Source organism: Rosa chinensis, chromosome 3 (genome assembly GCF_002994745.2).
Source record: "Rosa chinensis cultivar Old Blush chromosome 3, RchiOBHm-V2, whole genome shotgun sequence".
NCBI lineage: Eukaryota > Viridiplantae > Streptophyta > Magnoliopsida > Rosales > Rosaceae > Rosa > Rosa chinensis.
In genome coordinates this window covers 11226641-11361655 of record NC_037090.1, presented here as the reverse complement: position 1 = coordinate 11361655, position 135015 = coordinate 11226641, and the positions used below count along the sequence as shown (strand labels likewise).

The 135015-nt window shown below is 38.3% G+C and overlaps 24 protein-coding genes, 1 long non-coding RNA gene and 3 other non-coding genes across 37 annotated transcripts; 12 read left to right on the top strand and 16 right to left on the bottom strand.

Moving 5' to 3' along the window:
- Nucleotides 1-3267: 3267 nt before the first annotated feature.
- Nucleotides 3268-5563, top strand: LOC112195199 (fructose-1,6-bisphosphatase, chloroplastic). Its single transcript, XM_024335566.2, has 4 exons — nucleotides 3268-3799; nucleotides 4396-4617; nucleotides 4783-5289; nucleotides 5381-5563. The coding sequence occupies exons 1-4, from the start codon at nucleotides 3368-3370 to the stop codon at nucleotides 5450-5452; spliced, it is 1233 nt and encodes a 410-aa protein (XP_024191334.1). The 5' UTR covers nucleotides 3268-3367; the 3' UTR covers nucleotides 5453-5563.
- TRNAE-CUC lies at nucleotides 3882-3954 on the bottom strand. The gene has a single exon. It is a non-coding gene; the product is annotated as a tRNA-Glu (tRNA).
- Nucleotides 5564-5716: 153 nt separating the features above from the next.
- Nucleotides 5717-8710, bottom strand: LOC112195198. Its single transcript, XM_024335565.2, has 7 exons — nucleotides 8444-8710; nucleotides 8094-8352; nucleotides 7383-7559; nucleotides 6558-7293; nucleotides 6344-6450; nucleotides 6171-6230; nucleotides 5717-6084 (listed from the first exon to the last, which is right to left on the bottom strand). Exons 1-7 carry the CDS (start codon nucleotides 8615-8617, stop codon nucleotides 6032-6034), a joined length of 1566 nt encoding a protein of 521 aa, XP_024191333.1. The 5' UTR covers nucleotides 8618-8710; the 3' UTR covers nucleotides 5717-6031.
- A 1754-nt stretch (nucleotides 8711-10464) lies between these two features.
- LOC112193417 lies at nucleotides 10465-14073 on the bottom strand. Of its 3 annotated transcripts, none has more exons than XM_040516705.1 (8): nucleotides 13972-14073; nucleotides 13730-13882; nucleotides 13505-13605; nucleotides 11696-11854; nucleotides 11464-11577; nucleotides 11295-11348; nucleotides 11175-11222; nucleotides 10465-11065 (listed from the first exon to the last, which is right to left on the bottom strand). In XM_040516705.1, exons 2-8 carry the CDS (start codon nucleotides 13800-13802, stop codon nucleotides 10739-10741), a joined length of 876 nt encoding a protein of 291 aa, XP_040372639.1. In that variant the 5' UTR covers nucleotides 13803-13882; nucleotides 13972-14073; the 3' UTR covers nucleotides 10465-10738. The 3 variants fall into 3 exon arrangements, with proteins under 3 accessions (XP_040372639.1, XP_040372640.1, XP_024189331.2); XM_040516706.1 differs by having other exon boundaries at nucleotides 13981-14039; XM_024333563.2 differs by lacking the exon at nucleotides 13972-14073 and having other exon boundaries at nucleotides 10469-11065; nucleotides 13505-13609; nucleotides 13730-13869.
- Nucleotides 14074-20932: 6859 nt separating this feature from the next.
- On the top strand, nucleotides 20933-22857 carry LOC112191301. The gene is made up of 4 exons (XM_024330624.2): nucleotides 20933-21406; nucleotides 21503-21681; nucleotides 22157-22499; nucleotides 22707-22857. Exons 1-4 carry the CDS (start codon nucleotides 20990-20992, stop codon nucleotides 22785-22787), a joined length of 1020 nt encoding a protein of 339 aa, XP_024186392.1. The 5' UTR covers nucleotides 20933-20989; the 3' UTR covers nucleotides 22788-22857.
- A 5394-nt stretch (nucleotides 22858-28251) lies between these two features.
- LOC112194109 lies at nucleotides 28252-29145 on the bottom strand. The gene has a single exon (XM_024334366.1). The coding sequence runs from the start codon at nucleotides 29143-29145 to the stop codon at nucleotides 28252-28254; it is 894 nt and encodes a 297-aa protein (XP_024190134.1).
- Nucleotides 29146-37677: 8532 nt separating this feature from the next.
- LOC112195435 (L-type lectin-domain containing receptor kinase VIII.2) lies at nucleotides 37678-39219 on the top strand. The gene has a single exon (XM_024335874.2). It carries the CDS (start codon nucleotides 37879-37881, stop codon nucleotides 38911-38913), a length of 1035 nt encoding a protein of 344 aa, XP_024191642.1. The 5' UTR covers nucleotides 37678-37878; the 3' UTR covers nucleotides 38914-39219.
- Nucleotides 39220-39990: 771 nt separating this feature from the next.
- Nucleotides 39991-42777, bottom strand: LOC112193233 (tubulin beta-1 chain). The gene is made up of 3 exons (XM_024333304.2): nucleotides 42296-42777; nucleotides 41943-42212; nucleotides 39991-40876 (listed from the first exon to the last, which is right to left on the bottom strand). The coding sequence occupies exons 1-3, from the start codon at nucleotides 42687-42689 to the stop codon at nucleotides 40197-40199; spliced, it is 1344 nt and encodes a 447-aa protein (XP_024189072.1). The 5' UTR covers nucleotides 42690-42777; the 3' UTR covers nucleotides 39991-40196.
- A 4268-nt stretch (nucleotides 42778-47045) lies between these two features.
- On the bottom strand, nucleotides 47046-47143 carry LOC112195617. Its single transcript, XR_002934672.1, has one exon. It is a non-coding gene; the product is annotated as a small nucleolar RNA snoR27 (small nucleolar RNA).
- Nucleotides 47144-47226: 83 nt separating this feature from the next.
- On the bottom strand, nucleotides 47227-47317 carry LOC112195616. The gene has a single exon (XR_002934671.1). It is a non-coding gene; the product is annotated as a small nucleolar RNA snoR26 (small nucleolar RNA).
- A 1043-nt stretch (nucleotides 47318-48360) lies between these two features.
- LOC112194722 (heme-binding-like protein At3g10130, chloroplastic) lies at nucleotides 48361-49228 on the top strand. Its single transcript, XM_024334940.2, has one exon. The coding sequence runs from the start codon at nucleotides 48508-48510 to the stop codon at nucleotides 49108-49110; it is 603 nt and encodes a 200-aa protein (XP_024190708.2). The 5' UTR covers nucleotides 48361-48507; the 3' UTR covers nucleotides 49111-49228.
- A 238-nt stretch (nucleotides 49229-49466) lies between these two features.
- LOC112194723 lies at nucleotides 49467-50578 on the bottom strand. Of its 4 annotated transcripts, none has more exons than XM_024334943.2 (2): nucleotides 50133-50578; nucleotides 49467-49949 (listed from the first exon to the last, which is right to left on the bottom strand). In XM_024334943.2, exon 2 carries the CDS (start codon nucleotides 49947-49949, stop codon nucleotides 49716-49718), a length of 234 nt encoding a protein of 77 aa, XP_024190711.1. In that variant the 5' UTR covers nucleotides 50133-50578; the 3' UTR covers nucleotides 49467-49715. The 4 variants fall into 4 exon arrangements, with proteins under 4 accessions (XP_024190711.1, XP_024190712.1, XP_024190710.1 ...); XM_024334944.2 differs by having other exon boundaries at nucleotides 50156-50577; XM_024334942.2 differs by having other exon boundaries at nucleotides 49467-49952; nucleotides 50133-50576.
- Nucleotides 50439-52282, top strand: LOC112194721 (fructokinase-like 1, chloroplastic). The gene is made up of 2 exons (XM_024334939.2): nucleotides 50439-51256; nucleotides 51390-52282. Exons 1-2 carry the CDS (start codon nucleotides 50486-50488, stop codon nucleotides 52080-52082), a joined length of 1464 nt encoding a protein of 487 aa, XP_024190707.1. The 5' UTR covers nucleotides 50439-50485; the 3' UTR covers nucleotides 52083-52282.
- A 109-nt stretch (nucleotides 52283-52391) lies between these two features.
- Nucleotides 52392-56262, bottom strand: LOC112194720 (O-fucosyltransferase 19). Its single transcript, XM_024334938.2, has 8 exons — nucleotides 55289-56262; nucleotides 54662-54734; nucleotides 54501-54571; nucleotides 54297-54385; nucleotides 54072-54204; nucleotides 53753-53985; nucleotides 53188-53664; nucleotides 52392-53090 (listed from the first exon to the last, which is right to left on the bottom strand). Exons 1-8 carry the CDS (start codon nucleotides 55949-55951, stop codon nucleotides 52844-52846), a joined length of 1986 nt encoding a protein of 661 aa, XP_024190706.1. The 5' UTR covers nucleotides 55952-56262; the 3' UTR covers nucleotides 52392-52843.
- Nucleotides 56263-61944: 5682 nt separating this feature from the next.
- LOC112193590 (protein SSUH2 homolog) lies at nucleotides 61945-65517 on the bottom strand. Of its 2 annotated transcripts, none has more exons than XM_024333779.2 (7): nucleotides 65350-65517; nucleotides 65048-65254; nucleotides 64536-64602; nucleotides 63621-63952; nucleotides 63294-63435; nucleotides 62946-63071; nucleotides 61945-62653 (listed from the first exon to the last, which is right to left on the bottom strand). In XM_024333779.2, exons 1-7 carry the CDS (start codon nucleotides 65369-65371, stop codon nucleotides 62269-62271), a joined length of 1281 nt encoding a protein of 426 aa, XP_024189547.1. In that variant the 5' UTR covers nucleotides 65372-65517; the 3' UTR covers nucleotides 61945-62268. The 2 variants fall into 2 exon arrangements, with proteins under 2 accessions (XP_024189547.1, XP_024189546.1); XM_024333778.2 differs by having other exon boundaries at nucleotides 65048-65257; nucleotides 65350-65516.
- A 1103-nt stretch (nucleotides 65518-66620) lies between these two features.
- Nucleotides 66621-68452, top strand: LOC112192984 (60S ribosomal protein L35a-1). The gene is made up of 5 exons (XM_024332957.2): nucleotides 66621-66746; nucleotides 66840-66875; nucleotides 66968-67196; nucleotides 67294-67336; nucleotides 68231-68452. Exons 1-4 carry the CDS (start codon nucleotides 66715-66717, stop codon nucleotides 67333-67335), a joined length of 339 nt encoding a protein of 112 aa, XP_024188725.1. The 5' UTR covers nucleotides 66621-66714; the 3' UTR covers nucleotide 67336; nucleotides 68231-68452.
- Nucleotides 68453-71346: 2894 nt separating this feature from the next.
- On the top strand, nucleotides 71347-73813 carry LOC112192982 (probable sugar phosphate/phosphate translocator At3g11320). Its single transcript, XM_024332955.2, has 4 exons — nucleotides 71347-72190; nucleotides 72952-73055; nucleotides 73161-73389; nucleotides 73628-73813. Exons 1-4 carry the CDS (start codon nucleotides 71738-71740, stop codon nucleotides 73781-73783), a joined length of 942 nt encoding a protein of 313 aa, XP_024188723.1. The 5' UTR covers nucleotides 71347-71737; the 3' UTR covers nucleotides 73784-73813.
- Nucleotides 73814-77411: 3598 nt separating this feature from the next.
- On the bottom strand, nucleotides 77412-80877 carry LOC112192983 (vegetative cell wall protein gp1). Its single transcript, XM_024332956.2, has 5 exons — nucleotides 80779-80877; nucleotides 80613-80657; nucleotides 78561-78608; nucleotides 78150-78377; nucleotides 77412-77807 (listed from the first exon to the last, which is right to left on the bottom strand). The coding sequence occupies exons 1-5, from the start codon at nucleotides 80833-80835 to the stop codon at nucleotides 77595-77597; spliced, it is 591 nt and encodes a 196-aa protein (XP_024188724.2). The 5' UTR covers nucleotides 80836-80877; the 3' UTR covers nucleotides 77412-77594.
- A 5526-nt stretch (nucleotides 80878-86403) lies between these two features.
- On the top strand, nucleotides 86404-89760 carry LOC112193067 (mitochondrial uncoupling protein 1). The gene is made up of 9 exons (XM_024333092.2): nucleotides 86404-86702; nucleotides 87162-87386; nucleotides 87497-87575; nucleotides 87832-87965; nucleotides 88055-88153; nucleotides 88236-88340; nucleotides 88760-88837; nucleotides 89129-89215; nucleotides 89523-89760. The coding sequence occupies exons 1-9, from the start codon at nucleotides 86622-86624 to the stop codon at nucleotides 89556-89558; spliced, it is 924 nt and encodes a 307-aa protein (XP_024188860.1). The 5' UTR covers nucleotides 86404-86621; the 3' UTR covers nucleotides 89559-89760.
- A 190-nt stretch (nucleotides 89761-89950) lies between these two features.
- Nucleotides 89951-95738, top strand: LOC112193066 (putative disease resistance protein RGA3). 2 transcript variants are annotated; one of them, XM_024333090.2, is made up of 3 exons: nucleotides 89951-90675; nucleotides 91191-92266; nucleotides 92473-95738. In XM_024333090.2, the coding sequence occupies exons 2-3, from the start codon at nucleotides 91421-91423 to the stop codon at nucleotides 95290-95292; spliced, it is 3666 nt and encodes a 1221-aa protein (XP_024188858.1). In that variant the 5' UTR covers nucleotides 89951-90675; nucleotides 91191-91420; the 3' UTR covers nucleotides 95293-95738. The 2 variants fall into 2 exon arrangements, with proteins under 2 accessions (XP_024188858.1, XP_024188857.1); XM_024333089.2 differs by having other exon boundaries at nucleotides 89951-92266.
- Nucleotides 95739-100665: 4927 nt separating this feature from the next.
- LOC112191569 (E3 ubiquitin-protein ligase HAKAI homolog) lies at nucleotides 100666-102902 on the top strand. The gene is made up of 3 exons (XM_024330929.2): nucleotides 100666-101134; nucleotides 101238-101296; nucleotides 101681-102902. Exons 1-3 carry the CDS (start codon nucleotides 100877-100879, stop codon nucleotides 102771-102773), a joined length of 1410 nt encoding a protein of 469 aa, XP_024186697.1. The 5' UTR covers nucleotides 100666-100876; the 3' UTR covers nucleotides 102774-102902.
- Nucleotides 102903-103018: 116 nt separating this feature from the next.
- LOC112191571 (reticulon-like protein B12) lies at nucleotides 103019-104758 on the bottom strand. Of its 2 annotated transcripts, none has more exons than XM_024330932.2 (4): nucleotides 104502-104758; nucleotides 104080-104331; nucleotides 103449-103660; nucleotides 103019-103350 (listed from the first exon to the last, which is right to left on the bottom strand). In XM_024330932.2, the coding sequence occupies exons 2-4, from the start codon at nucleotides 104295-104297 to the stop codon at nucleotides 103181-103183; spliced, it is 600 nt and encodes a 199-aa protein (XP_024186700.1). In that variant the 5' UTR covers nucleotides 104298-104331; nucleotides 104502-104758; the 3' UTR covers nucleotides 103019-103180. The 2 variants fall into 2 exon arrangements, with proteins under 2 accessions (XP_024186700.1, XP_024186699.1); XM_024330931.2 differs by having other exon boundaries at nucleotides 104080-104260; nucleotides 104502-104750.
- On the top strand, nucleotides 103627-104680 carry LOC121052209. Its single transcript, XR_005808442.1, has 2 exons — nucleotides 103627-103725; nucleotides 103952-104680. It is a non-coding gene; the product is annotated as an uncharacterized LOC121052209 (long non-coding RNA).
- A 528-nt stretch (nucleotides 104759-105286) lies between the features above and the next one.
- LOC112191570 (ataxin-3 homolog) lies at nucleotides 105287-108569 on the bottom strand. The gene is made up of 2 exons (XM_024330930.2): nucleotides 108105-108569; nucleotides 105287-106369 (listed from the first exon to the last, which is right to left on the bottom strand). Exons 1-2 carry the CDS (start codon nucleotides 108363-108365, stop codon nucleotides 105545-105547), a joined length of 1086 nt encoding a protein of 361 aa, XP_024186698.1. The 5' UTR covers nucleotides 108366-108569; the 3' UTR covers nucleotides 105287-105544.
- Nucleotides 108570-109475: 906 nt separating this feature from the next.
- On the bottom strand, nucleotides 109476-112482 carry LOC112194108 (OVARIAN TUMOR DOMAIN-containing deubiquitinating enzyme 3). Of its 2 annotated transcripts, XM_040515827.1 has the most exons (6): nucleotides 111824-111910; nucleotides 111669-111741; nucleotides 111199-111365; nucleotides 111036-111090; nucleotides 110571-110624; nucleotides 109476-109624 (listed from the first exon to the last, which is right to left on the bottom strand). In XM_040515827.1, the coding sequence occupies exons 3-6, from the start codon at nucleotides 111279-111281 to the stop codon at nucleotides 109493-109495; spliced, it is 324 nt and encodes a 107-aa protein (XP_040371761.1). In that variant the 5' UTR covers nucleotides 111282-111365; nucleotides 111669-111741; nucleotides 111824-111910; the 3' UTR covers nucleotides 109476-109492. The 2 variants fall into 2 exon arrangements, with proteins under 2 accessions (XP_040371761.1, XP_040371762.1); XM_040515828.1 differs by lacking the exons at nucleotides 109476-109624; nucleotides 110571-110624 and adding exons at nucleotides 112071-112161; nucleotides 112241-112482 and having other exon boundaries at nucleotides 110766-111365; nucleotides 111824-111911.
- A 556-nt stretch (nucleotides 112483-113038) lies between these two features.
- On the bottom strand, nucleotides 113039-115826 carry LOC112193405 (OVARIAN TUMOR DOMAIN-containing deubiquitinating enzyme 3). The gene is made up of 8 exons (XM_024333550.2): nucleotides 115672-115826; nucleotides 115450-115603; nucleotides 115256-115343; nucleotides 115101-115164; nucleotides 114780-114885; nucleotides 114606-114660; nucleotides 114226-114279; nucleotides 113039-113303 (listed from the first exon to the last, which is right to left on the bottom strand). Exons 1-8 carry the CDS (start codon nucleotides 115691-115693, stop codon nucleotides 113160-113162), a joined length of 687 nt encoding a protein of 228 aa, XP_024189318.1. The 5' UTR covers nucleotides 115694-115826; the 3' UTR covers nucleotides 113039-113159.
- A 2137-nt stretch (nucleotides 115827-117963) lies between these two features.
- On the top strand, nucleotides 117964-123780 carry LOC112192353 (acetyl-coenzyme A carboxylase carboxyl transferase subunit alpha, chloroplastic). Its single transcript, XM_024332035.2, has 12 exons — nucleotides 117964-118211; nucleotides 118339-118707; nucleotides 118803-118877; nucleotides 119862-119969; nucleotides 120122-120282; nucleotides 120386-120500; nucleotides 120585-120739; nucleotides 121081-121132; nucleotides 121213-121281; nucleotides 121785-121862; nucleotides 121937-123075; nucleotides 123270-123780. The coding sequence occupies exons 2-11, from the start codon at nucleotides 118372-118374 to the stop codon at nucleotides 123038-123040; spliced, it is 2253 nt and encodes a 750-aa protein (XP_024187803.2). The 5' UTR covers nucleotides 117964-118211; nucleotides 118339-118371; the 3' UTR covers nucleotides 123041-123075; nucleotides 123270-123780.
- Nucleotides 123781-124471: 691 nt separating this feature from the next.
- LOC112192354 (steroid 5-alpha-reductase DET2) lies at nucleotides 124472-125475 on the bottom strand. Its single transcript, XM_024332036.2, has one exon. It carries the CDS (start codon nucleotides 125456-125458, stop codon nucleotides 124514-124516), a length of 945 nt encoding a protein of 314 aa, XP_024187804.2. The 5' UTR covers nucleotides 125459-125475; the 3' UTR covers nucleotides 124472-124513.
- Nucleotides 125476-135015: the final 9540 nt, after the last annotated feature.

The window sequence follows — 135015 nt, the reverse complement described above, 5'->3', positions numbered from 1 at the left end:
TTCCATAAGGAATGGGCTTTGTAAAACGAGCGAGAGACCTTTGAAGCAACCAATGAGGATTTTGGTTAGGCCTAAGCGTCTGTAGCGCTATTGTGAAGCAAGTTGGTGATTGCAGCATCACCTAGGGCGCCATCACCATGATGGACGCCATCCATGGAGTCATGGATAGGGACTACGCCAGCCCTAGGCTGGTGGTGGACGAAGGCGGTGCCCTAGGCAGCAGCGTCGGTCACAGTTAGTCTAAGAATCAACTTTTGATTCATGCTTCATTTCGCTCGAGAGAAAAGATGTCTGTGTGAAGTCTTTTGTAGACGGATCATTATATCATGACTAGGATGATCTATCATGTCGTGACAAAGCCAATATGTGTCTAAATCCAAGAGATCTTCTCTCATAAGTTTATTGGATTTAATAGCTCGAATAGTGACATAAAGTCCACTAGAGAGACACATAAACGTCTCTAAGATGCGTCTTTGTTCGCAATCATTAGAGGTAATGCAAAGGAACTCATTTATGTTCTCTACATGCATTTTCGCATGGAATTCGTTGGCTATTCATAGGGTACTATTTGCCCTAAGAGCGTAGAGAGTTTTTGTGACAACTGTAATCAAGGTGCCATTTGGCAAGTGGAACTTGGGCTATTCCATGTCCTTAAATTAATACTGATGGTCTAGCCATCGTAGTCACAAAGTCATATGCTCAGAATCAAAATTGAGTCATAATGAAAAGAACTCGAAATTGTATTCATAAGCCAACGAAATACATCATTGTTTCTATGATCAAAGAAAATCTAATCCAATAAAAAGGAATATGGCAATCGCCTACATCTCTTGGAAAATAAAAAGACTTAAACAGAATTGGCGATCTATTGATCCCAGCCAGATTTGTAGTCTTCAACCCTTCACTCTAGATCATCTTCTTGATCTTCTTGTTCCACATAGTGAGCTTCTCTTGCTTCACAATATGCTTTGTAGGCGGTGACCAGTTCTACAAATGTGTGCCCAATACTCAGACACTCCACATCGAGAACATACATCTCTTTGCTCGAACTCCATTAATTGAGGCGCTTTGAAAGCGTCATTTAGATGGCTCTTAGTGTTGGTGGCGCCACCAACATGGCCAGAGGCATTGCCTCCCTCTCTCTTTCTACGTTTACCCCTTCGGTTCCGTGTTCGCCTATTTTGACGGTTACCTTCCCAAGTAGAGCAATTATATGGATCAGAATGTCCAGAAGTATACCTAAGATTAGGGTTTTGCTCTTGGCGCCCTCTCTTAGAGGTGCGACTATAATTGGATTCCGGAATATGCTCTGTTTCCACGGATCTCGAATTATAGTTCTTCACAAGGATATTGTCATGCTTTTCAGCGACATTTATAGCTCCAATGAGCTCATGAAACCTTGTGATCCGTCTTGCATTTACATCGATTCGATAGTTCTTAGCAACCATCAATGCAGAGACGGGGAAGGTAGAGAGAGTCTTCTCAATCAACATCGCATCTGTGATTTCTTTACTACAGAATTCCATTAAGGATTTAATGCGAAGTGCTTCCGAGTTATAGTCAAGAACTCACTTGAAATCACAAAAGCGGAGGCTATGCCATCTCACTTCTAGGTCAGGAAGCAAGGAGTCACGGACGTTGCCAAATCTTTCTTCGAGTGAGACCCACAGCCTTCTGGGGTCTTCTTCATTCATATACTCGTACTGGAGCGAATCATCCATATGACGAGTCATTAGGATGATGACTTTCGCCTTATTTGCCTCTAAGGCTGCTCTATTTGCTTCCAAAGCTTGAGCTTGCTCAACAGTTAGCATGTCCTGGCTAGGCTCGAGAATCATATCCAGGATTCTATCAGCCTTGAGATGCTGACGGATATCACGAACCCACCTGTGATATCCAGAGCCAGTTGTTCCCAATGGAGCAAAGTCCAATTTGTTCAGGTTACTCATCGTGAAAGAGAACAAGAAATTAGGGTTAGTTTCAGAGCGAAATAGGCTACCACGAAAACATATGAAATTTCTGAGCGTAATCGCTTCCAAGAAATTAGATTCCAAGAGATATTGGATTAGATCGAAACAATGATGTGTTTGTGGTCGATCATAACTTCTCAACAAACTCTAAGTTTGGAGGACTCTACAAGCTCCAAGCTTGGAGTGAGCGCGAACCCCCACAGTTCGGCTTTTGGTCTCCCCTATGTAGAGAAAAGTGGGGTAGAAGAAGGGATTTTGGAAGTCCCCGAGAAAAGAAAAAGAAATTAAAGGAAAAACTTCAAAAACGGGAACTTTTAGAAAAGTTTACCTTAAAAGATGGCCGGGGAAAAATGTCACCGAAAAGTACTGTAGCAGTGGTACTGTAGGAGCCGGAAGTTACTGTAGCTGACCGAAAAGTCGCCGGAAGTCGGCCGAAAAGTTGTCCAGAAAAGTCGCCGGAAGACTGTAGCAGCCGGGGGGGGCGCTGTAGCAGCCGGAAGTACTGTAGTTGATCGAAAAGTTGTCCCGAAAAGTCAACGAAAATACTGTAGCAGCGGGCACTGTAGCAGCCGGAAGTACTGTAGCCGCCGTAAGTACTGTAGCACGTTACTGTAGCAGCGGAGGTTTCTGGGATTTGAAGGCTACGATTATAGGGTTTCAGGGTTAGGGCTCGTGCTGATAACGTGTTGTAGAGAAACTGAATTTGAGAGGAATTTGCTGTGTATTCTCATTGATAATAGGGGCCTCTTTATATAGAGGATTACAATGCATAGAATCTCAATCATACAAGGAAAGTAATTCTACATTGATTAGGATTCTAGATCCTTCTAATTACATCCTATTACCACTAGGTCAAGTAACCTAGAGTTTGGGCTAAACACAAATTAGGTTTTCCTTCAACAACATACACTTTTTTATTATTAAAAAAAAGATTGATTGTAAATATCATAATAGTTGAGATCATCTTATAAGTATTTAGTCACTTGCACCATCAGTGCACAAATGAATTTCCATTGGATTAGACATAAAACTGGTTTGGTTTGGATCACGTACACCCCTACAAGCTACTTCGCAACGTGGTCCAAGAACTCGAGGATGGGCTTGGCCCAACCCTCCAACCCATCATCCCCAATGGTACTTCCACTTGTTACTTGTAATCTCTCTCGTCCTATGGACTCTCCAAGCAAAGGAACCATGATCACACACAAAACAGAACACCAGAAGATAAGTGGGACCCTAAAAATGAAGAAAAATAACAGAAATGGCTGGCTGCCAACCTCACAATCCCACACTCGATGCAAAACACAATCCAACCAAAAAGAACACAAACTGATCAAAACCCAAAAGAACTTGAAGAAAGGAGATAGTAAGACGCAGCTAATCACAAAACCAAAGCCATGGTTGCAGCAGCAGTAACTCCATCTTCGTCCCAACTCTTATGCTCGAGCTCTCGCTCCATTTCTCAGCTCTCTCCTCTGCAACAATGCGTCTTCGGCTCGAAAGCAACCAATGCCACAACCCCAAACAGCAGCAAGAGAAATAGGGGTGCCGGCAGCGTTGGAGTTAAATGCATGGCGGTGGCAGCTGAAACTGAGCCGAAAAAGAAAAGCGGGTACCAGATTACAACCCTGACGTGCTGGTTGCTGGAGCAAGAACAGAAGGGTGTCATTGATGCAGAGATGACCATTGTGCTTTCGAGCATTTCGTTGGCCTGCAAGCAGATTGCTTCTTTGGTGCAGAGAGCTAGCATTTCTAACTTGACTGGTATTCAGGGTGCTGTGAACATTCAAGGAGAGGACCAGAAGAAACTCGACGTCGTCTCCAATGAGGTTGGTTCATGCTTTGAATTGTTAATGTTTTGATAATTAGTGATGTTAATCGAAAAAAAAATAAAAGCTAGGAGAACAAAAATTCCGTTGCCGGGACTTGAACCCGGGTCTTTCGGGTGAGAGCCGAATATCCTGACCAACTAGACTACAACGGATTGCTGTCTGATTGTTTAAGAGAAAAATATATAAATCAAAACATTACTTTGTTGCTCCAATTTGATAGGAAGATGTATTCTAAAAAAAAAAAAAAAATTTGGTAGGAAGCTGTTACCACAAATTTAAATATATAATGGTACGAGTTTGAAGAGTTGAAGACATTGCATTCTGCTCCTACGAGGTTGGCTTCAAATTTTGATTCTATGCTTGGTCTTAGATTCAATGTGACTACAAATTGCATAGAACCATGTCCTTTTATTTTTTGACGAAGAACGATGTTAGTCCTTAAACATCAAAATAATAGAAATGAAATAGACTGCAAAAGTTGTTTGTTATTGAGCAATGAGACCAATTGTTCAGTCGGACCAAAACTAGAATGTCCCATTAATCTGTACTCTAACAGCCTTCATAATGTGAGTTTGATTATTTAGTATTGACAGGTTTTCTCCAACTGCTTGAGATCGAGTGGACGAACAGGGATTATAGCCTCTGAGGAAGAGGATGTGCCAGTGGCTGTGGAAGAGAGTTATTCCGGCAACTACATTGTGGTGTTTGACCCTCTTGATGGATCATCCAACATTGACGCTGCAGTTTCCACTGGTTCAATCTTCGGAATATACAGCCCAACTGACGAGTGCCTAGCAGACATTGATGATGAAAATGTAAGTCCACTACTCCTTTCTTTCATCTAATTTCATTAATATAACCGTGAGCCTCTCTCAACATAGTATAGTTTTAACACATCATTTGATGAACAAATTTAGTGATAGCATTATTGCTGCTATTGGCGGAGCTAATAACCGAAAATTTTATATATTGCATTGCAGCTTGACAGTGCTGCACAGAAATGTATAGTGAATGTGTGTCAGCCAGGAAGCAACCTACTTGCTGCTGGCTACTGCATGTACTCAAGCTCTGTAATCTTTGTGCTTACAGTTGGGCAAGGTGTATATGCATTTAGCTTGGACCCCATGTATGGTGAATTTGTTTTGACCCAAGAAAAAGTTCAGATACCGAAAGCAGGAAAGATTTACTCGTTCAATGAAGGCAACTATCAACTGTGGGATGACAAGTTGAAGAAGTACATGGATGACCTTAAGGACCCAGGTCCGAGTGGCAAGCCCTACTCTGCAAGGTACATTGGTAGTTTGGTTGGGGACTTTCATAGAACGCTTCTGTACGGTGGCATTTATGGGTACCCAAGAGACAAGAAGAGCAAGAATGGAAAGCTGAGGCTATTGTATGAGTGCGCACCAATGAGTTTCATAGTGGAACAAGCTGGCGGGAAAGGATCTGACGGCCATGCCAGAGTACTAGACATTCAGCCAACTGAGGTCAGTACAATCACTTGAGTATCATGAGTTTCTGCTTATCAATCTCTGTCTGAATTGAATGACTAGAAATTCCTCTCTTTTGTTTTGACAGATTCATCAGCGCGTTCCACTTTACATTGGAAGTGTAGACGAGGTGGAGAAGTTGGAGAAGTATTTAGCTTGATCAGAATATGACAGCAAAAGAGATTAATTTTGTTTATGAAGATAATGTTGTGTTGGAATTTTCCTCAAGAAAAAGAACACTCAATTAAAGAAAATGTTTACTTATGTTCCATGCCCGTGTCCAATTTCTTTTGCTCCTAGGATGTAACAATCTAACCAGATCTCATACTGAGCGTGTAGTAATTCACGAGGATAGTTCTTAAATTCAAAACTCAGTACAGTGAAAAAAACAGCTCTGTGACAATATTGCTCTTGAATTGAAACTTCCATGCTTAACATTTCAATCTCATAAACGAATAAGAATTCTATCAACAGATGTTCATGCTTCAATAATACCCCTTAGTCATATATGGACAAGCCTAGGGTGAGAAACTGTATGGTGAACAAGAATAAACCATTAGCCTAGTAAGCCCAGACTACAACAACCAGGGCATATTAGAAATATTATACTACCAAGAAACTTAATCCTAAGGAATTTGTGAGATGTTTGATGCTAAACCATAGCTTCTAAACATGGTTGTGGAATATTAACATAGTCAAAAGATCCTCTGTCAGTCTATCAGTCATTCCAGCAAACCATTCAGTTTATCTCAGTACAGTTCTCCTGATCCACAGAGTTTCCTCGCTTTTTCACTGCAATTCCAAAAGCACACAAATTAGTGATTGTAGACTGCTACATCAACATGAGAGAAAGCATAACAAGAGACAGAAAAAATTACCTGGGCTTATAATTCTGATAGATTTAGTTACAGACTTCATTGTTGTCATAGAATCAGGTCCTGCAACAACCCAGAATTGCTTTAGTACAAATAATATGCATAACAGTGTGGAAACTATAGCAAATAAGATTTTTTTTTTTTGGTAGACAGCAATACTTCAAGTGGTTCACTACCTTGTGCACCGGTGCCCTTCTCTGATATTACTTCTGTCACAGTTGATGAAAATTCTGACATAACTTGATTAGCCCCCTTATTACCATCCAGATTTTCATGAGATAACCTGTATAGATTTTGTAAGGCATAACAAAACATAAGGAAAGAAAATTCAATTGATTCAACAGTAGCAAATATAAGAACAGAGAAATACTTATGGAAGGTAGAGAATACCCTGAAACATTTCCCATGAAAGCACCCGAAGATGGTTGACAAGTGAAACCAAGTTCTCCATAATCAAGATCTAGTTCACCTAACATGTCAGAGAAGTTAAAATCCACCCCTAGGGCTTCAAAATTGGGCATATCCATGTCAAAAATATCAACTTCCTTTTCAGAATCAGATGTAGAAATTTCATCTCTGATTGGTTTGTGGGTTGATATATCTTCAATGATTGGTTTGTCAGTAGAAATCTCGTCAGTAATTGGTTTGTCCAAACCCATTGGCACATCAGAGCAATCAAAGTTTAGCCTCCCTTTTACATGCTCCCTCCTACTTGAGATCCTCGAGTTTGTCTTGGCAGGTGAGGAAGAAATGCAATGGTTTGTTTCCACAGTGTAGCAAGCTTTGTTAGGGGTCAATGTCACTCTCTTGGATGAAAATATAGTGCAGCAATTAGCACTGATTTCAGGAGGAGAATTGTTATCACTGTGGGTAAAAATGCCAGAATTCTCAACAGGAGACACAGATTTATCACTTTGAGAGGAATTTGCTCGTGGAGGTGTTTGAGGAACAGAAGAATTGGTGGTATTGGAAATCGAAGGCTGGAACAAGCATTTGGCCACAGTGGATCCCTGAACCAAGGAGCTGCTGGGAGCAGAGTTCTGTAGTGATGATTGAACATCTGAAGTGGGCAGGGCACTTCCTTGGTTATTAAGTGCACTACCTGATGCTCTAAGTGTTCCTTCACCTGCTAATTCAAAGATCAATAAGAATATATACCAACTAACATAAATCAGATGCAAAGCAGCTCAACTATGAACAACATACAGTACATACCTTTGTTTGGAATCTTACTGGCAGATGCTTTGCCGCGAGATCTCTTAGCAGCATGAGGGGCATCAGCAACAGCGTTGGTACCCTTTCTCTTAGTTGCAGGTGGGTTACTTATGATTGGTGAGCAGAAATTTGCAGGCCCCATGTTGGTGTTGGTGGGTGTGACCACTGGATGAACAACTGGTGTTTGGTGCATAGGAAGTGCAATGAGAGGCCATTATAAACAGTACACATACTAAACAGTTGGCATATAGATACAATCATGACTCATATTGGATCATAGAGTGCCTTGCGAGCTTCTGTTAAGTTGCTAACTCATATGGTATAGTCCCCAATGGGTTTAACAAAATGTAATATTTCCAAGTTGAAATTGGTTCATCTAAGCTCTCACATACAACACAGCATCCACTTAAAGCCTATTCTCAAGCACCAACGCAATCAGATACAAAAACAAAATCGAGAGGCGGCAATAGAGAACATAAACACCGAGTAGCAATCACACAGTCACGTTCAATTTACAGGTTATAGTCGGGATTTGTAAGCTTCTATTAATTGATTAACAATGGGTTCAAATAGGTTGTTCAAGTAAACAAACCGAAGCATCCACAAGTTCAATGGGTGCATTTTAGCTGTCAGGTACCAGAATCAACATCCTCTACATTCCCAATTCAATTAAATTTTCTCAAATACAAGCAGATGGGGTTAGGACTATACCTGCAGAAGACCCATTAGATAGGCGAGGCTGAGGAGCCATGAGCATCTGTTTCGGCGCCGCATCGGGAGCTCTGGAGATTTGGGGGTTTCCACCAGCATTGTAAATGTTCATGGAATTCTGCAACCCATTCAAAAGCGTCTGAACCCTGGTCTTCTCCTGCTCCACCCGAACCTTCTCGTGGTCCAGCAACACCTTCTGCTCCTTCAACGCTATGTACTCGTTCAGAATCTCAGACAGACTCAGCAAGCTCTTCGGCACCTGAAAATTAAAAACCCTAAATCAGAAAAAAAAAAAAAAAAAAAAGTTGGAAGATTTCAGTCCAAATTGAAGGGGAAAAAGAAGTGGGTACCTCTCGAATGGGGGACTTGGAGAAGAGCGAGGAGGCTTCGGTTCGGAAAACGGAGCGGGCTTCGGAGTAGCTGTTATCGGAGAGGTACTGGTCGACGAGGAAGGCGATCTGGACGGGGGTGACGGTGCCCTTGCCGAGAGTCTCCGACTTCTTGGCTTTAGATTGCTTGGCCATTATTGTGAAATGGGAGAGAAGAGTAAGTAACCGCCGAGGAAAAATGAAGGGGTGGAGTTGAGATCTGACAGAAATGAAAATGAGGGGGCGGAGTCTAAAAAGGAGGGAGTTTTGGAGAGAGGGATATATGGAGGGAGATGAGGAATTGGGAGGCGCGGGAGTTTTTTGAAATTTTTGTGTTCTCCGCCAAGTGTCAAATATAATTTTATTGGGAGGCCACATGATGCATATAATTTTATTTTCTGGTACACATGGAATATTGGAATATGAAAATTTGTGTCGGAAATTAAAATTTCTTTCTAAATACACATATAGAACTTCTATATATATATTTTTCAAATTATATTTGGTATATATAGACGTTATCTTTGTGTCTTTTTTTTTTTTTTTTTGCTAACGAGTTTTTACCTTTCTAGATAGAAAGAAAAAAAGACACAGTTCTCATATGATCCATTTTGGTTTTTGATATGTGATAAACAATTTGGCTACTAAGATTGGTCTGAATTTGTCCATAGAGACGATGAAGATTGAAGAGTTATCTCAAGGAGCAATATGTTGGGTTAGATGTGGAAAGATTTGTTTTGGTGTTTGAAGTCAGCTTAATTATGACAAGGCCAAGGAATTTATGGACAGTGGAGTATAGTGCATCACATAAGTGTATAAGAAAACAAACTTATGGTGTCTGTAATTGACTAACTGTTTTAACGTTAAGTCTTACTCTCTACACTTCCTCGTATAGAAGTAATGAAGAGTGATAATTTTAGTCATTGATTAGTTGGTTGCATTCAAATTCTAATCGATTGTAAACTACTTGCAACACATTACCAATAAATAAAAAGAAATGTGTGTATCGATCATCCAAGAACTATATATTTTCTACTAGAAAACTTTTGTGGCCCATAAAGATTATCAGAGTAATGTTGTGTGATGGTTTTATCTGAGAACGTCTTCGCTGCTCGGAGCACTCCATGCTCGGAGTGTTTGGGCCCAGACACGTGATATGCACGTGTAAGTTGATTAATAGTAATTGGAGATGGAAAAGGCTTAGCCTGTTTCCGGTTGTCAACTTTGTCCTGTAGCGGTTAATTGGGTGGTGTCCTCTTTGCTAGGTTAAAACGATGAGAGTTAGGATTGATGGGTAGAAAGAACCCTCAGCCTTTGGATTCTCCCTTTGGATTCCCTCCTTCACTTTCGACGCCTTCGCCAAGTCTCTTGCCGGCATCACAATCCTCACCCCTCTCTTCGCCAATACTCTGGCAGTTTCAGCTCCAATCCCTGAAGTTGCTCCTAAACATTTTGCATATTCAACACAGAAGTTAGCTCTTTAATTAAACACCAATATGTTTGTTAATTTTTTTAATTCCTGTTCATGAAAGTAGGTACGTGATCATTATTGGTTTCCAAACAATGGTCCAGAAAGCAGTACTAGGTTTTGGAGGAGGCGGCAGAGGGAATACCCAACTATGATGATGTAATGTGATTTATTGGCGATGTTGCCCCTGCTGTTGAATTTCACCATCTAATGAGTTTTGATAATATGAAGCGTTTAGGCTCTTTGTGCTCTCTCAATCACCAAAAAGTCTTCATTATATAAGCAACACATGGTTTCAGGCTCTTTGTGCTCTCTCGATCACCAGCAAGTCTTCATTATATAAGCAACACACTAATTATCAAACAAGACCACATCCTACCAACTTAGTTGATTCAGCGTTGGTGGATTGATATGAATTTTACGTTGTGTCAACTTATCTGTCAAATATTCACGAAACATGCTTCCACAGAATCCCAGCACACCCAAATGACCAATGGGAAACAGAAATAAGTAACGTTCATAAGAGTGGCTTTCCCAGATAAATGGTGCTCACAAATAGTCCACAATATTGAATAACTTCCAGCCATATATAGCATTATACACATGTTTTTTAAGAGGGAAAAAGAGCAGGGATCAAACTTATACTACATACTAATCCAAAAATTCTATGTGAGCTGCAATCGAAATTTACGAAGACAGTATTATAATACTTCTCCACTCGATTATAATCAAAAGAAGCATAAAAGTTACACAAGTCGGTAATGAATTAACATCATTAGAAGGGCAAGTTACATAAAAGCACTGTCAATTCACATAACTAGCTTGCGATCAGTAGTATGGGGGGCTGGAATGCGATCAGTAGTAGGGGGATCAGAAGTGTCGTCCCTTTCCCTTGTGGCTACTTTCCAACCCACAACATTGGTAGGCAGCCAACCAAAAACACGCTCTCGGTTAGATACACCCCAATCATCATCACTTGAACTATCTGACATAACATCAGTAGTCTTACCCTCGCTACTTGTATCCCCCTCTGTATCAGTGAATGGAGAAAAGCCAGTTACCCTCAAATCTTGTTTGCCTACAACGTGCTTTTCCTGCACATTTTTGTTATGCCCATTGCCACAATTCATATGATTCTACAAAAATGCAAGCATCGATAATAAGATTAAGCTCCCAGATTGACTTTGCAATATATATAATGAATCAAGACAACAAATCAGAGGGATGTCGAGTATGACAACTAACCTTGCCATCTGCCAATGAATTAGCACCCGAATTCATCAAGGCAATTTCCTGTACCCCAAAATTTATAGTAAGTTGCATAGAAAAGTCTCTGCTGGCACAATTTACAATAACCTTACTCACCAATTCCTTTCTTAGCTGCAGTATTTCTTCATCCTTTCCCCTTAGTGCAACGTCCTGAAATGCAAACATCCAAATCTTCAGTAAATGTTCACCACAGCACATATTTACATACTTGATTATGGCTCCAATCATGCCCCAAAGTTCTATTCACCTTACAAACATTACTTACTTTTTCTCTCTTTAATCTCAATATCTCATCGCGAGCCTTCAGTGACTGTTCTGTAGCTATTGAGGTTAGACCAGCAATCTGGCTAAGAAGCGTGCCTGCTGTCTCTGCACTCACCTGCATGATATATAAAAATACACTTTTCATCCCCTCCTAAACCCATCATAGAAATACACCTCTCATCACTTAGAGGCTAAGCAAACAATGTCAACCAAAACTTCTTTATACCACTTACCGCTTTAACATGAGGAGAAACTGACACATAACTGTAGGTGATGCACTGAGGAATGTCAATGTGATTGAATCTGCAATCATCCCCTAACCCAACTAGGTTGATGCTCCACGGGGGAATTGTGATGTCACTAACCTCAACTCTCGGCGCCATTTCCTCACCCTTTGAAAAAGTAGTGTTAATTATTTCAAAAGCCTCTAATGGAAATAATTTGAACATTTGAACTAATAACCCCAAAATACTTTGTCTGGCAGTCCATTCTAGTTCTGGTTCTAATCTATAACTAATATTTTACAAGGGTTGTAAGCATGTAAACATAACATGTGCAACTGTCAATAATTGAAGATGTAACTAACATGTAACGGACAAGAAAAAAGAAACCACAAAATACAAACAACCAACAAAGTAAAATCATTTTACTAATCAGTAACGATCCAATGAAAATACCATGCACTTTACAGAAATTAAACAGTATAACAAGATACTTGCTTAACCTTTGTACTGTTGTTGACCTTATTATGTCCTTGTCTCTCCTTGCAAAAGGAGGAAATATGCAAGACAATATATATTCACAAATTTGTACATTTCATGCTCATAAACTTATCTATTTTAAGTTACTCCAGATTGCTTCCCTTACTCAAAAGTTCAAGACCCTCAGTTCGGCAATTCAGAATCCTGCGGAATACATCCCTAATTTGGCGTTCCAGTGGACCCAATCCATTCTAAAATCAGAGCATACAACAAGTAGCATTTCCAAAAACTCAACTATGACAACCTCATCGTGAATAATGGACCACTGTATTAACCATGAATAACAATTATATCACACTTTCCAGATTTGCATGCAATGTGGAGGTAAAGTACCCTAGACATCCTTTGCTGGGCAATATTGGCTTGTTCATAGTCACCGATTTGGCTGCTTTGTCCACCAAATTGGGTCTTCCGTTGGCAGCACTAGACAGTGATGTGGCTTTGTCCCCTCCTGGATTTACCACTGCATTTGTGAGACCCTCTACGGCAGATATGAATTAAACAGACACAACTTATAGACCAGATGCATTAATCTACATTCCAATCACAATGCCATGTTGATCATACAGAGTAGGAAGCGAACCTAATTGTAGCACAACAACCATGCTGATAAACTTTTTAGTACATGAAAAATAAGATTGTGACTATCTCGAAACTTGTAATTGATTCAAGAACTCAAGAAGTCAAAATTACTAGCACAATCAACATGCTTGTGAATTCTTTGAGGCAGTCTGCAACGTAATAGACATATATGCAGATCTGAAGCTTTTTATGGCAGTAATGACCTGACATACAATGCCTACAGAGCCAGAGACTGCAGTCAAATACAATATTTCTGAGTTTGGCCTTGAAACACAAAAACCCTCAATCAAATACACAAAATCCACAAATTTATCATTTGACAAGAAGTCATACAGTAACATTGATGCATAGAATCCAATATCACTTTCAATATTATAAAACTAAAAACAATCATATTATCACCATTTAACCAATTTACTTCTGAATTGAGATTATTGGTATTGTGAAGTGTTGAGGGCGAACCTGAATCTAGAAGCTATTGAAGTTTATTATTTAGCCCCAAATTTAAGAAAATAATGAACATATCTGAATTGACAAACGGAACACAAGCCAGAGATTAAACAACAATAATTCATCATGACTGAACCCAAATTGATATAAAAAGAAGTTTGTATCTATATACTACATATACATGATTCCATCTACGCCTGAAAGCTCTATAAACCTGTGCAGAGAGGAAACAAAAAAGAAACACCATACCAAATTCAGAATCATGGAAATAACAGAGATGCAGGACTGCTTCCGACCCAAACTTAAAGCAGCGGCTTGATGATCTAGGAGGAGTTCAACCAGAATAGTACCTGTCTGGCCAGAACAGAATGTAGACCAGGTTAGATTTTCTCTCACGATAAGCAAAAGAAAAGGGAGAACTGAAAAAACACAAATGACAAAGCGATGATGAAACTTAAAAGTGTCTGTGTATACCTGCAATTGGGTTGCCTCGCTTTTTGCCTTTGGACCTTGCTCTGCGTCTCGATGACTCTGACTCCTCCACCATTGTCGATTACGATGACTACTACTACAACTGCATGTGATGGGCTCGTCTCTTTAACACTTCGTGCGTGTTCATCCTCAGATCTAAAAGAAACCCCAAAATAAAACTCAGAAAGAAACCCTAATTTGGTTTTACCCATTACCTAGAAATTGAAATAGAGAGAAGCATTAACCAGTCGTACTGAGCGAATTTGCATTGCTCGGACCTTGGATTTGAGCTCCTTCGATAGGCCGGAAGGGAGGAACAGAGAGAAAGAGAGTAATTCAACAATAGAGGAAACTATTTTCTTTTATTATCATTGAATCGATGTGGGCGGGATTTTAAGTCGAGCTCAAAACTTTGCCGCCATGATAGGCGGGAAATTTTTTTTTGGACTATTTTTCAAAGCTAGAAATTTATGATTTCTAAAATTCTCAATTCTAAAAATCATAATAAATAACTTGGGTGTCCCGAAAATTCTCACCTACTCATCGTGACACGTATTTTATTTTCGTGTATCAAGTCTTGTATTCATCAACAGTCTTACAATTTGAAGTGCGGAGTTAATAAAAATAAGGAAAAAAAACTTAGTCGTTTTACCGAATTTTGAAGCCAAACCTTAAAATAATGTACTTGTCACAATACTTATTAATACGCTATAAATAGATGAATAATGTTAAATTTATCGATTTCTAATTTCAATTTTTTGGGTCGCACAAAATCGTTTTATGTCCACGGTAGGAAATAGACTTTATCAAAATCGACTGTAGGATGTTATCTTGATAAGAAGATGGCGGATTAGGTTAATTTTTTTACACAATACCTATTAATAATGGCCTTATGATTATAAACATGATTTGTTCTACTATATTATTTTGGTAGAACATAATTTTGTCCCCTCACAAAGATTGCAACTCATTGCATTCAATATTATGTAGAGCATCTCCAAATTTTGTGTATATCATCAGCTGCAACATGGAAGCTTGTGGCTGAACCGCTGAAGTGGATAAAACGCTAATTCTATATATTTTAATTTTTTTTATTTGAGGATGATACACCTGGATTAAGAGTCATAAACAAACAAGCATTGAGTTTCGTGCTTTGCAAAGTATGAGGACAAACTTTACAATTTGGATTCAGTTGGGTGAAGACCTTGGAAGCATATTCTTTGTCTAATAATACAAGTTATTCCACTTAATAAACGTATTATTTTTCCTTCATTTATAGGTAAAAAAAAATTTGATTTATTTTATAATGATGTTTGATTTATGATTGAATTGCCAAATAGAAAAAAGAAAAATGAAAAAGAAACATATTTACAAAGAAAGTAGTTAGGGTAATTTATAAAAATAATTGAATTAAAGTAATAAAAAATTAGAAGGGGTGTGTAAATAGAGAAAAAAAGTGTGTGAATAGCATCACCCTCCATTTTTAAGTCACTAATACATATATATATATATATATATATAATATTTTTTTTTTAGAATGTAAGTCACTAATATTGTTGGAATGAGAACAATAACAAACAAATTCAAAGTTTTAAACTAACAAATCCAGTTTATTATAAATTAGAAAAAAAATGATAAAACAAGAACCCAAAAAAAGGAAAAGAACGAACAAAAAAGGTATGAGGTGGCTTGATCTTGGGCTGCCACCCTTTTGCGCCTTCGCCAACGCACCACAACTCCAGATTTGATAATGTTTAACTTTTTATCGATTTTAGACCAAACTCCTAAGTGACTCTCCATTTTAAGGTTTAACTATCTCTCCATTTTAATGTTTAGTTATCTCCTTGCAAAATATAGGGAGGGAGATGAGACTCTATTATTTTTGTTAATTACATTCCTTTTAAATTGTTCTATGTAATTTATAAATACATTTAAACTACTTTCTCTTCATTCAATAAATAATATGAATTCTTCTTCTCGTACATTAGTAGGAGGCCTTAGAGTTTTGTGGAACTACTTCGACGGGCGAAACCTAGGTTTTGTGTAGTGACGGCGGCGCTCTTCCTTCAGGCAAGGCGATAATCGTGGGAGTGAAGAGGTGCGACGGCGGCGCGGAGCTAGTTCTCGGCGCGTGGAGTGCGGCGGGAGTTTCTAATTGAAGGCTTCTCTGATCATTTTAGTGGGTTGTTTTGCTTCGATATGTGCGGCGTCTGGGTGTTGTGGATCAGAACCTGAGGGAGGCGGCGTCTGATTGCTGCGGGCATCCGGGTGCTTTGCGGCGGTGACCTTGCAGTTGAGGGGAGCGGGCTGCGTCGGATATCTAAGGAAAGTGCCAGTTGATTGCTAAGGCAGGTCAGTCGAGGCCTCCTCCTTAGAACAGCGATGGTAGGGGAGCAAAGCCGGCCGCCAGAGTGATGGTGAGACAGCTGTTTCTCAATGGCCAGTGCTAGACCGATCTGGTGGTTTGAAGGGAGATGGTGGGTTTGGGCCTTGGGCCTCAACCTGCTTGGGTTGCTGCAGTGCAAGCTTGTCACGCCCCCAAATCCAAGGCCAATATTGTATTGAAATATGGCTCGTGAATTTGTGACGTGAGTCAAAACAAATACAATTTTTATTCTTGAATAAATCAACAAGAAGTAAAAAAAATTATATACATGTTTGAATAGTACTTTTATTAGAAAACAAATATCGGTAATATATTTACAAAACCAAAGTTAAGCAAAATTCGAATCAGTACAGGTATTTACTAGAAATAGTAGTAGAAAAATATTATTTTATCTAGTAGGTTCATCCCGTTTCCCCAAGCATCTACTCAATACCTGAAAACAAGGAGGTGTAGCATCATGAGCAACACAAGCCCAGTAAGTACACAACTTACATTCTTATATTAATGTGTCTTATAAGAAATCAAAACTGAACAACCAAGTTAAAATGTACCAAGAACCATTTAAGTTCATACGAATTTTTAAATATGTATATATATACACACAATACACACACACACACATATATACAAATATATTCATTCGTGTGAATGGTTTGGTAATAAATCACATAGTCACATCTTCTTATCAAACCAACAAATATTGTAGTATTAATATGTGAAATAACATTAAAGCAATGTATGCTTGATTTTCTTTTTACTAACAGCTTCACATATTCAAAATATATCATAGATAGATATTTGATCAAAATAACATAAGTACATTTCTCTTTTTAGTGAATTTTCAGATTAACTAGTAACAAATCACAATTCCACGTGTTAGGGTCCGACGTACTATACCCAAAACACGGGAAAACCAGGTTAACTGGTATCAAATCATAAATCCACATGCTAGAGTCCGACGTACTATACCCAAAGCATGGGACAACCAGGTTGACAGGTATCAAATCATAAATCCACGTACTATAGACCGACGTACTATTCCCAAAGTACGGGTAAGCCGCAGCATACCAAAGACACAACTAAGGCATGTATACTCAAAGTAAGCACCATTCCTAAGAGTATAATAGTGCACTATCTGAAGGGACTAGAGCCCACAGCTTAACTTCCACATAACACCAAAACACATTTACCAGTAATTCACTTAAGCACGGGGTAGTAGATAACACCTGTCATTTCGTGTCCCTTTTCTAGTGAGGCATTGGCTGTTACCACTCGGCCTTTCACAAGGCTGGCTATGGAGAGGGTTGAGTCGGGTGTTAAGAATGTGTTAGAAAGAGTATTATGTCATTAGCTCTAGGGTTTGTGGTATTAGAGTGGCTTAGATTAGGTTCCTTGGAATTCTTCCATCAGAAAAGTGGACTACGGATTCAGGTTGTACTCACATATCTAACAAGAAAAGGTTCTCTAATTTCAAGCAGGGGCCGATTTAGGGGGGTCGATCTTAGGCATTTGCCCAATCTCGATATTTGAGGCTATAGTTATATTCTTGTTCGAGAAAGTAATTGCATAAAACTTCTAAAAAAAAGGGCAAATATGAGGAAGGAGAAGTAGTTTACGCAATTTGCTGCGATTAATGTTAGTATCCTATACTAAACATTCCATTAAAAAGGTCAACATTCAATTATGACCTATGAAAAAGAAAACAGTTAATAAAAAGAAAACCGCTCACTTGTAACTTATTTTTTCGATCTGTCAGCTCTCACGCTCTTGTGGGTAGGAGCTGTATCAACTAATGTAAAAATTTTGGAAATTTTATCTCCTCAGGGGTCTGCTCCCCTTAGGGACGTAGAAGCTTTTAAAAGGTTGACCAGTTTATTTCATGTCGAAATGACGGCGGATCGGGTTAATTTTTGTACACAATACCTATTAATATGCTATAAATAGATGGGTAATGTCAAATTTATTGATTCTCAATTTTTATTTTTTGGTTCGCACAAAATTCTTATATGTCGACTAATGTGGTATAACTAGTTCATTAGTTGTAATGAGAAGTATATATACCTTCCATGAGCAACAATATGTAGGAAATAGACTTTATCAAAATCGACCGTAAGATGTTATCATGATAAGAAGAAATAGTTATGATCAAAATTTAAGCTATTTTCGTAGTCGTTTATGTCTCGATCTAGTAGGTTAACCCTAAACCTTAAATACCACATAAAATTAATATGCTCATAACCGCTTACTCGTAACTTATTTTTTTGATCAGTCATCTCTCCTGCTCTTGTGGACAGGAGCTGTATCAATTAATGTAAAAATTTTGGAAATTTCAGCTCCTCAAGGGTCGGCTCCCCTTAGGGACGTAGAAGCTTTTAAAGGGTTGATCGGTTTATTTCATGTAGAAATGACTGCGGTTCAGGTTAATTTTTTCACACATTACCTATTAATATGCTATAAATAGATGGGTGATATCTAATTTCGATTATTTTGACTGCGCAAAATTCTTATATATCTACTAATGTAGTCTAACTTCTATATTAGTTGTATAAAAAAGTATACATTCCATGAGCAACAATGTGGAGGAAATGAATTTTATCAAAATTGACCGTTGGATGTTGTCATGATTAGAATAAATGGTTATGGTCAAAATTTCAGCTATTTTCATCGTCGTTTGGTTCTCGATCCACTAGGTCAACTCTAAACCCTAAATACCACATAAAACTAATATGCTCATAACCGCTCATTTGCAACTTAGTTTTTGATCTGTTAACTCTCACACTCTCATGGGTATGAGCTATATCAACTAATGTAAAAATAAAAAAAATAAAAAATTATCTCATCCTGGTTCAGCTCCCCTTAGGGAGTATATGTGTATAAAGGGTTGATTGCATTATTTAATGTTGAAATGACGGTGGATCGGGTTAATTTTTTTACACATTACCTATTAATTCGCTATAAATAGATGGGTAATGTCAAATTTATTGATTTCCAATTTCGATTATTTGAACTGCACAAAATCCTTATATGTCTACTAATGTAGTCCAACTTTATTAATTGTATCAAAAGTATACCTTCCATGAGCAACAATGTGGAGGAAATAGAGTTTATCAAAATCAACCTTTAGATGTTGTCATGATTAGAAGAAATGGTTATGGTCAAAATTTCAGCTATTTTCGTCGTCGTTTAGGTCTCGATCTACTAGGTCAACTCTAAACCTTAAATACCACATGAAGTGATGAAACTAATATGCTCATAACCGCTCATTCACAACTTATTTTTTTTATCTGTCAGCTCTCACACTCTTACGAGTATGAGCTATATCAACTAATATAAAAATTTCAGAAAGTTTATCTCCTCATGATTTAGCTCTCCTTAGGGAAGTTTAAGTGTATAAAAGATTGACCGCTTCATTTGATGTTGAAATGACTGTGGATCGGGTTAATTTTTTTTACACAATACCTACTAATACGCTATTAATAAATGGATAATGTCAAATTTATTGATTTCTAATTTTGATTAGTTGGATTGCATAAGATCTTTATATGTTTATTAATGTGGTCTAACTTATTTATTAGTTGTCTCAAAAAAAATATAACTTCCATGAGCAACGATGTGGAGGAAATAAACTTTATCAAAATCGATCGTTGGATGTTGTTTTGATAAGAAGAAATTATTATGGTCAAAATTTCAGTTTTTTTCGTCATCGTTTGGGTCTCGACTACTAGGTGAGATGTAAAATATATATGCCAAATTTATTAGCCGCTTTTTTAATTCAACTTTGTCTAAGTAATGCAGTTGTTTTTTTAATTAAAAAAATAAAATAGTTTGTTAAAGAAAAAAACAATTATAAGAAAATATAAATTAAAAACACTGAAAATGAGGAAATCGTGCTTTCTGTAAGGAATGCAAATTTTTTTTAATAATCCATTTTTTTAAAATTTATTTTGGTGCTGTAGTGGAAAGGAAGAAAATGACTTTAGAAAGAAATAATTAAAATAAGAAAACAAAAACGAGGTTGAGCTAGATATTCATTTTTGTAATTGTATTTTAGTAATGTAGTGGAAAGGGGAAAAAAAAAGACTATAAAAAGAGATAATTAAAATATTGTTCTAAAAAACGAGGTTGAGCCAGATCGTGCCCACACAGCCAAATAGCCTAATCCACTGAGCTGACCATTGTTCATGTTGGACTGTCCTTCGACCTTGTATAAGAAATTAAGAACAGTAAGGAAAAAAAAAAAACTGTTTGTATAAATTTTTTACGCACCGTTATTCTTTTCACCCTTGCCTTTTATATAGTGGGACCCTGCATTTTTAATCAAATTAGAAAAGCTATGCAAGTCAGCCGGTTTTCCAAAGGAATGGCCAAGATTGTCCAAATGAAATCAATGGACCAAAAATATGGTGACGTGCCCGAGCATGCCATGTTTGGAGCATGGTAGAATTTTCGGTTTTATCTAGCAAATTGAAAATACTCAAATCGCGCGGCAGTTTCAAACTCTCCAATTTCACGGATTTCACGGAAATCTTGTGCGTACTATATGGATTTCAGTTGGCAAATGGCAGTTAGGACAGAGTGAAGCTAAAGAAGAGACAAAATAATTGTCACCCAAAAAGAAAGCTCATCTTTTTGTAGCTCGACACGCTCCACAATAGATTCGTCTCTACATGCAGCTTGAACTAGATCGCCGACATGCATTTTGAACATGTCATTGGGTTTTTGAAAATAAACAATTGGGCCCATTCAATTGGAGCCCAAATTGGCGGTATGGACTGACCAAACCCAACAAAACCATAACTATAAACTACCCGAACAAAAACTCCACGACCAACGACCCTTATCCCAGTAGTTGCAGAGCTGTCCGAAGCTCGAAGAAGATGACCCAAGGACTTCTCCAATGGAGTCCTTGCCACCGCTCCCTCTCCCTCCTCCCCATCTCCATCCCCACATCCAAACACACCCACCTCCCTCTCTCCATCTCCGCCACTCTAGAATCCTCCACCCAACAACAGCAGCAGCAGCAGCAGCAGCTCTCCGCCAGAGAGAGAAGGCAGCTCAGAAACGAGAGGAGAGAGAGCAAAGCCGGCACCAACTGGAAAGAAAAGGTCGAGGAGAAGCTTCTGGAGAAGCCCACCCAGAAATTCGCTCACTGGAAGGAAGAGCTCAACATCAACAACCTCGCTCGCGAGGGCCCACAGTGGTGGATCGTTCGAGTTTCTAGAGTCAAGGGCCAGGAGACCGCTCAGTTAATCGCTCGGTTGCTCGCCAGGAACTACCCACATATGGATTTCAAGGTGTTTGCTCCGTCCTACTCCAAGTAGTGCTTTTTGGGTTGCCGAATTTGTAATGTAAATGTGTTTAAGTTTTTTTGTGGTTTAATTGGTTTTCAGGTTTATGCTCCAACGATACCGGAGAGGAGGAAACTGAAGAATGGTACCTACTCGGTTAAAGCAAAGCCACTGTTTCCGGGGTGTGCTTTTTTGAGGTGTGTGTTGGACAAGGAGATACATGATTTCGTGACCGAGTTGGATGGAGTTGGAGGCTTTATTGGTGCCAAGGTTGGAAATACGTGAGTAATTTTTCTTATATGGTAGGTTTGCTGTGTGGTGTCGAGTATCATTGTCGTTATAATTATAGTATGAAGCTCTTATGTGAAATGAAGTAAAATTTCAGAACAGTATTGTGTAATGTACCCAACTAGCCTGGAATTTAAGTTGTCAAATGAAATATGAAGAACTCATAGATAGACATTATAATTTGTGAATTTATTGGAACACAAAGAATTTGAAGAGGTACAAATAAATCAAGTTTTAAAGCCATTTTATGACTGCATACTGCATAATGTGAAGAGATACGTTAGTGTGGTGATAATATGAAGCTACATTTGGAGTCAAGTTTTTTGAAGTTCTGACATTATTGGGCCGTTGTTACATCCATGTTACTTTCTGTCGATCAACATGAACTATGTATCGATGTAGAACACTATCTGCATGCATTGTGTATTTTCCGGTTAGTATTTAGAAATGTTATTTTGATCTGCACAGGAAGAGGCAGATCAACAGACCCAGGCCAGTATCTGAGTTTGACATGGAAGCTATCTTCGCAAAGGCAAAGGAAGAACAAGAAAAGGCTGAATTAGCTTTTCAACAAGAGCAGCAACTCAACTCTGGACTGAATATTGATGGTCTGAGTTCTAGTGATGCTGCAAAATCTGCTGGAGATGCTAAATCCAAGGGGAGATCCAGAAAAGCTGCTGATGCTCTGATAAGTGGTTCATCTAAGGCAAAGGATAAGAAACTTGTCCTAGGTTCTACTGTTCGAGTTGTATCTGGGACTTTTGCTGAATATGAAGGCTGCCTGAAGAAGCTGAATCGCAGAACCAAAAAGGTATACTGTTTCTGGCATGAATTATTAGACATTAAGTTGATAGCGGAAATATGCATACATGCATTTCTATTTGGGGTGAGCATGGCTGAAATTGTAGTGTCTCGGTATGCATTAATTCACTCAAGGATCTTGACTCAATGCTTGAAATATAAAATATAGATTCTGGCAACCTAACTGAGAGAGAATATATTAATTGTCATTTTGCAGGCAACCGTGGCATTTACGTTATTTGGGAAAGAAAGCTTAGTAGATTTAGATGTCAGTGAAATTGTTTCAGAGAGCTTGTAAATATCAGTAATATTAATCAATATTAAGAGGTAAGTTTTTCAATCATGTCTTCCTCTCTTTACCCTGGATTTATCTTACTTTCTTTTGTTAGACAAATCTAGTGTCTTCAACATTTACTTTACTTTCATGTTCAAGCAAAAGAAAGCATGCCTTTTCTTTTCTTTTTTGTCTTTGCTTTGTTATCAAATGAACACACAGTACTTTCTTGCTTGTTTATAAATTTTTGCGTGTGCCAATACTATACAATATGTGAATATAATCACATGCAAATAGGTAATTACCTTGGAGATTTCCACTGACCGCAGAAAGTCCTTGATCGAAATTGGCGACTTTATTTGAGGCCATAGACATCGTGCATTCAAAATGATAGTGTCTTTACTTCCTAGGTCGCACTTTGGCCTGCCTATTCATGCTCTGCCCTTTACTACTTTCTTAATTATGCTTGCATTTTGAGTAATTTGTCAGAAATGAGACAGCGTATGGTTAAACTGCCTTCCTGTTTAGGCTTCTGTTTCTTCCTGGACATTTGAAATTGGTTTTGAGTTTGTCCGGCTTCGTTGCTCGAGGTCAATGAAAAAATTACTGTAAGGATCCTTTTTAATTTTTCCTGCTTTTATGCACAGAAGATATGGCCAAGTAGATCAGAATATTGTTCATCCCATATATCTAGGAAAATTATTCTGACATCAATCAATCCTATAAAGCTCTAGCATAATGCCACAACTGGTCGCAAAGCTTCTGTGTATTTATTCTGCACAATGAACGACTGATCTCATAGATGCAGGCAACCCGTCGCTACTTCCGATCGGAAGTGAATTTCCAATTTTCCCCCTTTACGTCCATTTTTGCTTCTTTTTACTTGTCAACTCAAAATTAGAAATGGAAAAGTTTTGAATTTAACCATGTTGCTGTAGAAAGAGATAAAAGTAAAACAGTGAGGTGAGGAGGTGTACCATTCAGGATCTTTGTGGAGTTATTTGGGAACATTAATCTTTAATGTAGCATTCAAACTTTCAAAGTATTCTATTTTTTTTTTTTGGCTCAACAGGCTCATCATCACAATACCCTGAATTACAGACCCAGGAAGATGACAATATCTCTGCATTATTGGCTACTATAATGTGGGGATTCTTCTGCAATATTATCTTAATGAGCTGCTTCTTATTTAATATATATAAAACATTTCCTACCCGAAATGATAGTCCTTGCTTATCTATTTGTAAAAACCTAGAAGCACAAAGCAAAACCAATTGAATTTGCCCACACATAAAATACAGGATATGTGAATAAATTTCGCATTTTTTCTTTCTTTTTTTCCTTGAAATAGCCGACTGAATTTGGTTAGATTTTGGTGAAATGCAACAATGATTATTGAGAGTAGGGACTTTTGAATTTGTAAATGTGATGAAAATTGGTTTTCTAGTAATCTTTACGTGATATGCTGGTCCTGGCTCATAATAAACCTATCTAAACAGTTTCGTTGGCAATACCTGTTCATATCAATGGCAATTGTTGCAGAATGCTCTACAGAAGGAGGGATTCTCAATTGTCACCTCTGGGATTGCTAAACTCTGTCCGATGGCCGATAATTAATATTTCTCATATGCCGAAGCAAGAAATTGATATATAAAAACATTAAAAATTCAAAACACATTTCCAAAATAGCCTACTGAATTTGGCCTCAGACCAAAATGAACTATCCTTTTCTTCTATTTACATCATTTCGTCTCATTCTCTCAACTACTCAGTCCTTTGCATAATTTGTGGTTCTGAATACCGCTATGAATACACACTATATACCATCCACTTATCCAAAATAATAATCTGCTGTGATCATTTACCAATATCACGAATCTCAGGTACAGCACTTGGGGAGTAAATTGATAGCAGACCATTCAATTCGACTCAGAAATGTCTCAAATGCAAAACTTGAATGCTGATTTCATTTAACCAATTCCAGCACCCATATATATGAATACGAGTATACGAGTATATAACTGCAACCATATGGTAAATGCACACCCTAGCTACCACATTGCATTTACTCGATCTCCTGCCATTCTGCCATTAAGCACCCAAAAAAAAAAAAAAACCACCCTCCAAGCTGTTGGTTTTTTTATCAAAAAGACATTAAGCATATGCGCGCATTGTATAAATTTTAGCAGTACGTCATCGAACTTAGACAGTTATACCGATTTTATATTGTGCCACGTACCTTAACTAAACAAAGTTTGTCATGGTTTTCAAGTTGGCATTGATCAAATTCCACTCATTTGATCCGAATTCCTTCAATTCATTCAGGCTTATATTTAGCGTATTTAGAACACTCAATATGACCCGTTAAGAAATCAAATGAAGTTGGAAACCAGAACAGTGATTGTTCACGTGATTAGTTAACAACTCTAATGGTAAGATGGATATTCATTAATTCGATACTTCAGAGAACTTGAAATCCAAATGCTAGGTAAGATGGCCCTTTTTTTTTTTTTATGGTAATAGGTCAGCACTTTCATTATAATTCAGCAAGCAGTACAAAAACGAAACAATCCTTTGGGGTCTACAGAAAGAATCGTTCCTTAAAACCTCTTGAGACCGTATTCTAACGAAATAACATCCCAAAAAATCCCGAGTACACCCACCTTTTGATAAATTAAAGCACCTTTATTCTAACAAAAACCTAGAAACCTCAAAGCTTACATAAAATAGTCTAACTAAAGCACTGATTTTTGCAACTCAACAACAGAATTAAACTAGAATGTGAACCATCACATTCCACTGCTCCCTCAACAACAGTAGGCTCCACTTAAGGAATAGTCCCATTCACCCCCTCCAGCACTAACACTTGTTTACCAACCTTGTCAATAGCTTTAAGGTTAGAATCAAAACTCAAAGCTTTTCCCCGACGTTTATTCTTACAGATAGTTTTTCCATCCTGTTCATTTGTAGATTTCACTCTATTCTTGCTCCCTTGGGGCGCCCTGTGCCTTGACATCACTTCTTATGTGAATTAGTTTAATTACTAAAATTCCCAATGGAATCAAAATCCTTATTTCAAGATCTTGGCATCTAGCCTAACAGTATACCACCATGTTTTTGAAACATGTCCGGGGTTCTACTGTTCAAATTGTATCTAGGACTTTTGCAGAATTTCAAGGCAGCCTGAAGAAGCTACAGCAATGAACATACAATGCTTACTTGCTTGAATATGAATTTCTGCTTTGTCATCAAATTAACATGCAATGCTTTCTTGCTGGTATATGAATTTTTGCTGCACCAATAGTACTTTCCGATATATAGATACAAGTCACTTTAAATAGGAAATTACACTGGGAGATTCTACACACATAGGATGCTGACCATCTTGTTAAAGCTCGAAGAATCATTGAAATCTTTCTGAGAACCAAAGTCTTTATTGGGAACTTTAATCTACCCTTCAACGTATTCTTTGGATTTAAAGGAAGAAGCAGTTAGTGATAATATTTGAGCTGCTTTAAAGATCCCTTTTTCATAATACTTTTGTATTACAAACCGAGAAGATAAAGAACCAGGATTGTCCACTTACTACCTCACTTTTCCTTTGCATTATTGCTTACTATAATGTCAAGGTTCCTCTGCGTAACTATTTTAATGAGCAGCTGCTTAATTCATTTGTATAATTTGTAACACTGCCTACCCCAAATGGTGGTCCTTGCTTGTTCAATGTTCACTATGAAAAAAAAAGCAAGAAACCAATTGAAAGAGCCAACACATACAACACAGAATGTGGTACATCTATCTACTAGACTCTTGTTGGCTTTTTGCACTCAAGCGATTTATGATTAGTATGCTTTAGTCTTGGATTTTTCACATCTTTTATATGAAATATTCAAATTCCAATATAAAGTACTATAAATTTTAGCAAAAGTGCTTTCAACAAAATATCATCTACCCAAAAGCACTTGCATACAAGCAAATCCGAAATGTGGACACTCAGGCATCATTTCCCAAATGGCGAAAGATAACAAAAACGATCCGTAATTGACTCAATTTTTGATATCCAATTGGCCATCTCGCTACTCTGAATCCGTAAAAAAATAAAATAGGTGTATGTTAAATAAAATTATTTACTTTTGATCAAATGAGGAGGATAAGTTGAACATGATATCTGTATCAACACCTTGTTAGATAGAAATTCATGTATATTAAGATTGCCTCCAAGTTATAACTAGCTATCATCAAATAACGTCCTAATATTAAGCTAGTTCTTCATGTTATATTTTCAGTTATTGTCAATTAACCTGAGAAATCAAGTACTTGATGTCCTTTCCTTTTCCCCAAGATAATTAAATATGATATGCACACACCCATGAATGAAACTATACTTGTACAATGTACAATGCATTGATCATTAGAGACAAGTTTAAACCAAAATGGCAATATATTCCACCAATAATGTAAATAGTAGTTTCATATATTGCACCATCTCCGGACATTAAACTGATCTCTTTCTAATTTTCTACTTCCATTTCATAGTGCTGTTCATAATTTGATTAGTCTAATGTTTTAAACCGTCTTAGTTCATAATTTAAATGTGATGAATTAGTTTTCTAGTAGTCTTTACGTGATATGCTGGTCCTGATGACTCATAACAAACATACCTAGACAATTTTTTGTGATAACCCAACTCACATATTTGGGAGTGTGTTTTAGCAAGGTTAAAAGACACTATAGCAGGAGAGAAAAAATACTGATAAAAATAAACCATGCTGGTTTCAACTTCAAATCAAAAAGAGATTTTTTGCAGAGAAACATCTCTAAGATATTGGAGGAAAATAAAAGAAAAATATTTTCTATTTCGCCAATATGACACTTACTGTTTATGAAGTTCACACTCAAACACTCCCCTGCATGTTTGTGAGATGTATACGAAATACTCCGTAATTCATAAATGATAGCAAATATTGTTGTCACACTCTTAAGCATTGATGTTAGACAATGCTTCAAATCAAACCTAGAGAATCAATACCACCCGAACTAGAAAATAAATGAAACATGATGCTTCATAATTCAGTCAGAAATTGCCTCGACAACAATGTTTTCAAAGTCTATATTGCTTTTCTCAATCGAGGTTTCTTTTATGTTTATGCTGGTAACAACTGTAACATGGTTAGGTACAACAATGAAGGCTTTGTTGAAGTTTTTGGGCATAACATAGCAGAGAGAATTCCAATTGGTTATAAATATATGGTATTTTTATTGAGTTTCTCAGTAATTTATCAAACTTTGAGTCTCTTAGCAATTCAGGCATTTTATTTTGTGATTTTCATAATTAGACCCTGTCTAGTACCAGCTAGTTGAATTCCCGTCTAGCACTAGTTGAACTCCTCTGGTTTTAAGCTTGGTTAAGACGTGTCAATCTTGTGATTTCAAAAGTAAATTAACCATGTCTAGCCGTAGTTTTTTTTTTTTTGAGGAGCGAAAGAAACTACAACTTGAAACCCCTAGGACAACCAGAACTAAAGTTATCAAAATTATAAGTTGTAAGCGCCGAGAGAGGGAGCTTCCCTTTCCACGTGAAAGGGTTCTTCAGACTATGGCCATGATTCGCAATCGCATCCGTCACAAAATTGGCTTCACGGGGAGCAAAGGAGAAGTCAATGTGATCAAAGCTGCTAGCCAAGCAGGCTATGTCTCTAGCAAGGGTCCGGAGTCTCCAAGGGATGGTACACTTCTTGTTGATGACATCAATCACAAGTTTCGAGTCCCCTTCCACCAACACTTTCTTGCAGTTGTTGATTAGAGCATGATAAAGACCATCTCTAAGAGCGTTTCCTTCAGCAACAGAAACAGAGACAATGCCGATGTTCCGAGAACCCGCAACTATAGGGGTACCCTGTTCATCACGAAGGACAAATCCCGAGGCAGCATTCTTGTTTCCAATAACCGACCCATCAAAGTTGAGCTTACAGAAACCAGGAGGAGGCGGCTGCCACTTGATCATTGAGTGCTTTGCAATAGAAGGGAGAGAGTTACCCCAAGACCTTGGTTTGTTGGCCAATCTGTACTGCTCAGCCGTAATCGAAGAAGAAAAAATTACAGAAGCTGGGGGGGTTAATTGATGTCTGAAGATAAGGTTGTTTCTGGCCTCCCAAAGCTTCCAACAAATGATGATAAGATTTTCTGTTGTCTGCTTACAGAAACCAGAAACAAACCAAGAATCAAACCAGTCTTCAAAGGAAAGAAAACCTTGGGCAGAATAACCAGTCTTGCTCCAAATTTCTGCAGCGTAGGGACAAGAGAGAAAAAGATGGTTTAAGTTCTCAATCTCTACCCTGCAGAAAGGACAAGCAGCATCAAAATTGGAGTTAAATCTAGCCATTCTCGCTCGAAGACTGGTTGAACTCCTCTAGTTGCATTATACTTTTTTTTAGGGAAGCGAGATAATGGTTAGCTCATTGCCATTACTCTAATTTATTAGATGAAAAAGAGGTTACAGTAAGCAAGTCGGACATGCCCTCAACTTACAAAAAATACAAATAGTAAAGTACAGTGGATATGAGTATACAGTTAACAACCATAACCTTGAAGGAAACTAGAGAACTAAGCAAAGCGATAGGAAGTGCATGATGACAAGTCTCTACCATAAGGACCAGCAATAAAATGAGGGGGTGAAAACTACATAATAGAACCAGTATTAGTAGCTCTATAATTAGCAAGCCTATCTGCCACGGCATTGCCTTCATATATATATATATATATATATACACACACAGATCCTATCCAGAGCGGAGCTCCGCTTTGAAAATTAACCTGTGAAGTTCTAGTTTTAGGTCACTTTTCGGTCGCATATCCACATCTCGACCGTTCAGTTTTTAGGTACTAGTGTATAGATCATCTCTGCAAATTTTCAGCCAAATTGATGATCGTTAAGGCATTGATAACTTCCTTAAAGCTAGTACGGTTCAGGTTGACAGATTCAGTCCGTTCATTGGTGTAAGCGAGTTAGATACCTTAACGATCATCAATTTGGCTGAAAATTTGCAGAGATGATCTATACACTAGTACCTAAAAACTGAACGGTCTAGATGTGGATATGCGACCGAAAAGTGACCCAAAACTTGAACTTCACAAGTTAATTTCAAAGCGGAGCTCCGCTCTGGATAGGATCTGTATATATATATATATATATATATATATATATATATATATCATATCTAGAGCGAGGCCTTGATTTGAAATTAAAGTGCGAGGTTAGAGTTTATGGTCACTTTTCGGTCGCATATCCACATCTCAACCGTTCAGATTTTAGATATTAATGTATAGATTATCTCTATAAAATTTCAATCAAATTGATGATCGTTGAGACATTGATAACTGTCTTAAAGCTACTACGGTTCAGGTTGGACAAATTCAGTTTATCCATTAGCTTAAGCCAGTTAGATACCTTAACGACCATCAATTTAGTTGAAATTTTACAGAGATGATCTATACATTAATACCTAAAATCTGAAAGGTCAAGATGTAAATATGCGACCGAAAAGTGACCCTAAACTCTAACCTCGCACTTTAATTTCAGAGCGATGCCTCGCCCTAGACCATAGGTAGCCTCAAACATGCCCAAGTAGGTCTAAAACTCTTGGGCCTAGCTTGCCCAGGTCACTAAGTAACAAGTAAGGGTGGCAAGGCACCCTCCTTGATAGCCCATGAACTAGGCCTAGCTAGCCTAGCTTAGAATCAGACCCATAACCCCAAGCCCAAGAAACCGCTCTGATCAGCAACACCACCATCGCTGCAAGTTCCGGCGACCGTCTTCTCCAAAGGGCCATAGCCACCCTTCTGTATCTAAGCAAACCAGTCTACCACCGCAACACGCTCAATAGATTAGATCAACAACTACCGATCTGTCCCAATTTGCTCAACCTCGAGTCAATCAGAGCCTTCCCCACTGACACCAAATCCAACCAAGTGCCAAACACAGACAGCCCAGCCACCGACACGGCCACACTCCCACGCTAACCTCAATCTGTATTACGCCATCACGTCAAACTGGCATATCGACTCTGCTTCCCGACGCCACTGACAAACACCTCTCCGCATTCGATCAAACATTAGACTAGCCATCCAAACACACGACCACGCCCTAGGTTGCCTGGACCCACGACAAGAAAGCTTTGTCGTCGCTAGAACTGCCTGCAACCGGAAAAGCTCTAGCCGCCACACTCTGCTAAACCCTAGGGTTTCTTGTGGTGTGTTTAATTTAATTTATTTCTTATAGGTTATTATATGTAAACTATAAATATATTTAAATGATTTTTTCTTCGTTCAATAAATAATATAAAGGGGTTTTGTCCATTTACCCCATTTCTAGGGATTTTTTTCCTACTTACCCCATTAACTTTTTTTAATTCCCTCTTACCCAATACACTCTAAGGGAGTCTTCCCTAATACCCCATTAAGATTTTTTTTTTTTTTTTATTTTTTTTAATACCATTTTACCCCTCACCCTTTGTTACTTAAAAAGAGAGAGAGAAAATGGAAGAGAGAGAAACCATAGGAGACTTCGCCGGAGCCTGTCACCGGCCGCTGGAATCCGGTCACCGGCCGCCGGAATCCGGTCAACGGCCGCCAGAATCCGGTCACCGGCTGCCGCCCACCTGAATTTGTTGAAAATCTCACCGGAAAGTTTTTTTGTCCCCAATAGACGTCTATTGCCCCCTCTATTAGGGGGCAATAGATGTCTATTGCCCCCCAATAGACGACTATCAGCCATGTATTGCCCTCCAATAGGACTTTCAGTTGCCAGAATGGGAACTAATGTCCATAAATTTAGACAAATAAAATTTTGATTATAGAAAAAAAACAAGGAGATTACATCAATTATTGCCCCCCAATAGCCGTCTATTGCCCCTCAATAGAACTTTTGATAGTCATAATGGGAACTAATCTTCCTAAAATTAGATAAATAAAACTTTGATTAAGCAAAAAAATCAGTAGATTACATCAATTCAAATGTCTATTGCTCCCCAATAGACGTATATTGCCCCCCAATAGACGTCTATTGGGAAGCAATAGAATATTATTTTTCCTGTTTGGTAAAGAGGACTGTGCAAGTCATTAAGATGATAACTGTGCAAGTCAACAGGACGAAAAGCATCAATTAGAAGTTAGCTGGCTCATTATTGCACATACTTTGGTGTTTTGATTTGTTTGGCTGATTAAGCTAGGCAACCCACTACTCCGTAGTAGTCTCCGCCTCCTCACCCGGGGCCTCGTTCAAGTCGAGAACTCCATTATTGTCAGCTAGTTCAGCAACCAAGTGCACACAATGATCATCGGAAGTCGCACTCTCTACATGATCGTCAGCATCATCATCATCATCGGCGACGGGAACCACCGGCGGAGTAGACTCCAGCGCCACTCTCCACCACAATCAGTTGTGGTCCCTGAACCAGTTTCCGGCTAAATTGTGTCGGAGAAGATCCATCTCCTCCGTCAAACCTCCCGTCAACGAGCCTTCATCTTCTGAGATCAGATCGCCAGTGCTTCAGAGCTCCTTCTGATTCCTCGTCGTGCCGGACTCGAGAAAGACGACTTGAAGCGCTGTCGCTAGCTCACCGGAGCCTCCGTCATGGAGCTAGCCGGGGTCGGAGACTTCGGGTTCGGAATCCGGCCGGGGGAGAGGGGGAGAGAGAGAATAAAGCTGTACATCGTGACCGGAGAGAGAGGAGAGAGAATCGCATGGCAGTATTGTAGTTTAGTAATTAGGCTGAGGGCATATTTGTCATTTCTCTATAAATTGTGTTAGTGAGAATAAAAATCTCTTGCTAGGGTAAGTGGGATAATTTTCCTTCATTTTGGTGCTTTGGGTCAAGGACCCTAATATAAATTCAGAACAGCTAAAATAGAGATAACTGATGCAGACGTATTTTAGAAAAATGTAGCCAAAATGAATTTTTACCTACTTTAACAAAAAATAGCTAGCATTACTAAAGATACTCTTAGTAAACTAATTCATCAATTTCTTCATAAGTTGGTGATGATGTGATGCAAGTCCACTTAGAGTCAATCTTTAGCCTTGGCCATGTAATTGATGTATTTCTTGCATGATTGAAGGTCAAAAACTAGTTTGAGTGAGCAACGTTATAGAAAGAAATTGGTTGATTAGTTAAGAATTGATTATAACCGATCAAATTGAAGAGTATAGGGGCACATAAGATCAAGTTAGAAATTCAAGGGCACAAATGATTTAGATGTAAAGTTAAGGAATGTAAAATAATTTTGGCTCTTTTTTTGAAAAAAATACTACATATCTCACACTTTTCAAAAGACCACGGAAAAATGATTTACCTTATTGCTGTATAATGTCATGAAACCATATATTTAGCATCAAAATCTAGCCACAAGGGCAATATATCACAGAACCACACGTGTTTCAAATTTTCTACTTCCATCGAACTATCGAAGAATACAACATTTCATAATTGGATCAGTTTAATTTTATAAACATGATTATAACTTCCATACATAAAATGTGATGGACGGTTTTTGTTTTTCGAATTATCTTTACGTGATATTCTGGACACAAGAAAATCCTTTGGCGAATGTGTTAGCACTTTGCAAGGCTGCAAGGGTATGAATATTAGTGCAACAAAATAGCAAAAATCAGAATCAAACTCATTTGAGAATCGTTGTTGGTCCCAACTTTGAATAATATATATATATATATATATATATATATATATATAGACACACACACAGATCCTATCCAGAGCGGAGTTCCGCTTTGAAATTAAGGAGTGAACTTTGAGTTTTTGGTCACTTTTAGGTCGCATATCAACATCTCGACCGTTCAGTTTTTAGGTTCTAGTGTATAGATTATCTCTGCAAATTTTCAGCCAAATTAATGATCGTTAAGGCATTGATAACTGCCTTAAAGCTAGTACGGTTCAGGTTGACAGATTTAGTTCGTCAATTGGTTTAAACGAGTTAGATACTTTAACGATCATCAATTTTGCTGAAAATTTGCAGAGATAATCTATACACCATAACATAAAAACTGAACGGTCGAGATGTGAATATGCAACATAAAAGTGACAAAAAACTCGAAGTTCACTCCATAATTTCAAAGCGAAACTCTGCTCTAGATAGGATATGTGTGTGTGTGTATATATATATTGTTCAGATACATTTTAATTTCTTTAAGATATCAGAGAAAATTAAAATAGAGCAATACAACATGTTGCTCTACGAGCTCTTAGAGATAGGCATAAATTCTGTTATTTGTGTTTCTGGGGTTTATGCATGGTTATGTTTTCAAGGTTTGTGTTGTGAATATTGATAGCTTGCCCATAACATCTGAGAGTTTGAGCATAAAATTATTCATACTACTCTATTTCAAAATTTTATATCGTAGTCTCACTTATTAAGGTGCCTCGTGTTGGTGTATAATTAATTAATGATAGACACATGTCCAAATTTTTAATTAGTAGTACCAATGTTTAATTGTCAGATGACACGGTTGAAGATCCTAAACTAGTTTATTGAACTATATGTAAATGAATGAAGAAATTACAATGTTGATGTTATGTAGCAAATGAAATTATTTTGATAATGTTCTTTATGATAAAAATTAATTTGGTTTTTTTTTTTCTACAGTGTACTATTCAACAATACAAGTCCACAGTATTCATACAAAAACTATTATGCTACTACCCATAACAAGCACAATTGATGAATTGAATATTTGAATGTAGCAATGGTAAGGATAAAACATAGTTGGCTTTTGCATTCTGGTGCTTTGTCATTCTGCATGTTTAATTATGACATATATTGAATTTTCTTCTAAAAGTATGTTTATCGGACTCTCTATTTTAGCTTATTAAGAGTATCTTTAGCAGACTCTCTATTGCGGCTCCTTAGCTATTTTGGAGAACATGTTTAGTTTTTTATCTATTTTAACTAGTCACTTATGTCTGCATCAGTGCTCTTTATTTCAGCTAGTTTTGAATTTATATTATTTTTAAAATGAAGATTAAATAGTTTAAATGTATTTATAAACATGCTCTTATGAGTCTGGCTCTTTATTTTAATTTTTAGCTATTTCGTTCCTAAATATGGAGCATGAGATAAGACTCTCAATTATTTTTGTTAATTTAAAAAATTCTTTTAAAGTTATTCTATGTAATTTATAAACAATTTAAACTATTTTTTCTTTAGTCAATGAATAATATGAATTTAAAATTAGTTAAAATATAAAGAACTGATATTTTGAAAGTGAATAACCAAAATAATTTATTTACTAGTTACTTTGCTAAAATTTAACTAAAAAATGGATAACACTACTAAAAATGCTCCAAGTTTGCGGATTAGTCATGAGCCATATCCTTAAATAGTGATTGATCACATCTTGACATCAAACTCTATAACCATTTTCTTCTAATTATAATTTATATATATATATATAATATTAATACCGCTTCGAATCTCTTTAACATTTGTCATTAAGTTTCATCGGAAGATTCCAACATCATCTAAGACAACATTATGTTTTGTGGTCCCACGAAACAACATAAAAGAGTTCATTAAACACATAAAGTTAAAAACTCTTTTAGGGAGAGATTTAACCCTTTCGTTGGCATATTTGCGAAAATTCACCTCTAGAGCTTCCACACACCTCTTCATGTGCTTCCTAACAAAGAACTAATTAGATTCCATGAATCCCAAATTATCTACTGGATTTGGCCAAGCATCCGGATTGTGGATCGAGTGTAAATGCAACATCCTTGAGCTTTTCGGCTATCAGGCTGGCTTTTGAATTTTGTCTTGGGTAAAGATGGCACAATTCATAGGGGACCAAATAAGTTGTCTCTAACAAAAATAAAGCAAACCTTATGAACTATCATTTTCTTCTATTTACTTCATCTTCTCAAGTACCAAGATCACGAATCATGGCATTGGAGAGTAATCGAGCGCAGGGCCATCGAATTCAATTCAATAAAACAAGTACAGGTCACACAGACTCTGACTTGACCCAGAATTGTCTGAAATGCAAAACTTGAAAATGCTGATTTCATTTAACCAGTTCCATATGGTCATTATCGATATAACTGCAAGCCAGCTTCATACCCAGCACCATTACACCATATGGTAAATGCTTACCCTACCAACAACGTACATATATCAAGCTAGCCATTTTGCAATTAAGGACCAAAAACAACACAGAAGAAAACACCCTTCAAAGCATTCCTTTTATCAAAAAGACCCTCCTCCAAAGTATTGTAATAAATTTTATCAGCCCCCAATTTTATGTCGATTTCTATTGTGTCACTTTAACCAAACACATTGTTATATTACGCACATAGATTCATTCAACTTTCTATGAAATTGAGGAGTATTTCTCTCATTTTACGTTGACAACTTGACATTGACTCAATTACACTCTCTTTGATCCGAGTTCTCTCCCTAAATATTTTTTCCTGATTCATTGCGACCAAAATTTTGTCTACAAATAACCCAACATGACCGATGAGCGCCTTGCAGTAATTGGTGTGGTTGGTTAACAGATCAAAACTTAAGAGAACATCTATGTTTAGCTCAAGGTTACCAACATTTATTTTTCAAACATATTTTTCGTGAAAACAAACTTGACCACAAATGCTTTATCAAACACATTGCATAATTCTGGTCTTTCTTTTACCTGATCTATCATGCTTTTCACTTTGATGAACAGGTACAGATTGTCTGGGAGGTTTAAACTTTAGACTTTAGAGATCTCGTCGTTTCTGTTTGTCTTACTGTTATCAAAAATAAACACATAAACCCTAAAACGTAACACATGGAATGCACACTATGGACAAATGTGAAGAAGGTTCATTACCCGTTTTCTTGTTTTTCAGTGAGTTCATTAATGAATACGAAGGTTAATGTAAACCCATGCAGCAGCATCCTTTTGTTTTGTCCAAGAGGAATACATAACTCAAAAAGCACGCGCACATTAGTTTTTTACTGGAAAACTTTGCCAAAGTAGACACGATGCACAAAACCCACTCTGTTTGGTGTTTATCAACACTTGACATTGCAATGGTCCCCTTAAACAAATTTGGAAATTCCAGTCCTCTCTTCTTCATCCACAAGAGCTTTTTCATGTCCAGACAAAACCCAAAATTGAAAGAGAGGTAGTGGGATTCTCTTGCAAATATTATATACTGGTATACCCAGCTGTCCTTGGTAATAAAGGCTATTATCTTTGCTGTATTCACAACCGCGACCCTTTTAGATTTAAGAAATTGTGCAACCGGCAACCGTAACCCTTTAGGTTTCATGTGCCCCATGTATTCTCCAGTTTCATTAATAATCAAGGCTTAAGGATAGCCGTATTAGCCATTTTTCAAAAAAAAAAAATTGTGCAAACATTTCTGCTTCTTGCTTATTTACACATTTGTTCCGTTCCCCCATTTTTGTGACTTGTGAGCTACTCTCTACTTTATCCTCCTATTTATCTTGTTTTCATTAGTAGAGATAGTATTGACTAATGATACTTGATTACTGCCCTGCTTGTACACAATTGGATGGATTAAGATGAAGTGTATTGATAGATGACAAATTTTGTAAAGACAAAAGATGATAAATTCATAATTCTGATTTGTTATATAATAATAATAATAATTGAAATATGTTCAGTATTAGTTATTTTCTAAAGATTATATAATTGTAAAAGGAGAATGTATCGACGAAGTTTCGTCACCAAAAATTTGACCGACATCCCCGGCAAAAGAAAAGATAGAGTGATTGGAGGGTGGTTTGTGAATACACAAAAGACAGGGTACTCCATGAAAAAGTTTACAAAAGTATAAGTGGCCAAATGCAAAAGTCGTTTATTATATTCCCCCAGTCAGCAACCACTGAAAGAAAGTGAACAGTGTTTTTGCAGGAACAGAGTAAACCTATTTAATTTTCACAACCTCCAACCCAACCAACCTCCCCACCTTATTCTTTACTTTCCTCCCTTCAAACCCTAGTAATAACTCACCTTTAATATGCAATTGCCTCTCTTCCACTACACCTAGAAAGCAGAAACCCCCTGACCCAGATTCAGCTCAAACCCATCTCAGCCATGGTCTCATTATCCATTTCCACTCACTTAGCCGCTTTTTCCCTGCTCATTTTCACCCTCAGAGCCTCAGCTGCAGACTCAAATTCCTCATTTTCTTTCACTAAGTTTGGTAAAGATCCAAACTTTGAGTCCAATATTGCTCTGTATGGAGATGCCAAGATTGCTAATGGTGCAGTTCAGCTCACTAGTTCTGGGCGAGTCATGTACAAGAAACCCCTCAAGCTTGGTGAAGGTAAGCCTCAGAAATCAGTGTCTTTTTCCAGTCACTTCACTCTGTCTATGTCCAAAGAAAATGGGGATGGTTTGGCCTTTGTTATAGTTCCAAGTGGTTTCAATCTTAGCCTGTTTGGTAATAGCTCTTTTGGGCTTGAAATGGGGTATGGGAAAAGTAAATTGAAGGTTGTTGCAGTTAAGTTGAAGTATGATTACTTGGTTGGTAAGGTCCATGTGGGGATTGATGTGGGTAGTTCTGTATCAGCTAGAGTTAACAATGCTTCAGCTATCAAATTGAATCTAACTAGTGGTGATAGAACAAATGCTTGGATTGATTATGAAGCGGGTTCGAAAAGAGTTGAAGTGAGATTGAGTCAATTGGGTGGTTTAAGGCCAGCTGATCCTTTGCTGTGGTACCCAATTGACTTGTCGAAATTGTGGGGAGATGAGAAAGTGTTTGTAGGCTTAAGCGCGCAGAATAGGAACTCTTCTCAAACTTGTTCCATATATTCTTGGAGCTTCGAGCAAAGGCATGTTCCGGACTGGATGCATTCAGAGCCACTAGATCCTAAGACCTTATCTAAGAGCTCGAAACCGGTGACAGTTGAGAAGAGAAAGGATTGTGTATTGAGGGCTGTTGCTGCAATGGTTCTCGGAGTTGCTTGTGGAGCATTGGCATCATACATTGTGTTGTATTTGTGGAGAGTCTTTGGTAATAGGCGTCCGGTGGTGCCAGAAGAGTATGCAATGCAGCCTCAACAATTCGAGTACAAGAAAATGAAGGTAGTGGTAGATAAATCCATCGAAGATGGAAAGCAGTAGAAGGCTCATTGTGTGTTGCGTTGTAAATCAGTAATTCTTTTCCCCCTTTGTTTTGCTTTGTATTTTCAGTTTTTCTTGTGTTATTACTTGTAGTTGTAGTAACATGCCAGTAGATTGTCAAAATGTAGTAGGTTTGGTGCATAGTTTTTCTAATGTTGGAGCAGTGGGATTCCACTTTGAACTGACTGAAAAATTCATGGTTGAAACCCCACTGTTCTGTTAAATAACTCCGCATGGTGTGCTGGTAACTGCTTAAATTGTTTGCAAGCATTTGTTTGAAATCAATTTATCCATTTCTGATGACAAGCTTGCTCCGTTTGGAGCTATCATGATTCCAGCGAAGGTCCATATATTCTGTTTGCAAGTTTTTGATATTACAAAGATGCAGATGCATGTTCTAATCTGAGAGGCCAGTCTCTTACTCGTTGGTCTTACGTGCAAGAACAATAGCTCTTTCTATTTGTCCAGAAAAAAAAACTCCACTCTTTGCATTTTTATTTTTTAGGGTTCCCAAGCCTCTTTCAGCATCCTCTTTGTACTTTGTAGTTCTAATAAATATCCCAATATCTTTCTGTAAAATTTCCCAAAGGACTTCTGTAAGCAGGTAATTTTTAGATCGTCGGAACTGTAAATCACATCCATGTTCAGCTCCGTCCCGACACAGCCTTGATTAAAATGGTAGATGAGAAGCTTCAGGTCAAGTAATTGTTCAGCACTTAAAGCCTAAAGGCTGCAGGTCAAGTAACCGTTCAGCCTATATTATCTACGCGACTCAATTGAGCATAAAAAACACGAGAGGTGCGTCAACAGAACAGCTCAATTTCATTCAAGTAACATAATCGATGCAATATGCATTATCAAACAGCCAATGAATCAACATTGGAATTTCATCATTGCCAAACAAATCACTCAGAAACCCCTCCCTATATCATTTGGGCATATTCCTCCAAGATAAGTCGCTACCTTGGATTCATAGGCTCAAAATGCCAAGCACCCATTGAACCTATAGTCTCTTGAAAAGAGCAATAGAACAATTAAAAACAGTAAAATTTGATGATTTCATCCAAAAAGAGCATATTACTACTTTAAAATGATTCATATTACCATATAACAGATCTGAGTTTACCCAAGTACAGAACTAATAAGAACAAAATGCAGAAACCAACTTTAGTTTTTAACAATATTAAGAGCTACTACTGGGAACAACCCCTAGCATTGCAAAACACCAACAACAGGAAGTTGCAGCATCACTTCACACATCAGAATTCAGGATGCTCATAACCTTACATCTCCTGAGCTTCTTCTTCCTCTTCCTCTTCATAGTACTCATCCTCCTCAGCTGTTGCATCCTGGTACTGCTGATACTCTGAAACAAGATCATTCATGTTGCTTTCAGCCTCTGTGAACTCCATCTCATCCATGCCTTCACCAGTGTACCAATGCAAGAAAGCCTTCCTCCTGAACATAGCAGTGAACTGCTCACTCACACGACGGAACATCTCCTGAATTGAAGTTGAGTTTCCAATGAAGGTTGATGCCATCTTCAAGCCTGTCGGTGGGATATCACAAACAGTGGACTTGACATTGTGGGGAATCCACTCCACAAAGTATGAAGAGTTCTTGTTCTGAACATTGCTCATTTGATCATCGACTTCCTTGGTGCTCATCTTTCCCCTGAACATGGCTGAGGCAGTGAGATAGCGACCATGGCGAGGGTCAGCTGCGCACATCATGTTCTTAGAATCCCACATTTGCTGAGTGAGTTCTGGCACAGTCAAGGCTCTGTACATCTGTGAACCACGAGAGGTCAAAGGAGCAAAACCCACCATGAAAAAGTGGAGACGGGGGAATGGAATGAGATTGACAGCCAACTTTCTGAGGTCAGAGTTGAGTTGCCCAGGGAACCTCAAACAGCAAGTCACACCAGACATGGTAGCAGAAATCAAATGGTTCAAATCCCCAACTGTACAAAACATAATCAATAATCAGAACTCCAATCCGAATATCAAATGAAATCAAATTACGTATAAACATGTTTATATATCAAAATACCAATTCGACAATTAAAGTATATCAGTCTGTACCAACATGACCATATATCAAACACCAATTCAATAATAAAAGGATATCACAATTTGTACAAACATAACCATATATAAAATACCCATCCAATAATCAAATGGTATCACAGTTTGCACCAACATAAATATATACCCGAAACCTAATTCCACAATCAAAAGATAGCACAGTTGTACCGACATAAACATATACCAGAATTTCAATTCGATAATCAAAGGATATCACAGTTTATACTAGAGCTGTCACTCGATCGGTTCGAATCGGTTATAGGTATTACCAACTTCAAAACCAAAGCTTTCGGTTTCAAAACTGAGTTACCAATTACCAACCAAAATTTTCTGTTTTTAATTATATCTACCAAATTCGGTATTTCGGTGTTCGGTATTACCAACTTTAGAATAACTAATTCTTTATAATATAAATTAGAATGAACAAAACTAGGTTTTTGAATTTTATAGTCATAAACGTTGTATTCATCTACTAATTATAGCTTTCTTTTGTATATATGACATCAAGTTCTAGCAATTTTCAATAAAACTAGGTTATACTAGGTTACTTAAAATACATATACTATTAATGTAGTATATGTAGTAATGTTCATACTATTATAAAAGTTTTTATGTTTATTTCTTAATATACATGTATGTGTATTGAAAATTGTAGTATATAAATCTAATATTTAGATAATCGGTAGATTCGGTATTTATCAAAACCAAACCAACTTTTTTGGTAATTTTCAATTTCGGTTTTATCGGTCTCGGTTACCAAAAAGTCAGTTTACCAAACCTAAAATATCGGTTGGTATTCGGTCGGTTTAGTAATTACCAAACCAAGTGGTAGCCCTAGTTTATACCAAAACAAACATATTCCAAATCTTCACAGTTTGCAGCCACATAAACATACATCAGAATCCCAATCAAGATTATAATAGAATGGGAATAGGATCTTACAGCTTGGGGTACTGAGCTTGAGTGTGCGGAAGCAAATGTCATAGAGAGCTTCGTTATCAAGAACCATACACTCATCCGCATTCTCAACAAGCTGGTGCACAGACAAGGTAGCATTATAGGGCTCAACCACCGTATCGGAGACTTTCGGTGACGGAAACACAGAGAAAGTGAGCATCATCCTGTCAGGGTATTCCTCCCTGATTTTCGAAATCAACAAAGTCCCCATGCCAGATCCAGTTCCTCCTCCAAGCGAATGGCACACCTGAAACCCTACATTCCAAACAACCAAACCCTAAGCACACCAATCCAAACAAGAAGACCACAAAAAGAGAGTGAGGAATTTGATCGAATACCTTGTAGGCAATCACAGTTCTCGGCCTCCTTGCGAACCACATCAAGAACCGAGTCGATCAGCTCAGCTCCTTCGGTGTAGTGACCCTTGGCCCAGTTGTTTCCGGCGCCGGACTGGCCGAAGACGAAGTTGTCAGGGCGGAAGATCTGACCGTACGGACCAGATCTGACGCTGTCCATGGTGCCAGGCTCGAGATCCATGAGCACAGCCCTGGGGACGAACCTGCCGCAACTGGCCTCGTTGTAGTAGACATTGATCCTCTCAAGCTGAAGCGCGGAGTCGCCTTCGTACCTGCCGGTGCCGTCGATGCCGTGCTCGGCGCAGACGACCTCCCAGAACTTGGCTCCGATCTGGTTGCCGCACTGGCCTCCCTGGATGTGAAGAATCTCACGCATCTTGGCTAAGTGAGATTCGAAATTCAGAGATTGAAGAAAGGAGAGAGAATCGCAGAGAGAGAGAGAGAGAGAGAGGAGAGTGAAATGAGAGAAGAGGGTGGGGACGGGTTGGGGTTATATAAAAGGATAGGAACGGTACGATTGGAATGGAAAAGCGGGAAATGGTTTGGGGAATAGAAGATGGAGGGCTGGGATTTGGGGTTGGGGTTTGGGTTTTGAAATTTGAATTTTGAAATACCAGGCTGGATGTGGGAGATATTTTGGCTCTTTTTGGATGTGGGATTGAGACAGATAAGGGTTTTTTAATTATTCAGCTGGGATTTAATCATTTAAATGGAGCGTACCTGCGAAAAGGAAAGAAATTCAAAATAATATGGTCTGGTCAATAATTATAATTATATGGTAGTAAATTTAAGTGGAGAGGTCTAATCAAACGGACGGACCTATAGCGTTTGCTTTGGTCATTTCTAACGGTTAAAAAGAAGATAAATTCTTAGGCGGAGTTTCCCACTATGTGGATTTATGGTCATCCAATCAAAATAAAGGAAATTTTCCATCTTTTCTGAAAATGTCTCTGCTCTCTAAAGTGCAATACTCAAAATACTCCCCTGCTGGACAGTGATCGATCTTCCCCACCATGTGTCAGTGCGGGTGCCCTACGCAAGATTCTCTCTAAAAAGAAAAGAAGAGTGAGTGGGAACCTATTATTATATATTCTTTCAATATTATAGTTGATATCCAAATCATGAAATGAATAAAGCATTGAACTTGTACAAAGAAACAAAAACAACATCTTTTTTTTTTTTTATACAAAAAGAGTATATTAAAATTTAAAAGAGATGGAAGGCTCGAAGGCATCCACAGTTTATGAAGACAAATAGTAAGGCATCCTAAATTTGCAAAAATATTAGCTACGAAGTTTGTCTCTCTAAACACATGCTTGAAAGTAATATAAGAGAACATCAACGCAATGAACTTGAGGTCTTGAATGATCTTGACAAAAAAATAAAAACAGCATGTCAAGGAAAATCATAACTCTATGAATGATGAATAACAAATCTTTATAAGTTAGCTTTCATGTGAAAATGAATGAAAGAAATGCTATTGGATGATCGAATGAGCTCAAAATTTGATTTTCGAATTAAAGAATGACCTTCGATACACTCAATGAGGGTTACGTAATCACCTTCTACTTGATACTCGACATATATTGATAAATATGTAGACCGTGCCAGAGACCATCTCTAATGCCCTAAACCATCACCAACCACAATGCAAGCGGAACCAATGTCCTAGAACCAGCAAGAATCATTGAACCATATGAATCGTGGAAAATAATACCAACAGAAGCCTTGTTTTGCTACTTGCTAGAATATCAAGCCATCAAAATTTGAGCGTGACAAGTTGAATCCAATTAACGATCATGGGCAAAGAGACGGTTCTTGAAATTGAGCAACCTTTTAGTAGTTTGAACCAAAAGAATCAGCAAACTTTTAGTAGTTTGAACCAAAAGAATAAGCAAACGTGATCACCATATCCTAGTACTTACAAATGTCATTGTTATGCATATTAGAGCATCTCCAACAGTAAAATCTATTTTTTAGCTAAATCATCTCAAGTTAAATTTAGGTAGTAAATTTCTAACTTTTGCTCCAACAGTGTTATTGAACGTGAAGTGTTTAGTTTTTTGTTATTTTCTCTCTCCTCCCTAGCTAAATTTAGCTAGAGATTTTAGTAAAAGTCAAATTTGAGTGCTAAACTATATCAAATTAGGTAAACTTTTAACTTTTTGTTGAAATAGCTCGTCTGTTAGAGATGCCTTTTGAAACAAATGAGCAAAATTTTACTTTTCAATCGATATTGATATCAATATTTACAACCTTAAATACATTGTTTTAGTTAAGACTTTTGTTATTATTTTAGAAAATTCTCATGATGCTTATTGTAATCCGAAGTTTAGACAACATGTCCCCCCCCCCCCCCTCCAATGTCTTCATTAATTAAGATTTGAGAGCTATCGCATTGACTCTTATTTAAAAAAAAAAAAAAACCAACCATTTTTCTTATCCTCACTGATTTTCACCCATTTGAAATTGAAGCTAAATTTCAGTTGTTGTGGAACATCCTTCTATAACCTAACATTTCGTTACACCAAGTAGAATTTATTCGTATTGCTTATACTCTGTTAAGAGAGCTCAGATCAAAGAGTAACAAACTCGAGGGATCTTGATGTTGATGAATAACCCGTCAAAACTTCTCTAGTGAGAGAGTCTACCTTCTCTCTAAACAAACCAAACCCGCTTCCCCAGTTTTCCTCCCCCTTCTCTCTTGCTAGATCTAGATCTATATTGATCTTGATCATCGGCTTGAGAGTCGGGGGCGGCACCGATCTACAATTTTCCCAGGGATCTTCCCTCTTCTGAGGCTTTATGCCTCTTATCTCGGCTTTCCCTTTCAAGTCTGCTCCATCTAGCCTCCCATCTCCACTCCCACCATGCTTTTTCCTCTCCCTCCTTCCCCTCATTCGTTTCTTTTCCCATCTCTTCACCCTCTGTGTTGTTGTTCCTTGAACACCATCTAAAGATGTCTTATTGTTCTGTTGCCTCTGTCAATTTCCCTTTATCATTTACAACCACTATCACAGTTGCCCTTTAGTGCGTTTAGGCAGCTCTTCGGAGCGTTTACCTTCGATACACGAAGGAGTTCACCACGCAATTACTTATGGTATTTGCGGATCTCATCATCCCATCAGGGCCGGCCTTGCCCAAGGGCGGGCTTGGCGACGACCCAGGGCCCAAGTGAGAGGGGGGCACAAATTTTTTTTTTTAAATAAGGTTATATATATATATAAATTATATATAGTATATGTCGACGGTAAACAAAAAAAAAATTGCTTTGTTCCCAAACGCAGTGTCTTCTCTTCTCCTCTCCTCACTTCGAAATGGTTTTCTCTTCTCCTCACTTTGAGAATTGTACACACAATTATAGCAGACGAATTTCAAGAGTCTCTTAACTCTCTCTAAAACTTTAAAAACAAACAAATTTCTCTTGAAATATTGGGGTTTCAATGGTTATTCAATCAAGCAATTTATTTTCATCATCTGTCACCTCCTCTCAATCTTTCTCTCCTATATTTTTCTCTTCTTCTACGGTGATCAGACACAATTTTTGGCATTCCATCGATTCAGGCTGCAATAGAGATTGATCAAAATAGGTATCGTTAAATTGGGTGTTCTTTAATTTTTTTTTTTTTTATGGTGGGTGTTCTTCAATTTTTAAATTCATTTAAATTTTGGACATTATAAGTTCTATTACTGGCATTTTGTGGTATTTGTTGATTATTCTAACAACTATTATAAATTTTTGTGCCTGTAATCTCAAAATCTGGACTATACTATCACCGCTGATGTTCAATTTGCAGCTTTCAACATCCTTAATCAGGTAATTACAGGTTCAATCTATACTGAACACTAGAAGATCGACTTTTTTTTTCCCCTACAATGGATTTTTTTTTTTTTTTTTTTTTTTTTGCTCTCTTTCTCTACAAACATAGCATATTTAGATGCATTAATTGGAAGTCAGAAGTTGCAGGTTGATATGTTGATGCATACGTCTTTACAATTGCTACATCGCAATCCTTGTTTTATTGTTCTGTGCTCGAATGTTTATCGTTTAAAGTTGTACTGTTTTACATATGAATATATATGGGTAGTTAGGTACCAGATTTTTTTTTGCCCGGGGCATCAAAATCCTCAAGACCGGCCCTGCACCCCATGATTCCTTGGTACTTTCTCGGTGGTTGCTTATCTCCGACTGTTCGATGACAATCGAAGGGATGCTTTTGGTACAGCTTGTTCGATGCCTATTCCGCATCGTGGAAGTTGGATCTGGGTATGCTATTGTATTGGAGCTCGTAGTTTGTGTTCGTTTTTCTCAGTTTTATTTGGTTTAGTTTGGATGGGACCCTCTTGTTGGTTGTTTAATGAAGTTGTTTCCCTTGCCAAACAAAAAAAGTCGAGGGATCTTCAAACATAATTTTTGCAACCTTTGCATTGTTATTCAAACATTTCTAATGATTAGAGCGACCCAATTTTTCAGTTGTTTAGCACCTAGTTCAATTTTACACTAACGAAGCTTTCGTCCACAAAAGCCAGAGAAAGGCTACTAGAAATCATGTCGCAAATACTCGGAAGCAAATGCACGTATAGCTCCTACAATCAAAAGAGTTGATGCAGACTAGTAATTTAGTCTCGGAAGGTAGTCCAGGGAATTGAAGACCAAAAACAAGGAATATAAATACTACCAGCAGTAAACACTTTTAAAACCAAAATCCAAAAACAGGATATAAAAAAAGAAATGAGATCTCAGTAACTTGATAGTATCTTCAATTCCCAGAACGAATTCTGGGAAGTTGCAGATAGATAACGCAGATTTATTAACATCATCGATCCAGAAAGAACAAAAAGATGGGAGTAAAACAAACTCATATATTACTAGACTTATGAATCAAATCAAAACTAGAAAGAAAAAAACGAAACAGCATCTCAGATTCAAATTCCCCATAGTTTTCTTCACGGGCAATCATAGTGCAAGGATAACGAATTAAAGAAAATCATCACCGATGCTCGTTGAAATCTTTCTATAACTAAAAAACCAAACAATCAAAAATTCAACAAGCAAGTAGTAGAGAAGAAAAACTCGTAAACAAATCGGAGAGAATAACTGAGGTCAAAACTGAGATGAGGAGCATAGGAAATCCATGGATATGATGGAAAAAGAGGAAGAGGGTTGGCCGAGTATTGGCGGTTCTACAATCAGGGGACTGTGAATGGTATTCGCAGGCTATTTATAAGGGAGTGATTGGATCAACCCTAGTGATCACACAGTTGGGCCTGCCCTGAACCGGTTTAAGCAAATGTATAGAAGAATTGGGCCCAAATATACAAGGAGACAGGAATTTAATTAAAAAAAAACAATGGTTTACCATTATCCCGGATAGTTTAGTCCTCTTTTTATCTTGGTTTGTTCACTTCACTTGAAAGCTTTAAATACTCGGTTAAGAAGGGTATTTCCATCAAGTAAACCATAAATTTCAACGACTAAAAAAATTTATCCATTACTACTTTCTTTTGTGGTTGAACGCTACATTGATCAAATGATACATTTTTCAATTTTAAACGGCTAATTAATATATAGAGTTTCTACTATGTCCAACAATCGCCTATCATATGAGTACATCGAGCTCCATAATGTTGTCGTTGAAGAACAATAAGGACAAGAACATTGATTTGCCTAACCCAAATCACACCCGAAAAAATCACATGACCTTGATTTCAGACCTCTAAAACTAAGTCGTGAAAATAATGTAATGAGATTATTTTTTTTCAATTACGATGGAGGATGGACAAAGAAGACGGCGAATGGAGCCATTTGCAATGAAGAGGATGTAAAACTCGTTATCTCCAAATGGAGACTCAAAAGGAGAGGAGGAAGTTTGGGAGAGCAAAATCCTACTGCGGTTAGGGAAGGTCGGGTACTGTTCCATTCGGATCCAGAAGGCCCAGAAATGGGCCCATCAAAATGGTGGCCGGACAGTGTCCACGAGTACATCACCAAAATCAGCCACTCGTTCAAGAGTGGACATTTCCAACCTCTTCCACAAGCAATCCCATCAAACGAAAGCCAAAAACAAGAGAAAACCTCCTCTCCAAGCAAAGGATCAATACAAATAGGTTTCTCCCAACAATCCACAGCAAATTCCATCCTCATTCTCTCAAATTTTCACAAGCAAATCACAAACAGAACCCCAAATTCCAACATGGGAATGGTATTTGGAAAAATTGCTGTAGAAACCCCAAAATACCAAGTCCTTAAATCCACAGCCGATTACGAAATCCGGCAATATGCACCATCAGTGGCAGCTCAAGTCACCTATGATCCATCAGTGTTCAATGGCAACAGAGATGGTGGGTTTACTGTGCTGGCCAATTACATAGGCGCTCTTGGCAATCCCCAGAACACCAAGCCTGAGAAGATAGCCATGACTGCTCCAGTCATAACCCAGCAAAGCTCGGCTGAAAAGATCGCCATGACAGCTCCAGTTGTGACGAAAGAAGCTGGGGATGCGAAGACGGTGACAATGCAATTCCTGCTGCCTGCTAAGTATCAGAAGGCGGAGGAGGCGCCGAAGCCGGTGGATGAGAGAGTGGTGATTAGGGAAGTGGGGGAGAGGAAGTATGCGGTGGTGACTTTTAGCGGAGTGGCGTCAGAGCAAGTGGTGGAGGATCGGGTGGAGAAGCTTAAGAGGGCTTTGGAGAAAGATGGGTTTAAGATTATAGGGGAGTATTTGCTGGCGAGGTTTAACCCACCTTGGACCCTGCCTGCATTTAGGACAAATGAGGTTATGATCCCAGTTGAGTGAGTCCTCAGGTTTAGTCGTTTAGGTCCTGCTGTGCTGTTTTGGTTCACATCCAGTAGTATGTAATGACTAATGAGTATGTTTTCAGATAAATAAAAGCTTGTCAGATTGCAGATTAGAATTTCCCCATTTCAATAAATGGTCTTACGACTAATGCAAATAGAGCTTCGTCAATGCCATCTAACATGAAATTTGTAAGCCGATACCAGTATCTGAAAACAACCATAGCAACTACATTTCTGACAAACTAGTAGCGATAGTAGATAAGAGTATTTACACTGACCCAGGTCCGAGTTTGAACCTCCCTCTCCCTCAACATGTTTGATCAAGAAAAGAAAATAGCACACAACGAGCACATCTAACAATTCACAAACTCTCTGCAAAGGATGTACCTTTGACAGAATCAACCAGCAAATAAGAAACAAACAACTCTTGAAACTAATACTCAATTCAGACACTACATCTAGTTTACAACAACAAAGCCATGGATCAAACCACACCCATAAGATAGACTGCAAAGTTATCCCACTGATCATAACCCTTCCTGAATTCTCATTTGGGACTAAAACACAGACCCTGCAAAGATTTTACAATGACAAACACAGGCCTCAACCATATATGAGCTTGAGAATAATAGTTATGAAGTTGAAGAAAACGAGCATAATTCTGAAGTACTGGCAGGCATATATAAGTCCTATAAGCTGCCCCTTCATCGTACTTCGATTCCCTCTTTGAACCTCTAACATGGTCCAACCTCTAGGAGCAAGAAACCGATCCTCGTTCAGAATCGCCAACCCGTTTGCAAATAGCAACATGCCTTGAATCAAAGTCCATAAACCCATCTTCTGCATCAGCGTTTCAATTCAAATTAGAAAGGGTCCAAAATTCAAACCCAAATCATAAACAGGGTATATGATTTTTGAAAGCAAAGTCAGTTCTGATTTCTCAAGCAAAACCAACAAAACCGAACCATCAAACAGAAAATTCAAACTTTCAAATTAAAAGGTGATCGAAATTGAACATACCGCTTAATGAGTTCAAACCTTACCAGCGAGATTTGTTTATAGAGAAGATGAACTTGTTTTCTCCGTTTAAACTTTAAAGCTCTGGCCTTGATTTCGACGACACAGAAACTAAACCCTTTGCTTCGCCACCGGGAAAGGATTCAAGCACTAATTGAGTGACGTCACTCTTCCTGATCCTACGCTGTATGTATCTCCACGTGGAGCGTTTTGATTGATGGAGTGACTAGAGTTACACATTTTGCATTTTAACCCGACCCGACTCCGAGAGCCATTATATCACAACCCGATAAAAATTTTACAGTTGACCATAGCCGCGGCGAAGATGGATAAACCCTGAACCTCTCAGCTCAACCATGGCTTCATTTCACCTCTCTCGCCCACTGGTCTTAAACCCCAGAAGCTTAATTCCTAAGCCCTCCGAAACTCTAAACCCCCATTTCTTCAAGCTTAAACCTTTCAAACCTCACGGGCTAAACCCACTCAGAGCTTCCGGCGAAGACAATGGGAGCATTGAAGAACCCAAGAAGCCCGGTCGCCGAGGCACCAAAAAGGGCCCAACTTCCGCTTCATCTTCACCATCGAAGAAAACCCAGCGCTCCAAAAAAGCCCAGGTCGAAAATGGCCCAGTAGAACTAGAACCCGAATCCTCAGATTCGGAGCTCGAAGATTACGACGACGGCATCGATTTCCCCTACGAAGACCCTCCCTTAGTCTGCTGCTTCGGGGCGGCCCGGAAAGAGTTCGTCCCGACGGTTCGGGTCTCCGACAACCCGATGGACCCGGACATGTACAACCAGTGGAAGATGCTCCAGTGGGACCCGCCGGAGTTCTCGCGTGCCCCGGGCTCGTCGCCGTCCAACGTGGCGATCTCGCACGTGCGGCTCGGCGGTAGAGCGGCTTTCATGGGCAAAGTCGGCGGCGATGAGTTTGGGAGCGAAGTGCTGCTGATGATGAACAAGGAGAAGGTTCAGACACGTGGCGTGAAGATTGATTCGAATGCGAGGACGGCGTGTACTTACATGAAGATTAAGTTTGATGATGAGAAAATGTGGACGGAGACGGTGAAAGAGTCGGCGGAGGATTCCTTGCTCCGGTCAGAGCTCAACCTCGCCGTGCTTAAAGAGGTATGCACACCATGTGTTTGATGAAATGCCTAAACAAGCAATTGTTATTATACAAAGAAAAGCATTGCTATTATCACACTGTTGTTGGGTGTGGATTTTTGGGGTTTAAGCAGGGTTTTGATGTGTTGTGCAGGCTAGAATGTTCCACTTCAGTTCAGAAGTTTTGACATCTGCGACAATGCAACCAACCCTTTTCAGGGCTATAGCTTATGCGAAGAAGTTTGGGGGGCTTGTGTTTTTCGATCCGAATTTGCCATTGCCATTGTGGAAGTCGCGTGACGAGACTAGGGAGTTCATCAAGAGGGCGTGGAATGAGGCGGATGTAATTGAGGTTTCGAGGCAAGAGTTGGAGTTTCTTTTGGATGAAGACTATTACGTGTGGAAGAGGACTTACAGGCCGCAATATTATGCTGAGAACTTTGACCAGACCAAGAAGCGGAGAGATTATTACCATTACACTCCGGAAGAAATAGCTCCGTTGTGGCATGATAAACTTAAGTTTTTGTTCGTGACAGATGGGACGCTTAGAATCCATTACTATTCCCCTTCGTTTCATGGTGTTGTGATTGGAACAGAAGATGTGCTCATTACCCCATTCACTTGCGACAGGACTGGTTCTGGTGATGCTGTTGTAGCAGCGATTATGAGAAAGTTGACCACTTTCCCCGAGATGTATGAAAATCAAGATGTTTGTGAAAGGCAGCTTCGTTTTGCAGTTGCAGCAGGAATTATATCACAGTGGACAGTTGGTGCTGTTAGAGGTTTTCCGACTGAAAGTGCAACTCAAAATCTCAAGGAGCAGGTTTATGTACCCTCAATGTGGTAGTGCAGAGCCAAGCCCTCGAGTACTGTAATGTTGTCATTGTTGAAGATTTTGTCTATTAAGAAATGTGAGAAGATAGGTTGTACCAACTGTAAACTTAGCATTTCAATTCACATCACTATTAGGCGGGCCGTTGTTGTGTAAACTACTAGCAATAGTAACACGATTTTCGTAATATCCATTATCCCTCCAGTTATTTTTAAGTTGTTAAGGTTTCCCAGATCTTTTTACTGAAAGTATTGTCTGTCTATTGCTGATTGATTCTATACAAGTTAACAGCAAGCTAGGCTAGGTAAGGTAAAAGACTAGCAATGACTGAAAGTGGGTCTTCTATTATAACTTTGTATAAAATTACATTCAGCTTCACAAACATGCTCATTTCTCACAATTTTTAGACCCAATCAAAGAAAGAATAATGAATCAATGAATTACTGTAACTCCGTTCTGGGCAACGGCAATTCCTCTGTGCTAATGTAACTAACTGATTTTTTTCCTAACTATACGACACCCCGGCCTTATTTGCTTTCTGAATCGCTTTGCTAAATCCCTAGCCTGTAGCTTCTAGGTACAACATAACCGAAACTTGTACTGCAAATCACACGGGGAAACCTCAAAACTTCTCGACTCAGTCAGCAAGTGAAGTTTCTGTTGTAAGCAAAGAAGCACTTCATTCCAAAGCCCCATTTGAGCTTGCAGTCATTTGAGCAATGGTATGCACTTCTCACAGTATGAGACAAATATTATCACCTACCACCTTATCTTTGCTATGAAACACTTGTGCTCCGTCTCTCATCGGATTTCAGGCGAGCAATGTGCTCCTGGGAGTTGTTACAGATACAACCAGGGAAAGGATTTGCATAAAAATTCTCCTCCAACCTGGGTGACTCTCCTATCTGTCGAACATATGGTGCTCCCAGCCGATCAGAATGCAGAGTTGTAACCGCTGAAGAAAATTCTTCCCATGATAAATCACCCTTATCCAATAGGTCAACCAGTTTCACAAAATTTTGTCTGAAATGAAAATTATGTCATGTTAATAACTAGTTCAAAGCAGGAAGTAGAGTATTTAGAGGTGACACATGAAATGCCTGGTTTATAAACCACCAACCTGTCAGGGTTAATAGTCTTCCGAAATCCTTCATATCTTCTATGTCCTTGTACTGCCTTAGCCATGTTTCCATCGTATGTATATACAAAGACATCACTCTCTAATGCTACTATGTAATCCAAGGCAGCAAGGCGATTTTGATATGGCTTGAAGGGCCTCAACTCTTCTTCTGTTGCAAGAGTGTTATGGGAGAAGACATTAGGATACTCAGAGCGAAATGCAGCCATGCTATTGCTGCCATATATCTCCCCAGCAACAATGTAGATTGTTGTTGTCGACGGGTATCCCATGGCCTTGAGGAACAGGGCTGCCTCTCTGGGGGAAAATGGGCATCCACCTTGGAGTCGTCGCTCTTCACTATCTATCTCTTTCTCCTTCCAATGTTTAACACTGTATCTCATATCCCGAAGTTCCTCATCTTCCTTTGCAGTAAGGTTGTGGCTGCAGCCAGTGAAAGCAAGCATGTCTTTCTCATATCTGCAAATCAAGAATGGTTTTACTTGGTTAAACTGTTAACCTACTACAAAACTATATAATACCAAGAAAATCCATACAACAAAGGTACCTTAAATGAAGAGCAATATATGGATTGCCATTGTTCCTTAATCTATTGACCAAAACTTTCCCAAGATCCTCAATCTCCTTTGTATATCGAAGACCCTCATAATTGGCACGGCACCTCAACCTTTGGATGGAACTTGCAAGTCCATTATTAGCAAGACGCGAATCAGTGTGGGTAAACTTTACAACCTTATGCTTTTTCAACAACGGTATCATTTCTTTTCTGTAATAACTAGCCTGCATATGAAGCATCGTCTTAGACACAATTCCAAAAACTACACAACCAATCAAAAGCCCTATACATTCTCAAGTAAAATCCAAACCTTAGACCAGGAGATGGGAGCCTTCAGAAGGGGCTTTTGAGCTGCATAACGGGTTGGCAAATACTCGATTATCTCAATATCATCTGTTAACACGTCTATGAAGTGTCTCCAGTCAAATATATCTTTAAAACCACTGCACATACATTAGAGCATTTAATCAATAAAATGAAAACAGAGTAAACTAGGAATTCACATCATACAACCCATATTAGCTGACGTAGGTACCTTGGATCAGTCCAAAAAGACTCGTGATCTAGATAAGGAAGCACCAGAGTAGCATTCATTATCCTTGCAACGGCTACCATATCACATATCTGTAACATCAATTGGGTTACTATGTCAGCTCCAAAAAACTTATGACAAACTGGTAAACAAAGGTTTAGGCAAATTATATATTACTGTATGAGAGATTTCAGAAAGGACTCTTACCCCTGTTCTCATTTGATTCAATCCACCATTGGCATGAACAAGGAGATAGCCATTTGTTTTCGATCCTGTTCCTGCAGGAAAATCAATATTTGCAAAAGTCAGATAAAAGTCGATTAATGCTAACGAGCTTGACAAATTCAATAATGGAACAGTAAACTTACTTATCCGATTTCTGGGTCGAGCTATGCATTTGTTAAAATCGTCACTATTTGGTTTCATCCATATTTCTGGAATCTGTAAAAGAGAGTAGATTTCCACATCAATGCCAATAAATCACAGCATTGACTCCACAAGCGACAAACTGACCAACCCAAAAAGAAGAAGCCATCGAAAAAAAAAAAACCCAAAAGGAAGAAACATATGAATTAAAATTGCCATTGAATTTTTCAACTAAACATAGGTCCAAAGGGGTCTGCACCAAAACTGTGCTGACAAATGTAAAACCTTTATAAAAGAAACAAAGTTACATTTTCCTTTTCTCTTTGCTAATTGCAACCCAGAAAGTTTTAGAGCATTAACAGCTAAATGAGCATAATATGGTAAGTAAGTCGATCAAAATTGGAACAGATACAATCATCCTCTCAAACCCATTTGAGCAAACTTAGACATTCCATTAAGAAGAAGAAGAAGAAAAAAAGTCTGCATCAAAACTGTGCAAACAAAGGTAAAACCTATCATTCTTTTTGGGTAATAGAAACCCAGAAAACATTCTCTCATTAGTAGAAAAAGTTACCAGAAATTAAAAATGAAAACTTGAATTAAAAAATGAAAGGAAAAAAACGACTTACCGTATTCTGTTGGTCCAAAAGACGTTTGGGCATGGAGGATTCCGGTTCCGGTTCCGCTTCCGATTCCGATTCCGATTCCGATAACGACATTCTCTCAAAAACCCGTTTGGGCCTGGCCGCCTGGTTCTCAGTGACGGCGTGTTGCGCCACCGTCCCATCATCTTGTAACGTCGCCAGAATCAAAAGCCTCCCCTCCGTCCTGTTCACCCTATCACCAACCTCCACGTGGCCGCCCAGAAACGCGAAGAACACAGAAACAACCGCCATCAACATTAGCGCCCCGAAGATCTTCCTGCCGAGGTTCCTCCCCGACCGGACCGACAACAGCCACGCCTCGGGAACACAAAAGAACACTCTCCTGCGAAGCAGCAGGTACTTGATCACGGGAGAATAATGGTTGCTGTGGAGGTGGGACCCGGCGCCGGACATAGAGCCGTTGCAGCAGGTCGGGCCGCTCTCCTCGTCCTCGTCCGCCGAGGAAACAACCGCGTCCGGGTTTATCTTGCCTACGTTGATGATGTTGGTCGGTGAGGCCAAGGTGGCGGCGGAGGCGTCCATGACGCCATCGGCGACGCGTCGTCTGGTCGTAGTGGGCAGCGCGATGGCGGCCGAGGCGGTGGTCGGGGCATTACCGGCCGTGTTATTAAGGCCACCCGACGACATTGCCTGCCGGCACTGACGTTTGTGAGAAAAAAAACTCACGTTGCCGGATTCGGAGAAAGACCGAGAAAGAACAAAGAGCAAGAATTGCGACGGTTGGGGAATGTGGGTTTTCGTGTTTTTTTTTTTTTTTTTCCGGGTCCGAAATCTTAGGCCACCGGCCCCAGGAGAGAACGGAGGAGATGTTTATATATAAAAGGAAGATGGGTATTATTTTTAATATAATTCAATATTCATAATCCCACTATTTCTGAAACTCTCTCTCTCTTTTTCTCTCTAATGGTGGATCTGCACACGTCTTTAGTTTTCTTCTTTCTCAGAGAGACCAGTTTTTATCGTTCGACGAGCTTGAAGGTTACACTCGAAATGACTGTTTTAGCCCTGACGAGTTTGTTACGGACCTACGGTACGGATCGTGTTTTTTAGGTTAGTGAAAAATTAGTGTGGGCCCGCACTGATTTTCTACATCCCCCTGTAACGGTAATTTTTATCTTTTTTATGTACAGTTAAAATGACGGCGGTTAAGATGCAATTAGACTAAATTACGACCTTAAACTAGGGGGAATTATTAGGTGCTTACATTGACTCATTTTCAGCAAAAAAGAAGAAGAAGGAATTGACTCATTAGTAACTAATCAAGGTGTTTTAACCTTTTAACTTTTAAGTAGCAAATAAATTGTGAAAGAAAAAAGAGATGTACAATTTGTAACGAATTCTTAAAAAATTATTAAATTTGAGTTGGTCATTACTTGGTAGGAGCATTACGACACGACACAATACCACAAACAATTGAGAAGTCAGGTTGATGTTACAAATTAGTAGCTCAATAAAATCATGCCAATTATTTTTAGACAATCGTAACATGAATTTGACACTTGAACCAATTCAACTTGTATTGCGTGAAAGAATTAACAAATTCCTCATTTTTGTCGGTTATGTATTATGTAAATTCATGAACTAGGCTTATAATCTGACTGGCAAAAGAACCGACCTTTTCCTGTATGACAGGACGTGTGATTGATATTCATACCAACATGACTAGTTAACCTAAATCGATCAATTTACATAGAATTTTGAGGTAGCCTAAGCCTTTTTTGGCATTGTGATGGACACAAGTGAACTTAAAGCAAAGCAATGGTAATTTCCCGTTTATCATAAAGTGTAAAATTATTTAGGTTGAACTTTATATAATTTTTTTTACCATATAATTTTAAAATGTAACCATATACTTTTAGAATGTCACTGTATACTACCGAAACATTTCACTTATCCAAAGGTTTAGATTCAACAAATTCATTAGAAATGAATAGACCCATTACCTTCAAATTTGAAAAGTGGAGGCGCACCCTTGATTCCTTTGTCATATAGCGACATGATTTGGACTTGATAACCTGCCCGCTAAGATCAATCATTAAGAAGGCTCTTAATTTTAGGGCACACTCAATAATTCATCATATGGAAACATCCCCTACGTTTACGTATTTTTCCATGTGAGGTGTGACAGGTATGGTATGTTATGTGCCTTTAGGCTTAAGAAAACAACCTTTTTTTGTTCATGTTCAATTTATGTTGTCTAGAATGATACTAATAATTGTTGAGGTCTAATAACGTTGTTAGTGAAGATAGGGATCCACTAAATATGGTAATTGTCATTTCAAGTAGATAGTGGAAAGAACGACATCAAAAAAGCTAGATATGCATGCTCTGCCTTGTGCGTGTACACATTAGAAATTTATAATCTTGTTAATTGTGTTTGATTGGGAATACTATTTTCATTATGCTTTCAGTTTGTGTCCATTTCTTGTATAATATGCATATACATCAAATATCGTGATCCTTTGCAAAATTTCAAGACGTGGGGGCACAAAGTTGTTATGAAATTAATTGTCTTGAAATAATATGTGGCAAGTAACTTGTTCTGATCATGTTCATTTTGTGTACAAGTTAGATAATCTATTTACGATGCATCTTCAATGTGTTTGTTTATCGGATTAATGTTAAAAATTGAGTGTATTTCTTCTTTTAATATGTATTGGTCAGAGATAGATTAGGTCATTAGGGGAAGAGTCATAGGTTATGGTTCTATCTTTTTAAGTCATGTATTAGCGTCTCAGGCACGATTGCCACCAAATAAAAGATATCGTCTAATTTTGAATTTCAATAAAAAATATATATATTGACAAATCAAAACAAAAGAATATCTAGCTTCATCGCTAGGAAAATTCTTATATGTACTGACGATGCAAGTGAATCAGCAGATCTTAACCATTTTTTATTTCAATAATAAAAAAATTTACTTAATATCATCCGACCATTAATTCTCATTGGGACATTGAATACTCTTTCTCATACCCATTTTGCATCATTTAAGACAACAATGACTCATATCTTTCGTCACTTTTCTCATCCTTTTATGTTGTCGTAACTAATATCATGAAGAACAAAGTAGTATTAGATTTCAATAGTTGTTCTCGTTGGATTTCATAGATATTTGATTAGGTCGTTATGGTATTTCTTTTCTAATTTTGGATTCCAGTAGGACGTGTAGTTCACTGGGAACATAGGTTAACAACCATTACGAGTAATATGATAATCGATGTCTACAAAATAAGATTATTTTAATTATGATCGACACGGATGATGATCATTACCAAGAGAAGAACTGTTTCATTTTTACTTAAAAAATTTGATGTAATTTAACGGGTAAGCCACGTCGCCACATCCCAAGTAATCCCGAATGTTTATCATGAGTGAAAATAAAGGCGGGGTACCACGAAGGGTAGTTTGGGCAAAACATTACATCTTGCCGTGCAAATATTGTGTACTGCTACTGCAGCATCCAAGTTTCGGAACGTTCCTCTCATCCACGGTTTCTATTGCTTAGCTGTGTTACTCTGCTATTCATCAACCACGCACACCCCTCTGACTCCATTCTTCTTATAGAAAATTCAACCCTCCACGTGGCGCGGTCACGAGCCCTTTCCCCCCTATTCGACACGACACAGTACGTCGGCTGCCGAGTCAGTTTTTTGTCCCGACATGAGAAATCCGACCGTTAAAAGTGATTATGACGTTCTTCTGATTTTCTAGCCGTTTGATTGAGGGATTGGCGGGAGTCAATCATACGGTCTGGAGGATGGCGGGCGGTGAGGAACTGTAGGTGATCATGGCTGTCTATGTGACGGTGCCGGTTTGCCAAACGGATGAGTGTTTCAACGCGGTTCTGTCGAGCTTGCACGTTCTGTCGTTTACTGGGGTTGTAACGAAATCATCATTTTGGTCCATCATAACTTCATAAGCAATAAGAAAGTAATGGTCCACTACAAAAAAAAAAAAAATAGAATTTTGAGGATTATAAATTAATATCTGTGATTCTGTGATAAAATTAAAATCAAATATATTTAGTTTCGAATAAGCATTTACTTTTCAGTATTTCACCATCTTTATAAAGTGAATATAGTAGCCACAAGTGCACTTTTCGCTAATTGGTGTTTGGTAGAATACATATTTTTTGTAGAGACTCTCGTTATCATCTCGGGATATTCTTCTTATACTTATTGTAATTTGGGGTTCAGGTATCACATATTTGCTCATCTAAGGGACAATTTTAAGGGACTATGAGGGACAAATGCATCTCAACCACATGTGTTAAATATAAAAGCAGAAATTATAACAACTTAAAATTATGCATTTATTTTCAGCAATCAGATTCACTTGTCCCTCACAGTTCCTTTAAAATTGTCCCTTAGGTGAGTAGGCCTTTTCTATGTTCCCCATGTATTATGCAGTTTCAATAATGATCAAGGTTTAAGGGTAGCCGTACTGATCCTTTTAAAAACAAAAAAAACAAATATATTTCCTTTCACATTTTTTTTTGGCCTAGTGGAGAAATTTTAATTTGATAAAAAAATTTCTTGACAAAAAAAAGAAGAAGAAGGCAAAAGTTTAATTTGATGAAAAATAATGGCAATAATTCTAGATGAAGTGGACTGAAAGATATAGTGGGAAGCTAAAAATGCATTAAGAAGAAGACTGTAGTGTGTAGTCATGCCTAAAATTATTTCATGATCATAAAGGTTTGATCCTTGCGTTTTAGTGCGTACCCAACTAACTAGTTTTCATTCCATGGTTATAATTCACTAAATGACTTCCAACCTACCCCATTTCATGCCACAACTCAGAAATATTGTGGCAAAGAAAATGCAAGTCAATAATTATATTAAAAATTATTAGGAGACACTATTGTGCTCTTCAACTTTGTTATTGTAACGGTATATGTAACACATTATTAAGTTAACAAATCTAGATAATGGGTTCTCTATTTATCTAATGGAAACAGTAATCAAGCAAGTTAGATCCCCTACTTTGTGTACTCCATCATAAAGAACAAGAATTATGTCCTTTTGTTTTCAACTGTCCGTGTTAGAAACTCAGAATGTTTGATTGGGTGTACTTGGTATTTTATATAGTAAATTTGTCCTTTATCGGAGAGTCTTCAGTACACGGCCGTGTACATGCACGGCCCATGTGCAGCGAAGATGATTGGATGATCCATATATTGATAGCTGAGCCCATGTATCGGACGGCTGAGACAGGATGTGCATTTCCATCGTACGGCTTACATTGCTGTGCACTAGCACCCGCCGTGCACTGAAGAATTTTCGGTCCTTTATAAAGAACACAAAATGACTCTGCCAAAAAAATGAAGAGGAAAGAATAGAAAATAAATAAAAAGATGAGCTAGAAATGTTCTGTATGGAATCATAGGACAACCAAATGATTTTGTAGTGATTTGGGTCCACACGCCTGATAGAACATTGTTTGGTGAACGCAGGCCTTACCGCAACTCCACTAGTTCTCATTCTGTGTTAGCTCTATCAATACGCTAGGCCTAGCTCCGACCACATCTGTGTATCTCCCTTTCAATAATGGGACTCAGGGTCGATCTATTTTATCTATTATTATCGACCAAAAATATTATTAAACGAATAGGTAATCGGTGCTTATTTGAATCTCGAATTTTCTTTGAAAAAAAGTATTTAGATTATTCAATTCGTATGTACACTTATAAATGCTACTAACATGACCAAAACGATGATGATTCCGTACAGATCTTGAAATTTCTCACAAGAAATTGAAAGGAACTTGGAAAATGGGACTCCACTAACCAAAAGATGGTGGTTGACCACAAACTAGAAGTGAATGATCCTCTCAATGGTCCATAAACCAGATTGAAAGCTGATTATTACAGATTTTGACGTCACTGACTCACCATCATATCTATACTATTATTAAGAAAAAAGAGTTTGTCAGCAAAAAAAAAAAAATTTTTACCAAAATATATCTCAAATATTAAAAAACATTCAAACTAAAATATTTGAGAAAGACAAAATGGTTAATTCACAATTAAAAGAAAAACAAAAGAAATTTAAAATAAATAAATAAAAAATAAAAAATCAAAAACAAAATATGTGCAGCAATTTTCTTCACTTTCTGTGAAATCACTTTCTAAGTAATTATTTACACCCATAGAGTGTGTTTGGAGTCTAGTTTAAGTTAATGGTTCTCATTTGAGGTTGCCTCCTGCCCAACATTTTCAAAGCTAGTTGGTGCGTATATAAAATCTCTAATTTTCTTTGAGAAAAATGAGTTTTTTTTGACAACTTTGAGAAAAATGAGTTTGAACCCTTCAATTAGTTGAACGTTAAATTCCATTGACAGGACCAAAGCTACAATCGCTCCGTGTGAATCTCGGAAATTGGGTGGAACTTGGAAAATGAGGTCCATTAACGACAAGATGGCGGTTGACTTGTGGGCTGGGAAGTGGAAGATTTTCTCAATGGTCCATACACCAACTGAATATTATATAACCCATTAAGAATTTGCGGTCATCGTCACACCCTTCACATCATTACATTCATACCAACATTTCCAAATGTTTCATTATTTCTATTTTCTGTCACCTATTTGAAAAGGGGAAACAAGAACCAACTCGATAAATAATGTTACGTTAAAGTACATTGACTTGATCTCGGCAAACATAACTAAATTTCACACAAGGAGTTTGGCCAACTTCCATTTTCATAGTATTCAAGACCTTGACACACACGGTAACAAACGACTCTACAATAGACTTTACAGTGAAGACAAATTCATACACAAGTAGTATATTATTCCGCAGTACTTTTCAAATTTTTCCACACTCAAGTAGCAACATTGTTTTATTCTCACCAAAACGAGTAAATCACTCACAAATATGATACGATGACGTTGATATACAGTAGAGTTGTGTGACTCTTGAAGACGTATATCTGCAACGTCTACAACTTCAACCACTCCAAGCACGGGCACAAGCCCCAGCAAAACCGAGAGGGATAGTAGTCCTTTAGATACACCTCCCTGCTAAACCCAATGATGTAGAAACTGAATAATCGGTTGCGATGAGCCATTGTGACGCGTGTCACTGGAACTACGGATATGGTGTGCCTTTCGCTTATGACCCTTGCAGAGACAGGCACAGGAGCTCTGTCTGCGATGACTTCCGATGAGAACTTGTTGAGGAAATAAGAGTCGGCAAAGAAGGCTGGAGTGCATTGATGTGCCTGGGAGTTGCACAACTGGACCCCTTTGGCTCTGTGGAAAACATCATCGGGAACAGATGCTGCTCCGCTTGTTGCACTTACCTTTCTAGTTGAAAGTGTCTTCCTGTGAAAGGAGTTCAATTTGTTACTTTACAATACATTTTCATGCAGGATGGTTCTCACATATGCAGAAGAGAAAATTAAAACTTAATCTTTGCAGGGTGCACTGCATGTGGACTGTGAGATTTTATATACTTTTCATCTCCAGTTGGTAAACTCGACATAGAACAATGGATAATGGGGAACAAAATCCCCCACTTCTTTGTAATATGTATTTGTACTTGAGTTTTACCATTTCAAATGGTGTTGCAAGAAATTTCCGAGAAATATAATGAATCAAGCAGGAGAATAGATACCATCTAACAAGGGCAACATTGCGGGACCGAAGAGAACCACTTCCTTCACATGTCAAACATTTAACTAGACCACGAGATCCACATGTTGCACAAGGAATCTGTCCCTTGCCATTGCAAGTCACACATCTGCATAGACAAAACCAATGGTATATATAGTAAACTGTATCCTGCTTCAGCAATCAAAAGGCTGTTGTGATACCATTATTCTCATATGGTTAAATCAGAGAAAGTTGCATGAGAAAATTAACTCTGAAAGGGTTAGACGGGAAGATCCTCTTATTGTAGATTGAAACCATTTAGATCATGATTTTAATTATAATGAGATGAGGTAAATATTAAGCATCTCACATTGAGTCAGATCCATCTTTATGAGCAAGTAAGCCCCTTCCATGACAAGCAGAGCACTGAGTCATCTGGTTCTCTTTGTAGGATCCAGGTTCTTCATTTGCATTGCATTTAGGACAGACGGTACCCCCTCGCCCTGCACAACCTGTAAATCTTTCAAACATTTTGTTAGAACTTATAGAAAAAGCATCTCTTATTATAACTATTGGGACAACTTTGCCTAGATCATACTCAAAGAGTTTAAAAGAGTAGAAATGAAACATTTATAGTCAAAAGTTCATCTTCCCTAATTATCCAAATCCATGGTTCCATAAGGATGAGAACAGTTACCTGAGCATTTCGCAATGGACTCTGAATGAGGAATTATCTCCCGTGATTCTTTATGAGGTATAAATAAAACAGGAAATTGAGACTTCAAATCCAATTCCCAGACTCCCAGTTCGGGTCCCTTATCCCTTCCATCAAAACTGCCACCAAGGTATGGCTCTGTTTCTCTTACAGTTTCCCTTTCTTCAATGAAGGTATCTAGTGTTCCCACATAAACGTTGCAATCTTCCACTCTCTGAATTTTCCAGGTGCGAGCAGGACGACTTCCCCAACAGCATCTATGGCCAACATGATCAATGAGCAACTCCCGTATCTCTACTTCATCCAGTGTTTGCCTATACATAAATACTGAGTCTTAGAAAAGATAAACACAATGCTGTTGACAAGTTGACACTTCAAAGTTGAGCTTGAGAAAAATAGGCTCATAAGTTTTCACTTACTACAGGCAATCTGAAATAGTTGGTGTACCTTTATATATAAAAATATATATAACAAGAAGGCAAGAAGGCTTTTAGAGATTGAAGAAAAAAGGTTGTATAAAACTCTCTATGTCAGCAAGAGGTTGACACTTGGCAAATATGAAACCCTTTCGAAAAAAATGTTAAAGAACATCATGCCTCTAGAAAGAAACGAGGGAGAATTCCCTGAACATAAGGGTCTCTATTAACATTAACCATATCCAAGTTTTTGAGTTTTAAAGAACAAGACATGGCGATATGACTACGAATTCACTGGAAGTCCTTATAATGTGTAGTGCATTCCATTGGCAATTTATATACGTGATCAGTTCAAACTTTCTAATGACATGGATCCCCTTATAACGTGCAGTGCATTCCATCAGCAATTTAAATACATGATCAGTTCAAAATTTCAAATGACATTGATCCCCTAGTAGCAGGTGCATTATGTCAAACGTACCTATGAAACTCACTTGTGGTGCTGCCAGCACCTCCTCCATATCCACCTTGGTAAACAACAGATTGCTCTGCAACAAAGAACCACAATTTTGTATCCATCACATTACGTTAGAGAAAATAACAGGAGACAGTGAGACACTGCAAAGATTCTACCATCATAACCCTCTTTTTGCCCCACGAAAAGATCCAAATCAAGAACTGAATCCAACATCTTATGTCATGAAGTTCATTCAACTTAGCCATTATTATTCTGTATGAACTAATCAAGTAGAATCCTTCCTTGTCCCAATTCGAACCACCTCCAGAGGTAAAATTTTTAAATGATTCCAACTACATTTCTCTACAAACACATCTCGGAAACTAAACAGAATACAAATAGAAGAATCAAGGAACTGAGCTACTGATATCAAATCTTTGGAAACAATCTCACATAAACCTCGAAAACGATCAACACCCATCAATCAAAACTGAAAACCCATATTCGAAATAGCATAATTGGGAAAAATTATGTACCATCAAGATCAGGCTCCGGCGAACTAACCAAACCGCTATGAAGAGAAGGTGGGTAGTGCTCAGAATAAGCCGCCGCTGATCGTATCTCTTCGACGCTGACTTCAGTTCCGGCCAACGAAGCCGTCGGGATCACAGAGCCGGATCTCCCCACGTACTGGTACGAGCTCCAGTTCTCACTCGACTTCTCCTCTGATCCATTTCGTTGCTCTTCTATCAATCACCAAAATGAAAACCCATAAAGAAAATCAGATATAAACCCACAATTTAAATTCGATGGATTCAGAATGGGGATTAGAATGTACCCGAAAGCAGAGACTGCTCCATTGTTTCTGTGAGAGTGGAGAGAGCTGGAGAAAGACTCTACTTAATAATGTGAGATTTGCTTCGCGAGTAAGGAAATTAAATCGAGAGTCAAACGAGATTATCACAGGGGAGTTTTGTCGTAGGCGAGTCGTGTCGACTGCCTATCATAACGAGCGGGAAACGACCAACCGCTGATCAACCAGAGGTCCACGGACCATTCTGCAAATTTGCACATTTGCAAAGGGGTCCCCGAGTCGGAGATACCAAAATTTTGGGTCCTAAACCGGCCGACCTGATTTGGGATTGTAAATTTTACATTAACCACTGGTGATCGGGTTGGTAAGAGTGTTTAAATATGAAATCAAGACCGGTCTTAATTTTTGGGCTCTGCCCCGTGGGCGATTTTGAAGTTAAATTTCAATATATTTTTAGTGCTCGGGGTGAAAGAAGCATTCTAACATATCTCTAAAAACTCATAAAGTCTTTTAGAAGAATCGTGTAATCTTGATTTAAAAAAAAATAAAATTTGATGTTTGATTGACTAGTTTCTATTCTAAGCTCGAATTCGAGCTTTTTACCATTAAATGACAAATAAACCAATAAATAAGAATGTGTAAGTTTGTAAAACGGCACTTGACATTATGATGGTGGTTGATCCATATGGTGTTCTATAATGATCCTAAAAATATAGTTTCAATTGTCCTGAGTTCCTGACTTTAGTTTCTTGGCAAGCTTTGTTAGCCATTGCACTAGGGCTAGAGATTTGTGAAACAATCCCGGACATTAAGATGGCGTTTTATGATGATCTTACATATATAGTTTCAATTCCCCTAACTTTAGTTAGTGTATGGGTGTAACTATACAAGTTTCATCTTCTTTACACATAGGTACTAGGCACAATATTTGTAGTACGCTTGAGTGTGTTTTTTTTTTTCATTTTTACCTTATCTCATTACTCAAGATTAAAAAGTAAAAATGTATAGAAATAAGAATCATTTCATTCAACAACCATGATTAGACATGAGCTAGTCACAAAATTTCATATTGAGCTTCATACGTACTTGTAATGTTTAGGACTAGTCCGAACGAACCGGGTCGAACACGAACTCGAGATTTATATCCAATCAATTTACAAGCCCAAAGAAAAACTCTTGAGGCTTCATATTTTACCAGTGGGCCTAATTCATTCCATCAAGCATTCGAGCATGGGCTTTCGGGCTCCATTAAAGTGTGCCAACTCACACCCTATATTTCCTCTTGCCATATATAATCTTCTTAACCCCTCAACTTTACTAGTCTTCGTTTAGGGTTTCCGTCTCACACCCAGTAGCCTCCAGAGCCGCCGCTGCTTCATTCGTTCGAAAATGGTGAAGGGTCGTCAAGGAGAGCGCGTCAGGTACTCAATCTCCCCCTCTCTCTAATCTCCCATTTCACTAATTTCTTCAAACATCAAAATCTAATTCACTTTTACTTCTCTATTTCTCTGCAGACTCTACGTCCGTGGAACCGTCCTCGGATACAAGAGGTATTAAAACCAAGCTCTAGCTACTTATACATCTTTGATTTGTGAGCTGAGGGATTGTTTAGGGATTTAACTCAGGGTTTGGTTTTTTCCAGGTCGAAGTCGAACCAGTACCCAAACACTTCCTTGATTCAGATCGAGAACGTGAACACCAAGGAGGAGGTGGCATGGTACGCCGGGAAGCGTTTGGCTTACATTTACAAGGCCAAGGTAAAGAAGAACGGCAGCCACTACCGTTGCATTTGGGGAAAGGTCTCTAGGCCTCATGGAAACACTGGTGTCGTTCGCGCCAAGTTCACCTCCAATCTTCCACCCAAATCCATGGTATAGTCTTTAGCTTTGTGGTATTATAGTTGTGCTGTTTCGATTAACTTGGTGCGATTGGTTTGTTGATTGCGGGTTTTGCTTTGATTTTGCACAGGGATCCAGAGTCAGGGTTTTCATGTATCCCAGCAACATTTGAGGTACTATTTTGTTTCCAACGTAGTTGTGTACTTTGTTTGAGTGTTGATGATTTGAGCTGATGCTATTTGAATTTTTCGTAGAATGTGATTTCAGCTGTTTTGGTTCATGTCTCTTGAAAGCAAATCATTCAAATTGATATTAGTCGACTTCCAGTGAATAATGTTCATGCTTAGCGTTTGAATCAGCAGGATGGAATCCATATTTTATGGCGTAACTGTTTAAAACAAACAGTACACTAGCACTTTCTTATAGGAGCAATCACTATTAGATGTGTAGAAGGGATATTGTCCTGCGTTGTTTATGATTTAAAAGCGTTGGCGTCTTTTCCTGATTGACCATTTTCAATCATTTAGTTGTTCTGCTTTTAATATATACTGAAAGCTGTTTGTATGATGTACTCATTGGTTTTGGTTGAGAGGTTTGGTGTTGGAACTGGAGTCCTGAAAAAACGTTGAACATTGTGATTTCATCAATATGGTCAATATTCTGTTGTTTAATTCTTAAAAGCAAGTTGCTCCAGTAGATAGGCTTGTAGCAGTGCTTTTGATTGGATTGTCAGCCATTGTAAGAATGAAGGGAATGATGATGTTGTACTAGTTCAGTCTTGAGTTAAAGATTTAGGGCCCTTTACCTAATCCTGAATTGCTTTTAATATTTGTTTGAATCATTCTCATTTTCTCACAAGCCTTTGTTCTTCTATGCTATTGCTTTTAGTTTTTACATAATTAGCAGTCCCTCAGGGACATCCTGGTCGTTAACCAAAACAATATTGTTTGCCGTAATAATGAGGAAATGAAATTGAGTTGATAATCTGCTGTGAATAACCAATACTTGTTATTCTTGTTGTCATATTTATATTATCTAACTGATCTTTTTGTTTGTTTGGGATGCAGGGATGAGGCTAATGTAGATGATCGATTGGATTTGGAGTGCAGCAGCTGCTTTTTTGCTTTTATGTCGTTTAGATTCAAACTTTGAAAGACTTAATGTACTGAGGAACCTGAGTTATTTATCTAAACGTTTGTTGCTAGACTTATTGTTGTGTTCAAATTTTTTTCATTGCTTTTTGCATTTTAACCATATGAATGGATCACAAAGTGATGTCACTTTGTTGATGAGAATGCCGGAATGATTTTCGGTTTTTCAAATTACAATGGCGTTCTTTTATAAGAGAACCATCTTATATCTTCACCCGTACCATATATTTTCCCAAGGTATTGTTGCTAATCTTTAATGTTTAGTCGTTTACTTGCATGCAACTGGTACTGGCTGAAAGGATTTACCCGTCTACAAAGTAAATGTTTGCAAGGGTCATCTTCTTTTTGATGCTCTGATATGTAACACTTTATAGAACTTTGCTGTTCTCTTATGCACTTCTTAATAACAGTACAAACCCTCAGGATCTCGATGCTAAAGAACTTGCTGAGTGTGCTAGAAGTCTTAAAACAATTAGCAAAGTTCCGTAAAACTTCTAGTGTTATATGCACTGTACTCATCATCGTTCCTCTTTCCCAAGTTCAACATGCGCCGCATCCTTTCTGAGTACTGTCTGCATTTTCCACTTCATCAGCATCCATTCATTTGATTGACCTCAGAAGCATGGCATAACAGTCCCTGCTTCTGTGCTTCTGATGTTAAATTGATGGGATATCCAAATTCACTTCAGGCCAAGAGCTCACATTTTAGTGGCAGAACACAAGGGATTCTCAGAATTTGTATACGTAGATGCTTGCATGGTCTCACAACTTGTCGCCATTATAGTACTTGAGAGATTGAAAGTAATATACATGACCCTTGCTATGTCCTTGTACTTGAGCATTTGGTTCATTTTCAATTTGAGCTTTACAAGATTACCCTTGGATCATGTCCTTTTCCCCTCTTGTTTGAAGGTTGCTATTGCACACTTATGCTGGTTCTTGCTGATACCCAAGCTCATGAAAGTGTTGGTCATGGACTCAAGGGTCATCTTTTGTGAACAAAGTTAAAGAAACTCGGTCTCTGTTGTCGTGTTTACTTATATCCAGGCTATACTTCAATGACCTTTGCTCCGTAGTTGATGCCATCACCAATCTTTTTCTTGGCCTCACCGGTCCAAGTTCTTGTCAGCTATCCTGCAGAAGAGAGCAGAAATTATAAGTATGATGTTGATAAAGAGGTAATTCTCACAAATTTGAAGATTATGAGTAAGATGCTGCAGGTAGCTTCAACTGGTTTGCAATTCACGGAACTTTTATGAGTTGTATAAACACGTTCATAAGTGGGGATAACAAAGGAGCTGCAGCAAGATTCGAAGCGGACTGGTTTGAACAGAATGGTGTTTTCAGAGGTTTTGGAGGCCTATTTTCCTATAAATCTGGTAGTGATATGAAATTTCCACAAGAGTTTCAAGCCTTGTTCATGACTATCATGGAAACCGCATGTGCAATTTGCTTGTCCAATATGGTGATACACTCTAGGATTGCACATAAGACACTATGGAAAGGGCAATTCGTTTATGAAACTGAAGCCTCCTTTCTGTCTTCTTGAGGATGGACTGAGACAAGGCTTTCGAGTTTCGACTACTGCAATACGGGTACGAATGCCTTGAGAAAAGCTGAAAGTCCTCAGTTCGTATCCTTCGCAGAGCTAGCTAACAGGTGCATATTCACAGTACATATGTCACCACCTTTGAGGAGTATCAGGTGCATATATATGACGTTTTAGTTGCTCATCCTTAAACAACGTACCATCATTTTTCTTACAACAATCTGGTGTAGCACTCATGAATTGCTTTCAGTCCTACATGTACAAGTGTAAAGATATCATAATTCATATTATGTCCGTCCCTTTTGATTCTAGCTCTTTCACTTTTTATTCAAGAGTACAAGTGTACAACAAACGAGCTCTCATGGATGGCCAAGCAATCGTATCATGATCCCGGATGACGACAACTTGACCAACACCTGTTGTTATGGACCTGATATATCCTTTTAAGTTTTAAACTCAAATGCAATTGGTTAGTGCCACCTTTTGGTCTTCTCCCAGGATGGACCTCATGACTGCAGGCATATTTGCACTGGTTGAGATTCTCATGGACCAGAAGACTTGTCTACGATGATGACTTTTGCTTTAAGGCTTTTAGTGGTCAATGCCTCAGAACTCAACCCTGAGAGCTTTGCAAACCACAGAATGGAAAATCCTTTACGCTAAAGTGGAGGCATCTACGTACAAGATCAGCCATTTTGGTGCTTGCGAGGCGCTATTTCATGTCCATTTGCCATTTCACCGTCCACTGCTTTTGTAGTGGCATAGGGAGAAAGAAATCATGGCCAAAACCCTAAATAATAGATTGTTAGGTGTGACATATCCAAAACGTCTCATCATCAAAATATTTGATAGTTAGAATGATAAATTATTTGGTGTATCTGATACACCACGTCACTTGAATATTTGAGTGAAACGAAACATCACATACATAGTCTATTGGAATTAGACCAATACAACAGATAAGAGAAAACCTGCCATGTTAGAATTGAGCGGTTAGCTAGGCTGTTAAGCAGTTGATTAGTTAGTTAGTGGTTTATTAGGTTTTAGCGGGAAGGTGTTCTTAAACGTTTTGTTCTCAATACAGTACCACAGCTATTTTTTTAGCTATCGATCAGTTCAACTTTGGTTCTGTCATTGTGTTTTGGTATCAGAAAGATTTGATAGTTCTGTTTTTCAGATTTTAGCCAAATATAGTAAAAAATCAATTTCAATGTACACAAATATTGCAAATAAAATCTATTCCTATACAATTTACCGTTCCAATACAAAGTCAAACCTAAGTTCATGAACTCCGTAATTTCAATCACTAAAATCCCTTATCAGAGTAATACCTCGTACTCTTTTGATTTCGCTCTCTCTATTTAAAAAGATTACCATTAATGTAGCCAGATACAGGAGCCGAGACAGAAAATTTGAAACCTGAAAGACCCATTTGCCCCAAGACTAAAGACCAAAACGAAACCAGTCCACATCCAAAGCCAACAAAACGTCGCCGGCGTTTGTCCTTTATTTTAAGAATCCGAAGCCGGCCAGCCCTACTTTTCTCATTCAAAAAACGACGTCTATTTTGGTAATCACAAAGGCGTTTTCCGCCTCTTTCACTGTCCTAAACGCTGAAAGGTCCTCCATTTTGGCGTGCAAACCGCTGCGCGTTCTTGACAAGTACCTGATTTGATCCTTCGACAGCCACCCTCCGATGACGAAACAATCCCCCCCGGGCCCCACTCCCATCGCACCTGGCGTCGTGAGAGAAGAGACCCTCTTCCGTTACGGTTCATAATAATCCTCTGTTTCAGACCTCCTCCTTAATTAATTCTCTCTTTCCCTTCTCCACCAACTTCTGTTCATTCAATCTCTAATCTTTTCGAAAACCAATGACCGCCGCAGACCCGAGTCCGATCCCATGGCCCACGATCGGGTGGGTCGTGTCGTGGTACGCCTCCAACATCGGAGTTCTCCTGCTGAACAAGTATTTGCTGACCAATTACGGGTTCAAGTACCCGATTTTTCTGACGCTGTGTCACATGACGGCGTGTAGTGTTCTCAGCTACGTGGCCATAGCGTTGATGAAGGTGGCTCCTATGCAGAGCGTGAGGTCCAAGGTTCAGCTGGCGAAGATCGCGGGGCTCAGTGTCGTTTTTTGTTTTTCGGTGGTGTGCGGGAACGTGTCGTTGAGGTACCTTCCGGTGTCGTTTAACCAGGCCGTTGGCGCCACCACGCCGTTTTTTACCGCGGTTTTGGCCTTTTTGATGATCAAGAAGAGGGAGGAGTGGGTTACGTACAGCACCCTCATTCCGGTCGTCGCCGGAGTCATCATTGCTAGTGGGGTAAGCAATTTTTTTTTTTAACCCTTCTCTCATAGTTTTGATTATTCTGGTAATTATTTTTGTCTTGACTTGTTAGATATGCACATTACTGAAATGATTGCTTACCCGCCAGTTTTGTTTAGGCAAATTGTTTAATCTGAACTATAAGTACATATGCACGACAGCATTACTGTTATACTGTATATAGATCGTGAACATGCTTCATTTCTGCCTGTTTCATGTGAATTTTATTTAAGAAATGAATCACAATTTAACGCGTATTGACTTATATAAAAAAAAATGACAGATTTTTGATAATAATCCCAAGAAATATGTATACTTACATTGTGGAGTAGTCTTGGCTTATTTTGATACCTCAGCAAGTGTGATCAATGGTAACGAGCAAATTTTAGTGACAATTTGATGGAATTTGACATGGATCAAGATTATATATTTTTTTTTCCTTTTAAATGTTTAACCAATTGGGAGGCTTCAACAATGCTCGGGCCACTGAATATGAACATTGATCAGATCCGTATATACGAGTCATTCCGTCTAAAGCAATCACAATTTGATATGTGTCAACAGTCAACTCCAAGAAAAAAAAAACTAGAGAATAAAACCAAGATATATAAGACATTGTGATACAATGCCTTTCCTTTATTCTGCGTATTTGAAACTATGTACACGATAAATTTGAATTGTAATTAGATTTGTTTCAAGATGAGATTGTGAGTGTGCTGTTTGCAATCATCTGTCTAAAACTTTTGTTTTGGTTGTAGGGTGAACCAAGCTTCCAGCTCTTTGGGTTTATTATGTGTGTTACTGCTACGGCTGCCAGGGCATTCAAGTCGGTGCTTCAACAAATTTTGCTTTCTTCTGATGGGTAACATTCTCTTTCCTCTGTTCTTTAATATCGTTTTTTTCTTAAGGGTGTTGATAATCAATTTTTAAGACTTACGATTGATTCCAAATTTCCAATCTTCTGCAGGGAAAAGCTGAACTCCATGAACTTGCTGTTATACATGGCACCAATAGCTGTAATTTGTTTGCTCCCTGCAACAATATTGATGGAGAAAGATGTTGTTGGGATCACACTAGATCTTGCCAGAAAAGATATCAAACTTATTTGGTACCTCTTGTTCAATTCTTCTCTGGCTTATTTTGTGAACTTGACCAATTTCTTGGTCACCAAACACACAAGCGCTTTGACCCTCCAGGTAAATATAGTTTCACAATCTTAAGAGTCGGTTTGGGAATGTTTCTGAAAACGCTAAACGGACTTTTGAGTATGTGATAGCACTTTTGACAGTGTTTTACAAAATTAGCTATTACTATTTTACAGATTATAAAAGCATTTACTGAGCAAAAAACACTTTCTATGGAAACATTGCCAAACGAGTTGTTAATCTCTTCATATTTCAGTCCTGGATTTAATTGTATTGTTATTTTGAACAGGTATTGGGGAATGCAAAGGGAGCTGTTGCTGTAGTTGTTTCAATTATGATATTTAAGAATCCTGTTTCATTCATGGGGATGTTGGGCTATGGACTCACTGTTGTTGGAGTCATTTTGTACAGCGAAGCCAAGAAGAGGTATACAGTTAAAAATTGAGTTCATGAACCTTTATTTTTCGTGGGCACATATTCTTGGAGCCGGTGCCTTCTGTGCCCTCCTAACTTGCACTATTGTTTGGGAAGTAAAACACAAAGTTCCTCCGAAGAAAATAACTCTGCAGGTCACTAGCAGCAGTAAATGCAAAGTTTATACAAAGCAATTTGTTTACCCCTCATTTTGGGACAGTGCAAAGGTTTCAATCAATGGCTATAGTGTATGGATATTATATCAGATGAATCAAACACATGGCTTTAGAATTTTGTGTGAACTGAATGATTTGTAAGTGCTATTAAACAGAGCTTGAAAGAACAAGGAAGAACAAAAGTATCTCCCGTTACAATACCACACAGTAAATCATTCTGGCATTATCAACTCTCTCTCACTTTCAATGATTTAATTAGAGTTTCTCTATTCGAACCTCCAAATTTACTCACTTGACCTCATTGCTTTTTACACCTCCTATCAAATTTGCAAATACTAAATTTACTCACTAAACCTCACTCAAATTCCTAAAATAACCTCACTTATATAATTTACAAACAAACTATTAATTACATATTCATTCCTTAACCAGATTACATAAATCTCTTATCTAATAAAAAAGAAACTCAAAGACAAAGTATTGGGCTTTAAAAATTAATTTCTAATAAAAAAGAATTTTTTTTTAAACTTTTTTTTTTCTCTTGTAGATGTGCAAAAAAAAAATGAAGAGTAATTTTTCTTAATGTTTAATTATTTTTTCTATTTTTTGTACCTTATGATTAATTATTTAATAGTTTTTTAAAGATTTTTTTTACTACTAGCTCTTTTTTTTATTTTTTATTTATATATAATGAATAGACTGGGATTTAGGTCATAAAATGATTTCTTTTGTTATCCCTCGCCAATATGCATTCAACATATATGATGATAGGAATTTTATGTCACATGATCTTGATTATAGTTTTAATTCTTATTAAATATATATAAATGCTTTAATGAGTATGTAGTGAAATTGAAAAATGAAAATAGATAAGGAAAATAATAAAGAATGCAATATAATATTATTGAATTGGAAAGTCTAGAGAAATTAAATATAATATTTTTGGGGGTATAATTATTGTTCTTAATAGTCATTTTATAATAGGTTATATATGTCATGTAATAATTCATAATAGAGTGAGGTCAACTGAGCAGATTTGGAGGTCCCAATATAAACACTCTTTAATTTTTTTTTTGATCAAATTGAGACATACCAATAGTATGCTCCGTTCATAGATTAAGAAATAGTACAATGACTACTCCAATAAAACAATGATGCTCTGAGTAGTCTATGCCACATACAAACATCTCGCCTTGTAGGCAATCTATTCTACCTAGTCTCACACGCCGGGCACGCAATTGTGGTACGCTAAAAACTAAGTACTTCTACAAGACTCATAGAGGTATCTCTACCAACATAGACAATAGTAACTAGGATCAACCTATCAAACAACTATAGGCTCCTGCCCTATAAAAAGGGCAGACTTCTTGACAAACCCAACTAGCCCATAACCTGAGACCAAATCCAAACCTAGTCCCAGGCCTAGGCCCAAGTGTACCTAAGACAACACAACAAGAGATGTGAATCTGCCTCTGTCAGTCATCATCGTCGCCGCCATGTTTTCTAGCGGGCGGCCCCACCAACGCAGCATTAGCGTCACTTCTCTCAACGACCTACACAAATATGCAAAAGCCTCCCCGGCGTCGGAATTGGGAAGAAAGAAATCGAAAACCCAATCGGCCAACAAATGAGCTACCGATCAGGAACTCCGATCTCAAAACCAATTGTCTCCGCAACAGCAGCGACCTCCTCTGCAACCAAACTTCGACCTCCGCCGCTACAGATTCGCACCTAGTTCAACCACTGCTGCAACACGGCCAACTCTGCTGCAAATCTGGCTCCAATCCGCAAAAACAAACCTCAAATCTCCGGCCTCACCTGAGAACCGCGCTCGACGACAATAGGTCACGCCTCTGCTAGGCTCGACGATGAGGAGTTGACTGTCACCATCGCCCTCTGACACAAACGATGGCTAAGAGCGGCAGCGGCGCTCTTTAATTACTCTATAAATCTTAATTACATCTCTATTCCTTAATCAAACAACATAAATCTCTTATCCAATAAAAAAAAATCAAACACACGGTATTGAGTTTTAAAATTTAATAAAAATAAAATAACATGAATTATTATGTGATTTTTTATTTAGTTTTTCTTTTTTAGCTGTGCAAAAAAAAAAGGTTAATCATTTTTTCTTAATGTTTCTCATTTTCTGTACCTCATGATTAAGTATTTAAATATTTATTTATTTATTTTTATTTGCTAGCTCTGTTTTTTTTTCCCTTATTTATGCAAATATAATGGATAGATTTAGATTTAAGTCATAATACAATGTATTTTGTTCTCCCTGACCAATATGCATATCATGAGGTATAGAAAATAAGTATGTAGTGAAATTAGAAAATGAAAATAGATAGGGAAAATAATAAAGAATGCAATCTGATATTATTGAATTGGAAAGTCTAGAGAAAATAAATATAACAATTTTTTTGGTATAATTATTGTCCTTAGAGCATCTCCAACGGTGGTGTCAAAATCTACTGTGGAGCTCCAACGGATACAAAAGGCAGATCTCTTCCTCTTCAACCCATCATTCAAATCCACCGTGGATGACAATTCTTGGTTTCATCTGTCAAATTTGACAGACTCAGGTCATCTGTCATTTTATTTTTTATTGTTTCTCCCCTTCTTCTCTATCGTTCTCCTCAATTTCATGCTACCCAGATCAAAGTCATTCATGATCTTTCTCATCTTTCTATTTCTTCATACAACACCCAAATCTTCATACCCAAACCTTCAAAAATCATTGATATCAAACTAAAAATTAAATTTACATTCAGATTTGGGGAAAAAGAGAGGAAGAGAGTTAGAAAGAAAAACTGAAGAATTGGGTTCAAGCAACTCCGATCACATCTGAGTGTTGCCATGATCGATCACAGTGTTGAGGTCGCGATTGTGTTTGCGATGTTGAAATCTGGACTGCTTGTGGTTACTTGGATATGTTCAAATTTGTTAATATGGTGGCTTTTCTAATTGCCCAGAAAAGCTAGAAGAAGGCGTAGAGAAACAGAAGAGAAAGAAGATGGAGAGAGAAAGCAATAGTGCAATTGAGTTTTAATTAAATACATTATAATAATAATAAAATATTTATTTATTTTAACCTATGGGTTGAAGTGAAAAATTATCAAAATTGACAATTTCTTGTAGTTGTCAAATTTCAAACTTACCTCAAAATTTTTGACCTCTCCATTGGAGATGGTCTTAATAGTCATTTTATAGTAGGTTATATATGCCATTTAATAATTCATAATAGAGTGAGGTCAAGTGAGCAGATTTGGAGGTCCCAATAGAAACTCTTAAGAAAAAATTACCGAACATGCATGTTACCAGGTCGTTTGAAATCTAGGCCTTGTAGCAAAAAAAAATTAAAACTAAAATGTAATACCTCAACTTGGCTTCTTGCCTTTGGGTTTTTTGATTAAACCGTTTTCATGTATTTCATATTTGTGTGTATTTAATTAATTAAAATTATTCCTCCATTTTTGTTTTCATAAATTGGTTATGCTATTACTTAGTTTTCAGAGTTGAGACCCAATATTATTTGATACAAGCCTTTGTTTGTAAAGTAGGAAGGAACACTAAAAAAAAGGCAAAAAAAAAAAAAAAAACACAGGTTATAATTTTCGCCTTAGGTCTCACTTATTATCGGAGCGGCCTTTGGTTCAAGACTTAAAAGGATGGTGCCAATACGTTGTCATCTTGAGGTGAGGGAGCTGGTGTCTCTACGGGTGCCGAGGCCGGTAAGTTGTCATCTTGAGGTGGGGGAGCTGGTGTCTCTCCGGGTGCCGAAGCCGGCACGTTCTCATCTTGAGGTGAGGGAGCTGGTGCTGAAGATGGTGGAGGTGGCGAAGGGGAGTCAGGTTGGGAAGGTACCTGAAGGTCCTGAACCGATGAACATGGGTTAAACGTCAAGTCATTCTCAGAAAAATCATTATAGTTAATCGCCTATATGACCATTGTATAATCAAAAATGAATTTATCCTTTGTATACACCAATTTTAATGCATAAGACCGTAACTGAGAGTTGATTAGGGAAAGAAATTTTTTTTTTTAAAGAACAATTGACTAACGAAGAGTTTAGTTGATCTATTACGGCACATGATCATGATCATGATCAATCAATAGTACATCCTTATGGTAAAGAGAACAGTTATTCCTTTCAAAAAAAGAAGAAAAAAAAAAAGAGAGAGAGAAGTTAATACTTAATAGTATGTATATCCGTACCTTATCATCTGGCTTGTCCTTATTCTCTTCCTTCGGCTTTGGCTTTTTGTCATTTTGGGGCGGCTGCTTTGGCGTCGGGTTTGGCTTTTTGTCATTTTGGGGCGGCTGCTTGGGCGTCAGCTTTGGATTCGGATTCGGATTCGGCCTCGGCTTTGGAAATGCCCTTCCGCCGCCGAACCCCCCACGCGGGAACACGATCGGGCGGAACATCCCAATACTCATGATTTTCTGGTCACCATCATCCAATGATATCAATGAACTCTAACTGACCAAATATATATAGGGAATTAACTGAACCAATGATAAGAATATAAGAACAGCAATAATAAAACAATGATATTAGCAACAATTGACTGGAAATATATGTGTGCATCAATTCATGTCTTATGTAGTGATGTAGTAGTCTCTAACCTTGTTTATTGAAAGTGGTGGAGTTTGCATGTTGTCGGGAGTTGGTGCCTGAAGTCACATGCATAGATGTTTACTAGTTAGCAAATTAGACAATTAGAAGGTTATACACATGGTGGGAAGAGAGCGATAAACACCATATGATAAATTCAGTTTTCCTCTTTACACATGATTTAATTTAGTCAGATTGGATAAGGCCAAGGGTTAGCTTTTACGAGATGTTAGACCTTGTCAAAATTTGGGAAAAACTCACAAACAGTACCCGAACTACGGGCCACTAATAACTTTCGTACCCTAACTTCAAAAAATATCATTTTGGTACCTGAATTTTTCACCCCGGCCCAAGATACATACCTGGGATCCACTTCACCGTTAACGGGATTAATTTTTCAAGGGTATAGTCGTCCTTTCACTGTTCATCTTCTCCAAACCTCTCTCCTATCTCTTTGCAATTCCAGATTTTTCATCTTCTTCTTCTTCATACCTCAGTGGAAATGAGCATCAATTCATTTGCTTTAATGGGTTTTGTTCCAAAATTCATTTAGATTCTTGGGTATGTTTCTATTTCATTATTTGTATTAGTTCTTCCCAATTTTCAAACTCTTTGCAACACCAGAAACTCATAGCAGAAGAAATATCCAACACCTCAATATACTCACAGCTTGCATCAGACACTTATGCAATATCCTCATGGGCATAAAAAAAAAAACTCAAATTCCTCTTGGCTAAAGCGCCCCATTATCCTTTCGACTTTTCAAGCAACTCAACCCATGAAACCTCTACATCAACACAACAACAGTATAAACCCCCAAACAGCCTCCCCAAAATCTATAGCCTCCTCTAGACAAGCAACCTCAATTCATTTTTGTAATTTTTTCTTTCTGGGATAGAAGATTTTCCTCCCCTCTAACTCATCGGCGAGTTGCCTTCCTTTCCTTCTAGCTCTGAGATTCATCATAAAATGGATCAAACACATATGCAATCACGGAATCTCAATCATGAATTGCATAATCAATCATGAAAGCAGAGAGGGTCGACTAGCTCCTCCAAGCGAAGATGCCCCAACTCCCAAAGTCTGCAGGTCGGATAAGATGCCGAAGATTGAGGTCTCCATGCAATTTGGAGTTGATCAAGCTCGAGACCAAGTTTGCATTGCCGGAAGCTATGGCGGGTCTGAGCAGCGCCGTCAACTCCAATCCAGAGCACCCGGAAACTGCTTTGTTGAGGAAGAAATTGAACCTAGAGATCCGGGTCCGCTGAGAAATGAGAAACTCCACCACGTGTGGGCCCATAAATGAGATGGGTATGGTGGCATCCCGGAAAACGTGCAGCCCTGGTCTCGCGAACAGACGACGGAGATCCTCCAGACCGGCCTTCCCTGTCGGCAGCATTGATGCCTTGACGTTGATGACGTCATTAGGGACGGTGGTGGGGAGAGGGGGACGATCAGAGGGCTGAGAAAGGAGGAGGGTGTAGGAAGGAGAGAGGAGGGATTATAGAGAAGGTTTGTGTGAAGGAGAAGAGAGATGGTTTTGTGGTGGTTAGCGGGAGGACATGAAAGGATGACTATACCCTTGAAAAATTAACCCCGTTAACGGTGAAGTGGATTCCAGGTATATATCTTGGATCAGGGTGAAAAGTTCAGGTACCAAAATGATATTTTTTGAAGTTGAGGTACGAAACTTATTAGTGACCCGTAGTTCAGGTACTGTTTATGAGTTTTTCTCTTAAAATTTAGCTTCAATTTTGGTCAAAATACTTTCTGACCAACCCACATATCGCGAGATCTGACAATAATCTCAGAATTTGGGGGGAATATCAGGAATTTGGCTAAAATTTTTAATATTTCCGAAAATATCATGAAATTTTGATAATTTTTCACAATATTCTTTTGGTAAGCCAAACATATATCGAGCCCCTAAAAAAATGAAAATATCGCTGAAATTTTTAGAGATATTTTTGATTTTTCAGTATTTGTTTCAAACACATGCATGTAGTATCACTAACTAGCCCTAATTAAAATTTTATACGATCCTCATATTTATGAAAATGTACCTTCGGCTTCTTGGCCTGTCCATTCTCAAATTCATCAGCTGAAACCTAGAAAGACAAGGATGTCATCCAAATATTACTGAATATATGAAAGTGAAAGTACGAAAGAGAAAGTGCATGTACGTAGACATCTGTGGACATACACATAAATAACTAATGAAAAAGTTACCTTTGTAGTAACTAAGAGAATGGCAAAGAAGAGGAAGAGCAAAATTTTGAAGACCATTATTGTACTCTATCACAACTAATTAGATAGAAATCAAATAATAGTAGGTGATTGTATTTGCAATAGAACAAAAATCGGATGTGGTATAAATAATGTCAAAATTTGGTACTTCCTTGCATAAGCACTACACGTGGTTCTGTCTCTTATAGTCTTATACATGCATGTGGATATCACATGGCGCGCATTAATTGAACACTATAGTCAAAATTAGCTTAAAATGGACCCAACAGAAACAGAAGGCATTTGCAGGTGTTTTGAAGTAATTAGCATAGCACCCAAAATTCTAAGGCATCAAACGACAATGCTCGAATTGGTCAAGAAAAAAAATTTGTATTTTCAAGTTCAGTTCTATTAACTTAAGTATAGAAAATGCCTAAAAACCAACACTCGATAGATTAAGAAAAAGAAAAGGAAAGGAGAACAGAAAAAAGAGGGAGAAAAAGGAAAAGAATTAGCATAGGACCTAAAAATGGAAGGCATCAAACAACAATGTTCGAATTGGTCAAAAAGAAAACTTGCAATTTCAAGTTTAGTTCTATTAGTTTAAGTAGACCAAATGGCTAAAGGCCCACTATAATCAGCATAGGACCCAGAATTGAAAGGCATCAAATAACAATGCTCGAATTGGTCAAAATTAAACTTGCATGTTCAAATTCAGTTCTATTAATTTAAATAGAGAAATTGCCTAAAGACCCACACTCAATAGATTCAAAAAGGAAAGGAGAACATACAAAAGCGGGAGTAATTCACTAGTTAACTTTGTAGTGATTCAATATCAAATTGTTTTCTTTAAAGAAACAGAATGAACCTATAATCGAAACTACGGCTCAAGTATGGAAGAATGGAAAAAGTTACCTTGGTAGTAACAAAGAGAATGGCGAAGAAGAGGAAGAGCAAAATTCTGAAGTCCATTATTGTACTCGGTCACGACTAATTAATTAGATAGAAATAAAATAATAGTAGGTGATTGTATTTGCAATAGAACAAAAATGACAACATCCGATACCCCGTACCCAAAAATCTTAGCTTTTTTTTTTTAGAAGAAGAAAATTTCATTAATAACCAAACATATTACATAGCATTAGATCCGTAGTTATGAGACCATCAACATGAGTGACTTCCATAAGCCAAAAAGGCCCAACCCCTAACCAAATTTTACGCTCATATCCTCGAGCTACAATGAGTAACAACCAAACCAGTACCGATACAACCCAGCCACCAACATTAAGATGAACTGTTTTCACCCGTTCGGACACCGCGACCCAAAACCGCCAGACCACATGTAAGGGTGATTCACCATCACGTTGATAACCAAAAAGCACCGACAAAAGACCAGACCATGACACAACAGAACGACCATGACACCAGAACAATGGCATCGACCCTACACTAAAACACCCAAACCCTTGCTCAAAGAAGGAGAGACTTATTTTCAACAAGACAATAACTGTAAACAAACAATGAAAACCTAAACAACCGGAAACAAAAGAACACCAGAGAGGCCCAATAACAGAGGCCCGGCCCAAACACCACCCCCTCAGCAAAGAGCAAATGCAGTAGGCAACCGCTCCTGCTGCTGCGCCACGTCTCAAACCCCCAAAACTCGGCGACCGTCCGAAACCGGATCCCACAAAGAACCAGACTTTTCCATCCCCAACCATGTCAGGAGATCCCAGTCACAGCACAGATCAAAACCACCAGAGCCACCAGTTGGCAAGCCACCCTCGCACTGCACCTCGTCTGCTCTCGCCCAAGATCTGGGAAGAACATATCGAAATCGAGCTGCCCAAACCAAGATTGAGCCACCCAGTTCCAAACCTGTAGCAAACCTCTGCCAAAGAACCTAGCATTGAAATCAGACCATCATCCTCTCCTGGACCAGAACGTGACGGCGTGGGTGCCGGCGGCGTTCGGTCGGGAGAGATCGCACAGAACCTCTCTTAACTCCTTTCTCCGCGCGTGGGGCGCGTTCTAAAACTTTTAGGGTTTCGTCCAAAAATCTTAGCTTGTTGCTATTTACTGTTAGTAAATGACATTTTTATTTTGTGGGTTACATTTTACCGTTTAGGGGTTGAAGAGTTGACTTTTTGTTGACCTGATATTTTTTGGAAATTTTCTTGTGGATGTTATAGAATACGTTAAGCCGAATCTATAGACATGTCATTTGCTTAATTCAGAGTTTGGACGAAAAAGTTATGATCTAAAAACGAAAGGTACTATTCCTAGTCTTTTGGAATTTAAATGGTTCCTTTTTTAGAAAGTGGGGAGAAGAGAGAGAAAGTGTGGCAGCAAAATAACCCAAGCCCGACCACAGACCCCATTATTTTCGCCGCACAAGCCCAGAACCCGATCTCCAGCGATTTCTTCGTCGTCAGCCCACCGTCAGACTCGCCACCGGCCATAAAACGATCCTCTCCTCTTCCTCGTTTAATCTATGTAAGTTTTTCATGTTGGATAGCTTTGATTTGAGAGAATCGAAGTGAGATTTTCAGTTTATGCATATCAGAATCTTAGGTTTGATCTCTGATTTTCGACAGGAAATCTTTGTGGATTTGGTTGCTTGTGAGGTGCTGAATACAATCCTAACCTTTTTGCAACTCGATTTGGCCGGTGGAGGAAGAAATTGAAGGTGAACAGTAGCTCCCGAAATTCCTTGCTTTTGGGTTGATTTTCGGTCAATTTGCTTGGAATTGGTTGTTGTTGCAGGTATAAATGTTGTTGGACTTGTCGTGGAAGTTATGTTCATGTAGGTAGCTTGGCCGAATTTAGATGTTGGTGTGGTGGCGCGTGAAACCCACGCGCCGCCACTGGTGGTGGCACGTGGTGGCGCGTGTAGCCACCCAAAATGCATAGTTTTAGTCTATTAATCATACTTTGTGTATGGGAATCGTTGACTACCGTTCATATCATGAAATTTCGATGTTTATATATTGTTCGAGAGTGTTGAGATTGGAATTATTGGATACGTATAATTGTTGTTGAGAATTAGAATGTTGTATTGTCAAATAGAAGAGACAGAGATGAACAACTTTGATGAGGAAAGAATTTTGATCAGAGGTTCCGAACTAGACGTTTCGGGGCTTGCAAACAGACTGATATGCACAGGAACAAGAGGAGAAAGTGGGAAGGAGAAGGAAACAACGGGCTTGCGGTGGCGCTGCAGGGGCAGTGGGCGTGCGGCGGTGTTGCAGGGGCAGCAGAAGTGCAACGATGCTGTAGGGGGGCAGCGACGGTGAGTTTCGACGGTGGTTGAGCGGCTAGCGTGGGCTAGGTGCAAGGAATTTTTCTTTTGGTTTTTGGTTTTTGATTTCAGGGTTAGGGCTCGTGCTGATAACGTGTTTAAGAATGAGAAATTGAGAGAGATTGATGAGAGAGTTGTATATTTCATTATTGAGAATATGAGCCCTATATAGGGATTAATAAGTACATGTTTTAATGATACAAGGAAAACTATTACAAATATAACTAGAAATTCTAGAACATTCTCTCCTATTACAAACATGAAACTAATCTTAGTTTGATTAGGCACACATAAGTCGATTTTCCTTCAACAAGAAATTCCATCTCCAGACCTCCTACAACTCTCGCATTGAAATAGACAATCACTATTCACTAGACTAATGAGAGATCAATCAACAGAAAAACCAAATAGGCAAAAGCACCATTAATTTTTTTTTCTAAGGAGTCCTAAACCATCAGTTAATGAGTATAGACTCTATTGGCAGCAAATCCTCTGTCCCTAATTTTCCTGTCTCCATCCCTGTGACCCATTCAATTTATGACACTTGTTACCTTAACAAATCTATTCTTAACACCGTTAACAGTTGCCTTTTATGGCACAACAAACCAATAGTGAACTTCTTCCCCAATGTTCTCTTCCCTCTCTACCTTATATCAGTTATATGCCTCTGCTTCATCATCTCAATAGTAATAGTTATGGGCGTGAAGATGAACAAATTGGTGAGATTGAAGGAGAAGGAAGAAAGCAAAAGGCTGAGTTGGTACTTGTCTGCTACAGTGGAAGAGTTCCATGGATGCAAATACCCAAATGAAGCCACCGATATGGCACAGCAAATCCCCACCATGGTGAAATAAGCTGGAAACATCTTGCTTTGCAGATTACCGAACTGATGCCTCAGAAGATTCTTGAAGCTGAGTAGAGATTGCAAACCAGATAAAAATGATATTGTATGGTTAACTGAAACATGAGACTTGACAGTGTTAAGTTCTATGAATTAAAATGGGCAGGTGTCATAAATCGAATAGGTCACAAGGACGGAGACAGGAAAATTAGGGACAGAGGATTTACTTCCGACTCTACTATCCAAAGGGCTTAAGGGCGTGCATTGAAAATAGACAACCAATAAACCACACCGTACTTGATTAAAAGTTACTATCCAACCAAATCTAATATGCTTAATCATAATCTCATGTACATACTTTATTACTAAGCTACACTACAAAGCTAAGACATATGGTTTTTAATTCATTTACCGAAGTGTGTATTAAACCATAATTTGTGTGTGTGTGCGTGTGCGTGTTTATATTTTTCTTTTAAATGAGACCATGAACTTGTCCGATTATGCCCCATGAACATGCATGGGTTGGTAGGGGAATGGAATATGATACTAAAGTGGCTCATCGAATTCACCAAAGGCCCAAAACGAAATCTATACATCGATCTGACCAAAGGAATAGGTCTTGTGGCACAACTCCAAAGTGATATGAAACTATTTCATCAAACAGTTGCATTTTGTTCTGCAACTAACAATTTGGACCCTCTAAATTCACTCATCATTATTTACAGAATCATATTTTTATTTTCCCATGTAACCTTTAAATCAGTCAGTCTACTTGACAAGAGTTATTGGCCACTAAGCGTCCTACACAAAAGTGGTCCATTTGGACTCCCATCATATTCTTATCTTAGACCCCCCTTTGATTTCCCTTTTTTTAAAGTTACCAATACGTCACGTATCACTCCTCATTTCTAAACAAATTTTTTTTTTTAATTATCTTTGACCTCCGAAATAAAATTTCATTTAGCAGGAAAAAAAAAATTCTATTAAGATAAAAAATTTACGACCTTTGCTTGACTCATCAAATTTTTTTTTTATGTCAGAAATAAGTCTTAAATCCCTAATTGGCCTCTTCAACTTTTACTTGACTCCGTCGTGTTTGTTAACCTGGGACTCAGTTAGATTAGTCCACCCGAAATCCCTAATCGGCCTCTAGAAAATCATTATCCGATTCATACGGCCAAGTATTGTTCTCTGTACTTCTCCTTATTTAATCACCCCCCATGCTATTAAATATGTTTAGTGCAAATTCTTTCCTTATTTTGGCCGTTTGCGGGTTTAAAATTAGTCACCAAATTTGGTTCTACATTCACGTTTTTTTTTTTGTTGCAGTCCACAGTTGCGGCTGGCAAATTACTTTAGTACCCCTGTATTTCGACGTGGAGAGTAACAATTGGCAGAAATTCGGTGGGTGCAGCAAATTGCGAAAGGAGCATAAGCAGGAAAGTGAAAAGGTGGGAAATGCAAAAAAGGAAGTAAATGATGATGGCGAGGAGAAAACAGAAAAGAAAGAGAAGAGGAGAGAAAACCCAAATCCCAAAGCCTGCGGGGGTTGGTTTTCCCGAGATTCGCGTTTTGCACCCATTTGGCCAATTTGGGCTTTCTCTCTCTCTCTTCATTTCTTCGCATCTATTAAAACCTAATCATCTCTATTTTCTTCTTCTTTCGATTCGCCTGGCTTTTGTTTAGTCCGTCGTCAGCTCAGTCATGGTGGCGGATAACAAGAAACCCGACATTTCCTTCGCCGGAACTTTTGCCAGCAGCGCCTTCTCCGCTTGCTTTGCTGAGGTAATCACTCTTTCTAGCTCTGATCACACTCGTTGCACTTCATTTTCACTATCAAATTTGAACCCTCTTTGGATTTTTTCAACGTGTTGATTTTGTAGTCAACAACCAGTCTAATCGGTCTCCGATGTATTAGAAATGTCATGCTGAGAATTTTGCTGTATCATATGGATTTATGATTGATCCCAGAAATTGTGCGTGAGAGAAAGAACGATATTGTTCTTGATATTGGTTTGAGAATTGTAGGTTGATCTTTATATTGTGCATGAAAGAACAACGATTTTTTGCTTTGTGGGTTAGTTTTAGGAGACCCAATATTGCCATGGATGCTTAATCTGGGTTGTTGTAATGGAGCAGTTCTATAGATGTACACCACACCCACAATTCAGTAGAAGCAGAAAATTAGTTGATTGATTTGTGTTTACCTGGTTGCTTAGAAAAATGTTGATCAACTTGGTGCAGATTTGTACTATTCCTTTGGACACTGCTAAAGTTAGGCTTCAGCTCCAAAAGAAAGGTGTTGCGGTTGCGGGTGATGTAGTGGCCTTACCTAAATACAGGGGTATGCTGGGCACGGTTGCTACTGTAGCCAGGGAAGAAGGTCTATCAGCTCTTTGGAAAGGAATTGTACCCGGGTTGCATCGTCAGTGCCTGTATGGTGGTTTGAGAATTGGGTTGTATGATCCTGTATGTCTCGACACTTTTTGTTGAATGCAGATTGTTTGGGTCTCTTTTATGTATGTGATCTCGTTGTTTTATGGTATCTAATATTAGTTTATGAATTGTGTGCTTGACAGATTAAGACCTTATATGTGGGCAATGACTTCGTTGGAGATGTTCCTTTAACAAAGAAAATTCTTGCTGCCTTGACAACAGGTGAGCAACTAAGCATGGTTGGATGCTATTGGATTTACAGTTTATTTCTGCTAGTTTAGGGAGAGAAGAAAGTTGTCCTGTGAACTATATATGCATCTTTGTCTTTTCTTAGTGGTGGCTTATCATTGATTTGACTGGAAGTTGGATTTTTTTTTTCCCTCCATTTCCAAGATGGAAGGATAGGCAGTATTATTTGCACTTATGCTGTGTTCTTTGCTGTTTGATTTAATGTAAGTGCGTACTTTTGTATGAATAGGTGCTCTAGCAATCACAGTGGCAAATCCAACTGATCTTGTAAAAGTTAGACTTCAAGCTGAGGGAAAATTACCACCAGGTGCACCAAGGCGCTATTCTGGCGCACTGAATGCATATTCCACCATTTTGAGACAGGTTGTTTTTTTTTTCCTGAAGTTTCTTCAGGGAGCAGCTTTTTTTTGTTCTTTTTCTGACTTTTAATGTGGGTATGTTGCAAAAATCAGGAGGGAGTTGGGGCTCTCTGGACTGGAATTGGACCTAACATTGCACGTAATGCTATCATTAATGCTGCTGAACTAGCTAGTTATGATCAAGTGAAGCAGGTAACTCATCACGAATGGTCAGCATTCCCTTTTAGAGTAAAACTCTTGTCACTCATTTTTAATGTGTAAAATTTCTATGCAGACACTTTTGAAAATTCCCGGGTTTAAGGACAATATTGTCACTCATCTATTTGCCGGTCTGGGGGCAGGTTTCTTTGCCGTCTGTATTGGCTCACCAGTTGATGTGGTAATATATCTATTATCTTTGTTTACCTGTGAAATCTTTCTGACTGGTCTTTTGTGAAATCTTTCTGACTGGTCTTTAGTAATGTAGTCCTGGTTTCTAGTGCATAGCTGTCATTTTTCTTAATAGCATAAGATAACTGCACATGTGTGTTAGCAGAAAACAGAAGGATGCACTTAGTTAATACTGTTACCAGTTCTTTTGATGACCTCATCCCTTACTTTAGTGTCATACTCTTGCTCAAGCTCTGAACTAGTCTCTGATCAGTAAGGTAAAATTGGATGCCTAATATATGTTCACTCAGTGAAGTATGGAGTAAATGATATGGTTACCTGATTTCACATACTGGTTTATTTGAATTTATTCTTAGATGCATACGACCTCAGATTAACTTATTTCTCTTGCTCTTCATCTTTTTGCAGGTTAAGTCAAGAATGATGGGAGATTCTGCTGCTTACAAAAGCACAATTGATTGCTTTGTTAAAACTTTAAAGAATGATGTATGAACGATTTCTTCCCATACCTTTTAGCATTCTAAACTTCCTTATATATTTATAAAATTCAGAAGTTGTCCAAATTGAATATTTGTGTATCCTTATGGGTGAGATGTTAATTTGAAAGCTTTTACAATTAATTGTTGATCCAAACAAAAGATGCAGGTGATTTAGTTTCCATGTCATTAGTATATATGCCACTGTATCTATGTTTTGACAGGAGTAGGGTTTTACGTTCTACCTTTGATTTTGATGCAATATTCCTCTTTGTTAATTTAAAGATTTGTTGTTTTGCAGGGACCTTTGGCCTTTTATAAGGGCTTCATCCCAAATTTTGGAAGGCTAGGATCTTGGAATGTGATCATGTTTCTAACCTTCGAGCAGGTACATGTCTCAAAACCTCCTCCTTCTATATCTCTTCAGCCTTTTGTGTTTTCCGGTCTGTGCATTGGTTTTCTAATTTCACATCAGTAGCGGTCCAAATTGCAGCATATATTATGTGAAGGAATCAGAAAATCTCTTTAAATAATTAGCTACTTCTGATGAAATCTTTATCAAAGCTTATCTTTGAAGCTGTGTGCGCGTTCTGTTTTTTCTTCATAAAAACCTGGAAAATTTTGCTTTTGTAGATGGCTTTTTCGTCTCTCAAAGTGACTTGAATTGCTTTTCTCATCTCTTATTCTTCTGGCAGGCTAAGAAGTTCGTGAAAAGTATAGAGTCAAAATGAGAAGTGAAGCCAAGAGAATGGATTTAGTTTGCAGGGGTAGCATCTAGGGCAAACACTAGTTGTTTTAGAGAATAATAAGGCCCTCGACAAACTTCTTTCTCCCATATTTTAGGTAGCTAGGAGAAGAATCCTCCGAAGGAAAACTGCTTATTGGAAACTCAAAAGTTAAGAAATAATTAGCAGTCTTTTTCTGGATTACATATCTTTTGTCGAGTTGTGATTATTAAATTTGTTTATCAAGGCTTTAATTGCTTTGTTTGCAAATCCAAATGCTATATCTTTGTCATCACCAATGAATGATGGCTTGCAGACATATTCTTGGACTTTCTTTTCTGGTAGATGATTCATCAGTTACTGAAAACAACGGTATAACATGAATGCTGATGCATATTCTTTAAAAAATAAAAGGAATTTAAAAAAAAAAACAGTAAAAGAAGGAGATTGAAATTGACACTATTTTTTTACAAACAATAAAGAGTTGACACTATTTTTTTTACAAATAATAAAAGATTTTTTAATTATTAATTTTTTTGGAGGGGTTTGTTGAATGGGTGTGCCAATTTCACCCCCTTAAAAGAATGGTTCTTCAATCTTCATTATCTGAATATCTTTCCTGAGTGGATATTGAATACAATTTTGGTACAATATTCTTACTTTCATATATTCCATGCGTCTCCAGTGGTGCTCAGATAGTTGCTACTGGAATTTTTTAGTCTAGTAAGTTGCTTTGTGAGTTGTGACTAACACTAATCTGTTTATTCATCTTCTCATGAAATTACCATCCCTTGTTGTGCTGATCAGTCAATTGCTGAAACACCTCAAGCAGTCCCAAGTTCTTTTGGTCAAACAATAATTTCCTCTCTGATTTTGGACAAGAAGTCCCATCACAGTACTCTGTTTTGAGCTCTTCGAATTGTACAGGATTCGCGGGACACTGAAGTGTACATGTTGCTAACAAAGTGTTATGGTTAGCACTTTCTAACTTTGATCATTCGCAGACTGCAGGAACAAGTATCATAGCGTCTTTTCGGGCAGCAGACTTTCTGGTTTCTCTACGTTAGCTTTGTTGATGCTTAATAGATAATACCACCCATAATATGTTTGCTGCTCCGTTGAGGTAATAATCATTGGACCTGTAACTGCATCTCTGATACTTAATAAATTACTAAAATGTAGATCGATACACGGTTATCTTCACCGTAGACGTCACCAAGAAACCAGACCATTTCCAAGTTCTCAAGTGGTGAGGAGATTACAAAGAAAATACGAAGTGGGTGATAACGTACAGCTTCTAAAAAAAGTCAACCTTAAGCAAACGTGATAACAGCTTCCCAAGAAAAGTCAACCTTGAGCAATAGCATGATTGCATTAGATTAAGAGTTTCAGAGATGTATAAAATACCTATAACAGCTGAAGCATCTATCTAATCACAACCACTGTTTGACAGATATCTCTATCAATATTCCAGAGCCTAATGAGTTCGTAAAGGAGAGACTTTAATCCCTTTCATTTCTAGTTTCTTCGACCACTTGAGCAATTTGTTCTCTTTCTGTACTATATATTGAGTATCGATGGCTGAGTTTCTTACTTTTGCTACCAAGGAAATGTTGACCAAAGTGGCTTCACTTGCAGCTCAAGAGTTCAGTCTTGTATGGGGATTCAATGGAGAAATAACAAAGCTGCGTGAGTCGCTGCTCGTGCTTGAGGCTGTGCTACGAGATGCTGAACATCCGCAACAAGATCAGGGAGAGGCTGTGAAGCTCTGGGTGAAGAAGCTTGGAGACATAGCTCAACATGCCGATGATGTGTTGGATGATTATGGATATGAGCTTCTCCGGCGTAAGGTACAACTGCGAAACCTGATGAAGAAAAAGGTGCAAGACTTTCTTTCCCTCTCCAATCCCATTATATTTCGTATTAAAATGGCACATAAAATTAAGAAGATCAACACCTCTTTGGATGAGTTGAATAAGAAGGCAAGTGCTATTGGCTTAGTTGCTAGACCATCCTTGGATGCAACAAATTCATATGGTATAAGCATTGACAGGGAAACCTACTCTCTCTTAAAACAAGATGAAAACAATATCATCGGAAGAGACGATGTTGTGGCAGATATAGTTCAAGCCCTGACCAAATCACACCCCAATCAAGAAAGTGATCTCTCGGTAATGGCCATTGTGGGTATGGGAGGGCTTGGAAAGACAACTTTGGCTAAATTAATATATCATGAATCTGAGATAAGTAGGCACTTTGAGAAAAAGATATGGATATGTGTATCCACCCTTTTTGAAGTCAACTCAATTTTGAGAGGGATGTTGGAATCTCTTAAACCAGAATATGCTGCGGTGAAAGCTATAGATGTAATATGTAACATTCTCCAAGAAGAGTTGAAAGGAAAGAGATACCTTCTTATACTTGATGATGTATGGAATGAAGATACTAAAAAATGGAATGATTTGAAGAGTTGTTTGCTAAGAATTACAGACACCCAAGGAAGCAGCATTGTTGTTACTACCCGCAGTGGCAAAGTTGCAAAAATGGAGAAGACCATTCGTAGGTGTGATTTGGAAAAACTATCAGATGATGAATGTTGGCTCATATTGAAGGATAAAGCAATTCCAATTGGAAGTGTTCCTATACTTGAAGATCAAGAGAGAATTGGAAGGGAAATTGCCAAAAAATGTGGAGGTGTACCATTAGTGGCAAAGGTATGTTATATTATACATTTGAAGTTTTAATTAACATACTTTCTTTTTACTTTGATTTGATAAGAAGAAGCTCTATTCCAAATATTGTTGATGTTGGCAAAATTAAACTGCAATAGTGATATAGAATAAGGTGTTAACCTTCAATTGGATGACTATATATAGTACTATTGTGTTGAAATCTGATTCCATTAATAATTTAATTGTAGGTCTTAGGAAACATTATGCACTCTAAAATGAGCCATGGATGGAATTCAATTGTGGAAAGTAAAATATGGGAATTACCAGAAGAAGAAGACAGAATCATGTCGATTTTAAAGTTGAGTTTTGATGAATTGGAACATTCATCATTGAAACAGTGTTTTGCATACTGCTCAATGTTCATCAAAGATTTTGAAATAGAAAAGACTGACTTGGTCCAACTTTGGATGGCTCAAGGATGGCTTCACTCTTTCCCAACCAAAAGTAATCTAGATATGGAGGATAGAGGCAACGTATATTTTAACATCTTATTAGAAAGGTCATTTTTTCAAGATGTTAAAAAAGACTTCCACGGTGATATTACTGCATGCAAGATGCACGATCTTGTGCATGATCTTGCGGAGCAAGTATCAAACATGACAAACTCGCGCTCACTATTTTCTAAGGGAGAAGCACTTGGGAGCATTTTTCCTAGCTTTAGATCTTTACGTGTGTTAAATTTATACAAGGCAGACATTGACAAGTTGCCAAGTTCAATTGGAAAGTTGACACACTTGAGGTATCTGAATGTTATGGAAACAAATGTCAAAACATTTCCAAAATCTATTGGTCAACTTTATTACCTTGAGACGTTTAAAATGCCTTATCATGTTGAAGAGTTCCCAAAGATAATTGCTAATATGATCAACTTGAGACATGTTTATTTTGGTAAATATGCGAAAGTTCCGGTTGGGATATTGGGAAGATTGACTAATCTCAGATCATTACCTTTTCTAAAGGTGGGTAAGGAGATTGGGCCTCTGATTGAGGAACTGGGTGGGTTAAACCATTTGAGAGACACCTTATCTATCAGTAATCTGGAGAATGTAAGAGATGGAGAAGATGCAATGAAAGCAAAGTTAGTTGAGAAGAAACATATACGGAAGTTAACTCTTGACTGGAATCTTAGTAGACCAAGCTACGATGTTGACAATGAGGATGATGTACTTGAAGGCCTGCAACCACATTGTCATTTGGAAATTTTGAAGATTCAGGGGTTCATGGGTGTTAAGTTTCCATCATGGTTATTGCTAGCCAGCAACTTGAGAGAAATTGAATTAGCAGAATGCAACCAATGCGAAGGAGTCCCAATGCTTGGCCATCTACCCAATCTTATACATCTTGAGATGGTTGACATGCAGAACCTAAGATACTTGGGGTCTGAGTTTTATGGTTACAATAAGATTTCCGGTGCAAGAACAAGTGACGAGGGAAAGGCTTTGTTTCCTGCATTGAGATCATTACATATCATGAACGCCGAGAATCTAATAGATTGGATGGAAGCACCAGAAGTGAGGCTGGCAGCAGAAAGATTAACGATGTTTCCTTGCCTTGAGAAGCTGATCCTAGAGGGGTGTGAGCAATTGGGAAGTGCTCCCAATCATTTTCCATCTCTCCAGGAGTTGGTGATACGAGGAGTGGACAGCGGCATGCCAATAGCAAGTATTTTAAGCAATAAACTGACTAGTCTCACTCATCTCCAAATAAATGGTGTCGAGGGAGTTACTAGTCTGCCGGAAGGGACATTAAGAAACAACAAGAATCTTGCATCTTTGGTGTTATGGAACTGTTCGGAGTTAAGTTGCATTGCTCCCCATGGATTTGACTGCTGCGCATCTCTCCAGTTACTGAGTATTTGGAGCTGTCCTAAGTTGAGGTATTTACCTGATGGGCTACTTCTACTCTCCCTCAAGACGTTGAGCATAACAGATTGCGACAGTCTAGAGTCCATCCCAATCGTCCCTGAGCACGGTGGTCTCCCATCTCTACGCAGTTTGGGGATCAGTAATTGTCCTCAGTTATCCAGTTTACCACTACAATACTGCACATCTCTTCAAAAATTAGACATAGAGAGCTGCCCAAAGATAACGTCCGTTCCAATTCCATCTGAGGGCCTCCCATCCCTTGCTCAACTGCTGCTTTCGCAGTGTCCTGAGTTATCAAGCCTACCGAGTGGACTAGGCTGCTGCACCTCTCTTATTAATTTGTCAATAAAAGAGTGCCCTAAGGTAACATCCATTCCACTTGACAGTCTCACTACAACCCTCCGATACTTGTCTCTAAGTAATCTAGAGTCTCTTCCAATATTACACGGCGGCTTCACATCCCTCCGTCGATTGGAAATCCACGGATGTCAAAGTACACAAATTGAGCAGCAATTTTGTGCCTTTCTTCAAATCCTTGTCTCTCTTCAGGAGTTGACAATAGAAGATTGCCCTAATCTAGAGACCCTGCCAAGTTTAGACAAGCTGACATCCCTCCATGATTTGGAGATTTATGATTGTTCCCGATTAACATATCTGCCCAGTGGGTTAGCAATGGCGTCCCCACACGTACTCACCCGTCTCAAGAAATTGAGACTTGGTAGGTTTTGGAATGAGCTGGATTCATTCCCGACTCTTGAGGTTCTACCACAACTCGAAAGATTAATTATCTACGGGTGGCCTAAGCTCAAGTCTCTGCCTGAACAAATTCAACACTTCATTTCTTTGACCGATTTGTCGATAGAGGCCTTTGAGGGAGTGGAGGCTATTCCAGAATGGTTGGGAAACCTTGCATCTCTTCGCTGCTTGTTTTTTGACAGTTGCAAGAATCTGATGTATCTACCGTCCGTCCAAGCTATGCAACGCCTCACCAAATTACATTCGCTATACATCAGCAATTGTCCCCTTTTAAGCGAAAGATGCATCGAGGAGAGCGGCCCAGAGTGGCCTAAGATTTCTCATATTCCAAATATTCAAAGTTCTTTACTTCTTTTCCTAAATTGGTCACTATTTATATCACTTTAATTATACTTGTTGATTGAAAAAATTAAAATTAAAATTAAAAAAAAAAGTTATAGTTATTATATTGTATGCCTCATTTTGCTTATATAACCCCGTGACAAGAATACCTTGTGGCTCTTCCTTCTTACTCTTGAGCTCGATGGAAAAAGATTTTGTTTGAAGAGAAGTTTTGTTCCATATGCTAGAACTTGAAGAAGAAAACATCGACCCATTTTAGTTAATCCGTCATTTAGTTGAGGAAAAGAATCAAATGAGTTTTTAATTAACAAGAAAAAACTGAAGTACGAATTTTGCCTTAGCAAGTAGCTAACGTTAATACTTGAACACTGGGTTTTTAAGTTTGTTGAAGCTACATTGTTAAAGAACTCTTATTGCAAATCATACGAGTCTAGTCAGACACTGCTAAAGCTACTGCTGTTCTTTTCCAAACATTACAGCAAGCACTTAGATTTGTTTCCATCATTGACCAAACTTCTTTTTTATTGAATTTTGAAGCTATGTGACACACCAGCTGCAAGATAAATATGTGCCTGCGGATATGTGTCCAAAGTCAGAAGATTACTTCTGCTCTAGCTCTGAGGGTTCAGGTACAAGCATTCCTCGTTTCTTGACCTTTTGCGTTGAAACAAGGCATGCTTTCACATTTTCTTTTCTTCTGTTCTTTCCCTAGTCTCTGCTCTATATTTTCCTTATTGAGTTCGTCACTTATTTGTTTGTGCATGGGCATCTTTCGCTGCAATATCAGACTATATTCCTGTGGTCTGCAGGAAATTAAATCCAGGAATTGATTCTATCTTGGTGCCAAGCCAACAGGTTTCCTTTCATAAAAAGAAGCTTTCAGTTTGTGCATTTGAAGTGGCCTTCAAAGTGCTGCATGAAAAGGTATAACCTTATGATTCATCATTACGTGTTGCTCTCCTTGTCCAGATAGGAATTATGTATTACATATGTAAACCAACTCTTCCTTATCCTTTTGCAGCTAAGTAAGAGAAAAAGTGTATTACAAAGCAGTATTGTGGATTTTAGTCCTGTACTCCAGTTGTACTCCAAAGCACCTCATAGCCATCAAATCCAACTTCTTCGGATAGAAACACTGGGTGATGTCTGACGGATGATATGGCATAGCTGAAACAAGCTCAGATTTGTGAGGTTAAGGCCAATCTTGAATTGACTTTTCAAGGCAGTTCGAGCTAATGTTCAAGCAAGAAGATCTTTGCCTTCAGGTTGCTTCAATTTGAATGAAGTAGTCATTTTACAAACTTTTACGTGTCAGGTAGAGCATATGTAGAGGTGCTTTGAAATCCTCTTTTTCCAGGTTGGTGAAACTGATCAACAGATGGTTCTTGAAAGAACAGATGGCTAGGGTAGATCCGTGTTGTGCCAAACTATTGTACAATGTAAATTCTTGATATTGAAATCAATTGCAGACTGCTATGTGACGAGGTCCTGAACTCTAAATGAGTTGGCTGAACACGTGTATCTAATGAACTATTGGATGAGATTAATTATTTACAGTTTATATACTTTCTGGCATTAACTTATTGGTATCAATACTAGTGTATGAATCGTGTGCTTGACAGATTAAGACCTTATTTTTTTTTTTTTGGCAAACCTCCTTTTCTGACATTTTAACATGGGTACTTTGCAAAAAAAAAAAAAAATCAGGAGGGAGTTCCGGATCTCTGGACTGGAATTGGACCTAACATTGCACGTAATGCTATCATTAATGCTGCTGAACTAGCCAGTTATTATAAAGTGAAGCAGGTAAACTCATCACGAATGGTCATCATTCCCTTTTGAAGTGAAACTCTTGTTACTCATTTTTAATGTGTATACTATCTATGCAGACACTTTTGAAAATTCCTGGGTTTAAGGACAATGTTTTCACTTATCTTTTTGCTGGTCTGGGGGCAGGTTTCTTTGCCGTCTTCATTGGCTCACCAGTTGATGTGGTAATCCATCTATAATATCTGTTCATATGTGAAATCTTTCTGACTGGTCTTTAGTTAAGTAGTCCTGGTTTCTAGTGCATAGCTGTCATTGATCTTATTTAACTTGGGATAACGGCACATGTCTGTTAGCAGAAAATATCCCTCATATTTGTTAATGCTGATGAAGGTTGCACTTAGTTAATAGTTTTACCAATTCTTTTGATGATCTCAACTTTTACTTTTAGATGACTTTATGTCATACTCTTGTTCAAGCTCTGATTATTAAAAGTTCTTAACTAGTCTATGATCTGTAAGGTAAAATTGGATGACCAATATATCTTAACTCGGTAAGTATGGAGTAAATGATATGGTTGCCTGATTTCCTGTACCGGTTAATTTGATTCTATTCTAGATGCAAACAACCTTAGATTAACTTCTTTTTTTCGTGCTCTTCATTTTTCTCAGGTTGATGGGAGATTCTTCTGCCTACAAAAACCCGATCGATTGCTTCGTTAAAACTTTGAAGAATGATGTATGAACGATTCCTTCCGGTACCTTTCTGCATATTCTTCACTTCCTAATATATTTTATGAAGTTCAGAAGTTGTCAAAATGACAAAATCAAATATTTATGTGTCCTTATGAGCGAGATGTAGATTTGAAAGCTTTTACATTATAATTGTTGATCCAAACAGAATATGCTGGTGATTTAGTTTCCTTATTAGTATATATGCCATTGTATCTATAATTCTATATTATGACAGAGTAGGTTTCTACCTTCCAATGATAAGAATATTGTTATTTACGATTTGTTGTTTTGCAGTGACCTTTGGGCTTTTATAAGTGCTTCATCCCAAATTTTGGACGGCTAGGATCTTGCCATCTTGGAATGTGATCATGTTTCTCACCTTTGAGCAGGTACAAGTTTCGACGCCTTCCCTTTTTGCATTCTTCAGCCTTTTGAGTGTTTGGTCTGTGCGCTGGTTTTCTCAATTTTGACGTCAGTGGCAGTCCGAACTGCAGCTTAGAAAGATGTGATGGAATCAGAAAATCTATACAAATAATTAGCCACTTCTGATGAAATCTTTATTGAAACTTATCTGTGAAACTGTTTTTTCTTCTTTCTAGAGACCTGGACAGTTTTCCTTCTGTAGATTGCTTTCTCGTCTCTCAGATTAACCTCAATTGCTTTTCTCAATTCTTCTGGCAGGCTAAGAAGTTCTTGAAAAGCATAGAGTCAAAATGAAAAGTGAAGTCAAGAGAGTGGATTTAGTTTGCAGGGGTAGCATCCAGAGCAAACAATACTTTTGCTAGCTGATAATAAGGCCCTCGACAAACCTTTTTCTCCCACACTTTTGCTAGCTGAGGAGAAGAATCCTCTGAAGGAAAACTGCTTATTGGAAACTCAGAAGTTTAGAAACAATTAGCATCGTTTCCTGGATTACATATCTTTCCTTTGTCATCATATTGATGAATTGTGATCTTTAAATTTGTCTATCAAGGCTCTAATTTCTTTGTTGTTTGTTTGCAAAGCCAAATGCTATCTCTTTGTCGTCACCAATGAACTTATTGATGATGGCATGCAGACATATCCTTAATTATTGGATTTTCTTTTCCAGTAGATGCATTCATTAGTTTCAGAAAATGACAGGTAGAACATGAATGATGATGCATATTCATAGAACAATAAGATGATCGTTCTTTAATATCTGAATAAGTTTCCAGAGCGGATTTTGAATTTAACTTATAGAAGGAAGAAATTTGGTACATTCATAGTGTATGAATGTTGCATGTGCCTCTGGTTCCTTAAGGTGCTTAGATAGTTGCCACGGGAAGTTTTAAGTCCATCAAATTGCTCCGTGAAAATATACTATGTCTGTTTAGTCATATTCTACCATTTCATCGCCTCACTTGCTATCTTTCTGTTTTCTAGATCAAAAGGAAGTTTGGTTTAAAATCTCTTGCTCTATTCTGCAGTACATAAAAAGTACCTTTGCTACTAAATCATCTACTAAAGACGTCCTCTACTTAATAACTTAGTTACGTGGGCTAGTCGCCTAGACAGTAAATCCCACTTCTTCCAAACAAAGACTTCCAAGTTCTGCCAAGAGTATATTTAGTGTGTTCTTGGATGAGATTATTTACAGTTTATGTATTCTTTCTGGCATTAACTTATTGGTTTTTTTTCTCATTTCTCTAACACAGCCAAAAAATTAAATAGAAGAAGCTTCAACTGCTAAAGTTGTGGCTTGCTAAACTCCATTGATTGAGGTCACAGATTGGCTTTCCTTGTACAGGATTGCCACCATATTTCTTTCACCATGTTGACTCTTGTATTTTGCAAAGTTAACATGCTCCAATATCAGAACTTCTTGTTCAACTGCGAAATTATGCTTAACCATGCGTGTTGCCCTCTCTGGCTCTCAGGATATGTGATCCAAAAAAAACTTCTCATAAAGATAGACTCATGAAATGTATGAAGCTTTTAACCATTCATTCATATTCAGCACCAAAATCACTATAGTTTCCGAATCCGACTCCACAGGACTCTGTTCGATTCCTGTTCCTGATGAGGATAAAAAGGGGAAGCAAGCCAAACAAAGAACTCAAGCTTTTGGGAATTCTCAAATTCCAAATAAATATTCAATTCGAGTCAATGCAAGTATCAGTTGACCTGCAGCAAAACCATACGGAATGTTAGGATTCGCATTCACAATTAGAAGAAAGAAATTGAGCTAAATAGTACTCTAAAAAATTATAATTGTCAAATTATCCCTAAATTTTACAAAATAAGCCAAACTGCTTAATAAAGTGTAAATTTTTAAGAACATCTATGTATTGTAGCTTAAAACCAATACTTTGTCAATTCAATATAAAGTGTCCGTTATAAAAATTCCTAATAAGCTTTGATTTTAAAAATTAAGTAACTGATGTCAATAATGCAGAGTCTTCGTTCAATGCTAAAAATACGAACCAATGACTCTTCTCCAAAGCAGAGACATTGACCTGCATCCTCTACGAACCATCATTTCTAACTGCAAAACTCTCTTGCATCAGTTGCATGCAGTCTTTTGACTATTACATAATCAACCACATACATAGAGAAAGGAATATGGTCGCTGACTTGTTGGCTAAGAGAAGCACTGATCAAGAGCTGGGATTATGTACTTTTGACTGTCTTCCAATCTTTGTTGTCCAAAAAGTGCTGGATGACATGGATGGCGTTGCTAGGCCTAGAAAGTAGAAAGCAGGTTTGTTACAGCCTCTGCTGGTTAGCGTTGCTTGGGCCTTTGGACACCAAAGAAAAAAAAATTCGAACCGATGAGAACTGAGTCCACCCCATGTAAAAATTTCTGTTTAGAAGCCCAATATCAGAGGCCAGCCCAATAACCCATAAACGTTCAATTCCTGCCCACCCCTCTTCTCCTCGAAAGTCGAAACCCTTCTTCCTCTTCGTCCAATGTTCTCACAATTTCGCACATTTATTTCTTAAGTCCCCAATATTTCTTGTTTAGGGTTCAATACCACAAATTGGGAAAATTAGGGCCTTTACAGATACCCCCATACTTTGATTCTTGCGATTTTGCAGTATTAGATTTTCAATTCGCCAAAACAGTTTTGGAATTTGAGACCTGCAGTATCCAATTCAATCTCTTTATGATGCTTCAGATCCGACTAAAGAGCGTTACACCCACCGAGGGCTCTCCCGGAGCAAAACACTTGCCGGCGGAGACCGTCACCGTCGCTTGCCCTGACCACCTCGTCCTCGCCGACCTTCCCGTGGCCAAGGGCATTGGCTCGGCCACCGCCACTTCGCTTGTCAAGACTATCGGTCGCCGGTCCCGTCGGCAGCTCGGTGAACGTGTCCACTTTTGTGTTCGCTGCGATTTCCCGATTGCTATCTATGGACGACTGGTATGTCAAATTGAGCCCATCATATCTTTGGTTTCTGAAATTCAATGCTATTAAAGTTTGAATCTTTAATTTAAATGTGTGGAATTTTGTTGTGTTGTTGCAGAGCCCTTGTGAACATGCGTTTTGTTTGGATTGTGCTCGGAGTGATTCAATCTGCTACCTGTAAGTCCCTCTCAACTAATAAACACAGTCAGACTCTAGTTGCTTCGTTCTGTTATCTTCAAATTTGTTCTATGTCTTAGCTTTGATACTTGCAGCTGAGATTGCTTCAATCTTTGCTTTGTTGAATTGTTCGTATATAAATTAGGAGTTGATGAATTCATGTCTAGTAAACCAATTCGATCACAGGACGACCAATTAGTTTATGCACTGCTGATAATTGGTTCAAGTTACTGGATGACTTCTACATCTGATTATAATAGGACTTTAGAGTAATTGGTCCGAAATTGTTGAAAATGAGTGATTTGTTTTCTGGACAAAGAGATATTAGAAATAATTCATCGTGAATGGTGTGAACCTCTAATTCTGATGATTTATATTGCACAGCTGTGATGAACGTATTCAGAAGATTCAGACTATCAAAATCATGGAGGGGATCTTCATTTGTGCTGCCCCTCACTGTCTCAAATCTTTTCTAAAGAGGAGTGAATTTGAATCTCACATCCATGAGACACACGCGCACCTTCTTCAGCCAAATGCGGAGAAAATGGATGGAAATGAATCTGAAGCCCGGAGTAAAAACCAAGTAACGCCATCTGAATCCACCGCTCGTGCTCCACCAAGGCCAGTCTTTTCTCCTAGTTCAAATTCCCAGTTCCATGACCGTGATGACAAAGCTCGTCTTCAACGAGAACAATCGCTTCCAAGGCCAGTCATGCAGCCTACACCACCTCCAGGTTTTGGGCAAATTCAGAATAATCCACCAGATCTCAGCCGACCGCCAGGCTTTGACAGGCCTGTTCCCCAGAATCTCTACCATCAACAAAGCTTTGATTCATCTGGTGCTCCCATACCGGAGTCTGGCCAGTTTTCAGATAAGCAGCAAGGAATGATATCCGAGACTCCCTTTTCTGAATATCCACCCATGCATTCTATTCAGCCTCCCAATTATGCAGTTCCCATGAATTCCAATCAAGTACAGATGATGCCCTCCCTTCAGTATGGCTTTCCTTTCCCAGTGGATGGATCTCAACCATTTTATGGTGCTCCCTATCAAATGGTACGACAGGATTCTGGACAGGATATGGGACAAGAACAGGGATCGTTGTTGGGTTTTCCCCCAGGTTCAGTACCTAACATGAATTTTGCAGCTGGTTATCCGCAGTCTTGGAATGCAGGACAGGCTGGTGTTCCTTTTGAACAAGCTACACCAGGTGGTCAAGGAACTGCAGATGGTTTCCCCAACTCCTCAGATCCTCAAGGAAATGCCACATATTATCAAGGCGGCATGCCTTTCAATCCTCAGCAGATGACAAACAAAGCAATGGAACAACCACCCCAGGGTGGTAATGCTATGGATCCGAGGGATAGCAAAGGTATATTAGCATCACAGCCCATGTCGCTTCCTCCGCCTCCCCCACCGCCGCAGCTCAAACGCAAGTTTTATCATGGTGACACAGGTCGAGATGGCCAGAGCTAGGACTGGCATGTGGTGGTGACCAAGTAAAGTTTGATGTTTGTAATTTTCTCTTATTTTTCCTTACTGGAACTCATGGCTGTCATTATTTTGGTTCAGGGTCTATCTGAGAGTATTTGTTCCCTTGGCTTAGGTTTAGTCTCATTACTCAATATATGTTGGAAATTTGTGAATATCACTAGTGGGATTTACGAAAGCTCCAAATTTGAAGTTTGGAGTAAAAGATAGAGCATGTACAGAACCAACTCTCTCTTTAATCATTCTGTGGATTAGATTACAAAATTCATAACACTTTTAACAGGATATCTCTGCAATTTGGAGAACAAAAAAGAAAGACTTTTGAAAGGGAGTAAAAAAAATGAAAAGCACACTTCTAAAAATCGCCTTATCGATCACATGAACTTGAGAAATCAACGTAGTTTCTTCTTTTCCAGAACCAAGTGTTGAAATCTGCTCACATATTCTTCATCTAGTTTAACATACAATTGCAGCAATTTCCTGTACCCCATCATGACATACTTGTCCACATAATCTTCATACCTCTCATATAATGCTGGAATTGTTAGAACAATGACAAGGCCTGCAACAGCAGAAAAAAGAAGATAATACGAAAACTGATTTTGACATTTGAATTCTAAATTCTGAATCAATGCAAATCTCATGAAGTTTCATACTTACTGGTGTAGCTCAGAGTCAGGAAATCAGTCAAGCCACCAACAAAATAAATCAGCAGCAGGTAAGCAGCTACTTTGAAGAACAACCTCGAGTCTTTACCAAGAGAAATATCTTGTGAAACCAAAAGCAAAGCATTTACATGAGTCCGGATGACAGCTGCAGCTTCATTCACCATTTCTTCTGATAACTGCAATTCAGGCAGGGGTGGAGCTGGTCTGTTCGCAATGGCATTTGTCAATGATATTCATAATAAGATCTAAGTCTACATTTGATAAAATCAGTAAGTGATGAAACATTTCTAATAGTGAGATTGAGTGAAAAATGCAGCACCAAGTCAAAATTTCCAACTGAAAAGTGTATTTCATCAATCATCCTATATATGTCTTCAAAAGTTTGACATTAATGAAAATAATTATAAGATTAAGAACTAAGAACTCTCGTATAAAATTATAATGTCAAACAGGTTTTGCATAATGAAACTTATAAACATTTGTGGTTTTGTTCAGTTTGGATGAATAACAAAGAGTTTGCATCAACTGAACAAATAATCACCAGGACAAAGTAGCTCAAATCATCAATGCCTGGATGAGGCACCAAATAACAGTCAAGAAGCACAATTTCTACCAAGGATTACCGGTTAAGAATGGCAGCCGATTTAGCCCACAGAAAGAGTATGACAAAGAGGAGGAGAAGAACACTAGAGACCAGTGATAGCAATGTATAACCAGACTTCTCAAACACCACCCAAGCAGCTAAAGCTACTAACAGTATCCCCATTGTCACATCTTTCTGCCTCCACAAGATCACATCTGCAACTGTATCATCCAAAAAAGCAAGGCTCATCAGACCCATAAAATCCTAACTCCAAAGCAACCGGACCACAATTCTGCATTGGATCAAAGACCAAGGTCTACATTTACTAAGCTCAACTTTGAAGTAACTCCAATATTGAATGACAAATTTAATAGCAATATGAAGATGTTAAGAACATAAAAGAGCAGAATCCATGACCAAAATAGTGATACGGATTCACCAAAAAAGATGAAAGTGACTCACCAAGACCTCCTCCAAGGATCTCATGAAGGGTTCTTTGCCGGCGAAACAATCTTTCCGGTGAACCCATTTGAACACAAAACCCAAAAACACAATCTGAATCCAATCCAGATCTCCAAGAGCCAAAAAGGATGTAGCTTTGGGGAATTCAGATGATTCCACAGTAAAAGAGAAACAATGGGCTATCTTGGCTTTTTCATCCGATATTCTCTTTCTTCTATGTGAATACGAAAAGTATATATATATAGTGATGACAGAGCTTCCAGCCTAAAAGTGTCAAACCCATTCATGGCTTTCTCTCTCTTTCTTTTATTTTCTTCCACAATGTACAACTAGGTATTTTTCCGTTGAATCATTTGACCCAAAATTTTGTTGGACATAGAAATACTGAGAGACCAATGGAAGTAGTAACTGACCGCCAAACTGCTGCTTCAAATTAGTGACCACCTGTGTTTCTAGTTACTGAAAGAGTAACTTTTGAAGGATATTACTGTCATATGAGGAGTGTTGCCTCTGTTTTCAAGCGTACCCAGAGGACCATACGAGGGTATTATTGTCCTCCAAAGTTCATTTGCCGCCAATCAAAATACAACTTGCGGTAAATAGCAGATGTTTTTTAGCTGCGCAGTAAATGCTCGAAACCCTTCGAGAACTCAGAAAAATTGACTTCAGTATTAATCAATTCAAATTTCAAGAGCAATAACATTCGATCTGTTCATATAAATCTCATTTGATACGTATTACACAAATGCAAGTATAAAGCAAAAGAGCCAATAATGAAACCATGGTTGATCCAAAAATTCAAAACGCTGTAATTATCCAATGAAAAGAAAAGAAAAAAGCTGGAAAACTTATTTGTTCTAGTTTTACAATTTGAGTTTAAATTTGGAGTTGACGGTATAATGGAGCTGTATATGCTGCAAAGTACAACGACCTTGCGCCAAGGATGCAAGTCAACTATCTAACCTGACATAGAGATCCACAGATCATTGTCCTCAACCAGTAAACATTAACATCTAAAAAATGAAAAATGTACTTTACTTTTCTCAAGCAATTTTATTCTCTTGGCTGATCTTGTTCTCTTGGCTGTTTGAGCTTTCATTCTGCGGGTTGCTAGCTCCAGCAATGGCCACATTGCTAGCTCCAGCAATGGCCACATTGCTAGCTCCAGCATTGACCACGTTGCTATCTCCAGCATTGGCCACATTGCTAGCTCCGACATTGACCACGTTGCTATCTCCGGCATTGATCACGTTGCTAGCTCCGGCATGGGCCACGTTGCTAGCTCCGGCATTGACCACGTTGCTATCTCCAGCATTGGCCACGTTGCTAGCTCCGGCATTGACCACGGGTGGGGAAGAATCCATAAGACTGGCAGCTATTGCAGCCTTCATGTCCTCGTCTTCCATCTCTGATAGCAGCTCTGCTTCCTCGGTAGATAGGAATTGGTCTGAAGGTTGTCGAGGATTTGTTCTCTGCGTCTGGCGTGGAGCATTTGTGGAGTTGCAGGATTTAGTTATTCGGTCGGCATCTTCAGGTGAAAGCCACTGCCCATACCCGTTGGAAGCTTCTGAGGATGAGATGGGACACTCTTTTGGGAAGTTTCCTCTCACCAGGAAAATGCTCCAACCAGAGCCCTTTAGCGTGTCCAAATAGGCCGAGAGGTAAAACTTTGAAAGGTGAAGTGGGGCTGCATACAGACTGTCAAAATTATACCACTCCCCATTCACTTTCCTGATACAGAACCAATGATCATGTAAATGACAGATAAACCCATTTTCCAGCTCAGGATCGATCTGAGCTGGCTCTGCAACTGGAGAATCAAGGGGGATGACCTGCAGATCCCAAACCTCTAAAGCCTTTTGAAGTACCTACAAAAGAAATATAATGGTTTATCAAATCATGAAAATTCTGGCATAGTCATGCTGCACAACAGTGAAAGTGCAGATTCTCACAACTTAATCTCAAAAATGAGCCAAAGTGAAAGAACTACCAACCATATACTTCTGTTTATTATCCACACCCTGACTTATTTGGCTTCCCTACTAAATATTCATAAAGCTTTATGTCCGGACACAAGAAGCTAAACTAGTACACCACTTCTCAGTTTTGGAATCCTTTCTATAAGAATACATGTCATGAAAATGCTACCGAACTAATGACAATGTAAATTCTAAGATTCAAAATAGATCTAGTTGACAGCAAACATGAAAAGAAAATAAGTACCAAACACATTACAATAAATACAGCTCCATAGTGAAATCACGCCAAGCATATATAGAAATTTCCCAAGTTGTTATTACTCTGCACATATGTCTTATTAACAGCAAACTACCAAAATTCACATATATTGAGAAACTGAAATGAGAAATCAAATTGGAGATTAAATATTCATAAAAGCTCGACTCGCCATTTTCCAAGTACAAAATATTTCCAAACGCTCAGTTTGCCATTTTCCAAGTTTCACATCCAATTCATTTTCTTTCCTCGATTTGACAGGAATAGACCATATTAGTCCCATAAGTCAGGTCAGGTAAACTCAAAATGCTAAGGTAGCTAAAGCTGTACTCTCCATAGGTCCATAAAAACTTGTTAAAGTAAAAACAACACCAAGTTTAGACCAAGGGATTTACAAGCTGCATTGACAACCTGATCAGCTGAAATGTAATGCACTGAATGGAAACTAAAAAAATACCCTACAGAGAGCACATTTTTCCACCAGAAAGCTAAGCAATCTTGTAATAGAACTCTTAAAATGGCCAAGGAAAGCACAGTGAGGATACAAACAATAACTAACTATAGCGTAGGTTCAATCAGCAATAAAAGTTTCATACACCAAAGCATCATTCATAGAGAGCCTAAACTCTGATAATGCAACTTTAAAGCATCTATGTAACTAGGTACGAAATCACAATCAAACATTACAAATTCATGGAACCAAGTTGTTATTTTTAATACAGGGGTCTGACATACTGGTATAGGAATCGGTTATTACTTAGTTAACTATAACCACAAAAGGAAACCCATTAAAATAAACAACTACATCATAATAATTTATTATCAACTCTTCCGCTAGAGCTAATTAACCATAATTTTATACCCAAAAAATCCCCAATCCCATTTCACAGACACGAAAACGGGACCTCTAACCAAAATCCAATCTTTAGGATACAGGACCCTCTAACAAATAGCTAGGTGAGTGAGTATGAACCAAAACCACATGGGAGCAAACCACGGGCCTCACAATAACTACTAACCACTCGTTGGTGCTAGCATTAGTTAACCATTATTATCAGCTCTACCAAAACAAGCATGTCCCATACTTGTGCTTATAATCGAAGACACACTTGCTAATTAATCAACTACAGAGAGCCCCTCTAATCCAACGATTTCAAGAAGCGCACCTAATTGTTTTAAAGCCAAACAATATGGCTTCCCTCAGAGTGAAGTAATTTTACCATGATTTTCATAAACAGATTCTTTAGAAACACAAAAAGAACCAATCTTTCGAGTCTTGCAATTCAGAAAAGAAAGACACCAAAGCCCAGGCAGCTACAAGAACCTCAGGCAACAAAAGAAATGAAATTGAGGGAATGAAAATAGGACCTGGATACTGAAATCGCCGTCGAGGGAGACGTTGTGGGACTCCTCGGAGAGGAAATCGCCGGCGGCGGCGGCGTTGGCTCCGGGTTGGAGGTTGAGCTGCATCATCTGGCGCTCCTTGCGATCGAGATCGGAGGCGAGGGCGGCCAAATCGAATTCGGAGAAGAAGGGACCCTGCAGCGCCGTGTTGACGCAATGCACGGCGCACAGCTTCGACTCCTGCACCTCGTGGTACAGCATCCCTCCGTTGCTCGACCCTTCCATCTCTCTCTCTCTCTCTCTTTCGCTCTGTGTTTGTTTTTGAGAGAAAAGATTGGAAGAAGAAGAAGAAGAAAACCCTAGAGATTATTCTGTTTTGGTGGATTTGATTTGAGTTTCAAGATAGGGAGGAAAGATATGATTCTCTATCTCTCTATCTCTCTCTCGCCTTTTTCTTTCCTTCCTTCTTTCTGTGTTTAGTGTGACTTTGGTTTGTTGCCTGGGACGTTGTACAGTCACTCCCACGTGCAACGGACGGTTTCTGACACGTGTAAAGACGCGCCAACACTTGTTTTGCTCTCTCTCTCTAAGTAAACGCCCCCACTAAATCAAGTTGACAAGTGAACACATTTGCTCTTAGTTAAATTTATGTTGTCTAGATTCTAGTTTGTAAATGTAGAAGTTTCATTTTAGATAAACTTAGTTAATCTTGTGATATATAATAACAATCCACTATCCTTTTTTTTCCAGTTTTTTTTTTTTTTTCAGCAAATTGTAAAAAACAAAATGTCAAATGGCACGCACATAGTGCTTGTCAAGAAGAGTATAACTATTAATTTAACAATGTTGCTCCAACAATAATAGTTATTTGTGAGTGATATATTATGTTTTATAGAATTATATAGTGACGCGTCGACAAAAAATGAGAGAGAAATATAACTTTTTTTTAAACTATGCATGAATTCACTAGCTAAATATAACTAGTCATTTTAGCTAAAGTAGAATTTGACACGTTAACCTGTTAAAAATTGTTTGGTCATGTATAACACGTACAGCCTCTAGTATGAAGGATTTATCTCCTTTACCTAACAATCTAATGTATTGTAGAAAAATCCTCAGCATTGTGACATTGTCCTCTCTGATATCTCTTTTTCTCTGGTCCAATATATCTGATATCTCTTAATCCAACATTATTTTCTCTGGTCCAATATATCTGATATCTCTTAATCCAACATTAACTATTATAATCAAGTCAGGTCCCCCATCTCCCCATTTCTTTTGGATCTTAATGAAAGGAACAGAAACACAAGGTACATTATTATTCCATTTAACAAACTTGAGTTTATCTTGAATAGAACTTTAATTAGAAGAATAGAACTATAAAATGGATTGCATTTCTCATTCTCAGTTTCTCATACAAGTAGATCATAATGGTTCCTGTCACTTAAGTGAATTAACAAGAGCCTCACAGCCTTCTTGGGCGTAAACTCGGTTCCATATTCTTCAATGGGAATGAAAGCAGAACCCCCTCCACCATTTGTGTGCTGCAGTTCAACCAAAACATTACAATTGATGGACTATTGAGTAGATATCACATTACAAACTCTCTACAACCCCACAATCCTATCGATTGGGATAACATGCAGTCGAAACAGACATAATCCATAAGGTCGATAACTAACAAATATTCTGTACTAACTCTCCAGCTATAAAATTGTATGTTTCCACTTTCCAACAGTCAGCCAATGTCACAAAAATAAATACCACTTTATAAGGTGGAGAAAATGAATGAAGATAAACAGCTAGATAAGTCAATAGTTTAGAGTATCTTGACACTGAAATTATAGACTACTGTTAGCTTAACAGAGCTCATCAGAAATTGACATATCTTCCTGTCAGATACTCGGTTTAAAAGATCATAAACTCCTTCCTATTATTTTTTTGACCCCAAACTCCAAATGAGACATTCACAATATGGCATCATCATATTCTGTCTTATCTTTCTATCTGCATTTCCTTTTTCAAATATTAGAGAGCCGGAACTGATTTTACCACCTATTGTATGTCCAGGCAACAGACTAGAATGGAACTCGCCTTACAAATAACACCCATTTTTATAAAGTTTCTAACATCTTACATCAACTCTAATTGGGTCTATGAGATATAGTACCTGTGTGATCCACCTTTCATCCATTCCCTCTTATCTCCTTCCCAGGACCTAAATTATTATCTTGACCAACTCACCAATAGTACGTATGCAGTAGCTGTAGCTACACGGTGATAGTCATATTCAGCCTTCTATCTTGCTGATTACCTACTTATGAACTAATTAAGAGACATTATCTTGCTACTTCTCCACAAACCAAACATGACAAACGAACAAAAGGAACAGAAATTATTAGGTGATATGTTTTCTGGTATGGACTAAATCTACCTCCAAACAATGCAGATACAACAGCATGCATTAAAGATAGTAGTATTTGAGTATACCTCATCCGCTCGTTTATACACAATGATCGGCTGCTTTAGTAACTGCGACAGCACCTGCAGTTTTGAATGTAGGTCACACCAGTATTGAACACGTGCGTGCGCGCGCACACACAGATAGCAACAAATGTGTGAAAATATACTTTCTTCTATACTAATAGTAATCGCAAAAGCTTTTGACATTCCGGACTCCAACATCATAAACAATATTCTTCTGGATTTTGGTATAAACACCAGTTCCAACCTAATGGATTATCCCATTCTAGGGACCAATATCACTTGGTTGAAAGCTAAGTTAACCTTAACATACCACCTACAGGAAATCATGTCTCTTTGATTGATAACATCTACCGTTGAAAATCAATGCTACTAGTTACAGAATGTCAAAGTGATGAAAGGGAACATGAGATAGAGAGCTAGAGAAAGATGCTCAAATCACAAACACACGCACGAGTGAAGAGTACTGACCAGTAGCTCCGACTCTCCTCCCCAGAAATCAGGTTCTCTGATACGATCACAGTAACTATGGAAAGAACGTACAAAAACATTATTTCATCATAATGGCATGGCAAAGAACCTGTCAGAACACCAAACTATGACAAAACTTCACTTAAAAAAGATAGAGTTTCACCCTCGTTTAATAGAGTGCAGCATTAATTGCCTTCCGGGCTGCTTCATACTTGGGGAGTTTCGTATTCTCACATATAACATCATTCACATCCTCCAGTAGTTCGCCTGTATTTTCCAACGACCAGGCTATTTTTTGTAGTAAAACAGTAATCCGGCCACTTGGTCACTCTAAATCACATCCAAAAGCCTACTTTACAAAGAGATTATGAAACCCAATATTTATTCAACCAATAACGCAAGTGCAATAATGATTTTGTGTTCAGGTTATCTCTCAAACTATACATAATTGAATCATTCTAAATAGAAAGTGACCTTAATTAGCAACCAGAGTATAGATGCATCTGGACTCTAAGATGTCACAAAATGAGAGAAATGCAATAATGCGCTCCAAGAATTTCCCAAAAATTAATTTATACATTCTTGAAAGTAGTACAGTAATTAAGAACTTATATAAGCATATGTGCAGCATACCTGCACGTTTTTGCTCTTCCCTTTCGGTCAGATCGGGAAGAGGCCCAGTATTTGCTGCCAATATTCCTTTTACCTGCAGATTAAATTTCAAGAATGTGACAAAGAGAGGGCATAATTACCAGTCTGTAAAGTAGATAAAAAAGAATCTGAAATACCAGTGCACGAAATAGACATCGTCCATCTTTTTTAACTTCGTGAACTGTATAGATTTCGGGTTTCCGGAACTCTTTAGATCCTCCGCCTCTGTCAAAACAAGACCAATAATTAAAATATAAATTCCAAACATCCAAGTTCATACTTCATAGGAGTATCTGAGTATATCAGTATATGGTACGAAAGTTACAGTCCAGTTCTGGCAAAGAACCGGTGGCTATAATGTCCGAGAGATGCCGGAATGGTCGCCTGAGAAATGGAAGTTGAAATAGAGAGAACGGGGTAGGAGACGAGCTCAAACTGAGCAAATCCATTCTTAAGCTGCTCAAGAACAGCCTCTCTGCTCCATAACAAACACACACGTGAATATAACTAGGATCAAAGAATGAGAAAGAGAAGAGAGAGATGAAGATGAGTACGGTTTGAAAACTTGGGCGCCATAAGAGAAAGCTGCCGAGGGACGACGACGGCGCCGGAGTGACTACTGAAGCAGAAAAGCTCAAATGAGTACGTTGTGCAGCAGGAACGACGTCGTCTCCTGGATGAAGCAAGTTACTTGTGAAGTTTGCAATGAGGCTCCGAGGCCGCCTGGGTTCTATAGTCGTTGACTCAATGACTCGTACGTACGTAGGAGGAACCCCACGTCAATCACTACCATGCTCCTCTTGTCGAAGACGACGATCTGGAGAATGGACTTACAGTGAAGAAGACAATTTTACCCTCTGAAATCAAAGTCACATGAGCCACACGTGCTCTAATTTGTTACAAATCTTACATAATGATAGAATGATTTTCGAGGTCAAGAATGTTGCATAAGAGAAGAATAACTGATCGTGAATTTTCAGTTTTTATGAGATTTAATTTAGCAGCGAAAATTTATAACACCATTTTGGAGTGAATCATCATTTTCGAACATTTTATGCACATCTGTTTCGAGCTGAAAATTTTCAAACGGATCCCTTCTTCCTTACTGTACCTTTTCAAGAATCATAATCGCAAAGAAAAGTAAGCCGATTGCAAAATTATTTGGTCAAGTATAAACACAACCTCTAGTGTCAATGATTTTTCTCCTCACCTAACAATCTTAATATATTGTAGAAAAAGCATCAGCATTGTGACAGTGTCGTATCTGATAGCTCTTAATCCACCATTAATTATTAGACCCAACTTGTACACTCAAGTGAGGTCCTCCATCTTCCCATTTATTTTGGATCTTGATAAAAATGAAGGCAAAATGCTTCTGAATAGAAACAAAAGATACATTATCATTCCAAATAACAAATTGAATCTATCTTGAATACAACTACAAAATGTGTTGCCTCTCTCCCTTTTTGTCTCTCATACAAGCAGATCATAATGGTTCCTGCCACTGAACAAGAGCCTCACGGCCTTCCTCGGCTTTCTGTTTCTCGAACCTTTACTAAACTCGCTTCCATATTCTGCAATGGGAATGAAACCAGAACCCCTTCCACCATTTGTGTGCTGCAATTAATTCAACCAAAACATTACAACTAAAGCACGGTGAGTAGGTATGTATAGCCCCACTGATTGAAAGGAAAACACGCTGCTAAAGCAGATATAAATCATAACTAAGCAAATGTACTATACTAACAATCTCCAACATTAAAACTATATCCAGAAACCAAAAAGTCGGCCAAGCCCACAAGAACTGGTACTACTTTAGGCGGACAAAATGAATGAAGATAGTGCATACACAAACAGCTGGACAAGTAAATAATTGAAAGCTCTTATGTTAGTGTTAAGCATCTCAGCAGTGGAATTATAAAGATTCATCCTGGCTTAACAGGGTTTGATTTCATCCAGTAACTTATAAATTTTGGACCACAAAAGATCAGAACATTTTGCCTGCTACCTTTTTTGCTCCCAACTCATAGCAACCATTCGCACTATGGCGTCATATTCTCTTGCTCTTTCTCTGTACGTTTCTTTTTTATACTAGAGAGCAGTCCCTGATTGTACCACACATTGTATGTCCAGGGAATGAGAATGAAACTCACTTTTTAATTATAGAACCCAATATAATTTCATATAGCTCTAGTACCTTTACTCCCTCAACTCCATTCCACTCAGAAACATAATTTCTGTTATCCAGCTTGAAGAATGCCTAGACATATAAGCTCCTTAAATGCAATCCATCCTTATTTCCCTTCATGTCGCCTTCCTATGACCTAAGTTATTATCTAAACCAACTTATAAGTACACTAAGCAATACATGTCTATGTTATCATCGGATGCACCAGCAGTAACTGAAAGTAACAATCATGTTTTGCTAAATACAAATTAAAAAAGTAACAAACAAAGAAACAAAGTCCAACATGAAACCCCCAAAAAAATTGTGGAAAAAATCTAAAAGATAGCCTTTCAGTGAAAAAAAAAATAATACCTCATGCTCTGGAATATAGACTATGATTGGCTGTCTACACAATTTTGAGAGCACCTGCAGTTTTGAAGGCCAAAGGTCGCGTCATATTGAAGAGAGAGAAAGAGAGAGACAGAGAGAGTCATATAAACAACGGATGATAAATGCATTGTAGATACAAGTGAGTGACATTATTCTGGTTTTCTATTGTATTAAACAGACAAGCATTTGAGATTCAAAGTCTAAATCTATGTTGATTATAAGCCATATCCTTCTGCACTTAATTTAAAGCACCAACTCTCAAAGCAAGGTACACTCTGGGGGAACAATATCCTTTGGTGAAGGCTAAATTCTCATAGAATGATTAGCTAAATCCATTAGCATTCTTAGTCAGGAGTACATACCAGCAGCTCCGACTCTCCTCCCCAGAAATCAGGTCTTTGGATTCGCTGGCAGTAACTATAGAAAGACAATTCAGATAATTTAAATTACTCTCCATCATAAAAATACTAACACACCTCTCAGAAACCGAATCTTAAAGAAGCATAAGAGTCACTGAGAAAAAGATAGATGCTTACCGTTTTAAGGATTCATCGACAGTAATTGCCACTATAGCTGCTTCATACTGGGGGCGTTCTTCCTCATTTTCGCATATAACCTCTTTCACAGCCATCCGTAGCTCATCTGCAATTTCCAAAAACCCTGGTAAGTTTGTACTGAAACATTCACTTACAAACCCAATATTCATTCAACCTAGAAGACCAGTGTAATAATTGTACTGTGCTTACATTACCAGGGTTTGATTTCATTACCACAGAATGAAAGAGATACAGTAGTGGCTGTAAGGATTTCCATAAACTAGTTTATAGCTTATACTTGAAATTCAATCTGAAGCATACCTGCAGTGTCTCTCTCTTCCCTTGGGCTAAGAGGTGACCCTTTATTTGCTGCCATCCCTTTTACCTGATTAAGATTTAAGTGTGTGCAAGTCCAGTATGTAAGTAAGTCTAAACTAAATTTAACCAAAAAATAAATAAATAAAAAAGCGAAATACCAGTGCACGAAATAGACAGCGTCCATCACCGGTAACTCTCTGAACGGAATAGCGTTCGACTTTCCTCATGGCCGAAGATCCTCTGCCTCTGTCAAAACACAAAAAGGGCTGTAATTTAGGGTTTAAGGTTTATGAAATTGGACAGAAACATATTAAAGATAAAATTTTGAAACAGTGTGAAGTAAGAAATCTACAGTGGCGGTCCAATTCTAGCGAAGAACCGGTGGCTGTAGTCTCCGAGAAACGGCGTGGCGTTTGCCTGAGAATTGGACGTTGAAATTGAGAGAAGAGGGGAGGAGACGAGCTCGAACCGAGCAAATCCATTCCTGAGCTGCTCCAGAACAGCCTCTGCTCCATAACACGGAAAATGTGAAGATAAAGAGAATCAATGAAATGAGAGAGATGGAGTTGAGTACCGTTTGAAAGCTTGTGCGCCATGACAGAGCGCTCCTCAAGTAGCCAAAGCACCGGATAAAGTAAGAGTCTCGAATGCGGATGCGGCCTCGACGACGTCGTGTTGGAGTTGCGTTGTGAGCAACGTCCAATTTCGTAGCCCGTTTAGACCAAGTGCTTTAGTAGGATGGCGGTGACCTGTTAGAGCAAGTGCACCAGTTGGGTTACCGGTTTATATACTATTCACTGCTTTTTAGTATATAGTTTCATTTTTTGGGTCACAAAATACACTGTGTCCGTGACCTAGGGCATGAAATACACTGTGCAGATCATCATGGTGACCCAAAACACTGTACATGGTGACCTAGGACATGAAATACACTGTATTTGTGACCTAGAGGGTGAAATTAACACTAAAAAACAGTGAATAGTGGGTGACCTGGTGACCCAACGAGTGAACTTGCTCTTAGCAACTTAGCATATCGAACTCACCAAAATTGTATTAGTAAATTTGGGTATTGGCTCGTCACATGATGATGGTTCTAAAAGATTTATAATAATTGGTGAGTCGCACCTATTAATTTAAAACTTCTTTATAAATAAAAAGTGATTGAATGATCGTAATTTAGTACATTATCAATACCACTTTAGATAAGCTCTTTTAACTTCTAAAAATGATCATAAACAAGTTTATAAATATACGGTATGTGTTCTTTACAAAAGCTCTTTTAACTTCTAAAAATGTGGAAATTATTCTATGCACCAACGGTGCAAGTGACCCAATCCTTATAAAATAAATTTAAACCCTTGATATTTATTATCAACTTTATTTTTAATAAACAAAAAGTGTATTTAATGCAATCTAACCATTTATTTGTGTTGGTGCAAGTGCACGGCGGTGCTCTGAATACCCCCTCCTAAAAATGATCATAAACAAGTTTATAAATATACGGTATGTGTTCTTTAAAATACATAAACTAGAAAGTCAATTTATTTTCTAAATTTTACACGCATTTTCTGTTTTACCGATCCAAAGATATATTCTTCTATTTTTCTGTCCTATAACATAACTTCTTAACTTTTCTCTACTTGAATTCTGATTTTTCTGCAGTCTTTATGTGTGTTTGAGAATCAATTAGAATTGAATGACATTGTCAATACTGATATCCCTGGATTCTGGTATGGATGTATTAAAACAAAAGGCTTTGACTATTATGAATTGCGGATTGTGAATTGCAATGTACTTAATATAAGGTATGTTGTCATATGCAATTTTAATAATAGTAGTAAGCAGAATCTGCAGACCACCTAATCTAACCAACAAAGACCATTTTGGCTCATTTCCATTTTCAATTAGCGTCACGCCACTTCCTAATAATTTGGAGGGGCCGGCGCAATCATGTCCATGAGTTACCCTCGCTGCATCTGATTCCATATGTTTGTTAACATAGTGCGAACAAATAAAAATCCATTTTATGTGTGTATATTAGCAATGTTACTAACAGCAATGATTATGAAAATTTGATAAATAGTTTTGATCTATAACTTATCCAGTGTTTATAAGCACAAAGGGAATTAGAATGTAAATAAGTCTCATACTATAAAAGTAGGGTAATCGTCCCTATTATTTTACAGGTTCAATTACATTACAAAGAGTATGTATTTGAAATCTCTTGCCTGTAGAAGTTTTTCTTTCTTACTTTTCTTCATTTTAATAAATAAACCCGTCATAAAGAGTTTAAAAATGAGATCATTATTAAGAAATGCTATATTTAGAATTGTTTATGAGTTTATGTAGAAGTATTTTTGTTACATAGTATTTTCAATAAGCAGATCACTAATTTCCTCATAATCATTTCGATTTCAAGTGTGACTAATATTTTAAATATAACTAGTTAGCTATTGAGTTATGCTCAAGTAAAATACCTAAATCTTAAACTAAATTTAAGTTTTAGTTAAATTCTCTCAATCTCTAGCTAAATATAGCTAGAGAATTTAGCAAGTTTAAGTATTCTGTTGAAATAGAATTTTAGTCTAAAATTAGCTAAATATTAAATTTATTTTGAAATAAGTTTTGAAATAAGTAGTCTCTTATGCTGAAGTATTTTTTATTCTTAGGTAAAGATTCAAGAATCTGGTTATTACAATGATGTTACTCTAATGCAACCGTCACTCTTAGGGCTCTCCCGAGGACGAAGAACATCGAAGACATCGATCCCGTCACGTGCGAACCACACGTGCCTGGACGAAGGAAGCAAGTAACCAAAAAACACTATTTAACTGCCAAACCGAAAAACGCTGGCCTCCTTCATAACTCATGTCCCTCTCTCTCCTTCTCCCTCAAAACTCCCAACTCACTCGCGTAGTCATAAGAAGTATCGCCCCCTCACTCTCTCAACAAAACCCCAAACTCTCCGTCACTCTCCTTGACGATCTTTCCAAAGCTCTCTCCCCTCTCCTTCTCTCTCTCTCTCTCTCTCATCAACATTGCTCTTAATAATACTCCCCTCTCTGTCTCGGCCCCCATTTCAACCCCCTCAGATCACCTCGATTCCGTTCTCAGGTACAATTTCGAAACCTCTTCTTCCTTCTCATTACTCTATTTTGATTGCTCGAATTAGGTCGTTGTTGTTGATATCAACTCAACTGAACAATACAATTGCCTTGATTTGTTGGTTTTAATGTTGCAGAGAGCGATCTGATTGGCGGAATTGATCGGAGCAATGGCTACTACCATAGCTCATTCGGCGCTGGCGTTTACTGCAGCGGCTTCCGGTTCGGCTTCGGACGGGTTCAGGAGCTCGAGTAATGGAGTTAATGGAGTTCCTCTCAGGGCCCTAGGGAAGGCCAGGTTCGGCATGAAGAGGAACCTTGCGGTCTCGGCCAAGCTCAGGAAGGTGAAGAAGCACGACTATCCATGGCCGGCCGATCCGGATCCGAATGTCAAAGGAGGAGTGCTTACTCATCTCTCTCACTTCAAGCCGCTCAAAGAGAAGCCCAAGCCGGTTACTCTGCCTTTCGAGAAGCCTCTCGTTGAAATCGAAAAGAAGATCATTGATGTAATAATGAAATGTTTGAAGTGATTTTAGTTTGTTTGTTTATTTGGTCATTTGCCTGGGCTTTGGTTTGATCAGACATTTGTTTGAATTCACAGGTGCGGAAGATGGCTAACGAAACTGGACTGGACTTCAGTGATCAAATTATTTCATTGGAGAATAAACACCAACAGGTTTTGATTATAACTAATTTGGCTCTTGATAGGGGAGAAAACAAATAGTAACTAAGCATTGGTCAGAGTAGTTCCTCTTTTTTTTTTTTTTTTAATTTTAGCGCGATAATGATTGCCTACTTGTTGCACATACTGATATTATTATGATTGCTATCTTTGGTTTGCTGTACTGATATTCACTTCACACCTGTTACTTGCTCAATGCAATTACTGGTTTTGGCAATTGAGTTTTTTGTTCACCTTGTTGTAAAACTTGTCATCTAATTCCCATTATTTCTCCACAAAATGGTAATATAATAGGGGTAATTATTTTTTTTAGACTGTCCGATTCAATACATTTGCCCATGGCATAATGGAGTAGTGGCTATTCCATTGAGATGTATGGCCTGAGGCACTATAAACAAATTTTAAAATTTTGAATGATGATAATGAGCATTTGAACTCAGATTGCGGCTGAGCAGATGATACCTTCAGATAATCATGTATGAATAGAATATAAATCAAGTTTCCAATAAATATGAATACATTATAAATAAGAGAAGCAATATTAAGGGTCATCATTATATTCAGTCATTCATGCAGAATATACTTCAAGTTTCCTGTAAATATGAATACATTTTAAATAAGAAAAGCAATACAAAGGGTCAACCTTTTTCAAGATTGTTGTAATCCTTGATGCAAACCTGTTGAATGTCATATCCACAAGGTTTCTGTCTCTTTTGGGAGAACCTTCTACTTTCTTTGTTGGCAACTCAATCACACTTTGTTTATTAACATTTAAATATTGGCTTGTGCATCCTACTGTATTTATGCCCAACTTTTGTTTTAAGATGTTAAGCTGAAGTACAAAACTTGGTACACCACTTCTAGATTAGTTTTTGGTTCTGAACTCTTCTCAGAACGTTTATATGTTGTTATACAATAACTGTGTTAGTTTCTGGTCTTATCTTCTTAACAGAACCTTTTGTTTTTTTTTGTTTTCAGGCTTTAAAGGATTTATATTTGAATCTCACTCCTATACAACGCGTAAATATTGCACGACATCCTAACAGGCCAACTTTCCTTGATCATGTGTTTAACATTACTGATACGGTCTGGCACTCATTCCTTCACCTACTTTTAGAATTTATGCATGTTGTCAATTTGATCCATAATTTTCGCATTTTGAAGAAAAATGTCAGGTTGTTAATTTTGGGTGCTCATAATGAGGATAAATTTTAAATGTATTATTTTCACTGGTACAGTTTGTAGAGCTTCATGGAGACCGAGCAGGGTATGATGATCCTGCTATTGTCACTGGTATTGGAACTATAGATGGTAATAGGTATATGTTTATGGGTCACCAGAAAGGTAGAAATACGAAGGAAAACATTCAGCGTAACTTTGGGATGCCTACTCCTCATGGGTACGTCACATGATAGATAAGATCTGGCATTAGTTTTTGCTTTAACTTCTTAACTTGTTATGCCTGACTAATTTACAACCTTGGGATGCTTGTATTCATGCAGTTACCGGAAGGCTCTGCGCATGATGTACTACGCAGATCACCATGGGTTCCCCATTGTTACTTTCATTGATACTCCTGGTGCATATGCAGACCTTAAATCTGAGGAGTTGGGCCAAGTATGTGGATAGTTTTACTTTCAATCCTACCTGAATCTCTTATAGTACTGCGTTATCTAATTTGCTTGCATGACACATACACAGGGTGAAGCCATAGCTCACAACTTGCGGACTATGTTCGGTCTGAAGGTACCAATTGTTTCTATCGTCATTGGGGAAGGTGGATCTGGTGGTGCCCTTGCCATTGGCTGTGCTAATAAACTATTAATGCTTGAAAATGCAGTTTTTTATGTTGCCAGGTAATATGACTTGGGTTTCTCTAGTTGAATATCTTAGGGCAGCTGTACTAGAAAATGTTTCATGCATTTCTTTACTTTTCTCTGTGAGAAGATGATTTTCAAGTGTTGGGTGTCCTGGATTTGTAGGAGTTTACTCTTAAAGATCACTTACCTGTAAGGTGGGAGAGACTTTATACCTTTTATTTGAAATATTCCTATTTTTTCTGATGATTAGTTCACAAATATCTGAGTCCTCTTTAAGTAAATTACTACTAGACTTCTGCCCATTTTCTGTTCCATTTAAGCATCGAACTTTACTTATTTGTTTTTCTTATGTGTTTTCTTTTCTTTGTCATATTTAGTCCTGAAGCATGTGCAGCAATCTTGTGGAAGAGTGCCAAAGCATCTCCAAAGGTTTGTGCGACATTCATTATTGGTTTTGTCTTTAATTGATTAGTTGATATTGACTATTGGAAGCTTATTTCTCTTTGCAGGCAGCTGAGAAGCTGAAAATTACTGCAGCTGAGTTGTGCAAGCTGCAAATTGCAGACGGCATCATCCCTGTATGTATCACAATCCTTCTGTTTCAAATTTCTATGATTCTCTTGTATTTAAGTGTAGATCAATTCAGAAGCATGAGAACTTGGTAACTTTGGTGTTCCAAACTATCTGCAGCACCCTATGGGTTGAGCTTTGATAACATCCTCTATCCAAACTCATCCCTGTCATTGGAACATTCATATATCAAGAAAGATCATTGTATGATCTTTTAAAAAGTGTGTGTCGCGCGCGCGCGCACGTTTTTTTTTTTTTCCTTCAGTTTTCACTTGGTTGTTGCTGAAGTGGCATCCAAAGTTTACAATTTTCGTCTTTCATAAACAGAAGCCACTTGGTGGCACACTTGCAGATCTGTATACTCCAAATCACTGTTCCTTTTTTATTTTGCTTAATCTAAATTCATCCCTGTCATGGGGACAAAAAAGAAAATGTTAAGATTTTTTCCTAATCACCATTTAATGTTGATGTGGCTTCTAAAGGTTCTATTTTTATTTCTTACTTTTAACAGGAGCCGCTCGGTGGTGCACATGCAGATTCCTCATGGACCTCTCAACAGATCAAAAATGCAATTAACAAAGAAATGGATGTAAGCCCCCTGCTACTACAAAAATAATGTATGAAATCATGTCTCAACCTAATATAAGTCTTTTGTGTTTTTAGGAGCTTAAGAAGATGGACACTGAAGCACTATTAAAGCATCGCATGATGAAGTTCCGCAAAATTGGTGGGTTCCAAGAAGGAATCCCGATAGATCCAATGAAGAAAAGGAACATGAAACTGAAAGAGGAACCCAAGGTTTCAGTTGTGGATTTAGAGGGTGAAGTTGAAAAGGTCAAACTGCAAATTGAGGAGGCAAAGAAATCCTCTGATAAGCCGGCATTGTTGCCTCTGACTGAGGCAATAGAAAAACTGAAAAGGGAGGTTGATAATGAATTTTCTGAGGCAGTTAAAGCCCTAGGCTTGAAAGACAGGTTTGAGTCATTGCAGGAAGAATTTTTGAAAATAAGTTCACAGGACCAACTCATGCATCCAGCTCTGAAAGAAAAGATTCAAAAGCTTAGGCATGAATTTACCCAGAGCCTGTCATCTGCTCCTAATTATGAAGACCTAAAGTATAAACTTGACATGCTGAAGGAATTATCAAAAGCATATAAATACGAGGAGAAGAACAACAAAGCTGCAACATTGAAGCAGGAAGTTAACAATAAATTTCACGAAATCATGGAACGGCCAGATGTTAAGGAGAAGACTGCAGCACTTAGGGCTGAGATTGAAAATGCCGGGGTGTCTAACCTTGATGATTTGGATGACAGCCTGAAGGGGAAGATTTTGGAATTGAAGAAAGAGTTGGACTCTGAATTTGTTGGTGTCCTCAAGTCCTTGGGGTTGGATGTTGAGATTAGATCAAAAGAACCAATTGAGAAAATTTTGCCCTCAGAATTCAAGACCAAGATTGAAGAATTGAATGAAGAAATTAATCACAAGATTGAAAATGTTATCAATTCATCAGACTTGAAAGACAAGATTGAGTTGCTAAAGTTGGAAGTAGCGAAGGCAGGTAAGACGCCTGATTCAGCAACAAAAAACAGAATTGTGGCTTTGGAGGAACAAATCAAACAAAGCTTGGCAGCAGCTGTTGAGTCATCAAACCTAAAAGAGAAGCATGAGAAGCTTAAAGCTGAGGTTTCCAAAACCATTGAATCTTCTGGAGAATCAGATGGAAGTTTGAAAAAGAAAAATCCAAATGAAGTCTATGTCTTTTGATGAATCTAGAGTAGAGTTTCACACATTTGCTTAATGTGAGTTCATCTACCCCTTTTATTATCATTGGTAATTTTTCATGTCTGATTCCTGCACACGAGTTTTTCTCTTTTCTTGATTTTCTGGTCACTGGACTGAAAGTTAAAGAACAAACCAAATGTGTGGCTTATTAGTAGTTCTGCGTATTCTTTGGAGAAGGGACTTATACTTGTTAGCTTATGCTTTTCTGCAGTACTCTTTTAGACAGCTTTTTTGCTGATAATGTGCCGGAGGAAAAGATTTTTCAGAACACATGGGAGTGATAACGAAAAGTGCACCAAATTGGGGAACCTTTCAGCTATTGCTACTAGGCATTGACAACATCTTGCAACAGTGTACAAGTTTTGCATCTACGAGGAACCAGGAGAGTTGTTAGCTCCTCCACAATTTCATGAACATTTTACTCTATTTAGAGTTTTATAAATTATTAATGTTCCCTTTTTTTAGTTGAGACTGTTGAGTGCATTTCTATTTCATTTTATATAAATGGACTCCGACATCCGAATAATATTGAGTTCCTGTTGTAGAATTTGAATCGCTTTGTATAGGTTGTGTGGAGAGGCAAATAAACCATGTTAGTACTTCTTTCATATCCCCATTGTTTTTTTTTATCATAATGGTGATATGCTGTGTAGCGTAATAAACTGTTTTGTAACTTATATGTATGCTAAGACTTCTCAGATGAAAAATGTGTGTTTCCCAGAGAGGTAAGTTGATCTTGGCACTTGATTATTGTTTAAAGTTTGCAGGATTTATCTTCTCAGAACATGTCAGTAAATCTTGGGATGTTAACAAAAAAGTAAATCTTGCTTAAGAATGCTCAACTTTAATCAGTAAATCTTGAGATGTTAACAAAAAAGTATACCATGCTCCGGAACATGTCTTGCTCTAGGTTCTTTAACTGTTGAATCCAACTCCCGGTGATGGCAAGTTCTTCAACTGTTGGATCCTACTTGACAGTAGATGCTTCAGCAAAGTTAACAGAAGACTCTTTGATGCTTCAGATGATGGTGGAAGTTCTCGGATGTCAATATGCGTTATTCTCAGATTTCTCCGGTTGCGTCTCTCACATCACAGGTTACCTCGTTTTCAATCAAAAACACTTGCTGTAACCCTAAAAGGACCCTTCACCCAAAAAAAGAAACAACTGAAAAGGAGCCAAGCTTTCCTTTGAGCCAACCAACAGACACAATTACAATCTGTTCATAATTTTGTCCGCTGAATCTCCTTTGGTAAAATCAAGGAAGTGATGCTAATAATTAGTACATGTTGGCCCAAAAAATGATTTATCATTCACTACCACAAAATCAATGAACAATTCCATAACTTTAGCTTCGAAATTTTTTAAGCATTAGCATGTGTTAGAAGCATTACACATGCACATCAACATAGCAATAAAAACTCAGAAAGAAAATGCTTTGCTTCCAGCTCAAGCTTTCAATACAAGAAAGGGATAACAGCTTTTCTGGACTTGGGATAGTCCTCCCCAAACTTCTCCAAATACCACCTATGGTTCGCACGTGCCCTGGGCACCAAATTGGCACACGTGTATAGCATAAACCCTAGTCCTGCTAATGACCAAGTCATCACTGCCCATCCAATCCACTCCACTATTTCCCCAAAGTAGTTAGGGCAGCTCACCAACTCAAACCACCCCCCTTTGGGGATCTTATACCCTCCACCCTCTGTTTTCAAACCCACTAAAACCCTATCAGACCACACATTCACACCCATCCCACACAAAAACACAACCAACCCAACAAAAAACCTACACCAAAACCACCCATTTTCACTCTCATAGTCCTTGTAGTGAGACACCCATCTGGATTGCAAATAACCATTCAACAGATTGAACACAAATGCCATCGACGCCACGCTGACCGGAAAACCGGGGGTGGTTTTCCGGGTGGTATTCCGGTAGAGGCGAAGTGGGTAGAGGCAGGTTCGGTTGAAATAGTGGAAAAGAAAGGGGGTCATTAGAATTAAGGCTTGGGGGTTGGAACTGTGTTGGCCATAGGGGAAGAGGAGTAGAGTGAGCCCAAGGGTTGGTGATTCCATGAGGAACCAAGCCAGCGGCGGAGACATGGTGGGGCCCCACCCTGGACGGTTGTGCTTGCCATATGGGGCTTGGAGGAATCTGAGGGAGATGAATGTGGGAGGGCCTATGAGGTAGAGAGCTAGGAGGGAGTTGTTGAAGAAGGTCTGATCCGATGAGGCCATGACTGTGTGTGTGGAATGAAGAATGAAATAGAAAGGGGAATGGGGTTGATGGGTAATGGGGGGATGGTGAATGGGAAAGGAAATTGTTATTGCCTTATTGGCTTGGATTTCTGAATTGGATTCTTGTGCTATTATCTGTCCTTCATTTGGTGGCAGACACATTCTGATTTTTTCGTTCCAAGTGGAGACATTGTGATTGACAACGTTGATTTGAGCCTAATGATTTTTTAAGTACAAGAACTAATTGGTTGCGGGTCTTTTGCAATTGTCCTCTTGGCTGGTAGCCTGGTACATTTTTGGAGTTTGGGCTACAAAGTAGCCCATCACATTCATGAAAATTAGTGAAAAATGGAGGGCATAAGCCTTTTGAGGTTTAGGGTAAAGTGTAGACAAAAAATGAGAGAGTAATCTAAGGTTAGGATAGATCAAGAAGACCAATGTAAAAGACACTAAAGCATAATAAGCATGTGATGTTCCGGAAATTCTTATTTATTTTCTGATGATTTTTCGGAATTAAATTTGTGGTTATTGGACTGTTTTGTGGCTCGTCAACAGAGTGGAAGTGTTTCGGACGAATTAATTATTTGAAAAGTATGATTTTAGGGGGGGTGCCAAATGTTGACTTTTTATACGTTGGGATTCTCTCAAAACTTCATTCACAAAAGTCGTAGAGCGCGTCAATACGAATTCGTGGACATGAGGAACACGAGAATCGGAGTTCATATGAAGAAGTTATGGGCTTCGGAAAAATTTTCCATTTTTGTATAAAATGATGAATTTTTGAGAAAATTGCAAAAGAGCCTAAATTTCCCAAAAAGGAGACCCGAGCTCAGTCAGTCTCTCTCTCCCGAGCCGGCGCGCAGCCCAGCCATTTCGCCGGCGTCGTTCTTCCTCCTCTGGCCACCATAGGACGTGAAATAAAGTGGGCTTTCTTGGCCTCAATCTCCTCTACACGTCTGTGGTAACCATCCAGTGTGAGACGAGCTAAGGTAAGCGCTGTAAGGCCGAGAAGAGGTTGCTTCGGGGACGAAATCGCCTTGATCGGAGTCAGCGATTCTGGCCACCATAGTCGGTGGTTCTTGAGGGCTTTTGGAGCCTTGAGGACGTAGATGCTTCTCCCAAAGTGGCTTGAAGCGATTTCACTTGTGGAGGACGAATCGAAGCTTTGAAGTTCTAGGATTTCAATCGGGTCCGATTTGTTCTAAGGTAAAATTCGTTCGATTGGTTTATAATTGGACTTTGTTGTAGTTATGAAAGTTGAAATTGGGGTTGAGATGAAGAACTTTGGTGTTGGAAGTTTGCCAAATTCTGACTTTGGATGTGCGGCAGCGCTGCCACCGTGGTGGTGTTTTCCGGCTGTTTCCAGCCACCTCAGGGATAATTTCTGTTCATGAGTTCGATCTAGTTGATACAATCATTTCGATATACAATACGTAATTTTTGGAGATCATATCAGCATGTTAGGGTTTTTACGGTTTCAGACAGTTCAATGTTTCGATCCTTGAGGATTCAAGCGTTCGATCTACTTGTGGTTCTAACATATCGATCGTAGAAGTATTCCGGAGATATTGGGTTGTCTCGGATGTGGTTTCGCCTTAATCGGCGTTACTTTGAGATTGTGGTTCGATTTAGGGATTCGAACTTTAATTATTTTTGATTCGTTGACTGAATCAAGTGTAACGTCCCGTATCTCAATTTACCTGTTTACTAGTCATTTGGACGGTAAACGACAATTACTTTCACTTTTACTTTGTTTTCGATTCTTTTAGTGGCCCTAAAAGTTGACTTTTTATTCGGGTCAAAATTTGAGAAAATGTTCTTCATGGAAGTTGTAGAGGACGTTAAACCGAGCGCGTACATATGTGGTACGTAAAAATCGGAGCTCGTATGCAAAAGTTATAAGCGAAATACTAAAGTTACTTTTCATGTAGTAAGTTTATATAAATTGCCGAGTTATTGTGGTAAGTTGCCATTTTTGGAAACTTACCCAGCTTTTCTCTCTCCTCTCCCCCGACCCTTTCTCTTCTTCGACCCGATTTCTTCTCCTTCCGATTTCTTCCTCCTCCGGGCACCCCACAATGGAATCCGGGCACCAGCAAGCTCGCCTCCTCCTTCTTGTCTCGCCTGTGGTGGTGTTTTGCGGTGGCTCGACTGGTAGAGCTCGGAATTGAGCCGTGAAGTTCACTGTAGCAGTTTGGGAGTTTTGTCGATTTCCAGCGATTCTGGCCGTCTCTGGCCACCAAACCGGCGTCGAAGGTTCGGTTTTTGACATAGACCATTTCCCCTAAGGTCTTTCATTTCAATTTGCAGTGTAGAGCTCGAATTAACAATTTCAATTTCTAGGGTTCTTGGAATTTCTGGAAATTTTTGCACCGGCCTGTTTCAACTGTTTAAAGGTAAAATTGGGATGTGTTGTAGTTGAGAAAAATGATCAGTGTGTTGAGTAGGTGTTGCTGTCAAATTTTGGTGTCCATTGGAGTTGGTGGCAGTGGCGGCGGCGCCGCCACTGTGGGCGGCTGTAGCGGTAGCTAGGGTAGCTTTTTAATTTCAATTTCTGGGTAGTTAAATTCTATAATTATCATAGAGCATATATGTGAAGTTTGGTGAATTTTGGAGGAGTTTGGAATTGTTTGTGAATTTCCGAAGTTCAGAGTTGTGTGATTGAATTGTGGGAAATCCGGCCGTTGGATTTCCCTCGTTTTCGTGGTGGAATATGTTAATTGAGGAATTGGTGTTGTGGGAGAGATTTGGGTTGAATCCAAGAAGTAAGGGAGATAGGAATTTCCGGGTTTTGTTTAGGTTAGTAATTATTTATTCGAATTGTCGTTTATGGAAGTGTACTTGTGAACATGACGATATATCGAGCTACCGCTTGACGAAGGAACTCGTTTGCGTGGTCGCCAACCAGTACTGTGAGTGGACTTTTGATTTTAAGTGATGCATGCAATATCGTTTCGTAATTAATTATTACGTTTATCTATTTAAGAATATCAATTGGTTTATTGATTTGAATTTCAGATTTTGAATTTGATCATGATTTACCATTGTTATAATTTTAGAATGATTTTGGCTCTAATTTTTAAAAGGATATTGCGAATTCCGAAACAAAGCATGATTTATGAAATATTATAAAGTAATTTCGGGAATGAATTGTTTTCGGATTTTAAATGGAATTTTTGTTGAGGAAACAATTGATTTAATTACTCTTTTAACGTGTGGGACACGCTGTTGACTTATATGACTTTCTACGAGAATTTCCGGGTACGGTTGGGAATCGTACCCGTGTTTTCTTTATTCGCGGGACTTATGGGGAAGCCTTACTGATTTTCGATTTTCGTATGATTTTAACTCACCATACTTGGGTCGTCATATTTATTGCTAGCTAGCCTATTAGTACTCCTCCCTGCTTACTATGTGTTCGTGGGTGAGTAAGAGCAGAGCATAGGATGCTCTAGAGTGTGGGACACTCCGACTCGAGCCTGGGAGGCTCCCTTCTTTCATATGGTGAAACTTCTTCCCCATATCTTATCGTTGCTTGACTAGCGGGGCTAGTCTAATTTCCACTGTAACCAGCGGGGCTGGTCTTATCTTTTTTAGAAGTGAGATTTCGGTTTTACGATATATTTTTCGAATGTTGTGACTAGCGAGGCTTGTCGGTTTATCGTTTTGAAATCCTCGGATTTAAAGCTAAATGTGTTTTACCATTTGTGCATGCATCGAGTTTTTAAAGGAATAAATGTGGGAAAGTATGAAATCCTTCTTATTTTAAATTGTTTATTTTTGTCCACTCACGCTAATGTTTTTCGTCTACTTTCCCCTGGGCCTTTCGGTTTCTAATGCCCAGTTTGCAGGCCTTATTAGTTGAGGTCGGGCGTACATGGTTCGAGGCATAGCTGATGAATAGCTTCCGCACTTCTTCATTTGGCTCTGATATTTTGTGAGTTAATAGTTTTGGGTAGTTCACTTTAGGGGTGACTCGGCCAATTCTCGGTAGAGTTATCTCTAAGGTGGGCCCCGCAGGGCCACCTCGGATTTCAGGGTGAAATCCAGGGCGGGTCCTTTCATCAAGGTTGTACTTGCTTAGGTGCTTGACATAAGGCGTTCTGTAAGTAGTCTAATGGTGTGAAGACATAACGGGAGTTTAGAGGTGAGTAATCTCACAATGTTTATTTACGAACGAAGTACCTTTATTGTTTTGAGAGTTATTTAGTTAACTGCAAACTATAGTTTGTATTAATAGGCATTCCTGAGCGAATGACTACGTGTGTGTATATATATATATATTTACATGAAATATATATATATTCTTGTGCGATCCCGATCACATGTTCAGCAACTGACCATGAATCATTTGTTCACTTACCGTCCGATTGAAATCAGTTGATTTACATATCTCCTCCCCCAAAATCCAGATATTTGTCAACCGTCCTATTTCAATCGGACAGTAAGTGAGCAAATGATCTCTGGTCAGGTGATCGGGACTGTATTCTTGTGAGTGATGTGTGATGGAATAATATGCATGACTGTGTTCATATTATTGTTAAAGGCGACTTTTCAGGAAACAATATTGTGGGAAAATATGTTTTCAATTGTTTGAAAAGTATTGAGTTTGATGTTACATTTTTGAGTCAGACGTGACTCATTTTAAATGTATTGGTCTTTGTACCAAGAGCCATAAATGGTGAGCAGGGATGGGGAAAGCCGTAGTTAGATTTTATACGTTTTTAGGTCGCAGATGGTGACCAATGGTTGATTCTAAGACTAGACGGGGTCTGAAAATCATGTCACAGATGGTGACAGGTCGTAGATAGTGACCAATGGTTGATTCTAAGACTAGACGGGGTCTGAAAATCATGTCACAGATGGTGACAGGTCGTAGATAGTGACCAATGGTTGATTCTAAGACAAGACGGGGTCTGAAAATTATATGTCACAAATGGTGACAGGTCGCAGACGGTAACCAAGGCAATAAATCGGGAATCACGCATTTGGTTGGGCGAGTGGTTACGACCAGTTAGAGCGCTAGTCTATCTGCCATTATAGCTTATGGGAGTAACGGTCGAGGTTGCTGGAGACTCATAAGTAAGTAGTTTGAAAGAGAGCTGTTGAGTCACAAATTACTTACGCAATTGTGCCCCATAATTATGAAAATTGATTTGTCTTCCATGCTATTTTACCTTTTTTTAATCCATTTCCTTTTATTTGTAGGAAACCTTGCATTGAGAATAAAATGACTATTTGAGGCTTGAAATGTGGAGATTTGAAGCTAGGAGAAGAAGACACGAAGATTGAAAGAAAATTGCAAATCGACTTTTCCGGCGAGCCGCCACTCATTGAGGGTCTTTTCTCCAGCAAAGGAGGACCATGGAGGTGAGAATCTCCCATCACTTGAAATTCAAATATCTCCCTACACCTTATCCTTTTATCACCTTGCCAATTTGGAACCATTTGGGGGACAATGGTGTAAGAGCATCTCTTGCACACTTGGGGACAGATGACACACCTAGCTGATCAAAAAGAGGTCAAAGACCAATTATTCAGAATTCTTGACTCCATTAAATCATCTTCATCCTATCCAAGATCCATTTTTCTCTCTAGAGAAGAGACCACCATTTCCACCACTAAAACCACCATCTCCACCTCTAAAACCTCCATTTCCACCACTACAATCTTCATTTCCTCCACCATTCAACACCACAACTCATCTTAGAGATCCCAAATTTCACTATTCTTATCAATATCAAGAGCTTGGAGTAAGGAGAAGGAGGTGACTACCACCACATCATGTTCTTGGAGACCCATCTCCACCACCTCTTCCGGCATCATTAATAGTCACCCTTTACTTTCCATCTCTTTATGTATTTGATGTTTAATAGAATGTTGAAGCTTGTGTATCTAGCTATGTGTGAGTAGTGAACTAGTTGGGGCTAGGGTTGAAAGCCCTAGCCAAACTTGCTTGGATTGATGCTTTTGTTTATAAATTGATGCAAATTCATGTTGTCATTCTCACATGCTAAGTCAATAGTTGAATGCATTACTTAGACCTAATCAATTTGAGTTATGTGTTTGCCATGACATGAAGTTTTTCCTAGAGATTGATTACCTCTAGGCAAAAAGGGAGCATGAAAGCACACCATGTGTGCATGTGAGGGTAGTGAGCTAAAATCACCTAGAGATAGGATTGGTTTGCTTGCTTGGTTACCTAAACTTTAAGTTTTATGCATTTAGGGGCAAGTGATTGAGACCTATCCGGTAATTGACTTTGTCTCTAGGTAGTTAGCTCTAGACTTATCCGGTTAGAGTTAATAAAATGAAAGGGGTTTAAGCCTTAGTAGTCCTATCCGGATGCTAAGAGGGTAGTTGGACAATTAGCTTTGCATCATTCATATTCAATTGTTTGAATGCTGGCAAGGGAGGCAAAACCCGATGCCCTAACTCTCATCCATTTGATAACAACTTGTTTTGTTTAGATTAGTTTATATTACTTGCTTTCATTGTTTCAATTTGAATAGAAACCAATCTCAAAATCAAAATCAAATCTCTACACACCATCTTGCACATACTCACCATGAACTTTGGTTCACTTGTGAGCCTTTGTTTGTGATTGTACATTTGCATATTCTTCTAGTTTTTCCTTAGGTTTTCCCTAGCTAGGAAAGGATTTACCAATCCTCGTGGGTTCGAGACTTGATATGCTTATTGATAGTTAAGTTAGCAAATAGTATTTTGTCACAGTGGTGACTTATGTTGTCATTTCGGTGGAAAGGACATGGAATGTTAGAAAGAATCATGGTTGCATTGTCTCCTTAAGTTGATTTGTGTGAATTGTTGATTGATGTTTATGAGTTACTCATACGAGCTTATCGGGTTTATTGTGTGGCAACCCGGTGTACTATTCAATAGTGTAGGGGTCAATCCTGCAGGTTAGGGAAATCGTGGCTAAAGCTGAGGTAGCTTGTTGGCAGCAGAATGGGTAGGAAGCAAATTTTGTTGGATTTGACATTGTTATGACTTCCGTTATGTAGTAACTCTGAAGAGCATTTATGTTTTATTTTGTGGTTGACAATTTAATTAGTAAGTTTGTGTATTATATAACTCTGTGGGCGAGTGTATATTAACTTTGAGGGTTCAGGGCATCAGTAGATACTTGGTTTAAAGGGAAAAAGATTTACATGTATTTTGTATTGATAGCTGAACGAATACGCATATATAATTATAAGGTTATATATCGATTTTTATTTGTGTTAAAAATCAGGGGAGTGACAAAGCAGCCTCAATTTTTCAGTGGAGAACTGGAGATAGATATCTCTAGATTCCACTTCAAACTAAATAAACATTGCAAGAAGATTCTATGTTCGACAAAATAATTGAAAAACGCTCAAGTAAAAACAATCATTTGACCAAAGCAAGCAGGCTCGTGAACTCTTTATTTCCGCCCATTAGAAATAATGAAGTATGAATTCCTCACTTTACTATCCACGGTAAAGATGATCATGTCATGAGTTGTTTACTCTATCAATAAGAAGTGATTATGATTTATGAGCAATTGCATACTTGACTAATGCGTTGATATCAGAAGTAATCACTTGCCTTTTAGGTATGGTTACATTTCGTTGAGAAAAAAAAAAAACATAATTCAACGATAAACCATTTTAATATGGTATCAGAGTAATGCGTTGTTAAAACTTATTTAAATTTTTTTGTTATTATTGTTAAATAAGTCCCTAACAAATTCTCCCTTATACAACATTACTCAAGCATCATAATTTGGTACTTGATCATCAATGCATTAGTCAATATAAACCATTTATTGACACACCATCATCCCAGATGAAGTGTTCTAGCATACCACTCATATTTTCCCTCCAACGTACCATCACTCCCTTCGGTTAGATTTATCAGGACAAGTACCCCAAGGTAAAACAAATCTCTGACCCATAACCATACACGTGCACCACATTTGTACTCTCCTACCCACGATGGGTTGTGGTGCCCAACCACAAGAGCATCTAGGCCCATAAGCCCCATACACACGAGCTGTTTAGTACAAAGTACAAACTAGATCATTACAAATTGCCTTTGAATTGAAAAGAAAGAAAATGCAAACTGACTTCTCCTGTAATTCACCACCTACGCCATTGAAAGTGAATATATTACAGTTCTTTGGAGTTTTGGGAGTCGTCAATATTCCATAGTTGAAAGTCATTATTAGATTAGTCATTATTTGAGATGTGTCATACACAATGAGCTAATCTAACAGTTTCTGACTCTAGAATATCAATATTCTAAAATATTATACAATGCTTCTATAATACTCCGAGACACTGTATAACACATATTTTCAAACTTCGTCTATAAAACATCTAAGTGATACTCTCGAATACAACGCACAAGAACACCCCATTAAAGCTAGAAGTCGACCTCCTTTACACGGACAGGGAGTATATCCCAAATCTCACGTCTATTCACGAGGGCATTGGAGTAATTTGACATTGAAAATGACAGAGGAAGGATCAAAGACCCAGGACTCAGAACCCAGAAGTATCAAACTGGCCCGGTATCTTCTGGAAAAGATGAGCAAAGCCGAAGAGTGTTTTCCAGGTGTCGGGTCGTGGTTGGTGAGTTTTGTCCGTAACTGAACTGGGAGAAGCGAGTAATGTAGAGGAAGGAGGATGGTCTATGCTCCTGGGAAGGCGACGACACTAGAGTTTTGTCGTTTTGCAGTTCGCCAATCCTAGGCAGGGACCTGTGTTGGCTATACGACACGTGTATGTCTCAGCCTCTATCACCTTTTTGTTTTTGTTTTTGCTTTTTTTTTTTCTTTTTGGTTTGAAACAGAGTACTGGATATGACTTTTTATTGTTTGATCTTGTGACCCTTAGCTCTTAGGCCGAAGGGTCCTTTCTTTAAAGGGTAAAGTCCTCTGTCATTCGATAGACTATCCCGTGATCGATCACGTGATAGGTCTCTGGACTCTTTGATACTTTTTTTTTTGGTACAACTCATTGGTACTTTCATTTCTCTTTAATCTCTTTATTTTGGCTTCAAATTTATCCATTTTATCCTTTTTTTTTTTGGTACAACTCATTGGTACTTTCATTTCTCTTTAATCTCTTTATTTTGGCTTCAAATTTATCCATTTTATACTTTTATTTTTTTTTGGTACAACTCATTGGTACTTTCATTTCTCTTTAATCTCTTTATTTTGGCTTCAAATTTATCCATTGTGTTTTTTCTTCTTCTTTTTCATCTGAAAAGATATTGTCCTCGAATTCTAGATTTGATGGTTCTTTGGTTTTTCTTTTTTGTTATTGGGATGCTAAAGTCAATAGAAAAACAAACAACAACTAATCTCGACCTTAAGAACCGTTTCTATCTCTTTTAAGTCTTTTGAATTCCCGAGATGGTCAAAACCGTTTAACTTACATATTTGGCGTTACTTCATCCATGTATAGTCTCATCATATACCATTTTCTTTGACCAATTTGACTAATATTGATTAACACATCTTTTCAATCTAACATTTCGATTAAAATTTTTGATGAAGTGTCACGAAACATATTATGCTTTTAAGTCCTGTAATGCTCTTTGAATGGGTGAATTTGTTTGATAAGTATCACATGGTTAGGTACAATGAATTGTACGTTAAAAGTTAAAATGTATTTACTATTTAGGTACAATGTTTTTCAAGTCCTATGTGCTCAATTATTGATAATAAC

Bases quoted from the DNA above. Each gene is read 5' to 3' on its own strand.
- LOC112192984 (XM_024332957.2), top strand. From the start codon at position 66,715: ATGGTGAAGGGTCGTCAAGGAGAGCGCGTCAG. The intron at 66,747-66,839 runs GTACTCAATCTC...ATTTCTCTGCAG, and splicing joins CGTCAAGGAGAGCGCGTCAG to ACTCTACGTCCGTGGAACCG. The intron at 67,197-67,293 runs GTATAGTCTTTA...GATTTTGCACAG, and splicing joins ATCTTCCACCCAAATCCATG to GGATCCAGAGTCAGGGTTTT.
- LOC112195435 (XM_024335874.2), top strand. From the start codon at position 37,879: ATGGTCTCATTATCCATTTCCACTCACTTAGCCGCTTTTTCCCTGCTC.
- LOC112192983 (XM_024332956.2), bottom strand. From the start codon at position 80,835: ATGGTCTTCAAAATTTTGCTCTTCCTCTTCTTTGCCATTCTCTTAGTT. The intron at 78,378-78,560 runs GTTAGAGACTAC...GATGGTGACCAG, and splicing joins CACCACTTTCAATAAACAAG to AAAATCATGAGTATTGGGAT. The intron at 77,808-78,149 runs GTACGGATATAC...TCATCGGTTCAG, and splicing joins AGGACAAGCCAGATGATAAG to GACCTTCAGGTACCTTCCCA.
- LOC112194721 (XM_024334939.2), top strand. From the start codon at position 50,486: ATGGCTTCATTTCACCTCTCTCGCCCACTGGTCTTAAACCCCAGAAGC. The intron at 51,257-51,389 runs GTATGCACACCA...TGTGTTGTGCAG, and splicing joins ACCTCGCCGTGCTTAAAGAG to GCTAGAATGTTCCACTTCAG.
- LOC112194108 (XM_040515827.1), bottom strand. From the start codon at position 111,281: ATGATGTTATATGTGAGAATACGAAACTCCCCAAGTATGAAGCAGCCC. The intron at 111,091-111,198 runs GTGAAACTCTAT...TTCTTTCCATAG, and splicing joins CTGCACTCTATTAAACGAGG to TTACTGTGATCGTATCAGAG. The intron at 109,625-110,570 runs GTATACTCAAAT...GTTGAACTGCAG, and splicing joins TGTATAAACGAGCGGATGAG to CACACAAATGGTGGAGGGGG.
- LOC112194109 (XM_024334366.1), bottom strand. From the start codon at position 29,145: ATGGCTAGATTTAACTCCAATTTTGATGCTGCTTGTCCTTTCTGCAGG.
- LOC112195198 (XM_024335565.2), bottom strand. From the start codon at position 8,617: ATGGCCAAGCAATCTAAAGCCAAGAAGTCGGAGACTCTCGGCAAGGGC. The intron at 8,353-8,443 runs GTACCCACTTCT...TTTAATTTTCAG, and splicing joins CCAAGTCCCCCATTCGAGAG to GTGCCGAAGAGCTTGCTGAG. The intron at 7,560-8,093 runs GTATAGTCCTAA...ACCAAACACCAG, and splicing joins ATCTAATGGGTCTTCTGCAG to TTGTTCATCCAGTGGTCACA.
- LOC112192982 (XM_024332955.2), top strand. From the start codon at position 71,738: ATGACCGCCGCAGACCCGAGTCCGATCCCATGGCCCACGATCGGGTGG. The intron at 72,191-72,951 runs GTAAGCAATTTT...TTTTGGTTGTAG, and splicing joins GAGTCATCATTGCTAGTGGG to GGTGAACCAAGCTTCCAGCT. The intron at 73,056-73,160 runs GTAACATTCTCT...AATCTTCTGCAG, and splicing joins ATTTTGCTTTCTTCTGATGG to GGAAAAGCTGAACTCCATGA.
- LOC112193405 (XM_024333550.2), bottom strand. From the start codon at position 115,693: ATGGCGCACAAGCTTTCAAACG. The intron at 115,604-115,671 runs GTACTCAACTCC...GTTATGGAGCAG, and splicing joins GGCGCACAAGCTTTCAAACG to AGGCTGTTCTGGAGCAGCTC. The intron at 114,886-115,100 runs GTATGCTTCAGA...TGGAAATTGCAG, and splicing joins GGAAGAGAGAGACACTGCAG to ATGAGCTACGGATGGCTGTG.
- LOC112191570 (XM_024330930.2), bottom strand. From the start codon at position 108,365: ATGGAAGGGTCGAGCAACGGAGGGATGCTGTACCACGAGGTGCAGGAG. The intron at 106,370-108,104 runs GTCCTATTTTCA...TTTCTTTTGTAG, and splicing joins ACGGCGATTTCAGTATCCAG to GTACTTCAAAAGGCTTTAGA.
- LOC112191571 (XM_024330931.2), bottom strand. From the start codon at position 104,568: ATGGGTTCACCGGAAAGATTGTTTCGCCGGCAAAGAACCCTTCATGAG. The intron at 104,261-104,501 runs GTGAGTCACTTT...TGGATGATACAG, and splicing joins GATCCTTGGAGGAGGTCTTG to TTGCAGATGTGATCTTGTGG. The intron at 103,661-104,079 runs GTAATCCTTGGT...CATTGCGAACAG, and splicing joins TCGGCTGCCATTCTTAACCG to ACCAGCTCCACCCCTGCCTG.
- LOC112192354 (XM_024332036.2), bottom strand. From the start codon at position 125,458: ATGTGTCTGCCACCAAATGAAGGACAGATAATAGCACAAGAATCCAAT.
- LOC112195199 (XM_024335566.2), top strand. From the start codon at position 3,368: ATGGTTGCAGCAGCAGTAACTCCATCTTCGTCCCAACTCTTATGCTCG. The intron at 3,800-4,395 runs GTTGGTTCATGC...TAGTATTGACAG, and splicing joins TCGACGTCGTCTCCAATGAG to GTTTTCTCCAACTGCTTGAG. The intron at 5,290-5,380 runs GTCAGTACAATC...TTGTTTTGACAG, and splicing joins TAGACATTCAGCCAACTGAG to ATTCATCAGCGCGTTCCACT.
- LOC112193590 (XM_024333778.2), bottom strand. From the start codon at position 65,371: ATGGAGCAGTCTCTGCTTTCGG. The intron at 63,953-64,535 runs GTACGTTTGACA...ATTTATGTATAG, and splicing joins ACCACAAGTGAGTTTCATAG to GCAAACACTGGATGAAGTAG. The intron at 62,654-62,945 runs GTATCTATTCTC...CTCCTTTCACAG, and splicing joins AATGTTGCCCTTGTTAGATG to GAAGACACTTTCAACTAGAA.
- LOC112193233 (XM_024333304.2), bottom strand. From the start codon at position 42,689: ATGCGTGAGATTCTTCACATCCAGGGAGGCCAGTGCGGCAACCAGATC. The intron at 42,213-42,295 runs GTATTCGATCAA...TTTGGAATGTAG, and splicing joins GAACTGTGATTGCCTACAAG to GGTTTCAGGTGTGCCATTCG. The intron at 40,877-41,942 runs GTAAGATCCTAT...TGTTTTGTACAG, and splicing joins CAAGCTCAGTACCCCAAGCT to TTGGGGATTTGAACCATTTG.
- LOC112194720 (XM_024334938.2), bottom strand. From the start codon at position 55,951: ATGTCGTCGGGTGGCCTTAATAACACGGCCGGTAATGCCCCGACCACC. The intron at 54,205-54,296 runs GTACCTACGTCA...ATGTATGTGCAG, and splicing joins TCTTTTTGGACTGATCCAAG to TGGTTTTAAAGATATATTTG. The intron at 53,665-53,752 runs GTACCTTTGTTG...CTTGATTTGCAG, and splicing joins TATATTGCTCTTCATTTAAG to ATATGAGAAAGACATGCTTG.
- LOC112192353 (XM_024332035.2), top strand. From the start codon at position 118,372: ATGGCTACTACCATAGCTCATTCGGCGCTGGCGTTTACTGCAGCGGCT. The intron at 121,133-121,212 runs GTTTGTGCGACA...TTCTCTTTGCAG, and splicing joins GTGCCAAAGCATCTCCAAAG to GCAGCTGAGAAGCTGAAAAT. The intron at 121,282-121,784 runs GTATGTATCACA...TACTTTTAACAG, and splicing joins TTGCAGACGGCATCATCCCT to GAGCCGCTCGGTGGTGCACA.
- LOC112191301 (XM_024330624.2), top strand. From the start codon at position 20,990: ATGACCCAAGGACTTCTCCAATGGAGTCCTTGCCACCGCTCCCTCTCC. The intron at 21,407-21,502 runs GTGTTTGCTCCG...ATTGGTTTTCAG, and splicing joins ACCCACATATGGATTTCAAG to GTTTATGCTCCAACGATACC. The intron at 22,500-22,706 runs GTATACTGTTTC...GTCATTTTGCAG, and splicing joins TGAATCGCAGAACCAAAAAG to GCAACCGTGGCATTTACGTT.
- LOC112191569 (XM_024330929.2), top strand. From the start codon at position 100,877: ATGATGCTTCAGATCCGACTAAAGAGCGTTACACCCACCGAGGGCTCT. The intron at 101,135-101,237 runs GTATGTCAAATT...GTGTTGTTGCAG, and splicing joins TTGCTATCTATGGACGACTG to AGCCCTTGTGAACATGCGTT. The intron at 101,297-101,680 runs GTAAGTCCCTCT...TATATTGCACAG, and splicing joins AGTGATTCAATCTGCTACCT to CTGTGATGAACGTATTCAGA.
- LOC112194722 (XM_024334940.2), top strand. From the start codon at position 48,508: ATGGGAATGGTATTTGGAAAAATTGCTGTAGAAACCCCAAAATACCAA.
- LOC112193066 (XM_024333089.2), top strand. From the start codon at position 91,130: ATGGCTGAGTTTCTTACTTTTGCTACCAAGGAAATGTTGACCAAAGTG. The intron at 92,267-92,472 runs GTATGTTATATT...ATTTAATTGTAG, and splicing joins GTGTACCATTAGTGGCAAAG to GTCTTAGGAAACATTATGCA.
- LOC112193067 (XM_024333092.2), top strand. From the start codon at position 86,622: ATGGTGGCGGATAACAAGAAACCCGACATTTCCTTCGCCGGAACTTTT. The intron at 87,387-87,496 runs GTATGTCTCGAC...TGTGCTTGACAG, and splicing joins GAATTGGGTTGTATGATCCT to ATTAAGACCTTATATGTGGG. The intron at 89,216-89,522 runs GTACATGTCTCA...TTCTTCTGGCAG, and splicing joins TGTTTCTAACCTTCGAGCAG to GCTAAGAAGTTCGTGAAAAG.
- LOC112194723 (XM_024334943.2), bottom strand. From the start codon at position 49,949: ATGGGTTTATGGACTTTGATTCAAGGCATGTTGCTATTTGCAAACGGG.
- LOC112193417 (XM_040516705.1), bottom strand. From the start codon at position 13,802: ATGGTGGAGGAGTCAGAGTCATCGAGACGCAGAGCAAGGTCCAAAGGC. The intron at 13,606-13,729 runs GTATACACAGAC...CTGGCCAGACAG, and splicing joins GCGAGGCAACCCAATTGCAG to GTACTATTCTGGTTGAACTC. The intron at 11,223-11,294 runs GTGAGTAAGGTT...TTTGGGGTACAG, and splicing joins TGCAGCTAAGAAAGGAATTG to GAAATTGCCTTGATGAATTC.